Here is a 144,179-nt window from a genome sequence, read left to right as displayed (position 1 = left end):
TACTGACCGCAAACCCTAAACTGACACCGCAACTAGAAGTAGCCGTGGGGTGTACCTAACACATCCTAGACACCTTGACACAGCCGGAGGACTAAATACCCCTATAGATGGAAATGGGAATTCTATCTTGCCTCAGAGCAGAACCCCAAAGGATAGGCAGCACCCCACAAATATTGACTGTGAGTATTAGAGGAAAAGACACACGCAGGCAGAAATCAGGATTTAGCAAAAGAGGCCACTCTAGCTAAATAGGAAAGGATAGGACAGAATACTAAGCGGTCAGTATTAAAACCCTAAAAATATCCACAGCAGATAATACAAAAATTTCACATCTAACTAAAGACATGGAATGTATATCTGCTTCTCCTGAGAATCCAACTTGACTGAAAATATCCAAACACAATCTAAGCTGGACAAAAAAAAAAAACCATGAATAGCAACTAATTGTAAAGCACACAGCATGTGTGCTGTAGAAACAAAAACCAGACACTTATCTTTGCTGGATTGGCAGCAGGGCAGGAGGAACCAGAAAGAGATGCAAAACCTCCAAGAACAATGGACAACTGGCAAGGGCTAATGAATCCTGCACACCTAAATATCCCAGTCAGAGCTGCAATCAGCAGGGACACCTGCCCAGGATTGCAACCCAGGGACAACTGCATTACTATCAACAACCACCGGAGGGAACCCAAGAGCAGAATTCACAACAGTGACCTATAATACCACATACAAGGGACAAATGTCATCACACTATGACCAGACCACATATTACCACCACATAGTGACCAAATAATAACACATACAAGGAACAAATACCACCACACCATGACCAGACCACATATTACCACCACATAGTGACTGAATACTACAATGCTGATCATTAAAAAAAAAAACAATACTAAGTGACATTATACACAGGAACTCTGTATTTACTGTCAGAGTACAGGTAATATAGTGATCACCAGTAACATTATACACAGGACCTCTGTACACAGAGTCAGTGCACAGATAATGTAGTGATCACTGATGACATTATACACAGGAGCTCTGTACAGAGTATACAGTGTATAGTGTCAGTGTACAGTAACACACTGACTCACCAGTGATGTCTCTAGCTGAAGTCCTTCATCTTTGCTTTTCTTTTTCATGCAGCGCAGACCGCCATCACTTCTTCCAGCCAGGACTCATTTCTGCATAAAAAACACAGTTACCTAGGGCATGGTTTCCAGAGCACTTTCCCCTCTTTTTCCCTTTCTTCTACACTACACATCTGAATACAGATATGCAACCCACCATTCCAAATATAAATTATAATACGCCACTGAGCCCCTTCTAGCGATACATAGCCACTTTCCTCACCTAATAAATATATAAATTAATTAGCCCCTGTACTCTTTCCCCCAATTCATTACCAGTCACTGAATACTCAACCCCCCATGTACCTCCCACACCTCCGACTCATATTTACATTTCCCAAAAAATTTGCTCTCTCCCAATCATTTGCTCTCCCCACCCCCCACCTTCAATTCAATCGCTGTCCCTCTTCCCTCACTCTCAATTCATCATTTGCAGTCTCCTGTCCCTTTTAACCCCAACTTCATGTGCAGTCCCCCTTTAACCCCCTCCCCACATCATGTGAAGTCCCCCTTACTCCTTCTCCTAGGTGATCATTTGTAGTTTCTTTTAACCCCCCACTTCATGTGCAGTCCCCCATTAACCCCCCTCCCCACATCATGTGCAGTCCCCATTTAACCCCTCATATCATCATGTGTAGTCCCCATTTAACCTCCCACATCATCATGTTAAGTCCTCTTTTAACCCCCCCACATCATCATGTGCAGTCTCCCTCCTCCTCCGCTCACCCATTTAATTCATTTTATAAAGAAAACAAAAAAATGTTGTATACTTACCTCACAGTCGCTCCCCAGCAGCACGGCTCTGCCTCCAGCATACGGTACATGTCGGGCGGCGCTTATGATTGAGATGGAGGAAGCAGGAACTGCGCAGCCGTCAAGGTAAGATGTGCCCCAGCGTTGATGTGTGCGCCGCAGCACTCACCACTTTACTGCACGATGGGGTCCAATAAACAGTAGCACATAAGCGGGGCCTCGAATCTGGGGGCCCCAGTGTGTACTGCTGTTCAGTGGGAACCATACAGCAGTAAGAGCAGTAATGCCTTGATAGCAACAGAAGGCACAGAAGCCAGGACAAAGGTGTCACAGACTGCAATAATGTGAGATCAGTGCAGCACACTAAAACCTACACCATTGCCTAGTCTGCCCAGTCTGTGACTCAGATGCAAAAGTCATTGGGGATCCATGACTTGATCATCTTGATGAAAGTTAGGCAGTCTACACTTTCAGGGTACAGCCGGATGCGCTTATCTGTCAGGACACCACCAGCAGTGCTGAAGACACGTTCTGAGTTAATGCTGGCTGCCTGGCATGACAAAACCTCCAAGGCGTGCCAGGTGACCTCAGGCCACTCTTCCATTTTTGAAGACCAAAATGCAAAAGGGTCCAAACACCCTTGATCAAATTGATATTGAACTCGAGATACTCCTACACCATCCTCTCCAGTCGTTCAGTATGTGTCAGACTTGTAGTCTGTTCTGCTAATGCACAAGCTTGTCTAAAAATGTGTGAAATGACTGCAAGAGATTGCTTATGCCACTTACACTGCTGCTAATGTTTTTGCATTGATGACTCAACATTCCCAGGGTTGTAAGTCTATAACTGCAATGCACACTGTTTGCCTCACTGCTGTCTTGGGGAAAACCACTCTTAAGGTACCGTTACACTAAACGACTTACCAACGATCACGACCAGCGATACGACCTGGCCGTGATTGTTGGTAAGTCGTTGTGTGGTCGCTGGGGAGCTGTCACACAGACAGCTCTCTCCAGCGACCAACGATCAGGGGAACGACTTTGGCATTGTTGAAACTGTCTATAACGATGCCGAAGTCCCCCTGCAGCACCCGGGTAACCAGGGTAAACATCGGGTTACTAAGTGCAGGGCCGCGCTTAGTAACCCGATATTTACCCTGGTTACCATTGTAAAAGTAAAAAAAAAAAACAGTACATACTCACATTCTGATGTCTGTCACGTCCCCCGGCGTCCACAGGGTTACGCGCTGTGGACGCCGGGGGACGTGACAGACATCAGAATGTGAGTATGTACTGTTTTTTTTTTTACTTTTACAATGGTAACCAGGGTAAATATCAGGTTACTAAGCACGGCCCTGCGCTTAGTAACCCGATATTTACCCTGGTTACAAGTGAACACATCGCTGGATCGGTGTCACACACGCCGATCCAGCGATGGACAGCGGGTGATCAGCGAGGAAATAAAGTTCTGGACTTCTAGCTCTGACCAGCGATATCACAGCGGGATCCAGATCGCTGTTGCGTGTCAAACACAACGAGATCGCTATCCAGGACGCAGCAACGTCACGGATCATCATCGTTCTTGCTGCAAAGTCGCTTAGTGTGAAGGTACCTTTAAGATTGTCTACAAGCATGTTTTGATACTCCAGAATGTGCACGTCATTTTCTAGGTGGGGAAGTATCTGGCAAAATTTACTATTGAAACATGGATCTAGCAAAGTGGTAACCCAGTTGTCAGAGCTATTTCTAATCCTAACAATACGAGCATCATGTTGCAGCCAGAAGGCGCTCATGTGTCGAGTGCTTAAGTGAGGTCCAAGTCCATGGTGTGTTGGTGGCGGTTTAACACTGAAGCTGGCTTCCTCCATCCCCTCCGCCAACTACGGACAACAGAGAGGGGATCATTATCCTTTTCATCTTCTAATTGTTGTGCACCCATCACTTCTTCCTGCTCGTCCTCCTCCATTTGTTCCTCGGCTTCTGCACCTTTACTAACAGTTTGTCTTGTACCATGAGCCCCCCTAGATGTAATCAAACCTACCATGGCACCCGCCTATACGACTACAGTTCGGAACTTAGAGATATTGTTATCCCTTTTGCATCCTCCTCTGCTTTCTTCTCTTCCTCTGGGACGAACACCTTCTCCCGCAAACTATTCATAGTGTACTCCGGAATAGTGATGCTGTTGATGACATCTTAGCAGCTATTTTGAAACTGTGCAGAAGGGTGCAGAAGTCCTTCATCTGTGCCTACTCCACAAGCGTGATTTGCACCACATCCATGCTGCATTGGCCCAGGCTATGCAGAAGGACATACAGCACCAGGGTTTGTCAATGCTGCCATAGTCATTGCAATATGTGCAGAGTGGAATCCCAGTGTGTCGGCACATTGCGTATCAACCGGTAGCCGCAGGGACCTCTGTAGCGATGCAGGTCAATTACTAGCAGGTTGCGAATGGTGGAAGTGAGCACACAGTCACCGTGCTTTCTGCAGCATTGTGTCCAGGCTGGGATAGTGGTGGAGAATTTGCTGTACCATCAGGTTGAGGATGTGAGCCATGCAAGGAACATGTGTGATGTTGCCCCGGCATAGGACTACCACCTTGGTGTTTAGTGGTTTAGTTCACCATTCCTTGGTGTTTAGTGGTTTAGTTTTCCAACCCCTGATGTGTAGTGGTTTAGTTCTCCAACCCCTATTGTCTGGTAGTTTAGTTATACATCTTCTGGTGTGTAGTGGTTTAGTTCTGTATCCCTTGGTGTCCAGTGATTTAGTTCACCATCCACTTTTGGAAAGCGCCTCTATACACTAGGCAGAGAGGCAGCATTTCCATGGCCAATAGACTGGAGATGGTAAAATTCAAGCTCTTAGCTGTGGCATGTGTAGCAGGAAACATTCTTTTATGTGACCACAACTGCAGGATCGAGGACAGGCTGCTGTGCTGAGAAAGGGTGGAGTAGGGTGAACACGACAAACTGCTGGACTGTGAATGATGTGCAGGCAGAGATGTTATGGTGGATTGAGAAATATGTGATGTGCATGGTGTCAAAGATCAGTCAAAAACAGCAGGCATGTGCACTTCCGTAACAGCTGACGGGCTCTCACTCACCCGGACTGTACCTGGTAAACAAGTGGAGTGTCTGTATGACAACACTTGCCACAATGACAGAGGAGGAAGAAACAGGAGACTCATGCAGTTGATGGGACAGCCGGTGGCTGGCGAGACCTGCTAGGCCACATTTTAGCACAGTAAGATTCTCAAACAAATGCATGTTGATCGTGCGTGTGCCCATTTATGTATGAAGTAGTCAAATTATTGGAATCTTTGCCCCTACTGAGTCTTTTTTTACAAAGTGGGCAGATAATGAGTTGTTTCATCCTTTTCTGTAACAAAAAGGGCCCAGGCTAGGCAACCCTTGCCACCCATGTGAAATGCAGACCCACAACCTCTGCTGGCCACAGCCTCAGTTGTGGCTGAGAATGCAGTGCTTGCCATGGTGGCATCAGTCCATGTCTGTGCTTTAAGCCACAACATAACCTCTGTGTCTTCCTTCTCCTCCACCTCCTCTGCTGAGCTACTCCTCTGCATGCCTCTAGGTTCACACCAAGTGGTATCTACAACCACATTGTCATCCTCTCTGTTCTCCCATTCCTTGTCCTGAGAGTCACCATCCTCCTCTTCCTGATCCTGACAGCACAGTACAGTATGCGTGCACCTTAGGTATTTGAATCTCATCAAGATCACCTCCATCCCTGGGGTTAACATCTATTGATGAGGGTCTGGATTCTGCTCAGACCCTACTTCATCCGGCCCTGGATCCAACTAAAAAAAATTTGCATCGGTGCAGATGTTTTCCTCCTCTTGAGTCGGTGAATCTTTGGAGCAGACCTCTGGAATAGAATATGTGAAAAACTCTGCAGACTTTCCCACCTGTGGTTCCCCACAGTCAGTCGGGCAGTTGGAGAGTTGTGACGCAGGGGGAAACAATTGTAATTGCAATTGCCACTTCTGAGGACTAGGATTAGCTAGGAGGGATAGCTGATACTAGAGAAGAGAGAGAGGATTAAAAAAGATATTAATAAACTGGAGCAGTGGGCAGCAACTAACAGAATTTTTTTTAACAAGGAAAAATGCAAATAGATCATTCACAGAACAACAGTGTGATGCAGCAGAAAAAAGGCAAATGTTATTCTGGGATGTATTAACAGAAGCATACAGTCTAGATCATGCAAAGTCATTATTGCCCTCTACTCCTCCTTTTCAGACCTCATCTGGAATAATGTATCCTGTTTTGGGCACTGCATTTAAAAAAAATAAAACATCAACAAGCTGGAGCAAGTTCAGAGAAGAGCGACCAGAGTGGTGACCGGTCTCCAAACCATGTCCTATAAGGAATGGTTACAGGATTTGGGAATGTTTATCTTGCCAAAAAGAAGACTGAGAAGAGACTTAATAGCTGTCTACAAATATCTCAAGGGCTGTCACATTGTAGATCATCTTTATTCTCATTTGCACAAGGAAAGACTAGAAGCAATGGGATGAAACTGAATTGGAGGATACACAGATTAGATATTAGAAAAAATGTTTTGACAGGGTGATCAATGAGTGGAACAGGCTGCCACGAGAGGTGGTGAGTTCTCCTTCCATGGAAGTCTTCAAACAGAGGCTGGACAGAAATCTGTCTGGGATGATTTAGTGAATCCTGCTTTGAGCAGGGGGTTGGATCAGATGACCCAGGAGGTCCCTTCCAACTCTATCATTCTATGATTGTGTGTGATGTTAAGGTGGAGTAAGAGGAGGAGAGGCCACTTGACGCTGTGCTTACCATCCACTGGAGAACATGTTCTTTCTGGCCTTCATTTACAAGGTGTAGATGAGGGTGTCATGAAAGCGCAGTGCCTCGGGATAACACTGGACTCTGATGTCTCCTTCAAAACACATATCCTTGCCTTTTCCAGCTCCTGCCTACTACAAGTCAAAAATATTTCCCGGATCCATACAATCCTTAATCAAGAGTCTGCAAAAACCCTAGTCCATGCACTCATCATCTCCCGCCTCGACTACTGCAACCTCCTGCTTTGTGGCCTACCATCTAACAGTCTTGCACTACTCCAAGCTATCCTAAACTCTGCTGCCCAACTTATCCACCTATCACAACACTATTTCCCGGCCTCTCCTCTCTGTCAATCCCTTCACTGGCTCCCCATTACCTAGAGACTCCAGTTTAAAACCTTAACCATGGCATACAAAGCCATCCACAATCTGTCGGTACATACAGTAGGAGCTCTACAATGTATGGGGGCACAATGTATGGGCACTAAACTGGCATATTTGTAATTCTCCAGAAAAAAAGCTGAGTGTGAATGTTGCAAAAGTCACTGCAGCTGTAGATGAATTCATGGAGAGGTGCAATTTTTATAATGGGGTCACTTTGGGGGTTTCTCTTGTTCTGACACCTTAGGGGCTCCTCAAATGTCACCCACAAAAACTATTCTAGGACTCCAAAAGCCAAACAACACTCCTGCCTTCTCAGCACTGATGTGTGGCCAAACAGTAGTTTCTGATGACATACAATATAAAGCATCACCCCATTCAGGAGAAATTGGGTACTAAATTGTGAGGTCCAGTTTCGCTTACCCCCTTATTGACCGGGCCAAATTTTTTAAATATGACCAGTGTCACGTTATGCATTAATAACTCTGGAATGGTTCAACAAATCCAAGTGATTTTAAGACTGTTTTTTTTCATGGCACATTATAATTTATGATAATGGTAAATTTAGGTTCTATTTTTTGTGTTTTTTTACACAAAATACCAGAAATTTGACAAAAATGGAAAGAAATTTGCAATTTTAAACTTTGAATGATTATCCCTTTAATCTATGCAAATTGCCTCTTCTGAGAAAAAGAGGACTTAACTCTATAGCGCCACCTGTTGGAAGTAGCGATCCTACAAGTCACAATCAACCCTTTAACGTTTTTCTTTTTCTCAGAAGAGGCAATTTGCATATTTAATTTCCCAGAGGAGCATTGCACGGCGAATAAGCCTCCTTACCTTGACAAGCCAGCTGGTATGTCACTCTCCATAAGGAGAAACGTTACCACTTAGACCTTTTAATCTAGACAGTCTTACCACAGAAAAACATTAATAAATAACATTTCCCACATGTCTGCTTTACATCAGCACCATTTGTAAAATGTTATTTTATTTTGTTAGCCTTTTAGGAGGTTTAAAAATGTAGCAGAATTTTTTTAATTTTTCAAGGACATTTGCAAAATTTATTTTTTTGAGGGACCGGTCCATGTTTGAAGTGACTTTGTGGATCTTATATATTGGAAGACCTCCACAAGTGATACCATTTTAAAAACAGCGCCTATTGACATATTGAACACTTCTGTCAGGTAGTTTATTTTCTGGAATGACTCACACCGATGACCCCCGTCCTGTGATCGGGGGTCATCGGTGCATTGCCATCACAACCAGAGGTCTCCTTGAAACCTCTATGGTTGTTGATGGCAGACTGCTATGAGCGCCACCCTGTGGTCTGCGCTCATAGCAAGCCTGCAATTCTGCTACATAGAGGTGATCTGTGCATCACCTCTATGTAGCTGAGGCGATCGAGTAGTGCATGCTTCTAGCCTCCCATGGAGGCTATTGAAGCATGCCAAAATAAAAAAAAAAAGTGTTTCAAAATATAAAAAAAAAAAAATATAGAACAGTTCAAATCATCCCCCTTTCGCCCCAATCAAAATAAAACAATAAAAAAATCAAACCTACACATATTTGGCATCGCCGCGTTCAGAATCGCCCAATCTATCAATAAAATAAGGATTAACCAGATCAATATACGGTGTAGCGAGAAAAAAATCAAAACGCAAAAGTTATGTTTTTTTGGTCGCCGCGACATTGCATTAAAATGCAATGACGGGCGATCAAAAGAATGTTTCTGCAGCAAAATGGTATCATTAAAAATATCAACTCGGCACGCAAAAAATAAGCCCTCACCTGACCCCAGATCACGAAAAATGGAGACGCTACCATTATCGGAAAATTGCGTACATTTTTTTTTTGCTTAGCAAACTTTGGAATTTTTTTTTACCACTTAGATAAAAGAGAACCTAGAAATGTTTGGTGTCTATGAAGTCGTTTTGACCTGGAGAATCATAATGGCAGGTCAGTTTTAGCATTTAGTGAACCTAGCAAAAAAGTTAAACAAAAACCAAGTGTGGGACTGCACTTTTTTTGCAATTTTATTGCACTTGGAATTTTTTTCCCATTTTCTGTTACACGACATGGTAAAACCAATGGTATTATTCAAAAGTACAACTTGTCCCGCAAAAAATATGCCCCCACATGGCCATATTGACTGAAAAATAAAAAGTTATGGCTTTGGAAAGAAGGGGAGTGAAAAACAAAAACAAAAAAAGCTCCGGGGGTGAAGGGGTTAAGCAGTGAGTGTAACAACTCTGCTGGCATCACGGCATGGCCTCGCATCTCTCACACTATCTTACCCACTGCTCCAGGCCATGATGTGGTTTCTGTTTCATGCCAGCTCCATGTTCTGTGTATCTGCTCTCTGCATGCTTCATGGCTGTGTGTATAGAGGGGCGGCGCCTGAACTCTCTGGTTCCTATAGGAATCAGGTGCATCTGTCTAATCTGTTCCTGACCAATTGCCAGGAGACCTCCAGTATTTAGTGCAGCTCCACCCAGTGGTCTGGGCCTGTGCAATGTGTTAGCTCAGTTAGTGTTTAGCTGCTGAGTTTGCCAGGCCTTGCTCTGTGTTACTCCCTCTCTGGTGGCTTTTCTGTGTTATTGCCTTGATCTTGTTGTCTACCCTCCAGGAGGCAGAATATCCTGGTCCCTGTGTCTTTGTCCTTGTTTCTTGTCTTGTTCCATTTCCTTGTCTGAACTTAGTCTTATCTTGGTCTCCTTGTCTGTGGCTTCCTTCCCTGCTGTGTCTTTCCTCGTGTTCTCAGTCTGCTTACACTCCGCACTCTTGCGGCTCTGCCTGCTCTGTACCCTTGCGGCTTTACCTCTGCTCTGCACTCCTGTGGTTCTGCTCCTTTCTACTCTGCTTATCTTCTGCTGCTGCGGTTATCCCTTGCTGCAGCTCCTCTCCACATTCCTTGTGGCTCTGCTCTGCTTTGCTGCAGTAACCTCTCGCTGCAGCTCCTCTCCGTATTCCTTGTGGTTCTGCTCTGCTTAGCTTTTGTTGCTACACTATCTCTTGCTGCTCTACCATTCCTATCTGCAGCCTTGCGGTTCTCTTCCTGTGTGAACAGGTCCCAACCTGTTCCTTCATTCTCCTTTCCTTCTGGCTTGTTTCTGTACCTACATCTACTGTGTGAACAAGCCCCAACCTGTTCCTTCATACCTCATTCCTTTCTGCTTGTTTCCTTTCCTGCACCTCTTGTGTGAACAGGTCCCTACTAGTGTTGAGCATTCCGATACCGCAAGTATCGGGTATCGGCCGATACTTGCGGTATCGGAATTCCGATACCGAGATCCGATACTTTTGTGGTATCGGGAATCGGAATCGGAAGTTTCCAGTGTATGGTTCCCAGGGTCTGAAGGAGAGGAAACTCTCCTTCAGGCCCTGGGATCCATATGAATGTGTAAAATAAAGAATTAAAATAAAAAATATTGATATACTCACCTGTCCGGAGGCCCCTGGACATCACCGCTGGTAACCGGCAGCCTTCTTTGTTTAAAATGAGCGCGTTCAGCACCTTCCATGATGTCACGGCTTCTGATTGGTCGCGTCTCGCTCATGTGACGGCCACGCGACCAATCACAAGCCGCGACGTCATCCCTCAGGTCCTAAATTCCCTTCTAGGAATTTAGGACCTGAGGGATGACGTCACGGCTTCTGATTGGTCGCGTGGCGGTCACATGAGCGGCACGCGACCAATCAGAAGCCGTGACGTCATGGAAGGTGCTGAACGCGCTCATTTTAAGCAAAGAAGGCTGCCGGTTCACAGCGGTAAGGTCCAGGCTGTGTCGGAGAGGTGAGTATATCAATATTTTTTATTTTAATTCTTTATTTTACACATTAATATGGATCCGAGGGCCTGAAGGAGAGTTTCCTCTCCTTCAGACCCTGGGAACCATCAGGGATACCTTCCGATACTTGAGTCCCATTGACTTGTATTGGTATCGGGTATCGGTATCGGATCAGATCCGATACTTTGCCGGTATCGGCCGATACTTTCCGATACCGATACTTTCAAGTATCGGACGGTATCGCTCAACACTAGTCCCTACCTTTTCCTTCATATCCGTTCCTGCACCTCCTGTGTGAACATGTCCCTACCTGTTTCTCCACACTACATATCCATACCTGCACCTCCAGTCTGAACAGGTCCCTACCTGTTCCTTCATAAACCACATCAACCAGTCCTGTGTTCTCTGCCGTGCCTTCCAATCCAGTGTTCCTGCCAGTCCTGCCATTCCTGCCGTGCCTTCCAGTCCTGTGTTCCTGCCGTCCTAGCCAGTCCTGTTTCCTGCCAGCCCTGTGTTCTCTGCCGTGTCTCTGCCAGCCCTGTGTTCTCTGCCGTGTCTCTGCCAGCCCTGTGTTCTCTGCCGTGTCTCTACCAGCCCTGTGTCTCAGCCGTGCCAGCCTTCTCGTCTGAGTTTCAGCTGTGCTCTTCTGCCAGTCCTGCCTGATGCCCGCACCAATCCTGGTGTTCCTGTCTCCCAAGTGGGATCAGCAGCCACAGCCAGACACCACCCTGGAGTAGCACCTGGCAGCTGCCTGCTACACAAGCCGGACCTCACCATCAGAGGCTCCAGTGAAAACCCAGGCATCTGTCATAGTCACGCCCCTTCCAGGGTAGTCTGGTTTGTGGCACAGTGGGGCCACAAACCCCCCGAGCTCATGCCCACCAGTCAGGGCGTGAGCGTGACAGTGAGCTTTCCAATATGAGGTCACTTATGGGGTTTTCTGCTGATCTGGCACCTCAGGGTTAACAATGCTCAGTACACCTCTAGTTGAATTCATTGAGGGGTCTACTTTCCAAAATGGGGTCACTTGTGGGGGGGTACGGTTATTTTGGCATGTCCATGTGAGAGGCTCTGAAAATGCAAAATGGCATTCACAATCTATTTCAGATAAATTGATGCTCCAAAAATCAAATAGCGCTCTTGCCTTTCTGAGCCCTGCCATATGCCTAAACAGCAGTTTTTGACAATTTATGGGGTATCTTCTTATTCGGAAGAAATTGAGGTCCGTTTTTTCCTGTTTTCTATTGTGAAAATTATAAATTTGAGGCTAAAACAACATTCTAGAAGAAAAAAAGGAATTTTCATTTTTACATCCACCTTCAGGCCCAACATGTTCAACACAACACACATCACTTACATGATGGGTATAGTTTCCAAAATGGGGTCAGTTGTGGAGGTTTTTGCTATTTAGGTACGTTAGGGACCCTACAAATGAGAAATGGTGTCTGCAATCTATTCCAGCAAAATTCACGTTTCAAACACCAAATGTCGCTATTTCCCTTCTGAGCCTTCCTTGTGTCCAAACAGAACTTTTTGACTACATGTGAAGTGTCACCTTGTTCAGAAAAAAGTGGAGTCCATTTTTTCATGTTGCATCTTGCAAAAGTGAAAAATTTGGGGCTAAAGCAAAATATTCGTGAAAAGATAAATACATTTTCAATATGACAAGTTAAAGGGCCACTGTCACCCACTCCAGCCATTATAAACTAAAAGAGTCACCTTGTGCAGCAGTAATGCTGCATTCTAACAAGGTGGCTCTTTTAGTTTTAGGTGCATGTATTACCAAAATAAAGCGTTTTATATTTTCGCCAAAATACCTTTCGTTAGCCAGGGAGGTAGGTGCTCACCCCCCTGCTTGTAACGCCACATTGCCGTCACTCAAATGTTCAGGGGTGCCGGGTACCACCCCCTCAGCGCTGTTTACCCATGAAATCCGGCGCCTGCGCTGTGTATCGCTGTTTGGTGCAGGTGCAGAGAGCTCTGGCCATCTGACGTCACAGCCAGGCTTGCAGACTGCGCCTGTGCGGCCGCCCTGCTTGTGAATCCCAGCCCCGCACTCTGCATAATGCATAACACACTGCGGGGCTGGGATTACCAAGGTGGGTGGCCGCACTCGCCGCACAGGCGCAGTCTGCAAGCCTGGCTGTGACGTCAGACGGCCTGAGCTCTCTGCGCCTGCATCAAACAGCGATACACAGCGCAGGCGCCGGATTTCATGGGTAAACAGCGCTGAGGGGGCGGTGCCCGGCACCCCTGAACATTTGAGTGACGGCAATGTGGCGTTACAAGCAGGGGGGTGAGGACCTGCCTCCCTGGCTAAAGAAAGGTATTTTGGAGAAAATATAAAACCCTTTATTTTGGTAATACATGCACCTAAAACTAAAAGAGCCACCTTGTTAGAATGCAGCATTACTACTGCACAAGGTGGCTCTTTTAGTTTATAACGGCTGGAGGGGGTGACAGTGGCCCTTTAATGTTATCAAATTCTGTGTAGTACCTGTGGGTTCGAAATGCTCACTATACCCCTAGATAAAAATCCATGAGCTGTAGTTTCCAAAATGGGGTCACTTGCGGATGTTTTCTGCTGTTTTGATGACTTAGGGGCTTTGCAAATACGACATGGCACTTGCAATCTATTTCAATCAAATTTGTGTTCCAAAATTTAAATGGTTATCATTCCTGTTGTGAACTCTATTTCTGGGCTCCCTCTTGTGGTCACAAGTGGTACTGTGTGAGTGCTGTCTTTCTGCAGGTTTGTGACTGGCATCAGCTGTCTCGTTATCTGTGGGCTGGTTTTCTATTTAAGCTCACTTGGACTCTCAGTCTATGCCTGCTGTCGTTGTATTCAGTGCTATTCTGATTGCTCCTGTCTACATCCGTAATCAGTCTCTCCATGAGAAGCTAAGTTCTGTTTGCTTATTCTTGCTCATCTATGTTCAATATGTTTCCTAGAATATTATGAGTTTTGTCTAGCTTGCTAATATGTGATTTCTCTGCTTGCTGGTAGCTCTGGGGTGCTGAGTTGCTCCCCCCCACATCGTTAGTTGGTGTGAGGGTTCTCGCATTCTCTGCGTGGATATTTTTGTATAGGGTTTTTTACTGACCGCACAGATCCCTTGCTATTTTCTGCTATCTAGTGTTAGCGGGCCTCATTTGCTTAACCTGTTTCATCTCTGCGTTTGTCGTTTCCTCTTAACTCACCGTTATTATTTGTGGGGAGCTGTTCTATATCTTTGGGGTTATTTCTCTGAGGCAAGTGAGGTCTTACTTTATCTCTAGGGGTAGTCAGTTTCTCAGGCCGTGAAGAGACATCTAGGATTTCAGGAAACGTTCCACGGCTACCTTTAGTGTGTTTGGTTAGGATCAGGTTTTGCGGTCAGTCCAGTTACCACATCCCCAAAGCTTGTCCTATTTTCTCTGACTTAGCTGGTTAGATTTGTGATCCTAAGCCACTGGGATCATAACACCTTCCCTTCCAAACCCCGCCATTTGTCCAACAGAGATTGATGACCACATGAGGTTTATGATTACAAGGTGACAAATTGTGAGGTTTATTTTCTTGTGCTAGTCCTTGTAAAAGTGAAAAAATTGGGACTAAAATAACATTTTAGAATAAAAATTACAATTTGTTTTTTTTCTAATTCGATGTTGCGTTAATTCCTGTGTAGCATCTGAAAGGTTAAAACATTTACTGACAGCAGTTTTGACGTATTTGAGGGTGCGTTTTTTTAAAATAGTATCACTATTGGGGAGTTTCCAATATACAGATCCCTCAAAGTCCACTTAAATCTGAATTGGTCCCTAAAGAACAAGTTTTGAAAAAAACGAGAAATTGCTACTAAACTGTGACGTCACCGAAGGTCCTGGAAGGGCTGATTCTTAGGAAGGAAGGCTGCCGGAAAGAAGCAGGGCGTGTCCGAGGGTGAGTATATACCTAATAGGAATATACTCACCCTCGGCTTCGTTCCGGCAGCCTTCCTTCCTAAGAATCAGCCCTTCCAGGACCTACGGTGACGTCGCGGCTTGTGATTGGTCGCGCAGCGGTCACATGGGCGGCCGCGCGACCAATCACAAGCCGCGACGTCACCGCAAGGTCCTGGAAGGCTGATTCTAAGGAAGGAAGGTTCCCGGTTAGTACCAGGGCCCGTCAGAGGGTAAGTATAGCGATATTTTTTATTTTAATTCTTTATTTTACACTTAAATCTGAATTCCGATACCAATTCCCGATATCTTAAACATATCGGGAATCGGTATCGGAATTCCGATTCCAGATTCAGAAGATCGCCGACTTCATGGCCGACCCCACACAGGGGTCGGGTCGGGTTTCATGAAACCCGACTTTGCCAAAAGTCGGCGACTTCTGAAAATTGCCGACCCGTTTCGCTCAACCCTAGTGAACAGTGCTTGATCTGCAATATCACACGTTCTAGATGAACCACTTTAAAAGGTCCCCCCATCCTCACCTGAGATAAACCCTACTGAGAACTTGTGGGCCCTTCTTAAACGGGAGAGTTACAGTGAAGGAAACCAGTACAGCCTCTCTGAACAGTATCTGAGAAGCTGTGGTTGGTGCTGCCGAAAAGATTGATCCTCAACAGATTAAGAAACTGACAAACTCCATGGATGGAATGTTTATGACAGTTATTGAAAGGAAGGAGGGCTATATTGGTCACTGATATTTTTTAATGTATTTTGTACATTGAGTTATTATCCTCACTCTAACAGATGAAAATGAATAATTTAATGTGAAAATTTACATTTTTAATTTAGTTAGAAATAAATTATGCAAACTAATAGTCGCCCAATAATTATGCACACATGAATATTCAGGCTTCAGGTTTATTACCCTTTTTACTTGTCTGACAGTACTGTATTGTAGTTGTTCAATAATAAAATTAATCATAAAAAAATACAAAGTGCCTTTAATTGTGCAGAAACTGTACTTCCACTTTATATACTAAAACAAATGGTCATGTGGATCAGTCCGGAAAGTCACTCATTTACACTACCACACAGAACAATATTCGTTAGTGTATGGCCCGTTTGCTGTACATTGTGCACAATGACTTAAAATATAGGCATCTGAGGCTAGCGAAATCTTTAGCCCCCAATACACGTAAGACTAAAGTCAGCAGAACCCATCAATATGGATTGGTTCAGACAACAATGTGTATGGATGCCCAAGACAATATATTGTTGGGGGAAATATCGTCCCGGAATGGCCAATTTCAGACATATAAGCTGCTGCCAGACACGTCTGGAGATCGCTTTCTCATAAAGAACACAGGAGCGCTCGGCTGAACAAGCGATCCTATGCATGGAAAAGCCAACTAAGATGGTTCTAAGTGAAACGATCAGCTGAGCCTTCATGGATCAACAGCCAGCCAATATGTATTGCGGGCTAAAGTCTTTTGTATATCTGTGTGACCAAAATTGTCACTTAGCAATATGCACCTGTCTGAGTTTAAAAAAGAGACATTTTGGTCCATGTGATTTCCATTTTAACAATGTACTGCAGTCGGACAGTACACTGACCAATGTAAACTAAAATGCATACTGAAACTGTACTACAGTAGTTTCCATAGCACGTAGCTCGTTCACCAATTTGTAGATTAGTGTACAGAGTTGTACCCAGACGTAAGTGCAGTTGGACCTATATTGATGATGTTCTACCAAAACTAGTGCCATTTTAGTGATGAGAACACATCATTGGACAACAAGAAACTGTGAAAAGCGCAATTTAATGTTTTACATTCTGTTTTTGGTCTGATTAGGATTTTTTTTTTTTGCAGCTTTATTTTTTACAGTATTTAAAATAAAGCTACAAATGCTGCATAGCCAATGTAAACTCTTATCATATGTTTAACTAATAATAGACTGTGGTCACATTTGGACAATTTGCTGATGTAAATACCAAACGTTGAACTCAAAGTTGGCGCCACCCTGCACTTCTATATACTGTATATTTTTCACAATTAATTCAATTTACAAATAAATGTGATATACAAAGAAAGAATTACTGAAGAACTAGTGGAAAAAATAATTTAAAAAAAGGAGGAAACCTAAATAGAATAATTCCTTTGTATATTGGAACATACACATTGTATTACATTTTACTTCGCTAATCAGCAAAACAAACATTTGCTGGACACTTGTTGCTGCTGTGGGATCATCTCTTCATTTGCAGAAGTAACTGCTTGTACGCTGGTTCTCATTAAGAAAACAAAGGGTCTGCGGAAGGCAGATGGAACCAAAGGTTAGACAGCTGAAAAAACAAGCCTTTATTTATGCTGAAACACAGGTGATCCAGAGGAGGAAGTACTAAATCCAAGAATCCAAATGCCTGTACTGAAGGTGGAGGAGGATATGGGTGAGGAATGTGCTGGGGGAGAAGGACAGCTGGCTTTGGAATCATCAACTTATCCTTGAGGGATTTTTCTCAAAGAATCTCAGAGGCTTTTTAATGATCATTGCACTTCCTACTACAAATCTTTCCAAGCTTGTTGGTATTCCAGACATGCCTTACCCTTTCACCCCATGGTGATCTTTTAATCCCTTATGTGTATGTAGAGTTTTTCCTGCACTTAAAGTGTTAATTAAGCTTCCATATGTACTCAGTTGTTAAAAGCAACAAGAGCACTGGGTGCCTCACTTTACTGCTCTTGGTAGCATAAAAGAATATTATTTAAGGCTTTAAGAACGTGTCAGAGATATCTGAATACATTTCCAGCAAGAAATGTATTCAGGTTCAAAACATTTCAAACATCTAACTACAAATGAGACAAAAAAAAATATCATACATAAAAACAATATCCGAAGAGTGAGTTGGGTAAAAGCTGCAGCAATTTACAGAACCTGCAAAATGAATGGGTTTTAGCTAAATCTGATACTGGAGAACTTTCTGATCGCTGGGGGTCCAACCACTGGGACCCCCACTGATTCCCAGTAAAGAGGCTCTGCAGAAACTCAGGAGAATGAAGTGGTGTTCAGTCATGGGCACTGCTGCTCCAGTCAGTCTTAAAGGATACAGTTAAAACATAACAATACCCCTTTAATAGAGGATCCTCCAGTCGATCCAAACTAATAAATAAAGATAAACCTCTTTTTTCGCCTAGTCCCAAAGGCCAGTTGGAAGACAAGTCCATTTATAGATAATTTATGCTAATCACTTCTCACTAAGGTCTATATATAAAAGGAGGAATCACAAATAACCTATTAGACCATACTGCTAGTGTCCTGTAATGACAATAGTATTTATGATGTGCATGCTTTGTAGAGTTAATAAGTGGTCACTAGGGTTGAGCGACTTTCATTTTTTTCAGATCGAGTAGGGTTTTGGGAAACCCGATTTTGTCCAGAGTCGAGTCGAGTGCATTCGGCCGATTATCGCTAAAAGTCGGGGATCGACCGAAACACGAAACCCAATGCAAGTCAATGGGGAAGCATAGTCGGCAGTGAGTGGAGGCCAGGAAAACACCTACAGTGCCCATTTTAATGCCAAAAACATCCATTCTTGTTTCTGAAGCTTGCCAATCGTAATTAACTTTATAATAATAGTTGGGCATAGGGAATTGGGGGTCATTTGGCAAAAGTTGTGGGGGGAGTAGGGCTGGCTCAATTTTTTCGTGGGCCCAGGAAATGCGGACTACGTCACGGCGGTGTTGCAGGGAAAGGTAAGTATTTAAACGTTGCAAGTGCTGTGATCCTGAGCAAGCAGGGGGGGGCCCACTCGTTCGCATTGGCACTGGCACAGGGCCCCTCAAAGTACGGCGGTGTGTTTGCATGGCGGGGGCGCCTCCCACCAGCAGCGACACTTTTGCGTACTCTGAGGGGCCCTGTGCCAGTGACGTCGCCAACGAGTATGCCCCCCCCACCTGATGAAGGAACCTGCACTTTCATCTGCACCTTCCTCTTTGTCCCTGTGTAAGGTGGTATAACATGCGAGAAGGGGAACCTTACTTTCAGCAGGGTCAGATTCTGGCTGTGTAGAGTACAAGGGGAATGTAGTGGTCTAGGTCAATGTACCAGCAGACTCATTTAGCAGTGGCTGGGCAATGGGCAGGATGAGGAGGAAACAGATATAGGGCCAAAGAATAAAGTAGGCTAAATGCAGTTCAAAATTGGTAACAGGACTAAACAGGCGGCATTGCTTTGTTCAGTGGAGTAGCAAACCCAAGAGCAGCAGACACTGTTTCAAGGGCCTAACCACACTAGTAGGCCAAATGCAGTTTAATATCTGATAGTATAGGGCGAAAGGCAGAATGTGGAAGCTCAGCTTTGTTCAGTTGAGGACAACACCAGGGAGGGGCAGAAGCCGTTAGTAGGCCCTAACCACCATTTTGTTTTTTCAAAACCACTTAATGAGAGCCGGAAGGTTGAAGCTCAGCTTTATTTAGTTGTGGGCAACACCAGGGAGGGGCAGAAGCCGTTAGTAGGCCCTATCCACCATTTTGTTTTTTCAAAACCACTTAATGAGAGCCGGAAGGTTGAAGCTCAGCTTTATTTAGTTGTGGGCAACACCAGGGAGGGGCAGAAGCCGTTAGTAGGCCCTATCCACCATTTTGTTTTTTCAAAACCACTTAATGAGAGCCGGAAGGTTGAAGCTCAGCTTTATTTAGTTGAGGGCAACACCAGGGAGGGGCAGAAGTCGTTAGTAGGCCCTATCCACCATTTTGTTTTTTCAAAACCACTTAATGAGAGCCGGAAGGTTGAAGCTCAGCTTTATTTAGTTGAGGGCAACACCAGGGAGGGGCAGAAGCCGTTAGTAGGCCCTATCCACCATTTTGTTTTTTCAAAACCACTTAATGAGAGCCGGAAGGTTGAAGCTCAGCTTTATTTAGTTGAGGGCAACACCAGGGAGGGGCAGAAGCCGTTAGTAGGCCCTATCCACCATTTTGTTTTTTCAAAACCACTTAATGAGAGCCGGAAGGTTGAAGCTCAGCTTTATTTAGTTGTGGGCAACACCAGGGAGGGGCAGAAGCCGTTAGTAGGCCCTATCCACCATTTTGTTTTTTCAAAACCACTTAATGAGAGCCGGAAGGTTGAAGCTCAGCTTTATTTAGTTGTGGGCAACACCAGGGAGGGGCAGAAGCCGTTAGTAGGCCCTATCCACCATTTTGTTTTTTCAAAACCACTTAATGAGAGCCGGAAGGTTGAAGCTCAGCTTTATTTAGTTGAGGGCAACACCAGGGAGGGGCAGAAGTCGTTAGTAGGCCCTATCCACCATTTTGTTTTTTCAAAACCACTTAATGAGAGCCGGAAGGTTGAAGCTCAGCTTTATTTAGTTGAGGGCAACACCAGGGAGGGGCAGAAGCCGTTAGTAGGCCCTATCCACCATTTTGTTTTTTCAAAACCACTTAATGAGAGCCGGAAGGTTGAAGCTCAGCTTTATTTAGTTGAGGGCAACACCAGGGAGGGGCAGAAGCCGTTAGTAGGCCCTATCCACCATTTTGTTTTTTCAAAACCACTTAATGAGAGCCGGAAGGTTGAAGCTCAGCTTTATTTAGTTGAGGGCAACACCAGGGAGGGGCAGAAGCCGTTAGTAGGCCCTATCCACCATTTTGTTTTTTCAAAACCACTTAATGAGAGCCGGAAGGTTGAAGCTCAGCTTTATTTAGTTGTGGGCAACACCAGGGAGGGGCAGAAGCCGTTAGTAGGCCCTATCCACCATTTTGTTTTTTCAAAACCACTTAATGAGAGCCGGAAGGTTGAAGCTCAGCTTTATTTAGTTGTGGGCAACACCAGGGAGGGGCAGAAGCCGTTAGTAGGCCCTATCCACCATTTTGTTTTTTCAAAACCACTTAATGAGAGCCGGAAGGTTGAAGCTCAGCTTTATTTAGTTGAGGGCAACACCAGGGAGGGGCAGAAGTCGTTAGTAGGCCCTATCCACCATTTTGTTTTTTCAAAACCACTTAATGAGAGCCGGAAGGTTGAAGCTCAGCTTTATTTAGTTGAGGGCAACACCAGGGAGGGGCAGAAGCCGTTAGTAGGCCCTATCCACCATTTTGTTTTTTCAAAACCACTTAATGAGAGCCGGAAGGTTGAAGCTCAGCTTTATTTAGTTGAGGGCAACACCAGGGAGGGGCAGAAGCCGTTAGTAGGCCCTATCCACCATTTTGTTTTTTCAAAACCACTTAATGAGAGCCGGAAGGTTGAAGCTCAGCTTTATTTAGTTGAGGGCAACACCAGGGAGGGGCAGAAGTCGTTAGTAGGCCCTATCCACCATTTTGTTTTTTCAAAACCACTTAATGAGAGCCGGAAGGTTGAAGCTCAGCTTTATTTAGTTGAGGGCAACACCAGGGAGGGGCAGAAGCCGTTAGTAGGCCCTATCCACCATTTTGTTTTTTCAAAACCACTTAATGAGAGCCGGAAGGTTGAAGCTCAGCTTTATTTAGTTGTGGGCAACACCAGGGAGGGGCAGAAGCCGTTAGTAGGCCGTAACCAAAGTTGAAGGCCAAATGCAGTTTAATTTCTGATACTATAGGCCGAAAGCCAGAAGGTGGAAGCTCCGATTTAGACAGTGGAGGACAATTTGAATTATGGACTGCAGACATACTTAGTAGGCTGTCCTCTGTGGACCATGCATCCAACACATTAACCCATTGTGCCGTAATGGACACGTAATCTTCCGTGGCCATGCCTACAGGTCCATGCGTCTGTTGTCAGGTGCACCTTTGTACTCACAGATTGCCAGAGTGCATGGACAATGCGGTCTTCTACAAGCTGGTGGAGGGTTGGGATGGCTTTTCTCGCAAAAGAAGTGTCGACTGGTTAGCTTGTAGCGTGGTACAGCGTAGTCCATCATGGCCTTATTAATAGTAAATAAAATATATAACTAGGCTCTATGAACTTTTAAATAGGTTCCAGGGGTACACGGGCAGCATTGGTGTGGTCAGTGGAGGAGTATTGCAAGTAGGGGCCGCAGACAGGCTCACAAAGGCCTAAAATAACAAACAGTAGGCAGTCATGGCAGTTTGAAATCGGTTACATGGATACACAGGCAGGCACTCCAGGCAGCATTGTGGTCAGTGGAGGAGTATTGCAAGTAGGGGCCGCAGACAGGCTCACAAAGGCCTAAAATAACAAACAGTAGGCAGTCATGGCAGTTTGAAATCGGTTACATGGATACACAGGCAGGCACTCCAGGCAGCATTGTGGTCAGTGGAGGAGTATTGCAAGTAGGGGCCGCAGACAGGCTCACAAAGGCCTAAAATAACAAACAGTAGGCAGTCATGGCAGTTTGAAATCGGTTACATGGATACACGGGCAGGCAGCTTGGTGGTGAGTGGAGGAGTATTTAAAGTAGGGACCGCAGACAGGCTTCAAAGGCCTAACATAATAAAATGGGCTGGCTGTAGGCACTTTATAATTGGTTCCAGGGGTACACGGGCAGCAGTGGTCTGGTCAGTGGAGGACTAGTGGAAGGAGGGAGCGCAGAAAGGCTTCAAAGGCCTAAAATAACAAACAATAGGCTCATGGCAGTTTTACAGCGGTTACATGGATACACGGGCAGGCAGCTTGGTGGTGAGTGGAGGAGTATTTAAAGTATGGACCGCAGACAGGCTTCGAAGGCCTAACACAATAAAATGGGCTGGCTGTAGGCACTTTAAAATTGGTTCCAGGGGTACACGGGCAGCAGTGGTCTGGTCAGTGGAGGCCTAGTGGAAGGAGGGACCGCAGACAGGCTTCGAAGGCCTAACACAATAAAATGGGCTGGCTGTAGGCACTTTAAAATTGGTTCCAGGGGTACACGGGCAGCAGTGGTCTGGTCAGTGGAGGCCTAGTGGAAGTATGGACCGCAGACAGGCTTCGAAGGCCTAACACAATAAAATGGGCTGGCTGTAGGCACTTTAAAATTGGTTCCAGGGGTACACGGGCAGCAGTGGTCTGGTCAGTGGAGGACTAGTGGAAGGAGGGAGCGCAGAAAGGCTTCAAAGGCCTAAAATAACAAACAATAGGCTCATGGCAGTTTTACAGCGGTTACATGGATACACGGGCAGGCAGCTTGGTGGTCAGTGGAGGAGTAGGGACCGCAGACAGGCTATCAAAGGCCTAAAATAACAAACAATAGGCTCATGGCAGTTTTACAGCGGTTACATGGATACACGGGCAGGCAGCTTGGTGGTGAGTGGAGGAGTATTTAAAGTATGGACCGCAGACAGGCTTCGAAGGCCTAACACAATAAAATGGGCTGGCTGTAGGCACTTTAAAATTGGTTCCAGGGGTACACGGGCAGCAGTGGTCTGGTCAGTGGAGGCCTAGTGGAAGGAGGGACCGCAGACAGGCTTCGAAGGCCTAACACAATAAAATGGGCTGGCTGTAGGCACTTTAAAATTGGTTCCAGGGGTACACGGGCAGCAGTGGTCTGGTCAGTGGAGGACTAGTGGAAGGAGGGAGCGCAGAAAGGCTTCAAAGGCCTAAAATAACAAACAATAGACTCATGGCAGTTTTACAGCGGTTACATGGATACACGGGCAGGCAGCTTGGTGCTGAGTGGAGGAGTAGTGCAAGGAGTGTCTGTCCCAGTACTCCCAAAATATAAATAGATGTTAATGTCTCGCAAAACAACCAAAACAAAAAAAAAGGTGGCATACTTAGGTACAGGGGTGGGCTCATCTGCTGTGTTTCTGACATAGTAATTTGGCAGTAACTATTTAATGGTGCCAATATAGGACACAGACACAGACTACTTTAAGTTGCATCATAGATGTCTACAAATTTGTATTGTCAGTGCCAGACATTGAATGATGTCAGCGAATAGACTAAAGATTGGTGGAGCTGTGCGACATAATTTTGCACGTGGTAGAGCCCAGTTTGAGCTGGGGTAGGAGGGAACTCTCTTGAGGCCGGCGGGACCGCCCCAGGGCCACTCATGTTACAACGGTGTGTCTGACGTTGGGTGCGCACCACCACCGCCAGAGACACTACATTGTACTATGAGGGACCCAGTAGCAATGCCGTCAACCAAAAGCGAGCACACCCACCTCTTCAGACAAACAGCAGTCTCACGGGTGCTTGCGCCAAGTCGCGATACCACGGCCCCGTGTGGGGAGTTTGGCCATTTAGGGAGGTGTAAACATGTCGTATGCTGTACAATCTGCAGCAGCAAATTAGACATTAGAAAAGTAATTCACAGGCAAGAGCTTTTCATAGGAAAGCTAGGTGTCGGCCGGGCAAGGTGGGGCAAAAGATTTTGAAATCCAGTTGTGGTTCATTTTAATGAATGTTAGATCGTCAACATTTTGGGTAGCCAGACGAGTCCTTTTTTCGGTTAATATTGACCCTGCAGCACTGAATACTCTTTCTGATAGGACACTTGCTGCCGGGCAAGCAAGCTCCTGCAATGCATATTCTGCCAATTCTGGCCAGGTGTCTAATTTGGAGGCCCAGTAATCAAATGGGAATGACGGTTGAGGGAGAACATCGATAAGGGATGAAAAATAGTTAGTAACCATACTGGACAAATGTTGTCTCCTGTCACTTTCAATTGATGCAGCAGTACCTGTCCTGTCTGCGGTCATAGCAAAATCACTCCACAACCTGGTCAGAAAACCCCTCTGTCCAACGCCACTTCTGATGTGTGCACCCCTAACACTCCTAGTCTGCTGCCCCCTGGAGCTCGTGTGAGAACGATCACGTGCGCTGTGTGCTGGGAATGCCTGAAGCAAACGGTCAACAAGAGTTGATTGTTTGGTTGCTAATATTAGTTCCAAGTTCTCATGTGGCATAATATTTTGCAATTTGCCTTTATAGCGTGGATCAAGGAGGCAGGCCAACCAGTAATCGTCATCGTTCATCATTTTCGTAATGCGTGTGTCCCTTTTTAGGATACGTAAGGCATAATCCGCCATGTGGGCCAAAGTTCCAGTTGTCAAATCTCTGGTTGTGATTGGTTGAGGGGCAGTTGCAGGCAAATCTACGTCACTTGTGTCCCTCAAAAAACCAGAACCCGGCCGTGACACGCAACCAATTTCCTGTGCCCCCGTGAAAGTTTCCGCATTAAAAATATACTCATCCCCATCATCCTCCTCGTCCTCCACCTCCTCTTCGCCCGCTACCTCGTCCTGTACACTGCCCTGACCAGACAATGGCTGACTGTCATCAAGGCTTCCCTCTTCCTCTGGTGCAGACGCCTGCTCCTTTATGTGCGTCAAACTTTGCATCAGCAGACGCATTAGGGGGATGCTCATGCTTATTACGGCGTTGTCTGCACTAACCAGCCGTGTGCATTCCTCAAAACACTGAAGGACTTGACACATGTCTTGTATCTTCGACCACTGCACACCTGACAACTCCATGTCTGCCATCCTACTGCCTGCCCGTGTATCCTCCCACAAATAAATAACAGCACGCCTCTGTTCGCACAGTCTCTGAAGCATGTGCAGTGTTGAGTTCCACCTTGTTGCAACGTCTATGATTAGGCGATGCTGGGGAAGGTTCAAAGACCGCTGATAGGTCTGCATACGGCTGGCGTGTACAGGCGAACGTCGGATATGTGAGCAAAGTGCACGCACTTTGAGGAGCAGGTCGGAGAACCCAGGATAAGTTTTCAATAAGCACTGCACCACCAGGTTTAAGGTGTGAGCCAGGCAAGGAATGTGTTTCAGTTGGGAAAGGGAGATGGCAGCCATGAAATTCCTTCCGTTATCACTCACTACCTTGCCTGCCTCAAGATCTACTGTGCCCAGCCACGACTGCGTTTCTTGTTGCAAGAACTCGGACAGAACTTCCGCGGTGTGTCTGTTGTCGCCCAAACACTTCATAGCCAATACAGCCTGCTGACGCTTGGCAGTAGCTGGCCCATAATGGGACAACTGGTGTGCAACAGTGTCATCTGCCGATGGAGTGGTTGGCCGACTGCGTTCTGTGGAAGAGCTGTAGCTTCTGCAGGAGGACGAGGAGGAGGAGGAGGGGGTGCGAACGCCTACAGCCAACTGTTTCCTAGACCGTGGGCTAGGCACAACTGTCCCTAAATTGATGTCGCCTGTGGACCCTGCATCCACCACATTCACCCAGTGTGCCGTGATGGACACATAACGTCCCTGGCCATGCCTACTGGTCCATGCATCTGTAGTCAGGTGCACCTTTGTACTCACAGATTGCCTAAGTGCATGGACGATGCGCTGTTTAACATGCTGGTGCAGGGCTGGGATGGCTTTTCTGGAAAAAAAGTGTCGACTAGGTAGCTCGTATCGTGGTTCAGCGTACTCCATCAGGGCTTTAAAAGCTTCGCTTTCAACTAAACGGTAGGGCATCATCTCTAACGAGATTAGTCTAGCTATGTGGGCGTTAAAACCCTGTGTACGCGGATGCGAGGATAAGTACTTCCTTTTTCTAACCAGAGTCTCATGTAGGGTGAGCTGGACTGGAGAGCAGGAGATCGTGGAACTTTCGGGTGTGCCGGTGTACATGGCAGACTGAGAGACGGTTGGAGACGGTATTGTTTCCGCCGGTGCCCTAGATGCAATATTTCCTCCTACTAAACTGGTGATTCCCTGACCCTGACTGCTTTTGGCTGGCAAAGAAACCTGCACAGATACTGCCGGTGGTGCGGAAAATGGTGGCCTTACAGTGACGGAAGGGATGTTGCGTTGCTGACTAGCTTCATTGGCCGAGGGTGCTACAACCTTAAGGGACGTTTGGTAGTTAGTCCAGGCTTGAAAATGCATGGTGGTTAAGTGTCTATGCATGCAACTAGTATTTAGACTTTTCAGATTCTGACCTCTGCTTAAGCTAGTTGAACATTTTTGACAGATGACTTTGCGCTGATCAGTTGGATGTTGTTTAAAAAAATGCCAGACTGCACTCTTCCTAGACTCGGATCCCTTTTCAGGGATTGCAGACTGAGCTTTAACCGGATGGCCACGCTGTCCTCCAACAGGTTTTGGCTTTGACACGCGTTTTGGGCCAGATACGGGCCCGGCAGATGGAACCTGTTGCGATGTTGATGCCTGCTGCGGCCCCTCCTCCACCTCCGCTTCTGAACTACTGCCGCCTGCACCCTGTTCCCCCAATGGCTGCCAATCGGGGTCAATAACTGGGTCATCTATTACCTCCTCTTCGAGCTCGTGTGCAACTTCGTCTGTGTCACTGTGTCGGTCGGTGGTATAGCGTTCGTGGCGGGGCAACATAGTCTCATCAGGGTCTGATTGTGGATCTGTACCCTGAGAGGGCAATGTGGTGGTCTGAGTCAAAGGAGCAGCATAGTACTCTGGCTGTGGCTGTGCATCAGTGCACTCCATGTCAGAATCTACTTGTAATGGGCATGGCCTGTTAAATGTTTCACTTTCTAAGCCAGGGACGGTATGTGTAAAGAGCTCCATGGAGTGACCCGTTGTGTCGCCTGCTGCATCCTTCTCTCTTGTTGTAGTTTTTGCTGAGGAGGACAAGGAAGCGACTTGTCCCTGACCGTGAACATCCACAAGCGACGCGCTGCTTTTACATTTACCAGTTTCGGAAGAGGAGGCAAAAGAGCTAGAGGCTGAGTCTGCAATGTAAGCCAAAACTTGCTGTTGCTGCTCCGCCTTTAAAAGCGGTTTTCCTACTCCCAGAAAAGAGAGCGTTCGAGGCCTTGTGTAGCCTGACGACGAAACTGGCTCCACAGCTCCAGACTTAGGTGGAATATTTTTATCCCCACGACCACCTGATGCTCCACTACCACTACCATCATTACCAGCTGACAATGAACGCCCACGACGACCTCTTGCACCAGACTTCCTCATTGTTTAAAAATCGTAACCAAACTAACTTTATTTGTTGCTGTCAAACAACTTACACGGTGAGCTATAACTTCAGTATGATTTCAATATCCCTTAACAGGTTGGTGAGACCACAAGGAAAATCAGGCACAATGTTACACACTCTGTTTTCTGTGACACCAAATCACAGAGATGACACACACGCAGGACTGTCACTCAAGCACTAATGTCAATATTAATCTCCCACCTAATTTTTTTTTTTTTTTTTCTCTGTGAGACTTTAGAAACCAAATAATATTAAAAAAAAAACAAAAAAACAAGGCTTTCTATGGCCCACTGAATGAGAGGGACAGAGGTGGCACACCCAGGAGTCAAGACTGGCACACAAGCTGAAATGGCAATATTACTCTCCCACTGTTTTTTTATGTATTTTTTTTTTATTTTCAGGGAGACTTTAGAAACCAAATAATATTAAAAAAAAAACAAAAAAACAAGGCTTTCTATGGCCCACTGAATGAGAGGGACAGAGGTGGCACACCCAGGAGTCAAGACTGGCACACAAGCTGAAAGGGCAATATTACTCTCCCACTGTTTTTTTATGTTTTTTTTTTTTTTATTTTCAGGGAGACTTTAGAAACCAAATAATATTAAAAAAAAAAAAAAAACAAGGCTTTCTATGGCCCACTGAATGAGAGGGACAGAGGTGGCACACCCAGGAGTCAAGATTGGCACACAAGCTGAAATGGCAATATTACTCTCCCACTGTTTTTTTATGTATTTTTTTTTTTATTTTCAGGGAGACTTTAGAAACCAAATAATATTAAAAAAAAAAAAAACAAGGCTTTCTATGGCCCACTGAATGAGAGGGACAGAGGTGGCACACCCAGGAGTGAAGACTGGCACACAAGCTGAAAGGGCAATATTACTCTCCCACTGTTTTTTTAGGTATTTTTTTTTTTATTTTCAGGGAGACTTTAGAAACCAAATAATATTAAAAAAAAAAAAAAAAAAACAAGGCTTTCTATGGCCCACTGAATGAGAGATGGCACGCACAGGAGTGGCACACAAGCCCTGACTGAGGCCAATATTTTTCTCCCACTGATTGATGTAGTGTTTTTGTGTTGAGGTTGATTTTAAAACACAAATGAAGGAAAAAAATAAAAAGGCTTTCTATGGCCCACAATTAGAGAGAGAGGTGGCACACCCAGGAGTCAAGACTGGCACACAAGCTGAAATGGCAATATTACTCTCCCACTGTTTTTTTATGTATTTTTTTTTATTTTCAGGGAGACTTTAGAAACCAAATAATATTAAAAAAAAAACAAAAAAACAAGGCTTTCTATGGCCCACTGAATGAGAGGGACAGAGGTGGCACACCCAGGAGTCAAGACTGGCACACAAGCTGAAATGGCAATATTACTCTCCCACTGTTTTTTTATGTATTTTTTTTTTTATTTTCAGGGAGACTTTAGAAACCAAATAATATTAAAAAAAAAAAAAAACAAGGCTTTCTATGGCCCACTGAATGAGAGGGACAGAGGTGGCACACCCAGGAGTCAAGACTGGCACACAAGCTGAAAGGGCAATATTACTCTCCCACTGTTTTTTTATGTTTTTTTTTTTTTTATTTTCAGGGAGACTTTAGAAACCAAATAATATTAAAAAAAAAAAAAACAAGGCTTTCTATGGCCCACTGAATGAGAGGGACAGAGGTGGCACACCCAGGAGTGAAGACTGGCACACAAGCTGAAAGGGCAATATTACTCTCCCACTGTTTTTTTAGGTATTTTTTTTTTTATTTTCAGGGAGACTTTAGAAACCAAATAATATTAAAAAAAAAACAAAAAAACAAGGCTTTCTATGGCCCACTGAATGAGAGATGGCACGCACAGGAGTGGCACACAAGCCCTGACTGAGGCCAATATTTTTCTCCCACTGATTGATGTAGTGTTTTTGTGTTGAGGTTGATTTTAAAACACAAATGAAGGAAAAAAATAAAAAGGCTTTCTATGGCCCACAATTAGAGAGAGAGGTGGCACACCCAGGAGTCAAGACTGGCACACAAGCTGAAATGGCAATATTACTCTCCCACTGTTTTTTTATGTATTTTTTTTTTATTTTCAGGGAGACTTTAGAAACCAAATAATATTAAAAAAAAAACAAAAAAACAAGGCTTTCTATGGCCCACTGAATGAGAGGGACAGAGGTGGCACACCCAGGAGTCAAGACTGGCACACAAGCTGAAATGGCAATATTACTCTCCCACTGTTTTTTTATGTATTTTTTTTTTATTTTCAGGGAGACTTTAGAAACCAAATAATATTAAAAAAAAAACAAAAAAACAAGGCTTTCTATGGCCCACTGAATGAGAGGGACAGAGGTGGCACACCCAGGAGTCAAGACTGGCACACAAGCTGAAAGGGCAATATTACTCTCCCACTGTTTTTTTATGTTTTTTTTTTTTTTATTTTCAGGGAGACTTTAGAAACCAAATAATATTAAAAAAAAAAAAAACAAGGCTTTCTATGGCCCACTGAATGAGAGGGACAGAGGTGGCACACCCAGGAGTGAAGACTGGCACACAAGCTGAAAGGGCAATATTACTCTCCCACTGTTTTTTTAGGTATTTTTTTTTTTATTTTCAGGGAGACTTTAGAAACCAAATAATATTAAAAAAAAAAAAAAAAACAAGGCTTTCTATGGCCCACTGAATGAGAGATGGCACGCACAGGAGTGGCACACAAGCCCTGACTGAGGCCAATATTTTTCTCCCACTGATTGATGTACTGTTTTTGTGTTGAGGTTGATTTTAAAACACAAATGAAGGAAAAAAATAAAAAGGCTTTCTATGGCCCACAATTAGAGAGAGAGGTGGCACACCCAGGAGTCAAGACTGGCACACAAGCTGAAATGGCAATATTACTCTCCCACTGTTTTTTTATGTATTTTTTTTTTATTTTCAGGGAGACTTTAGAAACCAAATAATATTAAAAAAAAAACAAAAAAACAAGGCTTTCTATGGCCCACTGAATGAGAGGGACAGAGGTGGCACACCCAGGAGTCAAGACTGGCACACAAGCTGAAATGGCAATATTACTCTCCCACTGTTTTTTTATGTATTTTTTTTTTTATTTTCAGGGAGACTTTAGAAACCAAATAATATTAAAAAAAAAAAAAAACAAGGCTTTCTATGGCCCACTGAATGAGAGGGACAGAGGTGGCACACCCAGGAGTGAAGACTGGCACACAAGCTGAAAGGGCAATATTACTCTCCCACTGTTTTTTTATGTATTTTTTTTTTTATTTTCAGGGAGACTTTAGAAACCAAATAATATTAAAAAAAAAAAAAAAAAAAGGCTTTCTATGGCCCACTGAATGAGAGGGACAGAGGTGGCACACCCAGGAGTCAAGACTGGCACACAAGCTGAAAGGGCAATATTACTCTCCCACTGTTTTTTTAGGTATTTTTTTTGTTTCAGGGAGACTTTAGAAACCAAATAATATTTAAAAAAAATAAATAAATAAATAGGCTTTCTATAGCCCACTGAATGAGAGATAGCACACACAGCAGTGGCACACAAGCCCTGACTGAGGCCAATATTTTTCTCCCACTGATTGATGTAGTGTTTTTGTGTTGAGGTAGATTTTAGAACACAAATGAAGGAAAAAATAAATAGGCTTTCTATGGCCCACTCAGTGAGAGATGGCACACACAGGGATGGCACTGTAGCAGAAATGCCAATCTTAATCTCCCACAAAAAAAAAAAAAAAAAAAAAAAAAAAAAAAACAGGGACTGTCCTACAATTACTATCTCCCCTGCAGTAATCTCAGCCAGGTATGGCAGGCAGCAATAGGAGTGGACTGATGCACAAATTAAATAAAAAGTGTGGACAAACAAAAAAGATAGCTGTGCAGAAAGGAAGGAACAAGAGGATATGTGCTTTGATAAAAGCAGTTGGTTTCCACAGTGGCGTACACACAGGAATACAGCTATCAGGGAGCCTTCTAGGGCAGCCCAATGAGCTACAGCGCTGAGGGGAAAAAAAAAAAAAAATAGCTTCCACTGTCCCTGCACACCGAAGGTGGTGTTGGACAGTGGAAATCGCTGCAGCACAAGCGGTTTGGTGGTTAGTGGACCCTGCCTAACGCTCTCCCTGATTCTGACGAAGCGGCAGCAACCTGTCCCTAAGCTCAGATCAGCAGCAGTAAGATGGCGGTCGGCGGGAACGCCCCTTTATAGCCCCTGTGACGCCGCAGACAGCAAGCCAATCACTGCAATGCCCTTCTCTAAGATGGTGGGGACCAGGACCTATGTCATCACGCTGCCCACACTCTGCGTTCACCTTCATTGGCTGAGAAATGGCGCTTTTCGCGTCATTGAAACGCGACTTTGGCGCGAAAGTCGCGTACCGCATGGCCGACAAGCACAGGGGTCGGATCGGGTTTCATGAGACGCCGACTTAGCCAAAAGTCGGCGACTTTTGAAAATGATCGACCCGTTTCGCTCAACCCTAGTGGTCACTCATTGATGTCTTGTCATAGACCAAGGAACACCAGCCAAAGGTCTGTCACGTTTACAGTGAGCTGTTCAATAGCATCTGAAATATAAGGTATAAAAACAATTCTAATACACATACAGACACTATCCAGAGCAATGCACTCACTTAATGAACAGCAAAATCAGGGTCAGGCAAAAGGGGAAAGGTCACACAGGAGAGATCAAGGCCAATAACTATGACAAGATGGTCAACAGGAAACAAATGCAAATAGCTGCCAAAAAACTGTTAAATGGTAGCAGATAGATACTAAGCCTGGAGGTTTGTACTATACAGTGGGGAAAAAAGTATTTAGTCAGCCACTAATTGTGCAAGTTCTCCCACATAAAAAGATGAGAGAGGCCTGTAATTGACATCATAGGTAGACCACAACTATGAGAGTCAAAATAAAAAAACAAATCCAGAAAATCACCTTGTCTGATTTGGCAAGATTTTATTTGCAAATTATGGTGGAAAATAAGTATTTGGTCACCTAAAAACATGCAAGATTTCTGCCTCTCACAGACCTGTAACTTCTTCTTTAAGAGGCTCCTCTGTCCTCCACTCATTACCTGTAGTAATGGCACCTGTTTGAACTTGTTATCAGTATAAAAGACACCTGTGCACACCCTCCAAACTCCACTATGGTGAAGACCAAAGAGCTGTCGAAGGACACCAGAAACAAAATTATAGCCCTGCAACAGGCTGGGAAGACTGAATCTGCAATTGACAATGATCCAAATCATACATCTAAGGCCACTGTTGCATTTCTGAAGAAGAAGAAGAAGGTGAAAGTGACCAAGTATGCCTCCTAATCTGAACCCAATCGAACACCTGAAGAGACAAGTTGAGCATCACTCTCCATCCAGCATCCAGGCTCTAAAAGAAGAGTTGTTTTTTAAGAATGAAAAAAAGATAATGATGATGATGCAATACATCATCAACTTGTTTATTCCATGCCTAGAAGACTTGGTGCTGTCCTTAGAAATCATGGAGGTTATACAAGATACTAAATGTAGTTGTTTTTGATGTGGCACGTATTCATTTTTGCATCAACTAATTTAATTAAAATGAAGATCTTGTAATGAAAGTTATACCTTACTTTCATGTTGTGGGTTAAAATATGTTCTATGACCCTCAGCCTTGTCAAATTTTGAAAATTGTTCTTGTGTTCAGTGAGATATTGATTAAAATCTTACTTTTCAAAGAGCACTATAGTACTGTGCAGTGCAGTGCAGTGCTCTGTACATAGTACTGTGCAGAAGTTTTAAACAGTAATATCAGTACTATAGTATAGACATATTCTATATCAGTGTTTCCCAAACTCCAGTCCACATGGTGCCCAACAGGTCATGTTGTCAGGATTTCCTTAGTATTGCCCAGACAGTGGAAGTATCATCAAGGCATCATGAATTCTCTCACCTGCGCAATACTAAGGAAATCCTGAAAATATGACCTGTGGGGGCCGTGAGGACTGAAGTTTGAGTAACACTACTCTAAACTATACAGAAAATGAGGAAAAAATTACAAAACATTTTCAAAACATCACAATTTATTCAGTATTGAGTATGAGTGCCACACGTAAAAATACACACACTTACACACTTTGGCATGTTATCATTGAGGTTATTAGTGATTGTCTGAGAAATCTTCTACCAAGTTGAATATGCTTGAGCACAAAAATCATCAAGATCCACAGCTGGCAGGCTCCCTTTGCAATTTCTGACCAATGTTTTCCCAAATGTTCCTAATGGGAGAAACTGCAGACCACTGTAGCACACTTTTAGCCATACAGGCTCCTTACAGTAGCACAAGGAACATGCTACTAAATAAAGTTCACAAAGCAAACATTTCACGCTGGGCGATATATATTCACACACAAACATAATAGAATTGGGAAAAAAAGATTGTCTCTGTCCTGGTCTGGCATCCAGACCAGTCCTCTGTAGCAATCACAGCTGGCAAGTCTTCACTTCTGCTTTGCATTCCATTAAATTGATATATTTGCGTATAACAGACCTATTTCACTAACCTTGTATCTTCACTATCCTACAACCCAAAACAACTGTTCAGCACATTTAACTCTCTCCTCCGCCCACCACTGCCACTTCCAACTCCCTTCATCTCTTCCGAGGACTTTGCCACCTACTTCAAAAACAAGATCGACCAAACAAGGCAAACCTTTACTTGTCCACCACCCCAACCACTCCATATACCAGACCTCTGCCCTTCCCTAATAACCTCCCTCTCCAACATCACTGAAGGAGAGCTTACTCGCCTCTTTTCCAAATCACACCTCACCACCTGTGCACTTGACCCCATGCCTTCCCACCTGCTCCCCAACCTCACTAACACACTTATTCCAGCCCTAACCCATCTCTTCAACCTATCGCTCTCTTCTGGTACCTTCCCCTCTGCCTTCAAACATGCCACCATCACACCCATCCTCAAAAAAACTAACCTTGACCCAACTGCTATGCCCAGCTATCGCCCCATTCACTGCTCCTGTTTGCTTCAAAACTCCTTGAGCAGCATGTCCATGGTCAACTTTCCTCCCACCTCTCATCTAACTCTCTCCTTGACAACCTCCAATCTGGCTTCTGCCCCCACTACTCCACCAAAACTGCCCTGACAAAAATTACTAATGACCTAGTCACAGCCAAAGCTAACAGACAGTTCTCCATCCTCCTCCTTCTTGACCTGTCCTCTGCTTTCGACACAGTCGATCACTGCCTACTGCTACAGATTCTTTCTTCCCTTGGCATCAAAGACCTCGCCCTGTCCTGGATTGCCTGATACCTATCCAACCGCACATTTAGCGTTTCCCACTCCCACACTACCTCCTCATCCCGCCCTCTCTCTGTTGGAGTCCCTCAAGGCTCTGTCCTAGGACCCCTACTTTTTTCCATCTATACCCTTGGCCTAGGACAACTCATAAAGTCCCATGGCTTCCAGTACCACCTGTATTCAGACGACACTCAGATCTACCTCTCTGGCCCAGATGTCACCTCCCTGCTGTCCAGAATCCCGAAGTGTCTGTCAGCCATATCCTCCTTCTTCACCTCTCGTTTCCTAAAACTCAATGTAGACAAAACCGAATTCATCATCTTTCCCCCACCTCACGTATCCCCCCTACCCAATCTATCTATTATGGTGAACAGCATCATGCTCTCTCCCGCTCCTGAAATCCGCTGCCTCGGAGTAACTCTTGACTCTGCCCTGTCCTTCAAACATCACGTCCAAGCTCTTGCCACCTCCTGTCGCCTCCAACTCAAAAATATTGCCAGAATCCGTTCCTTCCTCAGTCCACAATCTACCAAAACTCTTGTGCATGCTCTCATCATCTCCCGCCTCGATTACTGCAACACCCTCCTCTGTGGCCTCCCCGCTAACTCTCTTGCACCACTCCAGTCTGTCCTCAACTCTGCTGCCCGCCTAATCCACCTCTCTCCTCGCTACTCCCCTGCTTCTCCCCTCTGAAAATCCCTCCACTGGCTCCCAATCCCCCAACGATTCCAGTTCAAACTACTAACACTGATCTACAAAGCCATCCACAACCTGTCCCCTCCCTATATCTCTGAACTAATCTCCCACTATCTTCCCTCACGTAATCTTCGTTCATCCCAAGACCTCCTACTCTCCTCCACACTTATTCGTTCCTCACACAACCGCCTCCAAGATTTCTCCCGAATATCCCCCATCCTCTGGAATTCCATGCCTCAACACGTCCGATTATCCACCACCCTCGGATCCTTCAGACGGAACCTCAAAACCCATCTCTTCAGGAAAGCCTACAGCCTACAATAACCGAGCCGCCGCCTCACCACCGCCAGAGCCACCACCGCCTCACCCCTACCTTCTGTCTCTTCCCCACTATCCCATAGAATGTAAGTCCGCAAGGACAGGGTCCTCTCCCCTCTGTACCAGTGTGTCACTGTAAACCTGTTTACTGTAAATGATATCTATAACTCTGTATGTAACCCCTTTCTCATGTACAGCACCATGGAATTAATGGTGCTATATAAATAAATAATAATAATAATAATAATAATAATAATGACACATCTAGAATTGCAATATTTGCCCAATCTTCCTTGTAGTAGTGTCCAAATCAGTCAGGTTGCAGGAAGATCTCCTGTGTACCACCTTCTTCAGGTCCCCCACAGATTTTTTATTAGATTCAGGTCTGAGTTCTGGCTGGGCCATTCCAAAGCTTTTGTATCCTTCTGTCAAGCCATTCTTTTGTTCATTTGGAGGTATGCTTAGGGCAGGGCCGTCATCAGGGCATTACATTACTGGCGTATGGAGCGGGCCCCCTCTCTTCTGCTCACCAGATCCCAGTGGCAGGATTGTGCCGCTTCAGTAACTGCTCAGACACACTTTCAGTTAAAATCCGTTGCCATGCAGGAGATTCCTCCCGCACAGCCAATCACAGGCCCGCAGCTGACATCAGTGCGCACGTCACTGTCATAAGCTGGAACGAAGGTCCGAGCCTCAGATGTATCTAGCAGAGGACACCGCTGGACCTTGGCCAGGTAAGGAGAAACGTTTTCTTTTTGCACAGCTGTACTATGGAGGTGCATTATACTCCTATGGGGGTGCATTATCCTACTATGTAGGTGAATTATACTACTATGGAGGTACATTATACTGCTATGGGGGTGCATTATCCTACTATGGGGGTGCATTATACTACTATGGGGTGCATTATACTCCTATGGGGTGCATTATCCTACTATGGGAGTGCATTATACTACTATGAGGGTGCATTATCCTACTATGGGGGTGCATTATACTACTATGTAGGTGAATTATCCTACTATGGGAGTGCATTATACTGCTATGGGGTGCATTATCCTACTATGGGGGTGCATTATACTACTATGGAAGTTCATTATACTACTATGGGGGTACATTATACTGCTATGGGGTGAATTATCCTACTATGGGGGTGCATTATCCTACTAAGGCTACGTTCACATTTGCGTTGCGTCGGGCGCAGGTTCGGCGACGCATAGCGACGCATGCATCATGCGCCCCTATATTTAACATGGGGGCGCATGGACATGCGTTGTCTTGCGTTTTGTGACCCATGCGTCATTTTTGGCGCAAGCGTCAGGGCGCAGATGACACTGCATGATGCAATTTTTTTGCGCCAAAAATCATGCCAAAAATGGACGCATGCGTCACAAAGCAATGCGTTTTGCATGCGTCTTGCATGCGTTGTGCGTTGCGTCAGCAACGCAACACCCAACAACGCAAATGTGAACGTAGCCTATGGGGTGCATTATACTCCTATGGGGTGCATTATCCTACTATGGGAGTGCATTATACTACTATGGGGGTGCATTATCCTACTATGGGAGTGCATTATACTACTATGTAGGTGAATTATTCTACTATGGGAGTGCATTATACTGCTATGGGGGTGCATTATCCTACTATGGGAGTGCATTATACTACTATGTAGGTGAATGATCCTACTATGGGAGTGCATTATACTGCTATGGGGGTGCATTATCTTACTATGGGAGTGCATTATACTACTATGTAGGTAAATTATACTACTATGGGGGTGCATTATACTGCTATGGGGGTGCATTATCCTACTATGGGGTGCATTATACTCCTATGGGGAGCATTATATGACTATTGGGGTGGATTATACTACTATGGGGGTGCATTATACTACTATCAGGGTGCATTATACTCCTATTGGGTGCATTATACTGCTACAAGGGTGCATTATACTACTATGGGGCTGCATTATACTCCTGTAGCAGTGCTTTATATTGCTATGAGGGTGCATTATACTACTATGGAGGTGCATTATACTACTATGTAGGTGAATTATACTACTATGGGGTGCATTATACTGCTATATGGGTGCATTATCCTACTATGGGGGTGCATTATACTACTATGTGAGTTCATTATACTACTATGGGGGTGCATTATACTGCTATGGGGGTGCATTATCCTACTATGGAGTGCATTATACTCCAATGGGGTGTATTATATGACTATGGGGGTGGATTATACTACTATCAGGCTGCATTATACTCCTATGGGGTGCATTATACTGCTACGGGGGTGCATTATACTCCTATATGGGTACATTATACTGCTACAGGGGTGCATTATACTACTATGGGGCTGCATTATACTCCTGTAGAAGTGTATTATATTGCTATGGGGGTGCATTATACTACTATGAGGGTGCATAATACTGCTATAGGGGTGCTTTACCCTACTATGGGGGTACATCATACTACTATGGGACTGCATTATACTCCTATAGAGGTTCATTATACTGCTACAGGGGTGCATCATACTGCTATGGGGGTACATTACACTGCAATGGGGTGCATTTTACTACTATGGGGGTGTGGTATACTGCTATGGGGTGCATTATACTACTATGGGGGTGCATTATATACTACTATGGGGGTGCATTATACTACAAAGGGGGTGCATTATACTGCTATGGGGGTGCATGATCACTGCATATTACCTGTACACCAACACAATGTACAGAGCTCATATGTATAATGTCACTGGTGATCACTGTATTACCTGTACACTGCACACTGTATACAGAGCTCCTATGTATAATGTCATTGGTGAACATTGCATTACGTGTACACTATATGCTATATACAGAGCTTCTGTGTATAATGTCACTGGTGATCACTGTATTACTTCTACACTGTCACTATATACAGAGCTCCTGTGTATAATGTCACTGGTGATCACTGTATTATCTGTACACTGACACTATATACAGAGCTTCTGTGTATGTCACCGGTGGTCACTGTATTACGTGTATACTGACACTATACACTGTGTACTATATACAAAGATCCTGTGTATAGTGGCACTTATAGCAAAATTAGTATTGTGTTTTTTCATTAATGATCAGTATTGTATCCGGTCACTATGTGGTGGTAATATGTCGTTCGGCCATGGTGCAATGGTATTTGTTCCTTGTATGTGGCATTATTCAGTAACTATGTGGTGGTAATATGTGGTCTAGTAATGGTGTGGTGGTATTTGTTTCCTGTATGTGGTATTATTCGGGCACTATGTGGTGATAATGTGGTCTGGTATTGGTGCGGTGGTATTTGTCCCTTGCATGTAGTATTATAGGTCACTACATGGTGCTAAAATGTGGTCCAACCATGGTGTGGCAGTATTTGTGCCTTGTATTTGGTATTATTTGGTCACTATATGATGGTAACATGTGGTCTGGTCACGGTGTGATAGTATTTGTCTCTTGTATGTGGAATTATTGTTCATTTTAAAAAATGTATGTGACACATTCCCTTAAAGAAACATAAATAAAAAGATTTATTCCCATAGTCCTAATTATGAGAGGCAGAAAACACTTCAATAATACAAAATTAACATAATCTATCATGGTAAGGTGCAATATAGATAAGAAGTAAAGAGAGACAAAAAGTGTGAATAAAAGGATATCTATATTGAATAACAATATGGTTAAAAAACAAGTTAAAAAACAGGGCAAGGAGGGGCCTCCAAATAAGTGAGGAAAGTAACCAGCAGCAACTAGTAATAAAGTGCACAGTAAAATATAATACAAGCACCAGAGGTAAACGGACCTTGGCTATATAGAGACTCCTATTATCCTAAAAAACCCTAGCCATATTTAGACTCGGCAAGCGCAATACTGTTGTTTACTCTTGCTGAGTTTTGCAAATGCAATATTAAATGCAGCCTAAAGAAAGGGAAAGGAAAGTCAAAGCCCAAAAGATGAAACTTGGAGAAAGAAAGGTACTTGTAGATTATATGTTGTTTCCCTTGACGTCACTTGTACCAGTAAGCCTCAAATAAATGGCAGGTATAATAAGTGTCCATAACAGTTCTGAAGAATCAAGTTAATTGGTTGCCTGCTGGTACTTTGAGGCTAGTGCTATAAGGCTGTGCAGTAAGGGCAGCTGCAGCTGATAATCCCCTCACCCTGACGAGCGCCGTTTCGCAAGGTTGCTTCTTCCGGGGTCATGACAGGTATGTAGGTGTTAGGGTGGTATAAAAAGAAGGTACAAGGTGCTCATTGGGTGTTGATTTATTACGGGAAGGTTCACCGGGGAGTTCTATGGAGCGCACATGCTGGGACCCACCCCCTGTTGCAAAGGGAGCTTCCAGAATTGAGCTCCATTACATGCCATTTTCAGGTCTCTCCAGAGATGCTCAATTGGGTTTAGGTCAGGGCTCTGGCTGGGCCAGTCAAGAATGGTCACAGAGTTGTTTTGAAGCCACTCTTTTGTTATTTTAGCTGTATGTTTAGGGTCATTGTCTTGTTGGCCACTCTGCCATAAAGGCCCGAGTGGTGGAAGGCTGCAGTGATAGTTGACTTTGTGGAACTTTCTTCCATCTCCCTACTGCATCTCTAGAGCTCAGCCACAGTGATCTTGGGGTTCTTCTTTACCTCTCTCACCAAGGCTCTTCTCCCACGATTGCTCAGCTTGGCTGGATGGCCAGGTCTAGGAAGACTTCTGGTGGTCCCAAACTTCTTCAATTTAAGGAGTATGGAGGTCATTGTTCTCTTAGGAACCTTGATTACTGCAGAAATTCTGTTGTAACATTGGCCAGATCTGTGCCTTGCCACAATTCTGTCTCTGAGCTCTTTGGCCTCATGATTCTCATTTGGTCTGATACTGGCAGTAAAAGATACTAAAGCTCATCACACCAGCCATTCTCTCCAGGTCTTCGTGGAAAAAGTTCTGCAAGATTATGAACTCAAAAAAGGACGGGTTCTTGCTATTGTAACTGGCAATGCTTCAAACATGATAATTACAATCAAACTAATGAATGAGAATAATGAATGTGAACAGCAACTGGAAGAAAATGTCGTATTCATTATGTTTGAGATGGAGGGCCACAGTCCTGTAACTGAGAAACAAACAGATTATACTACAGAAGAAGAGCAAAATTATACTTTACAATTAGATGACCTTGTTGAAGCTGCTTCAAAGCTTTCTTATATTCATCACTGATTGGCAAAGTGAGGAAATTGGTTATTGCTGCCAGAACCCTTAAAATTGATTCCATCTTCAAGAAATGTGATTAAAAAGGGGCAATTGTGGATCAAGCCACTAGGTATTAGGTTGGGCAGCACCTATTTCATAATTGAGTAATTGTTTGATTTAAAACCCTTTTTTGTAGACATGGCCAACCCTCAGGTAACACTAAATACAGGTCAATGGACACAGGTGGCTGAATTGAAGGAATTGCTTCATCACCCATTTACAGTGACTAAAAAAATAGAAGCTGAGAATTTAACTCCTGGCATTTTCATAAAAGAGTGGAAGAACTTGCTTGTCACAAAAAGGAGGTTTAATCACAGATGGCATTGCTACTTCAATGAAGTGGAGAGAGACACTGCTATTAGGAAATAAAATTCTTCTGGCAGCTGTTGATGTGGACCCAAGTAATCAAATATTGCTGGATTATCAACAGTTTACTAAAGGAAAAGAAGCGGTGAATGAAGTAGCAGTTAGGATGAGTGGGCTACATGACCGCCAACAGCAAGAGGACTTAGGTCTTGCCAATGCTGCTGCTACCATATCTTCAGCCTCATCAGATGAGGAGTTTCATTTTGAAAAGTATTTGGACAACATGGAGCAGGCAAAGCGTTGCTGTAGGGGAAAAGATTCCACTCCCATAGCAAACAGATTAACCATATTTCAGTAAAATTTTTCACTTGCTCTCAAAGGGGTAGAAGAGTTCAACCATTCACCAAAACTGAATGTGCATGAGGCAATTTCTTTATACCCTAAAATTATAAGAGATGTTGCCCATGCTATTTCCGATTTGCCACCAACCCAAGTTAGTGTAGAGAGGTTGTTCTCTAGCCTTAAAATAATTAGATCAGATTTGAGGTAAGGAGGATCTGATGGAGGCGATGCTATTTATCAGAACAAATTCATAGACAAATGTTATTCAGTACGTTTTTGTTGAAAACTGTTTTTTCCCACTTACTGCATACAGTAGTGTATTACATATTTACAATTTATTAAAGTTTTTTGTGTTCTAAAGTTGTATTCCAATAAATATATTTTATGTTCTATCTAAATATCTTTATTATTTTATCATATTGGTGACTAAAAGCCTGATGTTACCATTTTAATACAGTAATTGTATTACTTAAACATGAGCCATGTATAAGTGAGTCGGAGTCGGAGTTAGAGAAATTGAGGAGTCGGAGTCAGAGGTTTAGCTTAACAACTCCACAATCCTGGTCACCATATGTTGGTAATATTAATGTTGGTCCTTGTGTACAGATTATTTCAGTAACAACTCAGAATTCTGCTGATGTTCTCCTACATCCACTATTAGGATGTACCACCATAGTTGTAATCAGTGTTACCTGGTTAGGGCCCACTCAGAAGTTTAGCCCCCTTGAACTAAATCCCTAGCTATACCTCTGGGGTAAGAATTTCTTCTTTAATTTTTTTATTCTAGTCTGAATCTTTTTATTTATATTTTTATCTGCTACATACACCCTTTAATAAAGGTTTAACAAATAGTACCTTTATCTAAGCTTTAATTCAATAGTACTATACTCATTTAATAAGAGGCTAATTCTATTAATTGATACAATGCTTGATGACATATAAAATTAACATTAACTTCAGGATATATTTTGTATGTGTAATGAGAGGTTTATAACTAAAGACCCACATCTGTATCTCACTTATTTAGTATTCAAGCAATGTAAAGGTCAGAAACAATGAATCCATATCTTGGGCTTTCACCATTAAATTACTTTGGCACTGTTACTTTACTTCTTTTATAGTAAGGGCCATTTCATGGCTGGAGCTACACAGTGGTCTAATTATTTTGATCAACAGAAGATGGAAAGCATTCAGTAATGGTCTTTCTCCTCTGTACATGACTTGGAAGCATATTAAGCTCTAAAGCAGAAGATGATGCAGGGACAGGAAATGATGATTAGCAATAGGATTCTTTTGAGAGTTTAAAGTTTGTATTGGATAATTAGTCAGGAAAAGTCAGGAAATAATCAGCTAATAGAACCTCAATTAAGACTGTAACGGAATCCAGCCTCTAGCTACTAACTGGGGAATTTCTTACAATCTTTTTTTATTTCATGGCAGGGGCTTCAGAATAAGCAAGGAGATAGTTGAATATTAGGAGGAGGTATACTCGTATAGTTAAAGATTTAAAAAAATCTAACAAAACTCTCAATCAGTATTTCTTTGTTCTAAAATGACATTGTGGAAACGCAGGCATTCTGCTAGACTAAATAAAGTCCTGGTGAAGCTGGAAATCAGAGTTGTTTGCACAGAAACAAGGCGATATATCATACAGTAGTGGAATTCTCTATGTGAGGGTCAAGAGCAAAGTTTCACTTAAAGGGAATCTGTCACCAGCAAAAACAGTAGTATCTTGCAGATATGGGCTTAATCTGCAGCTTAATAGTGTTACTAACCTGCTTGGTGCCTGCACGTAGTTGAACACTGCAGGGAGAAAATGAACTTTATTCTCCCCGGGAGCATTTGGTTTCAGTGACACCAATGCAGAGTGAGTGTCAGTCAGGGCTGGGGACGCAGTTACAGCTGACACTCTGCATTCTCAGAACAATGGCTGAACCAGCGCTGGCACCTCCCCAGTGAATGAATCCGAATGCTGCTGGGGAGAATACAGTTCATTTACTTCCCGCAACATTCGGTTACGTGCAGGCGCCGGGCAGGTTAGTAACACTATTGACCTGCAGATTAAATCCATATCTGCAGGTAAATAGTATTTTGCTGGTGACAAGTTCCCTTTAAGGATCTTCATTAATCATGAAGAAGCATGTTTCAGACTTTCATTTATTTTATTTGCTACATGGTACTTTTATTTAAAGGGAACCTGTCACCCCCAAAATCGACGTTGAGCTAAGCCCACCAGCATCAGGGGCTTATCTACAGCATTCTGGAATGCTGTAGATAAGCCCCCAATGTATCCTGAAAGATGAGAAAAAGAGGTTAGATTATACTCACCCAGGGCCAGTCCCGCTGAGGTCCGGTCTGATGGGCGTCGCTGTCCTGTCCGGGGCCTCCCATCTTCTTACGATGACGTCCTCTTCTTGTCTTCGCGCTTCAGCTCCGGCGCAGGCATAATTTGTCTGCCCTGTTGAGGCCAGAGCAAAGTACTCCAGTGCGCAGGCGCCGGGAAAGGTCAGAGAGGCCTGGCGCCTGCACACTGCAGTACTTTGCTCTGCCCTCAACAGGGCAGACAAAGTACGTCTGCGCCGGAGCCGCAACATGAATACAAGAAGAGGACGTCATCGTAAGAAGATGGGAGGCCCTGGACTGGACCGCGATGCCCCCACCGCAGCGGGACCGCCCCTGGGTGAGTGTAATCTAACCTCTTTTTCTTATCTTTCAGGATACATTGGGGGCTTATCTGCAGCATTACAGAATGCTCTAGATAAGCCCCTGATGCAGGTGGGCTTAGCTCATCATTGATTTTGGGGGTGACAGGTTCCCTTTAAGGTAAATTACTGATAATTTTTGGCAAGTGTCATTCTATAAATAAAAGTGGAGGCTATTCGGCACCAGCTCTAAATATACTAGCACATATCTTTTCCCATTGACTGAACAAGTCAGTTGGCTGCAGTGCTTCTTGGTGGTGCTCAACTAAGCAGTCAGACTAGGCAATATTGTAATGAAAGAAGACGGCACTCACCAAGTGCTGTGGAATAAGTATTCTTTAATCCATTAGAAAAACAGATAGGACGACGGTCGTTTCACAATGTCAGGGCACTTCTACAGGTCCAAATCATGTTTTTCTAATGGATTAAAGAATACTTATTCAGCAGCATTAGCCAAGTGCCATTTTCTCTTTATTACTATATTGCAAAGTATCATTCTATAGCTGCATATGGGATTAAGGGCATATTACAACTCCAAACATGTTGGGAGTCTTATGGAGTCATAATATGGCACATAGAGCAATCTGTGGAGACTGCCTACAGAAAACAATTGTAGCATGCTCCATATTGTAGAGTTATTCTTCACTAGCAGTATTGTTCTTCTAAAGCAGAAACTGTGCCAAGGCACAATATTACTGCACAAAAAGCTGCATCCACACAACCTAAGAAACACGGTAGAACTTTTTACAGGAGTTTCAGCACACCTATAATAACAAGATCAGATTAAAATTGTACCTTTATGCAAAAATATGAACTAAAATAAATTGCCATGTGCATAATAATTTTATACTACATTCATACCCTGTCTTGGCTCAGTTTTTGGGTCTTGATCCAATGACCTCTTGCTAAATTGTTTGGTTTCCCCTCTCTGCTGAGCCACAGCCTGTTCAGGCTCTGTCCAACTACTGATCCTTAGTTTGCTTCTATTCATGTGTCACTTACTTTCTTTTTTGGTTCTGTCCTATCACATATTAGGAGGGGCTATTTATACTCACCTTGCATCTGTCTTCTTTGCTGGCTATACTTCAAGATTGATGGATGTTTGAAGTTCTAGCTCCTCAGCTAGGGATTATCTTGCCTGATTAATCTCTGTTGCTTTTACGGCCGTTTGTTTGTTTGTGAGTCTTCCTCCCCAGCACCCTTCCCTTTCTTTTATGTTTGAGATCTGGGAGTTTTCCACATGTTCTCTTTTTATTTTGATTCTTCTTATTTTTCTCCATCTTTCCTGTGTGACTGTGTGGACATGTTCATATGCCTGTGCCTCATCCTCAGATTTATGTGTGTTTCAATTTCTTGTTATAATTGTTTTAGTGTTGCACAGTAACTATAGAGAGGGTGCAGTTAAGGACATTCAGTCGACGTTGAGTGGGGGCGCCATTATGTTTACTTAGGGTGCCAACCTCTGCGGTCAGGCAGGGACAAGACATGGTCAGATTATATATTTTCCTTGTCTGAACAGGAACCTGTCGTTTGAAGTTATTGTGTCTTTGCGCGTTTTTTGCGTTACCATGTGAGGGTATTTACATAGTCATAACATACTCCAATTATAAATATGGTGTTTTAGTGATTTTTACCATAAAACATTGCAAGTTGTTGCTAAAAAATGCATTAATACATTAATTTTATTTCAGTAAAGTTTGAAAAACTGATTTAGGCTAGATTCACAAACTGAGTTTTATTGCATTGTTTGTGGCCTTTTTATTCTATTTATTTCATTCAAAATCATTGCAATGTGATATTAATAGTCTATAGCAAAACATTGTAAAGTTTACATACAGTTATGACCAAAAGTTTTGAGACTGACACAAATCTAGTTTTTTACAAAGTTTCAGTGTTCATAGAGGTAATTTGCCTTAAAGGGAATCTGTCAGCAGGTTTTTGTTACCTAATCTGAAAACAGCATAATGTAGAGATAGAGACCCTGATTCCAGTGATGTATCACTTGCTGGTCTGCTTAGTGTAGTTTTGATAAAATCACTGTTTTATCAGAAGGAGATTATCTTTATAGAGCTAGTAAACCTTCTGCCAGGTAGTCAAAGATATTCATTAACTGTGTATAACCCCACCCCATCACTGATTGACAGCTTTCTGTGTACACTGTACATGGGTAGAAAGTTGCCAATCCATGATGGGCTTACAGCTCAACATTTAGATAACTGGTAGATCTGCAGCAGAGGAAATAGTGATTTTATCAAAATGAGAGCTAGCAACTAAGTAAGTGACACATCACTGGAAGAATGGTCTTTGTTCCTACATTATGCTAATCACAGATGGGGTAACAAAAACCTGGTGACAGATTCACTGTTACTCTAGATTGTTATGAAGAGAGAACAGATGATTTGCAAAAAATTGCAGTCATTCTTTGCCATTAAAATTAACTTAATCATGAATAAAAGCATTTCCACTGAATTTCAGCCTTGCCATAAAATGGGCTGCTTACATCATTTTAGTAATATTCTTGTTAGCTCAGGAGACAGTTATAAGGAGGAAAAGTAGCTAATAACACTTTCTTGTGCTGATTGAATTATGAGAGTAAATTGGTTGCTTTAAAAGGGGGCTGACACTTGAAATCCTTGTCTTCTTTTGATAACTACAAATACATCCAAAAAAACATGTGCAGCCATCATCATTTGCATCAAAAGGTCTTTACAGGCAAGGACATTGCTGCTTGTCAAATTGGCCAAAATCAGCCATTAATCAGATCGTAATGAACTTCAAAAAGAGGTTTGATTTCTGTGAAAGTCCAGCAAGTGCCAGGACCATCTAATAAAGAAGATTCAGCAATGGGATCAGTTCAACACGAGTGTTGAGTTTGATGTAGAATGGCAGCGGACAGATATCAGTGAAGCTGGACGTGGAAGGTTCACAGGGTGGTGGTAATGGGCGAGGGGCTGCTGTTCTCCCTCACCCTGGCACCCCACAATTAAATAATGTCCCATCTCCCTCGTGCATTGTGTGACTTGGATTACACTCATGGTTTGGCTGGAAGCCATCGCTGGCTCCGGATTCCCAGATCCTAGATCAGCCGCACATTGAACAGGAGACACTTGATCATTTTCAAATAAATGTACTTTACTGAACAGTTGAATTTCCATCTTAGTTACAGCACAACACGATGTTACAGTCACATGTTTTTCAGCCTGAGTTAATCCTTTCTGGCCTAGCACCCCTGGTCCTGACATACTCTGTTCGGCTCCGCAGCTTCCATGGGTTTAGATCCACCTTTATGACACAGTTCCCTGTCCAGCACCCCCTTCTGGAAGGTAAATAAGGCATTCTCTTCTGTACCTAATTCGGGCAAGGTCCACTAAAGTTAGTGGTGGCCATCCTCTTACTGCCCAATAGATTGCACTTTCCTGTGCTTCTTCCCTTTGGCCCTGGACTCCACTGAGTCAGTCATTCTATCTAATCGCTCATCTCGTCTCTATCTGACTAAAACCAGGAAGTGCTTTCCCATATAACTACCCTTGCCCATCCCAAACTGGGGCTGTTCCTGAAGTACTTTAACTGTTCCTATGCTATAGATAACTATTTCCTGTACCTATTATGCCCTTCACTTTCCCACTCCTATTTGTGTGTATATATATTGCTTTGTCCTATTCCAATACTTATGTTCTAACTTTTTATCCTACTGTCCCTATACTCAATACAATAATACATTGTATGTTTAGCAAAGTACACATGAGTCATTCACACATTAAATCCTATAAAACTGTGCATATTATGTCAGACTCATTACTGCACATATGGGGCCGACATGCTGCACATGGTGCTGCATATGGGGGCGATATGCGGCACATGGGGAGGCTATAGAGGCGTCATGCTGCACAAGGAGAACCTGTGGGGCTCATGCAGAGCATATAGTGAGGCTGTGTGGGGCTCATGCAGAGCATATAGGGAGGCTGTGTGGGGCTCATGCAGTTTATAGTGAGGCTGTGTGCTTATCAAGCAGTGTATAGAGGGAGGCTTGCTGAGGCTCATGCAGTGCATATAGAGAGACTGTGTGAGGCTCATGCAGTGCATATAGAGAGGCTGTGTGGGGCTCATGCAGTGTATATAGGGAGGCTGTGTGAGGCTCATGCAGTGCATATAGAGAGGCTGTGTGGGGCTCATGCAGTGTATATAGGGAGGCTGTGTGGGGCTCATGCAGTGTGTATAGGGAGGTTGTGTGGGGCTCATGCAGTGTATATAGGGAGGCTGTGTGGGGCTCATGCAGTGTATATAGGGAGGCTGTGTGGGGCTCATGCAGTGTGTATAGGGAGGTTGTGTGGGGCTCATGCTGTATATGGGGAGGCTGTGTGGTGCTCATGCTGCATGTGGGGGAGGCTGTATGGGGCTCATGCAGTGTATATAGGGAGGCTGTGTGGGGCTCATGCAGTGTATATAGGGAGGCTGTGTGGGGCTCATGCAGTGTATATAGGGAGGCTGTGTGGGGCTCATGCAGTGTATATAGGGAGGCTGTGTGGGGCTCATGCAGTGTATATAGGGAGGCTGTGTGGGGCTCATGCGGTGTATATAGGGAGGCTGTGTGGGGCTCATGCAGTGTGTATAGGGAGGTTGTGTGGGGCTCATGCTGTATATGGGGAGGCTGTGTGGGGCTCATGCTGCATATGGGGGAGGCTGTATGGGGCTTATGCAGTGTATATAGGGAGGCTGTGTGGGGCTCATGCAGAGCATATAGGGAGGCTGTGTGGGGCTCATGCAGTGCATATAGGGAGGCTGTGTGGGGCTCATGCAGTGCATATAGGGAGGCTGTGTGGGGCTCATGCAGAGCATATAGGGAGGCTGTGTGGGGCTCATGCAGTATATAGTGAGGCTGTGGGCTTATCAAGCAGTGTATAGAGGGAGGCTTGCTGAGGCTCATGCAGTGCATATAGAGAGGCTGTGTTTGGCTCATGCAGTGTATATAGGGAGGCTGTGTGGGGCTCATGCAGTGTGTATAGGGAGGTTGTGTGGGTGTAATAATTATAGGGGATAACTCAGGAGACTCTTTGCGTGGAACAAGACAACTACAGGACACAGTTTTATAAGTGGTAAAGTCTATATTATCACACGGTGATTCAAACAGGTGCAGAGAGAAACTCAAGTCCACAACACTTGGTGCAAATAATAAATGCAGCTTAGCAGTCTATAGGAAACTTCAGAGGAAAATGCAATCAAGCAGAAAGTCAATGAAGCACAGTTATTCTTGAGGATACTTGACACGAATAAATCCTTGTCTTAGTCCAGGCACAGATAGATATGCTTATAGGCAGTTCAAATAATATCTTAGCACCACCAGGGAGGCCTGGTTAATAGTCTCAGGTTAATGCAAAGCAGCAGCAGCAGCTTACATGTCCAGCAAATGTAGGTGGAAGTAAACACGAGCAGCAGATGAAGGAGGATTACTGGAAACTTGTGTATGCAGCAGGAACTCAGAGCAGAGTACCAGGATCACCACACGGTTCACAGGAGTAGGTATATAGCCAGGGAGTAATCAGAGGTCAGGAGCTGGATGCAAGGCAGAATACTCTAGCACAGACTGAAGGCTGGGGTGGAGTTTTATAGCAGGAAGACACAGTGCACATGAGACCAAAGACGCCATCTTGGAAAAGGGCAGTAATGCACAAAAGGTAAAAAATGTTCAGAGTCCTGACAGTGGGGCTCATTGTTATGGACCTGGTGGTTAGGAGCACCCGAAATGACCTGATGGTTAAAATGGAAAACCTGGGACAAGCTCTGAGGAAGTGGTAGCTCTACTGACCGCAATCCCTAATCCTATCACACACTAGAAATAGCCGTGGAGCGTACCTAACTCTCCCTAGACGCCTCTTCACAGCCTAAGAGCTAACTACCCCTAAAGATAGAAATACCAGCCTACCTTGCCTCAGAGAAATTCCCCAAAGTAAAGGTAGCCCCCCCACAAATGTTGACTGTGAATTAAGAGGGAAGTAACAAACACAGGAATGAAACAGATTTTAGCAAAGGAGGCCGAATCTTCTCTAAATAGACAGAGGATAGGAAGGGAACTATGCGGTCAGTATTAAAAACTACAAAAACCACGCAGAGTGTGCACCCCCAGAGCTTCCAGCTAGCAAGGAAATATCATAATAGCAGGCTGGACTGAAGCATAGCATGTACTGAAAAATATATTCAAAAACCGATGAACAGCAAATGACTAGCAAGGACTTAGCTTCTGCTGGAGTAGACAGGTCATCTGAGAAATCCAAGAGAGATCTGAACCAGTACTGAGACATTGACAGCTGGCATGAACTAACGACCTGGGCAGAGTTAAATAGGGAAGCGAGCAGAATCAATAAACGAGGGCAGCTGAGAAAGCCAACCTCAAAGATCAGCAGTTCCACTCAAAGCCACCAGAGGGTGTCCAAGGACAGAACTCACCAAAGTATAATTCACGACCACAGAAGGGAGCCCGAGAACGGAATTCACAACAGTTCCCCCCCTTGAGGAGGGGTCACCGAACCCTCACCAGAACCCCCAGGCCGATCAGGACGAGCCAAATGAAAGGCACGAACCAAATCGGCAGCATGGACATCGGAGGCAACAACCCAGGAATTATCCTCCTGACCATAGCCCTTCCATTTAACCAGGTACTGAAGCTTCCGTCTCGAAATACGAGAATCTAAAATCTTCTCCACCACATACTCCAACTCCCCCTCAACCAACACCGGAACAGGAGGATCAACGGAAGGAACCATAGGCGCCACATATCTCCGCAACAACGACCTATGGAACACATTATGGATGGCAAAAGAAGTTGGAAGGGCCAAACGAAATGACACAGGATTGATAATTTCAGAAATCTTATAAGGACCAATGAAACGAGGCTTGAACTTAGGAGAAGAAACCTTCATAGGAACATAACGAAAAGACAACCAAACCAAATCCCCAACACGAAGTCGGGGACCAACACAGTGACGGCGGTTAGCAAAACGTTGCGCCTTCTCCTGAGACAACGTCAAATTGTCCACCACGTGAGTCCAAATTTGTTGCAACCTGTCCACCACAGAATCCACACCAGGACAGTCAGAAGGCTCAACCTGCCCTGAAGAAAAACGAGGATGAAAACCAGAATTACCAAAAAAAGGCGAAACCAAAGTAGCAGAACTAGCCCGATTATTAAGGGCGAACTCGGCCAATGGCAAGAAGGTCACCCAATCATAATGATCAGCAGAAACAAAGCATCTCAGATAGGTTTCCAAGGTCTGATTGGTTCGTTCGGTTTGGCCATTTGTCTGAGGATGGAACGCTGAAGAAAAAGACAAATCAATGCCCATCTTAGCACAAAAGGACCGCCAAAACCTAGAAACAAATTGGGAACCTCTGTCCGACACAATGTTCTCCGGAATGCCATGCAAACGAACCACATGCTGAAAAAATAATGGAACAAAATCAGAGGAGGAAGGCAATTTAGGCAAGGGCACCAAATGGACCATCTTAGAAAACCGATCACAAACCACCCAGATGACAGACATCCTTTGAGAGACAGGAAGATCAGAAATAAAATCCATGGAAATATGTGTCCAGGGCCTCTTCGGGACAGGCAAAGGCAAAAGCAACCCACTGGCACGAGAACAGCAAGGTTTGGCCCGAGCACAAGTCCCACAGGACTGCACAAAAGAATGCACATCCCGTGACAAGGAAGGCCACCAAAAGGACCTGGCAACCAAATCTCTGGTACCAAAAATGACCAGCCAACACTGAACAATGAACCTCAGAAATAACCCTACTAGTCCATCTATCAGGGACAAACAGTTTCTCCACTGGGCAGCGGTCAGGTCTATCAGCCTGAAACTCCTGCAGCACCCGCCGCAAATCAGGGGAGATGGCAGACAGAATCACCCCCTCTTTAAGAATACCAGCTGGCTCAGGGACTCCCGGAGAATCAGGCAAAAAACTCCTGGAAAGGGCATCAGCCTTCACATTCTTAGATCCCGGAAGGTATGAGACCACAAAATCGAAACGGGAGAAAAACAGTGACCATCGAGCCTGTCTAGGGTTCAACCGCTTGGCGGACTCGAGGTAAGTCAGATTCTTGTGATCAGTCAAGACCACCACGCGATGTTTGGCTCCCTCAAGCCAATGTTGCCACTCCTCAAATGTCCACTTCATAGCCAACAACTCCCGATTGCCGACATCATAATTACGCTCGGCAGGCGAAAACTTTCTAGAAAAGAAAGCACACGGCTTCATCAAGGAGCCATCAGAACCTCTCTGAGACAAAACAGCCCCTGCCCCAATCTCAGAAGCATCAACCTCGACCTGAAAAGGGAGCAAAACATCTGGCTGACGCAACACAGGGGCCGAAGTAAAACGACGTTTAAGCTCCTGAAAGGCCTCAACGGCCGCAGGGGACCAATTCACCACATCAGCACCTTTCTTCGTCAAATCAGTCAAAGGCTTAACCACACTAGAAAAATTAGCGATGAAGCGACGGTAAAAATTAGCAAAGCCCAGGAACTTCTGAAGACTCTTCACAGATGTAGGTTGAGTCCAATCATAAATGGCCTGAACTTTAACAGGATCCATCTCGATAGTAGAAGGGGAAAAAAATGAAGCCCAAAAAGGAAACCTTCTGAACTCCAAAGAGGCATTTAGAGCCCTTCACAAACAACGCATTAGCACGAAGGACCTGGAACACCATCCTGACCTGCCTTACATGAGACTCCCAATCATCCGAAAAGACCAAAATATCATCCAAATATACGATCATGAACCTATCCAGATACTTCCGGAAGATGTCGTGCATAAAGGACTGAAACACAGATGGAGCATTAGAAAGCCCGAATGGCATCACCAGGTACTCAAAATGGCCCTCGGGCGTATTAAATGCTGTTTTCCATTCATCGCCCTGTTTAATACGCACAAGATTATACGCCCCTCGAAGGTCAATCTTGGTAAACCAACTAGCCCCCTTAATCCGAGCAAACAAATCAGACAACAGAGGCAAAGGGTACTGAAATTTGACCGTGATTTTATTGAGAAGGCGATAATCTATACAGGGTCTCAGAGAGCCATCCTTCTTGGCCACAAAAAAGAACCCTGCTCCCAACGGCGACGAAGACGGGCGAATATGCCCTTTCTCCAAGGACTCCTTTACATAACTCCGCATAGCGGCATGTTCTGGCACAGATAAATTGAACAGTCGGCCCTTAGGGAACTTACTACCAGGAATCAAATTAATAGCGCAATCACAGTCCCTATGAGGAGGTAGGGCACTGGACTTGGGCTCATCAAATACATCCTGGTAATCCGACAAAAACTCAGGGACTTCAGAAGGAGTGGAAGAAGAAATTGACATCAAAGGAACATCACCATGTATCCCTTGACAACCCCAACTAGACACAGACATTGATTTCCAATCCAGTACTGGATTATGAACCTGTAACCATGGCAAACCCAACACGACAACATCATGCAAATTATGCAACACCAAAAAGCGAATATTTTCCTGATGTGCGGGAGCCATGTCCATGGTCAGCTGAGTCCAGTACTGAGGTTTATTCTTGGCCAATGGTGTAGCATCAATTCCCCTTAAGGGAATAGGACTCTGCAGAGGCTCCAAGGAAAAACCACAGCGCCTGGCAAACTCCAAGTCCATCAAGTTCAGGGCAGCGCCCGAATCCACAAATGCCATAACAAAGTAGGATGACAGTGAGCAAATCAGAGTAACAGATAAGAGAAATTTAGGCTGCAAAGTACTAATGGTGACAGACCTAGCGAACCTCTTAGTGCGCTTAGGACAATCAGAGATAGCATGAGAGGAGTCACCACAGTAAAAACACAGCCCATTCTGACGTCTGTGTTCTTGCCGTACAGCTCTGGTCAAAGTCCTATCACATTGCATAGGCTCAGGCCTCCTCTCAGAGGACACCGCCAAATGGTGCACAACTTTGCGCTTGCGCAAACGCCGATCAATCTGAATGGCCAAAGACATTGACTCATTCAGACCAGCAGGCGTGGGGAACCCCACCATAACATCCTTAAGGGCTTCAGAAAGACCCTTTCTGAAAATTGCTGCCAGGGCACACTCATTCCATTGAGTAAGCACAGACCACTTTCTAAACTTCTGGCAATATACTTCTGCCTCATCCTGACCCTGACATAGAGTCAGCAAGATCTTTTCTGCCTGATCCACAGAATTAGGTTCGTCATAAAGCAATCCAAGCGCTAGAAAAAATGCATCCACATTAAGCAATGCAGGATTTCCTGGCTCAAGGGAGAATGCCCAGTCTTGCGGGTCACCACGCAACAAAGAAATAATAATCTTTACTTGCTGAATGGGATCACCAGAGGAGCGGGGTTTCAGAGCAAGAAACAGTCTGCAATTATTTTTGAAATTCAAAAATTTAGATCTATCCCCAGAAAACAAATCAGGAATTGGAATTCTAGGCTCTAACATCGGATTCTGAGCTACATAATCTTGAATACTCTGTACCCTAGCAGTGAGTTGATCCACACAAGAGGACAAACCTTGAATATCCATATCTACACCTGAGTCCTGAACCACCCAGAGGTTAAGGGGAAAAGAAAGACAAAACAAGCTGCAAAGAAAAAAAAATTGACTCAGAACTTCTCTTTTCCCTCTTTTGAGATGCATTAACACTTTGTGGGCCAGCTGTACTGTTATGGACCTGGTGGTTAGGAGCACCCGAAATGATCTGATGGTTAAAATGGAAAACCTGGGACAAGCTCTGAGGAAGTGGTAGCTCTACTGACCGCAATCCCTAATCCTATCACACACACTAGAAATAGCCGTGGAGCGTACCTAACTCTCCCTAGACGCCTCTTCACAGCCTAAGAGCTAACTACCCCTAAAGATAGAAATAGCAGCCTACCTTGCCTCAGAGAAATTCCCCAAAGTAAAGGTAGCCCCCCACAAATATTGACTGTGAATTAAGAGGGAAGTAACAAGCACAGGAATGAAACAGATTTTAGCAAAAGAGGCCGAATCTTCTCTAAATAGACAGAGGATAGGAAGGGAACTATGCGGTCAGTATTAAAAACTACAAAAACCACGCAGAGTGTGCAAAAAGACCTCCACACCGACTCATGGTGTGGAGGTGCAGCTCTGCACCCCCAGAGCTTCCAGCTAGCAAGGAAATATCATAATAGCAGGCTGGACTGAAGCATAGCATGTACTGAAAAATATATTAAAAAACCGATGAACAGCAAATGACTAGCAAGGACTTAGCTTCTGCTGAAGTAGGCAGGTCATCTGAGAAATCCAAGAGAGATCTGAACCAGTACTGAGACATTGACAGCTGGCATGAACTAACGACCTGGGCAGAGTTAAATAGGGAAGCGAGCAGAAGCAATAAACGAGGGCAGCTGAGAAAGCCAACCTCAAAGATCAGCAGTTCCACTCAAAGCCACCAGAGGGTGTCCAAGGACAGAACTCACCAAAGTATCATTCACGACCACAGAAGGGAGCCCGAGAACGGAATTCACAACAGCTCATGCTGTATATGGGGAGGCTGTGTGGGGCTCATGCTGCATATGGGGGAGGCTGTATGGGGCTCATGCAGTGTATATAGGGAGTGTTATGATTTTCCCAATGGCAGGGAAATAAAAAATAACAAACGGACTAGCTCTCGGGTGATGGAAACTAAAGTGACCGTGACCTGAACCTGACACGACACTGGAAGTAGCCGGGGAGTGTTTCCTACGATGCCCTAGACACCACGCGCCAGCCGGAGATCTAACTACCCCTATCAGAGGAATATACAGGCCTGCCTTACCTCCAGAGATGAACCCCAAAAGGAGATAGCAGGCCCCCACAAATATTGACGGTGAGTCAAGAGGAAAAGACATACGTAGGATGAACAGCAGATTTAGCACAGTGAGGTCCGCTTACTAGATAGCAGAAGTACAGGAAAGAGTTACTTCACGGTCAACTTCAAAACACTACTCAAAAACACCATCCTGAAATTACTTTAAAACTCCAGTGACAACTCATGCCACTGGAGTGGCAATTTCAGTCCATGAGAGCTTCCAGCTACAAAGAGTCACATTGCAGATAGCTGGACAAAAAATAGCATTAACTAGGAACAAAATTCAACTTAGCTGAACTGGAACTTGAGGCAGGAGAATGCAACAGAATGCTACTGATACATTGTTGGCCGGCATCAGACCAGCAGCCAAGCAGGCTTAAATAGGAAACTCCCCTAATGGGTGTCAACAGGTGATCAAGGATAGAAGAAGGCAAATAAGTGGCAATACCATAAAACACCACCGGGGGAGCCCACAAACAGAATTCACAACAGTACCCCCCCCTTAAGGAGGGGGCACCGAACCCTCACCAGAACCACCAGGGCGATCTGGATGAGCACTATGGAATGCACGAACCAAATCAGGAGCATGAACATCAGATGCTGTCACCCAAGAATTATCCTCCTGGCCATAGCCTTTCCACTTAACCAGATACTGAAGTTTCCGTCTGGAAACACGGGAGTCCAAGATCTTTTCCACCACATACTCCAACTCACCCTCAACCAGCACAGGAGCAGGAGGATCAGCAGACGGAACAACTGGCACCTCATACCTCCGCAATAATGACCGATGAAAAACATTATGAATAGTAAAAGATGCTGGGAGGTCCAAACGAAAGGACACAGGATTGAGAACCTCCAGAATCCTATAAGGGCCGATAAACCGAGGCTTAAACTTAGGAGACGAGACCTTCATAGGAACAAATCGAGAAGACAACCAAACCAGGTCCCCAACACAAAGACGAGGACCGACACGCCGATGACGATTAGTGAACTGTTGAGTCTTCTCCTGGGACAACTTTAGATTGTCCACAACCTGTCCCCAAATCTGATGCATTCTATCAACCACAGCATCTACTCCAGGACAATCCGAAGACTCCAATTGACCGGACGAAAAGCGAGGGTGAAACCCTGAATTACAAAAAAATGGAGAAACCAAAGTGGCAGAACTGGCCCGATTGTTAAGGGCAAACTCTGCCAATGGCAAAAAATCAAGCCAATCGTCCTGATCAGCGGACACAAAACACCTCAAGTAAGTCTCCAAGGTCTGATTAGTACGCTCAGTCTGGCCATTAGTCTGAGGATGGAACGCAGACGAAAACGACAAGTCGATGCCCATCCTGGCACAGAACGCCCGCCAAAATCTAGACACAAACTGAGTGCCCCTGTCAGACACTATATTCTCAGGAATACCATGCAAACGCACCACATTCTGAAAAAATAGAGGGACCAGCTCAGAGGAGGAGGGCAATTTGGGCAAAGGTACCAAGTGAACCATCTTGGAAAAACGGTCACACACCACCCAGATGACGGACATCCTACGAGAAACAGGAAGGTCAGAAATAAAGTCCATAGAGATGTGCGTCCAAGGCCTCTTAGGAATAGGCAAGGGCAACAACAACCCGCTGGCCCGGGAACAGCAGGGCTCAGCCCGAGCACAAACATCACAAGACTGCACAAAAATACGCACATCTCGAGACAAGGAAGGCCACCAGAAGGACCTAGACACCAGATCCCTGGTGCCAAAAATTCCAGGATGACCTGCCAACGCGGAAGAGTGAACCTCCGAAATAACTCTACTGGTCCAGTCATCAGGGACAAACAGTCTACCAGGCGGACAGCGATCAGGCCTATCCACCTGAAACTCCTGCAAAGAGCGCCGCAGGTCTGGGGAGACAGCTGACAATATCACCCCATCCTTCAGGATGCCAGTAGGTTCGGAATCACCAGGCGAGTCAGGCTCAAAACTCCTAGAGAGGGCATCCGCCCTCACATTCTTAGACCCAGGCAGATATGAGACCACAAAGTTAAATCGAGAGAAAAACAACGACCAGCGCGCCTGTCTAGGACTCAGACGCCTGGCTGACTCAAGATAAATTAGATTTTTGTGGTCAGTCAAGACCACCACCTGGTGTCTAGCACCCTCAAGCCAATGACGCCACTCCTCAAATGCCCACTTCATGGCCAAGAGCTCCCGATTTCCAACATCATAATTTCGCTCAGCGGGCGAAAACTTTCGAGAGAAAAACGCACATGGTCTCATCACTGAGCAGTCAGGACCTTTCTGCGACAAAACTGCACCTGCTCCGATCTCGGAAGCATCTACTTCAACCTGGAACGGGAGCGAAACATCAGGCTGGCGCAACACAGGAGCAGAAGAAAAGCGGCGCTTAAGCTCCCGAAAGGCCTCCACAGCCGCAGAGGACCAATTAGCAACATCAGCACCCTTCTTGGTCAAATCAGTCAAAGGTCTAGCAATGGCAGAAAAACCCGCTATGAATCGGCGATAGAAATTAGCAAATCCCAAGAACTTCTGAAGACTCTTTAGAGAAGTAGGTTGTATCCAATCACAAATAGCCTGAACCTTAACAGGGTCCATCTCCATAGATGAAGGGGAAAAAATATATCCCAGAAAGGAAATTCTCTGAACCCCAAAAATACACTTTGAGCCCTTCACAAATAGAGAATTAGCTCGTAAAACCTGAAAAACTCTCCTGACCTGTTGAACATGAGATTCCCAGTCCTCCGAAAAGATCAAAATATCATCCAAATACACAATCATAAATTTATCCAGATATTCACGGAAAATATCGTGCATAAAGGACTGAAAGACGGAAGGGGCATTCGCGAGACCGAAAGGCATTACCAAATACTCAAAATGGCCTTCAGGCGTATTAAATGCGGTCTTCCACTCATCCCCCTGCTTAATCCGCACCAAATTATACGCACCACGTAGATCGATCTTAGTGAACCACTTCGCCCCCTTTATGCGAGCAAAAAGATCAGTCAGTAAAGGTAACGGGTACTGGTATTTAACAGTAATCTTATTCAGAAGTCGATAGTCGATACAAGGTCTCAATGAACCATCCTTTTTACCCACAAAAAAAAACCCTGCCCCCAATGGAGACAAAGAGGGGCGAATATGACCCTTTTCCAAAGATTCTCTGATATACTCCCGCATAGCAGTATGTTCAGGTACAGACAAATTAAACAAGCGACCCTTAGGAAATTTACTACCGGGAATCAACTCAATAGCGCAGTCACACTCTCTGTGAGGGGGGAGAGAATCAGTTTTAGGCTCCTGAAAGACATCATAAAAATCTGACAGAAATGCTGGGATCTCAGAGGGAGTAGATGAAGAAATGGGAACCAAGGGTGCATCCCCATGAATCCCCCGACATCCCCAGCTCAGCACAGACATTGATCTCCAGTCCAAGACTGGATTATGAATTTGTAACCATGGTAATCCAAGTACTAATACGTCATGTAGATTATATAACACAAGGAAACGAATAATCTCCTGATGGTCTGGGGAAAGATGCATAGTCACTTGTGTCCAATATTGTGGTTTATTGCTAGCCAAAGGTGTAGAATCAATACCCTTTAAGGGAATAGAAACCTCCAGAGGCTCTAAATCAAACCCACAACGCTTGGCAAAGGACCAATCCATGAGACTCAGAGCGGCGCCAGAATCCACATAAGCATCCACAGTAACAGATGATAAAGTACAAATCAATGTCACGGACAAAAGAAGTTTAGACTGCAAGGTACCCATAGAAAAAGATTTATCAACCTTTTTATCAACCTTCTTTATGCGTTTAGAGCATGCTGATATAACATGAGCTGGATCTCCACAATAGAAGCACAACCCATTTTTGCGCCTGTAATTCTGTCGTTCGCCTCTAGACAATACACTATCGCATTGCATATGCTCTGGTGCCTTTTCAGAGGTCACCGCCAAATGATGCACAGGTCTTTGCTCAGAAGATACCGCCATATGGTGCACAGGTTTTTGCTCAAAAGATACCGCCATATGGTGCACAGATTTTTGCTCAGAAGATACCGCCATATGGTGCACAGATTTGCGCTCCCGTAAACGCCGATCAATCTGGATAGCCAATTTCATGGCATCATTCAGACCTGTAGGCACAGGGAACCCCACCATGACATCCTTCACGGCATCAGAGAGACCTTCTCTGAAATTAGCTGCTAGAGCGCACTCATTCCATTTAGTAAGCACCGACCATTTACGAAATTTCTGGCAGTATATCTCAGCTTCATCTTGCCCTTGGGAAAGAGCTATCAAGGCTTTCTCAGCCAAAATCTCTAAATTAGGTTCTTCATAAAGCAACCCCAAAGCCAGAAAAAACGCATCTACATTTAATAACGCAGGATCCCCTGGCGACAATGCAAATGCCCAACTTTGTGGGTCACCCCGCAATAGAGAAATAACAATTTTAACCTGTTGCGCAGGATCACCAGCAGAGTGAGATTTCAGAGACAAAAACAATTTACAATTCTCTCTGAAATTCAAAAAACGGGATCTGTCTCCGGTAAAAAATTCAGGCATAGGAATCTTAGGTTCAGACATTGGAGCACGTATAACAAAATCTTGTAAGTTCTGGACCTTTGTAGCCAGGTTATTCAGACCTGCAACCAAACTCTGTGGATCCATGATTCAAACAGGTGTAACCAAAGCCATTCAGAGATTAAGAGGAGAGGAAGGAAAAAAAAAAGGCTGAAGACTGCAGTTTAAGCAAGGAGTACAAATAAGCACTAAGGTGCACTTTCCAAACACAGAAGGAAAAAAAAAAACCTTTTCATATCCTTTCCTGCTTTAGTGCATAGTTTTAACACATCAGGCCGGCCAAACTGTTATGATTTTCCCAATGGCAGGGAAATCAAAAATAACAAACGGACTAGCTCTCGGGTGATGGAAACTAAAGTGACCGTGACCTGAACCTGACACGACACTGGAAGTAGCCGGGGAGTGTTTCCTACGATGCCCTAGACACCACGCGCCAGCCGGAGATCTAACTACCCCTATCAGAGGAATATACAGGCCTGCCTTACCTCCAGAGATGAACCCCAAAAGGAGATAGCAGGCCCCCACAAATATTGACGGTGAGTCAAGAGGAAAAGACATACGTAGGATGAACAGCAGATTTAGCACAGTGAGGTCCGCTTACTAGATAGCAGAAGTACAGGAAAGAGTTACTTCACGGTCAACTTCAAAACACTACTCAAAAACACCATCCTGAAATTACTTTAAAACTCCAGTGACAGCTCATGCCACTGGAGTGGCAATTTCAGTCCATGAGAGCTTCCAGCTACAAAGAGTCACATTGCAGATAGCTGGACAAAAAATAGCATTAACTAGGAACAAAATTCAACTTAGCTGAACTGGAACTTGAGGCAGGAGAATGCAACAGAATGCTACTGATACATTGTTGGCCGGCATCAGACCAGCAGCCAAGCAGGCTTAAATAGGAAACTCCCCTAATGGGTGTCAACAGGTGATCAAGGATAGAAGAAGGCAAATAAGTGGCAATACCATAAAACACCACCGGGGGAGCCCACAAACAGAATTCACAACAAGGGAGGCTGTGTGGGTCTCATGCAGTGTATATAGGGAGGCTGTGTAGGACTCATGCAGTGTGTCTAGGGAGGCTGTGTGGGGCTCATGCCGTATATAGGGAGGCTGTGTGGGGCTCATGCCGCATATGGGGAGACTGTGTGGGGCTCATGCCGCATATGGGGAGGCTGTGTGGTGCTCCAACCGCATATGGGGAGGCTGTGTGGGGCTCATGCCGTATATGGGGGAGGCTGTGTGGGGCTCATGCCATATATGGGGAGGCTGTGTGGGGCTCATGCCACATATGGGGGAGGCTGTGTGGGGCTCATTCCGCATTTAAGGGGTTGTTGGGGGGCTTATATGACATACAGAAGGGGCTGTGCTTGGGTTCAAACGATATATAGGGGGATGTCTGCATACTTAATTCTGCTCAACATTAAGTGATACAATTAATAAAATTATCAATAATAAAATAATTATAAAATATCGATATTAATATTGAGCAGAATTAATTTCAGTCTATTGGTTCGCCCCTCCACAACAATCATGGTCTCTCGTGTGGCCCTCGGGAAATTTAATTGCCCACCCCTGCTCTAGAATATAGTAATGCAGGTGCAAGTGCCCTAAAAAACAATGCCCACATTTTGTCCTCTACAAAGAAATAATGCCCTTTGTGTGCCCATTTGACAGTCACAGTAACCTGAGTTACCCTATAACAGCAAGTGCCCACTTTACTTTTAATAATGTCCCAAGTCTCCCACCTGTTCAGCTCCCCTATGCACAGCATGACACTCTCTTATATAAAGTATAATGCCCCCTCCCTGTATATATACTGACCTCTTAGTATCCCCCAAATTGTTTGATGGCTCCAACACTGTATGATGGCCCTATCACTGTAATCTCCACACTGTATGATGGCCCCCTAGATAGCCCCCATATAGTATAATGCACCAGATAGTCCTCAAAATAGTCTATATAATATAATGCACTCTCCATACGCAAACTCTATATAGTATAATGTACTCCCCAGAGGCACACTCTATATAGTATAATGCAGCCTCATAGGCAGACTCTATAGTATAATGCAGCCTTCATAGGCAGACTCTATAAAGTATAATGCAGGCCCCCATAGGCAGACTCTATAGTAAAATGCAGCCCCCATAGGCAGACTCTATATAGTATAATGCACTCCCCATAGGCAGACTATATAGTATAATGCAGTCCCATAGGCAGACTCTATATAGTATAATGCACTCCCCATAGGCAGACTCTTTAGTATAATGCAGCCCGTCATAGGCAGACTCTATAGTATAATGCATTCCCCATAGGCAGACTCTATAGTATAATGCAACCCCTCATATGCAGACTCTATATAGTATAATACAGCCCCCCATAGGCAGATTTTATATATAGTATAATGCACCCCTCATAGGCAAGCTCTGCATAGTATAATGCAGCCCCTCATTTGCAAACTCTATAGTATAATGCACCCCATAGGCAGACTCTATATAGTATAATACAGCCCCCCATAGGCAGATTCTATAATATAATACAGGCACCCGTAAGCAGACTCTATCTATATATATAATTGTCTAAGGGTTTTTCCTTCTGTCTGTCTGTCTGTCTGTCTGTCTTTCTGTCTGTCTGTCCTGGAAATCCCGCGTCTCTGATTGGTCGAGGCCGCCAGGCCTCGACCAATCAGGTACAGGCACAGCATGGCGACGATGATGTCATAATGGAAATCCCGCGTCTCTGATTGGTCGAGGCAGCCAGGCCTCGACCAATCAGCGACGGGCACAGTATCGACGTAGATGTCATAATGGTTGCCATGGCGACGATGATGTCCTAAAGGTTGCCTCGACCAATCAGCGACGGGCACAGTCTGCCGCGAATTCTGGAATCATCATTGTCCATATACTACGGGGACATGCATATTCTAGAATACCCGATGCGTTAGAATCGGGCCACAATCTAGTATAGTATAATTCAGCCACTATAGGTAGAATCTATAGTATAATGCAGCCCCACATAGGCAGACTCTGTATAGTATAATGCAGCCCCTCATAGGCAGACACTATAGTATAATGCATTCCCCATAGGCAGACTATAGTATAATGCATTCACCATAGGCAGACTCTACACAGTATAATACATCCCCCATAGGCAGATTCTATAATGCAGGCAGAAAGTATAATGCAGGCCCCCATAGGCATGCTCTATAGTATAATGCCGACACTCATATGCAGACTCTATATTGTATAATACAGCCCCCATAAGCAAACTCTGTAAAGTATAATACAGCCGCCCATTTGCAAACGCTATAGGATAATGCACCCCATAGGCAGATTTTATATAGTATAATTCAGCCACCTATAGGTAGAATCTATAGTATAATGCAGCCTCCCATAGGCAGGCTCTGTGTAGTATAATGCAGCCCCCCACAGGCAGACTCTAATATAATGCAGCCCCCCATATGCAGACTGTAATATAATGCAGCCCCCCATAGGCAGACTCTAATATAATGCAGCCCCCTTAGGCAGACTCTAATATAATGCACCCACTTAGGCCTCTATAGTATAATGCACCTCTGTAAAAAAAAAATCCAATACTGACCTCTCTTCCTCCTGGTTCCTTCGCTGCTCTTAGCATCCGCGCATCTCAGGGCAGTGGGCGCCGAGTAGTGACTTCACCATGCCCATTGTCAGTGTCTGTGTCAGGGACATCAGGCACTGAAAGGGGGATGATGGGAGAGGGACTGTAATGCTTCTGGCACCGGGCCCCCCCACATGCTCAGGGTCCCCATAGTGGCCAGGTGACAATGCAGAGAGATCGATTCTCCCTGCTCTGCCGCAGAATGTAACTGCATCAGCCGATACAGTTAGAGTAGCATAGCTCCGGGAGGGCCCCCTCAGAAAGCAGGGCCATGAGCGACCGCCCCCTCTGCTCCCCGGTAGCCACTTTATTGAGATATAGAGAAAAACATACATGCTGTAGGTGTATTTTATATAGTTTATGTAAACTTCTGGTTTCAACTGTATTTGACGATAGTATGCAGACCTAAAATATATACAATGTCACCAATACAGAAAATAGACTCATTGAATAGTTACATAAATCCAAAAGAAGAACAATTACAGCATGTGCACACGTTGCGGATTTGCCTGTGGAATTTTCTGCATTTTTGATGCAGACTTTCATGAGTTTTTTTCATGCGGATTTGTATGTGTCTTTGTTAGCTAAATAAAGATATATTATTTAACAAAAAAAGGAATTGTGATGTCATTTCCTTGCCCATCCTCTTCTATTACATACTCCATTGAAGAATAATGTTTACACACACAGATAGATAGATAGATATATCTATAGATATATAGATAAAAAAGAACACAGCAGCACATGTGCATGAATCTAGGCCATGTGAAAACACAGACAAATATTTAATATAGATTATACTTCTCAAAAATCTTTTTTCACAAATTTTTTCAAAAAAATCTTTTTTCATGAAACTTACAGTAATAGATGAAATGAAGGTTCTTAGCGCATAAATTGGCCAATTCATGTGTGCCCATCAACCACGGCAAGGTGACCTCCCTCTGATGGGTCCTACTCTACCGTACATGCCACTTTTGGGCCACCAGCCTACAACTATGGACAAAACATGTCACTCTAGGGTTAAGCCTACAATTTATGGGCAGATAGAGCTGATTGCCGTGGTTGATGGGCACACATGAATTGGCCAATTTATGCACTAAGAACCTTCATTTCATCTATTACTGTTTTATGGAAAAAAAAAAAAAATTGTGAAAAAAATATTTTTGAGAAGTATAATCTATATTGAATATTTGTCTGTGTTTTCACATGGCCTAGATTCATGAACATGTGCTGCTGTGTTCTTTTTTATCTATATGATGCAGTTTGCAGCGTGCATGTGTTCACATTAGGAGTGCTAGTTGTTTTTTTTTCTCTCTATTTAGTCATTGGATGCTGGCTGCCTCCAGGCTGATCTTGCACTCCTCCCATTGACCTTGCAGGTGGCCGTAATCAGCTCTACCTGCCCATAAATTGTAGGCATAGCCTTAAGGTACCGTCACATTAAGCGACGCTGCAGCGATATAGACAACGATGCCGATCGCTGCAGCGTCGCTGTTTCGTCGTTGTGTGGTTGCTGGAGAGCTGTCAAACAGACAGCTCTCCAGCGACCAACGATGCCGAAGTCCCCGGGTAACCAGGGTAAACATCGGGTTATTAAGCGCGGCCCTGCGCCGCCGACTCAGCGACATCAGCGGGTGATCCAGCGACGAAATAAGGTGCTGGCCTTCTAGCTCCGACCAGCGATGTCACAGCAGGATCCTGATCGCTGCTGCGTGTCAAACACAACGATATCGCTATCCAGGACGCTGCAACGTCACGGATCGCTATCGTTATCGTTGTTAAGTTGTTCAGTGTGAAGGTACCTTTAGGCCGGCGTCACACTCAGCGTAGGCAAATACGGTCCGTATTTTACATGCGTAATACGCAGAAATGTTTCCAAAATAGTGATCCGTATGTCATCCGTAGGCAGGGTGTGGCAGCGTATTTTGCGCATGTACTTCTTTGTATGTAATCTGTATGACATCCGTAATGCGTTATTTTCTCGCAACCTTACAAAATTGACATTTAACGGTTTTCAGGCCTGAATTTTATTTAAATCATCATCACCAACCCTATTTAAAGACTCTGCAACAGGTGGCACACTCCCATCTGGCATTTTGTGGGTGTGCATCTGTTGGTGTATTGTTGTTCTGTTGGCACCATGTCTGAGTTGCTGCATTTCACCACAACTCAGCGGGTGTTATTTAACTGGGTGCTGGCTCATCGCTTTGGCCAGCCATACCCCGTGATAGTGGATCCGCGAAGGAGAAGAATGTGAGTGCATCCACTTTTGAGACAACGCGTCAGTAAAGGACATTTTCAGAGGCTGTATAGAGCTCTGCGGGCACATCCTGACAAATTTTATCTTTACTGTCAACTGACAATACCAATCTTTGACACCTTGTTGGAGACAGTACGTCCAGGACTAACATTTCAGGACACCAGGATGCGAAAATGCATATCCGCAGAGGAGCGTCTTCTCCTTACCTTATGGTATGTATTCACCATCCTCACATACTGTATGTTGATGATGTTTTCTTTTTCATGTTGTTTCTTAGGCTACTTTCACACTAGCGTCATTTGCAATACGTTGCAATGCGTCGTTCAGGAGAAAAAACGCACCCTGCAAAGTTGTCTGCAGGATGCGTTTTTTCCCCATAGACTAACATTACCGACGCATTGCGACGTATTGCCACATGTCGCAACCATCGTGCGACGGATGCGTCGTGTTTTGGCCAACCGCCGCCACAAAAAAAGTTACATGTAACTTTTTTGTGCGTCCAGTCCGCCATTTTCGACAGCGCATGCGCGGCTGAATCTCCACCCCCTCCTCCCCGGACCTTGCAATGGGGCAGCGGAAGCATCGTACGACTGCTTCCGCTGCCCACGTCGGGCATTTATTTCACAGCATGCGTCGGTACGTCGGCCCGACGCACTGCAACGGGCCCGTACCGACGCTAGTGTAAAAGCAGCCTTAGCAGCTCCATAAAATTATATGTGTAAATTAGAGCCAAAGCTGATACAAAATATGTATTTACAATGTTCAATTACATACCCAGTGAAGATTTTGCAAGTTACACTGTTAATCCTGCCTTTGTACATTTATAATTTTCTGTTTTTAACTCAGGTTTTTTGTTTTTTTTTACTTCTTCTTATTTGGTCTGTACTTTCAGATTCCTGTCAACTGGATTGTCCTATGCCGGACTACATCTGGAGTTTCTCATCGGACGATCCACTATTTCTGGCATTGTGCGCGCAACATGTATGGAAATATGGTCAAAACTCCACAAACTTGTCATACCAGAGCCAAAAATGGCTGATTGGCTCAAAATAGCCCGTGGATTTAATGTCACTTGCCAATTCCCTCACTGCATCGGAGCCCTGGATGGGAAACATTTCAGGGTGCGTAAGCCGCCGAACTCAGGCACCCAATTCTTCAATTATAAGCAATTTTTATCTTTAGTTCTGTTAGCTGTAGTTGACAGTAATTACAGGTTTATAATTGTAGATATTGGGGCCTATGGGCGAACAGGAGACTCTAGGGTCTTCAATTCATCCATTATGGGTCGGTTGCTACGTGAAAATCAGTTTGACCTCCCCCCATCACGACAACTCCCAGGCTCCAATGCTGAAGCCGTGCCATATGTTCTTGTGGGAGATGAGGCCTTCCAATTGATGAGGCATGTGATGAGGCCTTATCCCCAGCGCAACCTGGACCACCGGCGGCGGGTGTTTAATTTGAGGCTTTCCAGGGCGCGTCGACTGGTGGAGTGTGCCTTCGGGATTCTGTGTGTCAAATGGTGTGTACTCCAGTCTGCCATTCAGCTGAGTGAGGCAAATGTTAATGAAGTAATAAAAGTGTGTGTTGTTTTACACAATTTTACGCGACATCATGATTGCTCCTCAGCTGATAGTGTTCAAGACATGTTGACTAATGTGAGTAGGCCTACACCACATGGCCCTCCTCCGCGGCGTCCCCTTTCTGGCCTAAAAGTGAGGGACATTTACACAAATTATTTTGTTTCTCCTCAGGGTGCTACTCCCTGGCAGGATTATGCTGTATCTAAGTTGTAATTGTTTTGTTTATTCCTATACTATATATATATATATATATATATATATATATATATATATATATATATATATATAATTCAACATTGAATTACTGAACTATATGTGTTGATTTGACTTAATTATTAGATTTATATGAACATAATAATGATTGACTATGTTGTCATAATGATTGGACAAACACAAAGAATTTGGCTTGCAAAATAGTTTTTATAAATGTTTTGTTTAGCCAATTTGAAACTTTCATTAAACATATTGCAAGCATATGTCTTTTGTGGCCAATAAAGCTTTGCCACATGAAAATAATAAAAAAAACACATTGCTATCACAGCAGATTATCAAATGGCACACAATTTGCAACAACAAAAAAACCTTTTTTACAGATTATGATATGTTGGTGGAGGTAATGGCGGCAGTTCAGGTTGCTGCTCTTGTGGCCTTTGTTGTCCCAATTGCCCTTCACCCTGTTGTTGTGCTCTATGTTGGGCCTGCCCCAAAATCTGGCCCTGCTCAGATTGACCACTTGAGTACTGGCCATAAGGGTTCATACTATGGGCATAATGACGATAATATAAGTCGTGTGGTTACAGGGTATATACACTAGATTCCTTGATAAGGCGTTGATCCAGGGAACTAGTCTGATTGCCGTATGTGGAGTCGGGAAGGAATTTTTTTCCCCATGGTGGAGTTACTCTTTGCCACATGGGGTTTTTTTGCCTTCCCCTGGATCAACATGTTAGGGCATGTTAGGTTAGGCTATGGGTTGAACTAGATGGACTTACAGTCTTCCTTCAACCTTAATAACTATGTAACTATGTGTGTGTCATAACCCCCACCAATATGACCATGTCGTCCAAACCCAGGTTGGGACCAGCCTCCAACACTGGGTCTAGACAAGTGGCCATATTGGTAAGGTTGGTGGAAGGATGCCATTGGGTAATTAGTTGACATTGGTGGGTTCTGTTGGGGATAGGGTTGAGGTGTAGGCCCACGTGGAGGAGGTGCTGCAGATCCCTCTTGAGCATGCACTGGTTGATTTCTTGGCATACGTAAGAGGTTAAATGGTGACATCTGCCAACTCTCAATGTACTCAAACAAATTGTTAGGGTCATTTGGGGGTGTGCATGCATCAAGAAGGATCTGCATGCACCCTCTCACACGTAGCCTCACCTCACGGGGAATGGGACAGAGATACCGGGCCAGGCTACGTGCAAATGACTCCTCACCCTCATCCTGAGTAGCCCTGGCCAAATAATTTAAGACACCTGTGTCCACATTTCTTCTGCTTGCACTAAGCTTTCTCCTTCAGCGGCCACGGTGTGAGGTCACAGCAGGCTGCGGTGAGGCCTCAAGAGGAACAGTTGGGCTGCTGCTGTGGCCAGTATCCTCGGGCATCAGTGAAGCTGGGGCATCTGTGGGTGGTACTGCAACATCAGGACCAGGTGGATGAGAAACCTGAGGGGCATCCGAAGATGGATCCGGAGGGACAATCCTAGAAGGAGCTGTAGATGGGCCAGCCACCTCTTCTCCTTCACCAACAGGATCTATGAGTGCCTCTGAATCTGAACCTGTTGTCTCCCTCTCAGTGAGGTTGGATTGAGTTCTGTAATTTGAAAAAGTGTTAAAAGCAAAAAAATTACAATCATCTATGCCCATTCCTAACATATGTGTATTGTAATGTGTGCTTTGTACTTACGATCTGAGATCCATACTGGGATCCAGAAAGGACCGGTCAAAATAAATGTATTTTCGTTTGCCATGAGCAGATGAGCCACTCCTGGCCCGCTGCTGCCTTTCTCTTCGGTACTGGTCCCGAATGCTTCTCCAACGTCTCATAACATCTTCCACTGTAATGACAGAGAAGAAAATAATGTCTAAGGACATTGTACACATTGGTAACACAAGGTGTCATTGATTTCACAGATTTTACTAGGCCCTATTCTAAGCTGCATTTCTAACTTAATATCTGCAATTAGCAAAATAAACACACACAAATACCACAATCCCATAAAAGGGGGATACCGTAGAATGTAAGTACGCAAGAACAGGGTTCTGTCCCCTCTAGACCAGTCTGTCATTGTCAATTTGCTCACTGTAAGCAACATCTATAAATGTTGTACGTAACCCCTTTATCATGTCCTGCACCATTACAGAAATGCTGCAATATACATTCAAAATCAGGCTAACATAAATATAACTGTGAGCAAATATTGTTCTTACTGCAGTTTGTAATATGAAATATTTGATAATCAGGAGTGTACTTACTTAGTTGCCTCTGTCCCTCACGTGGCCGCTGGTCATAATTTGGGAAAAGGATCCCACAAATGCTCCTCCAAGCAGCCTCTTTCCTGGCCCGGTTGGCATAATTGGCATCCCGTTGGTCCCAAATCTCGGGCCTTTCCTGGACCAGGACCAGGAGCATATCCACATTTATGAGGTTTGCCATGCTGCTTGCAACTCCGTGGAGACGAGCGCCAGACTTCCGGGATGTCTGTCTGGCTTTTTCAGCTAATTAGCATGTCTGAGCTTCCTGATTGAGGGCTTGGCACATTTCCTGGCACCTGGAGATGTCTGGTGTATTTCTCGCAAGTCACACTGCTGGTCCGTGTGTAATCCGTATTTTTCTTGCCCCCATAGACTTTCATTGGCAGATTTTTTGCGCAATACGCTGACAAACGCAGCATGCTGTGATTTTCTACAGCCGTAAAATACGGCTGCGAAATATACAGCAGATAGGAGCTGCCCCATAATGTTTGGTCAGTAAGCAATGCGTTGTTTTTGCGCCTCTCATACGTCCGTAAAACTCTCTAGTGTGACGCCGGCCTTAGAGTGACATGTTTTGTACATAGATGTAGGCTGGTGGCCCAAAAGTGGCATGTACGGTAGAGTAGGACCCATCAGAGGGAGGTCAACTTCCCATGGATGATGGGCACAATTGGCCAATTTATGCGATAAGAACCTTCGTTTCATCCATTACTGTAAGTTTTATGAAAAAAAAATGTTTTTGAAAAAATTTGTGAAAAAATATTTTTGAGAAGTATAATCTATATTGAATATTTGTCTGTGTTTTCACATAGCCTAGATTCATGCACATGTGCTGCTGTGTTCTTTTTTATCTATAAAATGCAGTTTGCAGAGTGCACGTGTTCACATTAGGAGTGCTGATTGTTTTTTTTCTCTCTCTATTTAGTCATTGGATGCTGGCTGCCTCAAGGTTTACCTTGCACTCCTCTCATTGACCTTGCAGGTGGAACCATGCATCACAATCAGCATTCTGTCTCCTCCAAACACACCGAGTTTTGTTTCTACCAAGCAGTTCTACTTTGGTTTCATCAGGCCATATGACATTCCCCCAGTACTCTTCTGGATAATCCAAATGCTCTCTAGCAAACTTCAGACGGGCCCGGACATGTACTGGCTTAAGCAGGGGGACACATCTGGCACTGCAGGATCTGAGTCCCTGGTGAAGTAGGGTGTTACTGAAGGTACCCTTTGTTACAGTGGTCCCAGCTTTATGCAGGTCATTCACAAGGTCTCCCTGTGTGGTTCTTGGATTTTTGCTCATCGTTCTTGTGATCATTTTGACCCCACGGGGTGAGATCTTGCGTGGAGCCCAAGATTGAGGGAGATTATCAGTGGTCTTGTATGTCTTCCATTTTCTTATTATTGCTCCCACAGTTGATTTCATCACACCAAGCTGCTTGCCTATTCCAGATCCAGTCTTCCCAACCTGGTGCAGGGCTATAATTTTGTTTGCAGTGTCCTTTGGCAGCTCTTTGGTCTTCACCATAGTGGAATTTGGAGTGTGACTGTTTGAGGCTGTGGCAGGTGTCTTTTATACTGATAACAAGTTCAAACAGGTGCCATTACTACAGGTAAGGAGTGGAGGACAGAGGAGCCTCTTAAAGAAGAAGTTACAGGTCTGTGAGAGCCAGAAATCTTGCATGTGTTTAGGTGACCAAATACTTATTTTCCACCATAATTTGCTAAATAAATCTTGCCAAATCAGACAAGGTGATTTTCTGGATTTGTTTTCTCATTTTGACTCTCATAGTTGTGGTCTACCTATGATGCCAATTACAGGCCTCTCATCTTTTTAAGTGGGAGAATTTGCACAATTGGTGGCTGACTAAATACTTTTTTCCCCATTGTAACACTGATATTGATTGTTTATAGAGAAAGTTATTTTGTCTCTGGGTGTGAACTCTTGAGGAACACTAAACTGGATATACAATCACTTTTGGCAAGGCACAAAATTGCAGCAATTATCGTGCATGCATTATTCTTTTCAGAAGCTGAAGGTTTTCCATGCCTGTGGCATTTAGTATTTGCAATCACAAAGTAATATAACTAAGGTTAATATGTTACTTCTAGAGGAAGTTAGTTCACATAATGGCAGCAATTTCTCTGCCGTAAATGCCAGTCTTAAGCCCTGAATATGATGAAAAGTAGATGGTAACGTTTCACAAGTATGTCTAGGTTGCTTGGTAGCTAAGCCATAGAACATGGGTGGGTGGGGGGGTGTTCTTCACCGAGGGTCAACTATCTAAGACTGTAGAAATGTTGCTTCTTTCTTCTGCTAGCAGTAAGCCACTGAATTGCATCATGGTATAAGAAATTATAGTCAACTGCTATTAAAACAAATGATGATTTCACTAAGTCGGCCTGAAATAGAGTCTATGATTTCAATAGAAAAGAATGCAATTAAGGAATTTGCTAACATTTATTGTAATGATGAATAATGTCCAAGGCCCGGGTACCCACAGAGCTCTTATAGAGCTCAGGAAGAAATATGAAATATGATATTCCAGAGGGCCCCCATAGACCGAGGCCATGGAAGACTCTGATGATAATCAGAACCACTGTGACACTTACAGAGGCACAGCGAGAGGTGTAGGGGGAGAATGTAACTCTGCATAACAATGCAAATTTATAGACTATTCATGATCTTTTGAGAGCTGGATGACAGCCTTTATGGCCATGGTAATCACTGACTTTAATAGTTGCCACCTTTGGAATTCAGAATCTGTATAAAAGGCATGTGACAGCCATCGCATTGGATGAAACGAAGACACTGACATTTTGAAGTAAATTCTTTTTGTATATTTTTGGAAGTGTTCTTAATAATATATTTCAGGCTCATTATATATTTTATAAACATTTATGTATAGGAAAATAATAGATTGCCTGTGACAACAGAAATGTTCTCATGCACATTTTTTCCAGGCATTCTAAAGTGTCCCATTAGATTATTTTTCATGTGTAGCCACTAGCCAGCCAATAGAATAACAGAAGCCAAACTCCTCTTCTCTAGGCTTGTTTAGCAGAGCAACAGAAGTTGGCCAGAAGGCTAGAAGACAAGGGACTACAATGTCTGCATGCAAAACATACACTGATTAACCCTTTACTGACCAGGCATATTTTATTTTGGGTTTTTTTCTCCCATTCTTCCAAGATGCATAACTATTATTTTTGAGCCTCTATAATCATATGATGGCTTGTTTTTTGAAGACCAAGTTGTAGTAATGCATTGTGTCATTCCTTTAACATTTTAATGCAGTAGAAATCTTTACAAAAACTCTCCAAATGGGGTGAAAACAACACATTTTGTCATTGTTTTCTGAGTTATTTTTTACTATGCTCATTTTGTGGTAAAAGTCATCTGACAGCATTATTTCCAAGGTTAGAATGATTCCCGCCATACCTTAGTGGTAAAAAGAATTCTGACCTTTGTAAATAAATAATTGTTCTGTGTTGCCATTTTCTCAGACCCATAACTCTTTTATTTTTCTGTCTATGGAGCTGTGTGAGGACTAGTTTTTTTTTAGTAAGCTTTACTTTTTAATGCTATCGTTTTGGTGCATAAATGATATTTTGATCAATTACTGTACCATAACCAGCCTATAGAGAAGAGCGGTGCTGTTTCTGGAAAAGAGGTGTTTCCTATATTTTAATCCATTACATCCCAATAAGTCTAACACAAAATAGAAATATATTCTACATCAAAAAATGGCATTGCACATTATATTTATATGTATTTACTGTAACAATATTTTTTCTACTAGGTTCCCTGCTTTACGACAGATGCAGAAGAACAATAGATTGGTGATGCAATAGATTGATATATGCTATATTCTTAAACATATTGTCTGGTTTAAAAAGCCTATGTATAATTTTCATATTCGCAGTTTCTGGGTAACTAAGGCTACTTTCACACTAGTCCGTCGGTACGGGCCGTCGCAAACCGTCGGCCCGACGTACCGACGGACAGTGTGTTAAGTGGCACAATGGGGGCAGCGGATGCAGTTTTTCAATACATCCGCTGCCCCATTGTAATGTCCGGGGAGGAGGGGGCGGAGTTCCGGCCGTGCATGTGTGGGGTCGGAAATGGCAGACACAATGCACAAAAAGATACATGTAACTTTTTTTGTGCCGACGGTCCCCCAAAACACGACGCATCCGTCGCACGAAGGATGCGATGTGTGGCCATACATCACAATTCGTCGCTAATGTAAGTCTATGGGGAAAAAACGCATCCTGCAGACAACTTTGCAGGATGTGTTTTTTCTCCTAAAAGACGCATTGCAACGTATTGCAAACGACGCTAGTGTGAAAGTAGCCTAAGGAAGGCTCTGTTCAGGTCAATATCTATGATCCAGAATTACCTTACCCTGGTGCACCTGTCATTTTTAAGTCCATTGTTCTCAATAAGCCATTGTCAGAGGTATCAGTTCCATCACTGAGTCTTGGGAGTAGGCTCACTACACTTAGAGGTAACTTAAGAATTTGGCTATCTTAAGTGTATTGCCAGGTTCTGCCATAGATTGATACCGTAGTCCCAGCAGAAATACACCCTAAGGTCAGCTTATCATCAGAAGACCTTTTCTTAACAGTGATTGTCCAAAAAACAGAACCCTTTTATGCTCCCTCAAAAAATCATGCTTCATAAGCAAAGGTTGATTACATCCAGTTTATATGTGCCTGTAGTTATATAAGGAGGACACACACCGAATGCAAGAGTCTATAGTATAACTTTATTAGTTACATGAAAATAAAAAAAAATACATTTGGAAGGGGTGAGAATTAGTGATGAGCGAGTATGCTCGTTACTCGAGATTTCCGAGCATGCTCGGGTGTTCTCCAAGTATTTTGGGCGTGCTCAGAGATTTAGCTCGTGTTGCCGCAGCTGCATGATGTGCGGCTGCTAGACAGCCTTAATATATTTGGGGATTTCCTAATAAGCAGGCAACCCCCACATGTATTCAGGCTCTCTAGCAGCCTGTAACAAGTACAAGCAACAAGAACACTCGCTCATCACTATGGAATGAATGACCAGGTGGAAAGCTAACGTGATAACCAGGGACAATTACATAGTATAATATAAATAAATATGCAAAGAGTTGCTAAAAATGCAACTATCATAAGAATATAGTCATAACAATATAATGCTAAATATAAGCATAAAGTGCATAGGTGTATAACACTGGTAAGTTGGTTTAAATGCCTGGATTGATGATTTAAGCCAAGTGATTTTGCAAGGTTTGCAGATTAAAACACAGGTAAGTAGATGTAAAAGTAAGGTAAAGTGCTTGTGCATATAACAGGTAATAGGTAATAAGATCTTAAAGTGTATATACAGCTCTGGCAAAAATTAAGAGACCACCACATCAAAACCCTGTCATGGGCAGCCCAATCTCCAGACCTGAACCCCACTGAAAACCTCTGGGATGTAATCAAGAGGATAATGGATAGTCACAAGAAATCAAACAAAGAAGAACTGCTTACATTCTTGTGCCAGAAGCAGTGTGAAAGACTGGTGGAAAGCATGCCAAGACGCATGAAAGCTGTGATTAAAAATCATGGTTATTCCACAAAATATTGATTTCTGAACTCCTCCTGAGTTAAAACATTATTATTGTTGTTTCTAAATGATTATGAACTTGTTTTCTTTGCATTATTTAAGGTCTGAAAGCACTGGGTTTTTTAAAAAAAATTTGACCATTTTTCTTTCTCAGAAAAAAAATAAAAAATGTATTGCTTGGAAATTCAGAGACATGTTGTCAGACGTTTATAGAATAAAAGAACAATTTACATTTTACTCAAAAATATACCTATAATTTTTGCCAGAGCTGTATATGCGGTGTTTAAGTCTAATTCTCATCAAATGGTGTGGGGAAACCGCATAAAAACACTATATCAATCAATATGTTGGGAATAGCGTTTACATTACCTAGGTGTTAGCGTGAGTACAGTGTCCCTGGATATGTGCACCCCTACGCACGTTTCAGCGTCTTTCTTCGTCAGGGGGGCTTATAGTGTATATTGATCCAGTGAGTAGTTCTCCTGTGCCATGGATGGCACCGTGCTAACTTGGTGTGATGTCTTACTGGGTCCATAAAACTATAGAAGATCCAAAGAATCAGAGGCACTAGAGATTATTCATATAGAAAAAAGTAACTTTTATTCCATTGTTAAAATCACATACGGATAGTACTAATATGAGGTAGACGATGTAATGTTTCAGCCACAATAGGACTTTATCAATCCAGAAATACAATGATAAAAAATACAGATTTACAGTGTATATTGAGCAGATCTGTAAGATTACAGGGTATTATATTAAGATCACATGCCAAATTCAGCTAATAATAAAGTTGTATGTGAGTCATGGCGTCAATGCTTTTATTGTACCATTTTTCATTGCTTTCATTTTCTATTGAATTAATTTACTCACCAGTTCAAAACTTTACCAGCAGTCAAGGTTCAGTGGTCTCTGACAAGCCCCTGGCACTACAAGGAGAATGTCCTTGGCACCACCAACTTGTCCGGAAACCCTAATCACAATTATGAATATTAATGTTTTGGATAATTAGCGCTTGCCTGACATGCAAAGCCAAAGTGACCTGTATCCATGCTCATGCAAACAATGGCTTGATTCAGGGTCTGTACTGTTATCTATACAAATTGTTTCAGTTCCACATTTACTTTGAATATGCTCAGTGTCGCTAAGCCTCTACTCTAATATATTCATATATAAAACACAGGTGACATTTTTATATTGGCCTCATAAAAAGAAAGGTTCCTCCACTTTCCCCATTTTGCACTACAGTTCAGCTTCCATTGAAGTGAATGGGAACCCAGCTGCAGTTAAAAAGAACAGTGTACATATTAATGATATTCTGGCTCCATATACTGGTTATTTCCTGCAGCCATGGGACCTGGTAACCGCTGATCGGTGGGTATGCCAGATGTCAGGTGCCCAATGAAATTACATTAAGTTAAAGGATATGCCATCAATATCAAAGTTTATGTAAAAAATATATTTCAAGATTTTTACATTACATGCCAATGAGAATTTTTCTGCTTCTCCTGTAATAGCATGACTGCAAAATTCATGTAGCTAGAGCCCATACTTTGCCTATTGTTCTTGGTGAGAATCAATTTAAAGGAAACCTGTCACCAGTTTTTAATGCCATGTGATCTGGGAGCAGCATAAGACAGAGAGAGAGACATGATTCCAGTGATGTGTCACTTACTCCGCTGCTTGCTGTAGTTTTGATAAAATCACTGTTTTATCAGAAGGAGATTATCTAGAGGACTAGTGAGCCATGTAGTCATCCATATTCATGAGCTTGTATGTACAACGAGTGCAGCGGAACACTCACATTAATTGCCGGAGTCCCCTCTGATTCTGTCATTCCAGCTCCAGATCCATGGGTCTCACAAACAACTCCAGACTCTATCTCCATTCTTAAGACTTCAACTTTACTTATCAACAGGCTTTTCATTACAGATGTGGCACAGTGCGTACACAGTGACATTCCTGGGGTTTTCCCTGTCTTCCCGGCAATCTCTGCTCTTCCTGGCAATCTCCACCTTGCTGGACAAACCCTGTCTCGTCCTGTCAATCGCTGCCTCGCTGGACAATCCCTGTCCTGTCCTGACAATCTCTGCCTCACTGGACATTCCCTGTCCCGTCCTGGCAATATCTGCCTCGCTGGACAATCTCTGTCCCTTCTGTGACGTCTGTGCCTTAAGTCCACCAGCTTCCTCCCATTCCCATTGTCGGGTTTCAAAAGGAAAAGGTAAAAGGCTAGCCATCTCAGCTCTGTCTAATTCCAGCCGTAGTCCCCTGATCATTCTTGGAATGGTTACCGTTAAAGACAGTGACTGCCTGCTCGCCATTCAGCCTGGGGTCCCTTCTTGCCCCAGCAACTTCACCCCATGGCTATCTGTCTGCCTTCTTTCACTGCTGCATCACTTCTCCTCTCTAACAAGGAAGTGCCTTCACTATATCCCACTGTTCTGTACTACACCCAACTGTAACTCTTCCCAGCCTGGAAAACCCCTTATACTAACTAAGCCTATTCTCACACTCTCATTCCCTATCTCTAATGTACCCCACTATTCTATTCCTAAGATTGTCTACTGTTATGATCCTAGTGGTAGAGGATCTCAGAAGTTCCAGCTAAGTCCGCAAACACAAAAACCAGCTCATAGGGAGGTGGTAACTTGGCTGACCGTATACCTGATCCTAGCACAACAACTAGAAATAGCCGGGGAACGTACCTACGTTGATTCTAGACGTCTTGCACCAGCCAGAGAACTAACTAACCCTTTCACAGAAAATAAGACCTCACTTGCCTCAAGAGAAAGGACCCCAAAGTTAAAATACAAGCCCCCAACAAATAATAACGGTGAGGTAAGAAGAAAAGACAAACGTAAGAATGAACTAGATTTAGCAAAGAGAGGCCCACTAATTAATAGCAGAAAATAGGAAGAGGACTTATGCGGTCAGCAAAAACCCTACAAAAATATCCATGCTGAATATCCAAGAACCCCCGCACCGACTAACGGTGTGGGGGGAGAATATTAGCCCCCTAGAGCTTCCAGCAAAAATCAGGAATCACATTATTAACAAGCTGGAACAAAATAGAAACTATGCGAATAAACAAAAATAAGAAAGCAGGACTTAGCTTATCTTGCAAAAAAACGGAGACCAGGAGTCAGGAGAAAACAGACATAGACTGACTACATCGATTCCAGGCACTAGACTGAGTTTACAGGAAGTCTAAATAGGAACACCCAAAGCCTAACGAACCAGGTGGGTACCAACCTGGAGAAAGACAATCCAAGTGTCATACCGCTAGTGATCACAAGAGGGAGCCAAGAAATACAGTTCACAACAGTACCCCCCCTTTAAGGAGGGGTCACCGAACCCTCACCAAGACCACCAGGGCGATCAGGATGAGCAGCGTGAAAGGCACGAACCAAATCGGCCGCATGAACATCAGAGGCGATCACCCAGGAATTATCCTCCTGACCATAGCCCTTCCATTTGACCAGATACTGAAGCCTCCGTCTAGAGAGACGAGAATCCAAGATCTTCTCCACCACGTACTCCAACTCGCCCTCAACCAAGACCGGAGCAGGAGGGTCAACAGCAGGAACCACAGGCACAATGTACCGCCGCAACAAAGACCTATGGAACACATTGTGAATGGCAAACGACACCGCAAGATCCAAACGAAAAGACACCAGATTAAGGACTTCCAAAATTTTATAAGGACCAATAAAGCGAGGCTTAAACTTAGGAGAGGAAACCTTCAGAGGGACATACCGAGAAGACAACCAAACCAAATCCCCAACACGAAGTCGGGGACCCACACCGCGGCGGCGGTTGGCAAAACGCTGAGCCTTCTCCTGTGACAATTTCAAGTTGTCCACCACATGATTCCAAATCCGCTGCAACCTATCCACCATGGAATCCACCCCAGGACAGTCAGAAGATTCAACATGACCCGAGGAGAAACGAGGATGAAAACCAGAGTTGCAGAAAAATGGTGAAACCAAAGTAGCGGAACTAGCCCGATTATTGAGGGCAAACTCAGCCAATGGCAAGAAGGTCACCCAATCATCCTGATCCGCAGAAACAAAACATCTCAAATAAGCCTCCAGCATCTGATTAGTTTGCTCCGTTTGGCCATTAGTCTGAGGATGAAAGGCAGATGAAAACGACAAATCAATGCCCATCTTAGCACAAAAAGATCGCCAGAACCTGGACACAAACTGGGATCCTCTGTCAGACACGATATTCTCAGGAATGCCATGCAAATGAACCACATTCTGAAAGAACAGAGGAACCAGATCGGAAGAGGAAGGCAACTTAGGCAAGGGCACCAAATTGACCATCTTGGAAAAGCGATCACACACTACCCAGATGACAGACATTCCCTGAGACACCGGAAGATCTGAAATGAAATCCATGGAAATGTGTGTCCATGGCCTCTTCGGGACGGGCAAGGGCAAAAGCAACCCACTGGCACGAGAACAGCAAGGCTTAGCCCGAGCACAAATCCCACAGGACTGCACAAAAGAACGCACATCCCGCGACAATGAAGGCCACCAAAAGGACCTAGCTACCAAATCTCTGGTACCAAAAATCCCAGGATGCCCTGCCAGCACTGAGGAATGAACCTCGGAGATAACTCTGCTGGTCCATTTATCAGGAACAAACAGTCTATCAGGTGGGCAAGGGTCAGGTCTACCAGCCTGAAATCTCTGCAACACACGTCGCAAATCAGGAGAAATGGCCGACAAGATTACTCCCTCTTTAGGAATACCAGCTGGCTCTGAGACTCCCGGAGAGTCAGGCACAAAACTCCTAGAAAGAGCATCAGCCTTCACATTCTTCGAACCAGGCAGGTACGAGACCACAAAGCCAAAACGGGAGAAAAACAACGACCAACGAGCCTGTCTAGGATTCAGGCGCTTAGCAGACTCGAGATACATCAAATTTTTGTGATCAGTCAAGACCACCACACGATGCTTAGCTCCCTCGAGCCAATGACGCCACTCCTCAAATGCCCACTTCATGGCCGACAACTCCCGATTACCAACATCATAGTTCCGCTCCGCAGGCGAAAATTTCCTAGAAAAAAAAGCACAAGGTCTCATCACAGAGCAACCAGAGCCTTTCTGCGACAAAACAGCCCCTGCACCGATCTCAGAAGCGTCCACTTCAACCTGAAAGGGAAGTGAGACATCAGGCTGGCACAAAACAGGCGCCGAAGTAAACCGGCGCTTCAGCTCCCGAAAAGCCTCCACGGCTGCCGGAGCCCAATTAGCCACATCAGAACCTTTCTTGGTCATATCCGTCAAAGGTTTAACAATGCTAGAGAAATTAGCAATAAAACGACGGTAGAAATTAGCAAAACCCAAGAACTTCTGTAGACTCTTAACAGACGTGGGTTGAGTCCAATCATGAATAGCTCGGACCTTGACTGGGTCCATCTCCACTGTAGAAGGGGAGAAAATGAAACCCAAAAAGGAAACCTTCTGCACTCCAAAGAGACACTTTGAGCCCTTCACAAACAAAGCATTATCACGCAAAACCTGAAACACCATCCTGACCTGCTTTACATGAGAATCCCAATCATCAGAAAAAACCAGAATATCATCCAGATAAACAATCATAAATTTATCTAGATACTTCCGGAAGATGTCATGCATAAAGGACTGAAACACTGAAGGAGCATTAGAGAGCCCAAAAGGCATCACCAAGTACTCAAAATGACCTTCGGGCGTATTGAACGCAGTTTTCCATTCATCTCCCTGCTTAATGCGCACAAGGTTGTACGCACCACGAAGATCTATCTTGGTGAACCACTTGGCACCCTTAATCCGAGCAAACAAGTCCGACAATAGTGGCAAAGGATACTGAAATTTGACCGTGATTTTATTCAGAAGCCGATAGTCTATACAAGGTCTCAAAGACCCGTCTTTCTTGGCTACAAAAAATAATCCCGCACCAAGAGGGGAAGAGGATGGACGAATATGTCCTTTCTCCAAAGACTCCTTTATATAAGAACGCATTGCGGCATTCTCAGGTACAGATAGATTAAATAATCGTCCCTTAGGAAATTTACTACCAGGAATCAAATCTATAGCGCAGTCACAGTCCCTATGAGGAGGAAGGGCACTGGACCTGGACTCACTGAATACATCCTGATAGTCCAACAAATACTCCGGAACTTCAGAAGGAGTAGAAGAAGCGATAGACACCAACGGGGAATCGCAATGAATTCCCTGACAACCCCAACTTGACACAGACATTGCCTTCCAATCCAAAACTGGATTATGGGTCTGTAACCATGGCAGACCTAAAATGACCAAATCATGCATTTTATGCAGAACAAGAAAACGAATCACCTCCCGATGTTCAGGAGTCATGCACATGGTCACTTGTGTCCAATACTGCGGTTTATTCTCCGCCAATGGCGTAGCATCAATTCCTCTAAGAGGAATAGGATTTTTTAAAGGCTCCAGGACAAAACCACAGCGCCTGGCAAACGACAAGTCCATAAGACTCAGGGCAGCACCTGAATCCACAAATGCCATAACAGGGTAGGAAGACAATGAGCAAATTAGAGTTACAGACAAAATAAACTTAGGATGCAAATTACCAATGGCGACAGGACTAACCATCTTTGTTAGGCGTTTAGAGCATGCTGAGATAACATGTGTAGAATCACCACAGTAAAAACACAACCCATTCTGACGTCTATGATTTTGTTGTTCAGTTCTAGTCTGAATTCTATCACATAGCATTGAGTCAGGCGTCCGTTCAGACAACACCGCCAGAGGGTTAGCAGATTTGCGCTCCCGCAAACGCCGATCTATCTGAATGGCAAGAGCCATAGAATCACTCAGACTTGTAGGAATGGGAAAACCCACCATCACATTCTTAATGGCTTCAGAAAGGCCATTTCTGAAATTTGCGGCCAGAGCACACTCATTCCATTGAGTAAGCACGGACCATTTCCGAAATTTTTGGCAATACACTTCAGCCTCATCCTGGCCCTGAGAGATAGCCAGCAATGCTTTTTCTGCCTGAATCTCAAGATTGGGCTCCTCATAAAGCAATCCGAGCACCAGAAAAAACGCATCAATATTTGCCAATGCCGTATCTCCTGGCGCCAATGAAAAAGCCCAATCCTGAGGGTCGCCACGCAAGAAAGAGATAACAATTTTAACTTGCTGAGCTGAGTCTCCAGACAAACGTGGTCTCAAAGATAGAAACAATTTACAATTATTCCTAAAATTCCCAAATTTAAATCGATCACCAGAGAAAAGCTCAGGAATAGGTATCTTAGGCTCTGACATAGGACTACTAATAACAAAATCCTGAATGCCCTGCACTCGTGCAGCAAGCTGATCCACACTAGTAATCAGAGTCTGAACATTCATGTCTGCAGCAGAGCTTCAAGCCACTCAGAGGAAAAAGGGGAAGAAAAAAAAAAAAACAACTCAGAACTTCTTTTCTTTTAATCCCGCTTCTGCAATGCATTAAATATTCACTTTATGGCCTGGAATACTGTTATGATCCTAGTGGTAGAGGATCTCAGAAAAGTTCCAGCTAAGTCCGCAAACACAAAAACCAGCTCATAGGGAGGTGGTAACTTGGCTGACCGTATACCTGATCCTAGCACAACAACTAGAAATAGCCGGGGAACGTACCTACGTTGATTCTAGACATCTCGCACCAGCCGGAGAACTAACTAACCCTTTCAGGGAAAATAAGACCTCACTTGCCTCAAGAGAAAGGACCCCAAAGTTATAATACAAGCCCCCAACAAATAATAACGGTGAGGTAAGAAGAAAAGACAAACGTAAGAATGAACTAGATTTAGCAAAGAGAGGCCCACTAATTAATAGCAGAAAATAGGAAGAGGACTTATGCGGTCAGCAAAAACCCTACAAAAATATCCATGCTGAATATCCAAGAACCCCCGCACCGACTAACGGTGTGGGGGGAGAATATCAGCCCCCTAGAGCTTCCAGCAAAAATCAGGAATCACATTATTAACAAGCTGGAACAAAATAGAAACTATGCGAATAAACAAAAATAAGAAAGCAGGACTTAGCTTATCTTGCAAAAAAACGGAGACCAGGAGTCAGGAGAAAACAGACATAGACTGACTACATCGATTCCAGGCACTAGACTGAGTTTCCAGGAAGTCTAAATAGGAACACCCAAAGCCTAACGAACCAGGTGGGTACCAACCTGGAGAAAGACAATCCAAGTGTCATACCGCTAATGATCACAAGAGGGAGCCAAGAAATACAGTTCACAACAGTCTACCCTGTTATTCTATCCTCTATACCTTCCCCTAACACTAAGTATAACACATGCACAGTACATACACATTAAAGCAACGTTACATGAATACATAAACAATCATGAACACTATGGAACTGCACACATTCAAGGTGAATACTGTTCAAAGAGTGGGAGGTATATGACGGCCTCTGTCACCCCCTTACACTCCTCCCTTCTAAAATATGGTCGTCCCCAACCATGACGGCACCTGTAAAACACCAATTTGTCAGATTCAAAACATTTAGCACATTTATGCAGTCAATACACTCTGTGTTCAACTTCCTGTTGGTCAACCATGACCTCGGTTCCACTCAGTTGTATGACGGCCTCTGTCACCCCCTTACAAGCTCACCACCATCCCAGCACCATCACTGATTGGCAAGTTTCTTTGTACACTCTGCATTATTCTTATATATTACTAAGTGCCACAAAATAATGGCACCAACAAATTTGTTAAAAAAAAGTGACAACCCCTTTAATTTTAGTCATTTAAATCAGAAATTAGCCAAATAAGCATTTACATGAAAATGTTAGTAATACTTCTGCAAGACCTTTCTGAGAGTCGGCAGGAAAAGGGTTGAGTGTGTACATTTATACATAGATTACTAAAGTCTGCTGTAGTTAATCTAAGAACAGTAATTTATGGAAACTATACTTAACTGCATGTCATGAAAGGGTCTTGTGATGCTAGGATTACATTATTTACAGAAAATAAGCTGCAGGATAATTGTGTAGCACAATAATTGCTTTAGTCTCAAAGCATTTATATACATTCGGAATATCTGCATGTGCACGTACATGCAGATTGCTTTAAGCACATGTTCTCTTCTGATTCAGTTTTCTTTTTAAGAAATCCCCCCAAAAAAGTCAAACACGTACATTTATTAACCTCACATGGGATGAATATAAAGCAGAAATGTATATTTTTGCAAAAAGGTGGCGGACAGACAAGGCAACTCAGAACTGTTTACATACTGTTTATATACTATGGTATTTGCTTTTCCACTTGTGTTAAGGAACCTATACACATTAGACAAGTGCAGGCTGAACCCAATGATATTGGTGAGCTTGGCTGACAGGCAAATGTTATAGGAGCCTCCTGACTGTCCTTCAACAGATGATGTTGGGGGAGATAAGGATCTGGCATATTCGTTTTCTGACAGCCGATCCTTATTTTTTCTGACAGCCGATCCTTATGTTCTAAGTGAGATATCTGCTTCTTTTAAAGAGAACACAGTAGTGGTCAGCAGAAGAGTGAGGAGATATAGCTGCCAGTTGAACAGTCAGTCGAACCGCCATTCAGTATACAGCTCTCTATTCTGCATTTTGCTCTTTAGTTAAACATAAATTGCTTTATGGGTCTTCGTAAATCTCTCACAGCTCTGATTATCCACTAAAACATGTGAGCCATGAATGAAAGTCAGTAGCATAGCCCCATCCATGCAATCTAGTAGACAAGAGGCAGCCCTATCAGTAGTAGTACTAGCAGTAGCAGTAGTATTTTCCATAGATTTTTGATACTGTAGTTAACTTGCATATTTTGCTCAAGCATCTAAAACCTCATGGGTTTTTTTGCAGCCATGCCTTGTAATGGTGGGGTAAAATAGGGTGTTTGTACTTGTGATTGTCACCTTATATAAACCGTATCTGTGAGCTTTTAAAATGCTAAACTTCCACCCCCTCATGGAGGAAAGGTGTGTATGGCATTGCAGTATACAACAACTGCAGGCTTATGCTGGTGGGACTGTGTTGAGCAGACAGTTGTTTGCACTGTTTAATTAATAGAGTTTGTTAATCTTCTCCTCTGGTTTGTGAGGTCTCAGTTCTTGCAGATTTTTCTCAAAACAGTATATAACATCCCAAGTTTTTTAAAATTTAACAGAATGCGTCCAGGTCTTCTAATGTTGGTGTTGGTAAATCGAGTGTCGGTACTTATAGTGAACTGAACAGCTCGTCTGACCTAATAGCATGGGCATCACTAATAAGCTGTAAACCGGCATCGTACACTACCCATGTCTACGTGACTTGTACGTTATAGGGCTGAATCAATATTTTTGCAGGAAAAATGTATTTATTAATTTTCATGGCTCATAGTTATCTAATTCTGTAAAGCCTCTGTGGGTTTAGGGTGCTCATCACACTTTTAGATAAGTTTCTTGAAGGGTGTAGTTTCCAAAATGGCGTCACTTGTGGGTGATTTCCACTGTATGACATGGTGTTTCTCTATCTATTTTGGGCTCCTTAAAATTACAAGCTCTGCCGTGAGCCCAAACAGTAGTTCTCTACTGCTTACCGGGCATCAGTGTACTCAGGAGAAATTGTACAATAAATTTCATGGTCCATTCTATTACCTTTTTGAAAATTAAAAATGTGGGTCTAAAGTAAATTTTTTTTGTGAAAAATATATTTTTTTACTTTCACGGCTCAAGGTTATAAAATTCTGTGAAGCACCTGTGGGTCTACTTTCCAAAATGGGGGTCACTTATGGGGGGTTTCCACTGTTTAGTCACATCAGGTGCTCTGCAAACACAGAAAAAATGAGGAATCCAGCTCAACGAGGTAGTGAAAAAAAACCTTTCTTTATTCACTTCAAATCATGTTCAGTGGAGGATAAAACATCAGCAGCAACAAAGAATAAAAAGCGATATCAACGCATTTCTGGTGAACAAGCACCCTTAATCATGATATCTGTTATGTGACTTGTCTTACACTGATCTGATCTAATCTGCTACTAATCATATTAAATTAAATTATAGTATATACACTCACCGGCCACTTTATTAGGTACACCATGCTAGTAACGGGTTGGACCCCCTTTTGCCTTCAGAACTGCCTCAATTCTTCGTGGCATAGATTCAACAAGGTGCTGGAAGCATTCCTCAGAGATTTTGGTCCATATTGACATGATGGCATCACACAGTTGCCGCAGATTTGTCGGCTGCACATCCCAAAGATGCTCCATACAAGGCAGGATGGATCCATGCTTTCATGTTGTTTACGCCAAATTCTGACCCTACCATCCGAATGTCGCAGCAGAAATCGAGACTCATCAGACCAAGCAACATTTTTCCAATCTTCTACTGTCCAATTTCGATGAGCTTGTACAAATTGTAGCCTCAGTTTCCTGTTCTTAGCTGAAAGGAGTGGTACCCGGTGTGGTCTTCTGCTGCTGTAGCCCATCTGCCTCAAAGTTCGACGCACTGTGCGTTCAGAGATGCTCTTAGGCCTACCTTGGTTGTAACGGGTGGCGATTTGAGTCACTGTTGCCTTTCTATCAGCTCGAACCAGTCTGCCCATTCTCCTCTGACCTCTGGCATCAACAAGGCATTTCCGGCCACAGAACTGCCGCTCACTGAATTTTTTTTCTTTTTCGGACCATTCTCTGTAAACCCTAGAGATGGTTGTGCGTGAAAATCCCAGTAGATCAGCAGTTTCTGAAATACTCAGGCCAGCCCTTCTGGCACCAACAACCATGCCACGTTCAAAGGCACTCAAATCACCTTTCTTCCCCATACTGATGCTCGGTTTGAACTGCAGGAGATTGTCTTGACCATGTCTACATGCCTAAATGCACTGAGTTGCCGCCATGTGATTGGCTGATTAGAAATTAAGTGTTAACAAGAAGTTGGACAGGTGTACCTAATAAAGTGGCCAGTGAGTGTATATTGGTAACAACCATGTAGAATGAAATCATTTGTTGATAAAATTATTTTATCAGATTCTGATTCAAATATTGTTTAGTACCAGATCTGCTTTTATATTGGATGTGTAAACAATTATAGTGAAATCTTTCAGATTTATAAAATAATTATGTCAAATGAAGTTTCACATATTTCAAATATTTTTGTTATTTTTATACAAATCTATGACCTTAAAATTATTTACTCTGTGAATTATATTTCGTATCTCCATCTAGCCAAAGTATTTGCTTTTAACTCTCAGTTTGTATTCACTTTCATGTGTCTTCACTTTGCTTAGTAATCATGCTAATCAATTGCAGTACCGGTGTGTTCACCGGATCTTAGTATAAAAGTGTAAGACAAGTCACATAACAGATATCATGATTAAGGGTGCTTGTTCACCAGAAACGCGTTGATATCGCTTTTTATTCTTTGTTGCTGCTGATGTTTTATCCTCCACTGAACATGATTTGAAGTGAATAAAGAAAGGTTTTTTTTCACTACCTCGTTGAGCTGGATTCCTCATTTTTTCTTCGATTCCTCCACGCCCTGACACAGCGGTTCCGTGCTCCGAGTTCCTAAGGATGCCGATTATGGTGAGCTGGACTTTGTTTTGCTCTGCAAACACAACATGGCCTAAGCTTTCACTTCTAGCCAATTTTGCAATGTAAGGGTAAGTTCACACAGTGCGTTTTTGCTGCTTTTTTTCTGCAGCAAAGCCTGATCTTGGCAGGAAAGAAGTTGCGTCAAAAACACAGGTGTATTAGGTGCATTTTTGGTGCATTATTTGTTGCGCTTTTTGGTGCGTTTTTGGTGCATTTTTTTTCTCTTTGTCCATGCTAATGTCCTTGAATTTTCAGCATCAAAACAGCACTAAATAATGGTACCTACGTTTTTGCTGCATTTTTTCAACACCCTTTCAAGTCAATGGGTAAAAAACGCTGAAAAAATGCAGCAAAAACACTGAAAGAAGTGACATTCCCTATGTCCAAAAAAACGCAGCAAAGCACAAAATACTGATCACACAAAAAACCAATGTGTGTGCATGAGATTTCTGAAATCTCATAGGCTTTGCTGGTACTGTAAAAAGCAGCTGAAAATTAGCATAAAAAAGCAGCAAAAAAACGCAACAAAAATGCCCTGTGTGAACTTACCTTAAAAGTCAAATGATGCATCCCTTCCGAGCCCTGCTGTGTGCCCAAACAGTAGATTTCCACCACATATGGGATATCGGCGTAGTCTGGATAAATTACACAACAAACTGCTCCATTTTCTCCTGTTACACTTGTGAAAATGACAAATTTGAGGCTAAAGCAACATTTTTGTGGGAAAGTTTAACATTTTAATTTTTTTCTTCCACATTGCTTTAATTCCTGAAGGACCTGAAGGGTTAATACACTTTTTGATTGTGGTTTTGAACACTTTAGGGATGCAGTATTTAAAATGGTATCACTTTTGGGTATTTTCTGTCATAAGGGCACCTCAAAGTCTCTTCAAATGGGATGTGGTCATTTAAAAAATTGGTTTTATAAAATTTGTTGGAAACATCACTCTCAGATGTTTGACCTACTAAGTCTGGTACAGAAATGATTGCAGCCAGAGACCTCGACTCCAGCCCAGATGGTAGAGCGGGTTGTCATGGACAGATTTATTCATTCCCTCCCTAGGCCGGTGCAGACCTAGGTTGCCAGGTAGAACACCAGAATACAGATGACCTGGTAGGCCTCGTAGAAATGGACTGCAGCCTAGGGAGGCGCTGCTGATACTATACTTAACCTGCCTGCAGTGTGGACTATCAGCCCAGAGAGGGACAGCAGGCATGTCACATGACCATAAATGGGGTGCTGGTGTTAGGACTCTTGGAGTTAGGTGAAACTGATAAGAGCCACACTCCCCCAACAGTTGATCCCAGGGAAACACGTGGGCATCCGCTGTATACACGGGGAAGATAAGGACTGCCCCATCGCCAGAGTGTCAATAAAAATGAGCCATGGTACTGAGTCCCATGAGGTCAGGGTAGTCAAAGACTTACTATACCCCATGATAATCGGGCAGGATTTCAACCTGTTCTGGGACTTGTGGCAAAGGCGAGGACACCAACTGACTCATACAGGAGCCAGCTCAACCCAGGATGAAACCCCATCATAGTAACAGGTGGATGAATTCCCCTTGTGTGTCCTGGCTGGTGAGGAGGCTGAGACGGTGACCAGTGAGGCCGAGATTCCTGAACTGGGATTTTCTGTGGGGGAAATTTTGGGACTGCTCAAATACGAGATCTTACCCTAAAAGGGGCATTTGAAAATGTGACAGTGATAAATGGGGTTGCCCAAGAGCTGGGGGCTTATTCTGCATTTAATGAGGAGTTGGTTTATCATGTCACTAAACAGCGAGGGGAAGTATTAGAGCAGCTGTTAGTTCCTAGTCCTGGGACCCTATAGACCATAAGGAACTAGACCTGGCCCATTCTCATGTCTTGGGGGGCATCTAGGCATAGATAAAACCCAAGAGCAAGTCCTTCAGAGGTTATACTGGCCTGGGTGTCACAGAGACATTGCTAATTTCTACCGATCCTGCTCAACCTATCAGCTAACTGCTCCCGTATGCAACTTCCGCAGTCTCCTAGTTCCGTTACCCATTATAGAGGTCCCATTTGACTGTATTGCCATGGACATTGTAGGACCTCTAGTTAAGTCCGCCAGAGGCCACCAATATATCTTGGTGGTCATGGACTTTGCCACAGGTTACCTAGAGGCGGTGCCACTGAGGAACTCTGAGTCCTAAGCCAGGAGTATAACCCAAGAACTAGTCCATATTTTCTCCCAGACAGGCCTGCCCAGGGAGATTCTGACAGACCAAGGAACACCGTTCATGTACAAGGTAATGAGAGAGTTATGTAAGGTCCTCCAGATTACATATTCACAGACAGACAGCTTAATGGAAAGTTTCAACAAGAACTTGAAGTCTATGCTGAAGAAGGTTGTGGCGAAGGATGGCCGGGACTGGAAAGAAAGTTCCTGGCCAAGTGGCAAGGGCCATACAAGGTGGTCGAAAAGTTGAGTGACATCAACAAGCTGAGTGACGAGCTGTCTTGTCCCAGGAGATAGATGGGGACAAATATCCAGTCCTATACCTGAGTAGGAAACTCTCCTCATGTGAAGAGAACTATGCCATTTAAGAAAATAGGTGCTTGGCCATCAAGTGGGTAATTGACACCCTAAGATATTACCTGTTAGACTGGAAGTTCAGGCTAGTTTCAGATCATACACCCCAGAGATGGATGAGGGAAGGGGAATAATACCCAGATGACTAGATGGTGTTTAGTGCTCCAGCACTTCAATTTTCAGGTCGAGCACAGGCCAGGGAAGCTGCATGGTAACACAGATGCTCTGTCCAGACTCCCCTGTTTAGCGAGTGAAGGTGCCAAAACCCCCAGCTTTGGGCAGAGTGGGAGAATATGTTACAAAGACACTTGTAAGGTGCTGGAAGGGAGATATGTTTCCCTGCGGTTAAAAGCTTCAGTGATGTAAAACCCAAAAGTTTTCCTCCAGCACATTAAGTGCTGTAAGGGGTTAACAGCCAATTTTTTAACCCCTTCACCCCCAAGGGTGGTTTGCACGTTAATGACCAGGCCAATTTTTACAATTCTGACCACTGTCCCTTTATGAGGTTATAACTCTGGAACGCTTCAACGGATCCTGGTGATTCTGACACTGTTTTCTCGTAACATATTGTACTTCATGATAGTGGTAAAATTTCTTTGATATTACCTGCGTTTATTTGTGCAAAAAACGGAAATTTGGCAAAAATTTTGAAAATTTTGCAATTTTCCAACTTTGAATTTTTATGCAATTAAATCACAGTGATATGTCACACAAAATACTTAATAAGTAACATTTCCCACATGTCTACTTTACATCAGCACAATTTTGGAACCAACCTTTTTTTTGTTAGGGAGTTATAAGGGTTAAAAGTTGACCAGCAATTTCTCATTTTTACAACACCATTTTTTTTAGGGACCACATCTCATTTGAAGTCATTTTGAGGGGTCTATATGATAGAAAATACCCAAGTGTGACACCATTCTAAAAACTGCACCCCTCAAGGTGCTCAAAACCACATTCAAGAAGTTTATTAACCCTTCAGGTGTTTCACAGGAATTTTTGGAATGTTTAAATAATAATGAACATTTAACTTTTTTTCACACAAAATTTACTTCACCCCCAATTTTTTATTTTCCCAAGGGTAAGAGAAGAAATTGGACCCCAAAAGTTGTTGTACAATTTGTCCTGAGTACGCTGATACCCCATATGTGGGGGTAAACCACTGTTTGGGCGCATGGGAGAGCTCGGAAGGGAAGGAGCGCCATTTGACTTTTCAATGCAAAATTGACAGGAATTGAGATGGGACGCCATGTTGCGTTTGGAGAGCCACTGATGTGCCTAAACATTAAAACCCCCCACAAGTGACACCATTTTGGAAAGTAGACCCCCTAAGGAACTTATCTAGAGGTGTGGTGAGCACTTTGACCCACCAAGTGCTTCACAGAAGTTTATAATGCAGAGCCGTAAAAATAAAACAAAATTTTTTTCCCACAAAAATTATTTTTTAGCCCCCAGTTTTGTATTTTCCTGAGGGTAACAGGAGAAAGTGGACCCCAAAAGTTGTTGTCCAATTTGTCCTGAGTACGCTGATACCCCATATGTGGGGGGAACCACTGTTTGGGCGCATGGGAGGGCTCGGAAGGGATGGAGAGCCATTTGGAATGCAGACTTAGATGGAATGGTCTGCAGGCGTCACATTGCGTTTGCAGAGCCCCTAATGTACCTAAACAGTAAAAAAAACACAAGTGACACCATTTTGGAAAGTAGACCCCTTAAGGAACTCATCTAGATGTGTTGTGAGAGCTTTGAACCCCCAAGTGTTTCACTACAGTTTATAACGCAGAGCCGTGCAAATAAAAAATATTTTTTTTTCCACAAAAATTATTTTTTAGCCCCCAGTTTTGTATTTTCCCAAGGGTAACAGGAGAAATTGGACCCCAAAAGTTGTTCTCCAATGTGTTCCGAGTACGATGATACCCCATATGTTGGGATAAACCCCTGTTTGGGCGCACGGGAGAGCTCGGAAGGGAAGGAGCACTGTTTTACTTTTTCAAAGCAGAATTGGCTGGAATTGAGATTGGATGCCATGTCGCGTTTGGAGAGCCCCTGATGTGCTTAAACAGTGGAAAACCCCCAAATATAACTGATACCCTAATCCAAACACACCATAACCACACCTCTAACCCAGACACACCCCTAACCCTAATCCCAACCCTATTCCCAACCGTAAATGTAATCCAAACCCTAACCCTAACTTTAGCCCCAACCCTAACCCTAACTTTAGCCCCAACCCTAACTGTAGCCTTAACCCTAGCCCCAACCCTAGCTCCAACCCTAACCCTAGCCCTAACCCTAGCCCTATCCCTAACCCTAGCCCTAACCCTAACCCTAGCCCTAGCCCTAACCCTAGCCCTAACCCTAACCCTAGCCCTAACCCTAGCCCTAGCGCTAACCCTAGCCCTAACCCTAGCCCCAACCCTAGCCCCAACCCTAACCCTAGCCCTAACCCTAGCCCTAACCCTAACCCTAGCCCTAACCCTAGCCCTAACCCTAGCCCTAACCCTAGCCCTAGCCCTAGCCCTAACCCTAGCCCTAACTCTAGCCCTAACTCTAGCCCTAACCCTAACCCTAATGGGAAATTGGAAATAAATAAATGTTTTAAATTTCTTAATTTTTCCCTAACTAACCGGGTGATGAAGGGGGGTTTGATTTACTTTTATAGTGGGTTTTGTAGCGGATTTTTATGATTGGCAGCCGTCACACACTGAAAGACGCTTTTTATTGCAAAAAATATTTTTTGCGTTACCACATTTTGAGAGCTATAATTTTTCCATATTTGAGTCCACAGAGTCATGTGAGATATTGTTTTTTGCGGGATTAGTTGACGTTTTTATTGGTAACATGTTCGGGCACGGGAGATTTTTTGATCGCTTTTTATTCCGATTTTTGTGAGGCAGAATGACCAAAAACCAGCAATTCATGAATTTCTTTTGGGGGAGGCGTTTATACCGTTCCATGTTTGGTAAAATTGATAAAGCAGTTTTATTCTTTGGATCAGTACGATTACAGCGATACCTCATTTATATCATTTTTTTTTATGTTTTGGCGCTTTTACACGATAAAAACTATTTTATAGAAAAAATAATTATTTTGGCATCGCTTTATTCTGAGGACTATAACTTATTTATTTTTTCGCTGATGATGCTGTATGGTGGCTCGATTTTTGCAGGACAAGATGACGTTTTCAGCGGTACAATGGTTATTTATATCCGTCTTTTTGATCGCGTGTTATTCCACTTTTTGTTTGGCGGTATGATGATAAAGCGTTGTTTTTTGCCTCGGTTTTTTTTGTTTTTTTTTACGGTGTTCACTGAAGGGGTTAACTAGTGATATAGTTTTATAGGTGGGGTCGTTACTGATGCGGAGATACTAAATATGTGTACTTTTATTGTTTGATTTTTTTTATTTAGATAAAGAAATGTATTTATGGGAATAATATTTTTTTTTCCTTTTTCTTTATTTAGGAATTATTTTTTATTTATTTTTTTTTTACACATGTGGAAATTTTTTTTTTTTTTACTTTTTTACTTTGTCCCAGGGGGGGACATCACAGATCGCTGATCTGACAGTTTGCACATCACTCTGTCAGATCACCGAACTGAGTTCCAGTGCTGCAGGCTTACCAGAGCCTGGTCTGCACCTGGAAATAATCCCTGCAGGTCCCGGATGCAGCCCCGCGGCCATTTTGGATCCGGGGCCTGCAGGGATAGGAGGTAAGAGACCCTCGCAGCAACGCGATCACATCGCGTTGCTCCGGTGGTCTCAGGGAAGCCCGGAGGGAGCCCCCTCCCTGTGCGATACTTCCCTGTACCGCCGGCACACCGCGATCATGTTTGATCGCGGTGTGCCAGGGGTTAATGTGCTGGGGACGGTCCGTGACTGCTCCTGGCACATAGTGCTGGATGTCAGCTGCGATAGTCAGCTGACACCCGGCCGCGATCAGCCGCGCTCCCCCCGTGAGCGCGGCTGATCGCGCTGGACGTACTATTCCATCCTTGGGAATTAGGGCCCACCCCACATGGACGGAATAGTACGTCCAATGGCAGAAAGGGGCTAAACAGCTGGGTTTTTTGTGGACAACCAAAGAGCGGGAGGGAGGTTGTCTACCTTATCTCCACCCGAGGGTGTGATCTGGGGCTTAAATAGCTGGCCTCCAGAAGCAGTCCTTGTTCAGCATGTGTGGAAAGAGGAACTTCAAGAAAGTTCTTGTGTTGGTGCTAACCTGAACCAGGAGGTTCTGCTAACCCTGAGTGGAGTGGGTCCCCGCAGCTACAGAGACTGTGAGATACTATTTTATTTTATTTTCCTGTTTTGCCCGAAGGGCTGTGTTTATTTTCACATCATGTTATGATACATACCTAATAAACCAATGGAAGTTTTAAAACGACAGGGTACCTGTGTCTACTTCAGTGTGCAGTCGAGTGAGCCGACCTACCACACTATCTGATTTAATGGCATAAAATTTAAAAGTTTGAAAATTGCAACATTTTCTAAATTTGCACCAAAATTCCAATATTTTCACAAATAAAATATCAACCAAACTTTAATACTACAATAAATTACAATTTTTCACAAAAAAAAATCTCAGAATCACTTGGATACATTGAAGTGTGCCAAATTTATTACCTGATAAACTGAGACTGGTCAGAATTGTAAAATTTGGCATGGTCAGGAAGGTGAAAACATGCTGGGGTTAAATGGCAAATATATTTTTTCAATATAAAAGCTTTGAATAATATATTGACATTTATGAAGCATACTATATATTTACTACAATCGTAAATTAAGGTACATCGTTTTTAAACATTGTGCATTTGGTGCAAAGGTTGCCATTGTGATCATCTCTTATTATAATGAAGTATCAAAATTTCACAGGAAGGCGAGTTACTCTGTCTCTCTAAACCCCATTCGGAAATATTTGTGAGTGAAAGCTATCAAGATTTATTTCACAATATTAAAAAAGTCTAAATGCTGTTGCCCAGACAATACCCTGTAGAAGGATTCTTTCCTTCCTAAAGCATGTTCTGCCTGGCTAACCAAATTAAAAGGCCCTAAGACTCCTGTTGTGGCAAGTAGGCTTGAGCAGTGTTAAAACCAACAAATGCAGTTTCTGTTGGCTGCTCTGGAAACATTGGACATATAATCAACAAGTAAAGTCATTGAAATGCAAATTATACCATGTACTCAGCAACACCTTACTAGCCCTGCTTTATCCTCAGCCACTGGAAACCCTAGCCGATCGGCTGACAGATAATTGTGAAGAATAGAAAGAAAAGGCCTATAGCAGATCTTCTTACATGCAGATTATTTACTTGATACAGAAATTCCAAAAAGGTTAATAAAGTCTGTATTGTCCTTATGCTTAACATTCGATTTTCAGTCACTCAAAATAAAGTAGTTGTGTTTAAAAACTGTGATTTTACAACTACATCTCATGTAGTATGGAATTAGAAATGTCATGTGCTTGTAATATACTTCATGTCAAAAGTTTAAAAAGGAATAAGCAACTTTCAATATGTAGATGTCAATTGTCCTCAAATATAGAGGTAAGAAGAATCCCCCCCCAGGTTCCAAACAAACTGAATGGTATGAGATGTAGTGCAGTTAGCGGCACACCACTTATACTGATGAGCAACTATGCCCATGTAATATGACTAGAGATGGACAGACACCAGGATGTTTGGGTCCGGCAGTTTCGACCTACTAGTTAAAAAAGTTTGAGTTCAGTTAACAGAACACTATCCTTACACGTACCCGAGCCCGGACCCCATTCACTTCAATGGGGTGCCAAACATCCAGTGTTTGCCACACTGTCATGTGCATGACAGCACAGCAAACACTGATTCTGATCAGCAGTAAAATTATTAATGCTGGTCAGACAGCAGCGGTTCCCACGTTGTCAAATGACACCGTGAGCCCACAGCTGTGATTGGAGTTATATAGTTTACCTCCAGTCACGGGTGTGGGGTGATGGAACTACTGCTCTCATCAGCATACACCTGCTTCAGCTAATAACAGCAAGAGCAGGAGCGGCTGATGGGAGCATTCATCAGTTGGCGCCTGCGCTTGAAATAAATATTTAAAAAAAACAGAGTGCGTTCCCCTGTATTTTTGATAACCAGCCAGGCAAAACTGACAGCTGGAGGCTGAAACCCTCAGCTGTCAGCTTTAGCAAGGTTGGTTATCAAGAATAGAGTTGTCACCACGCTTTTTTTTTAATTAATTATTTATATACATAATTTAAAAAAAACATTTTGTCTGGCTCTTCCCACTTATTCGTTAGCAGTTGCAAGTGGGGTAATATTTGTGGGGTTGATGTGACCTTTGTATTTGCCGATGACATCAAGCCCACGGCTTAATAATAATAATAATAATCATTTTATTTCTATAGTGCCAACATATTCCGCAGCACTTTATATTTTAGAGACAATAGCCATTACAGCATAACAATAAACACATAGATCAACAGATTCCGAAAGGAATGAGGGCCCTGCTCGCAAGCTTACAATCTATAAGACACCTATTCATGACAAATCCTATAGTTATATTATAAATAAACACACAGCCAGACTAAAGTCCTTTATTTGAAATAAAAATAAAACACACTTCCTTTTTTTAGCTAAAAATAGCAAACACCGTTATACTCACCTAGCGCCCATTCCATTGAAGCCAACGTCTCCTATAATAGAACAAAAGTAAAAAACAACTATATCCCTCACCAGTCCGTCGTTCTGTCCCACGTTGTAATCCATGCTGAGGATTACTAGTTTATAACCTGGACGGTGCTAAGATGCAACCGTCCAGGCTGACAATCACTGATAAATGAGTGGCTGCAAGCGCAGCATCAGTGAGGCTACCACTGGTCTCAGAGGCTGCATTCCCAGCCGGGCCAATGAACTGAGGTGACCTCCCTCCGGTGAGATCACCACTAGCATATTGAGAACAAGTCTCATGGTGCAGAGGCGAGTTCACCGCAGATCAAATTTACCGCAGTGAAGTTCTCCCGGTCATCCAATGTTTTTACCAAATGTGATCCGAATCAGATAAAACTCAGGCATGCAGCAATTTTTTCCATTCAAATAAAAAATCTGAAATATGCATGGCGCCATAGAATAACATTTTGTTGTTTTGTCAGATCGCACTTGGACATGCACAATGCAGTTCTAATCTGTTTCAATCTAGTAGTGCACACCTATGTGATCAATTTCCTGTGACCCCACTTCCCAGTAGAATCTTGTGTGTGGAAGCTGTCTGCCACAACCCACTCCCTTTGAATTGAAGTTGTTATATGTGGTTCATAATTACATAACATCAGAAGTATTGGAGGGCTATTACAGCTTCAAATATCATTAGGCTATGTTCACACGTTGTGTGTTTGCAGCATTTTTTTTCTGCATTTCTTTGGTGCAGATTATACGTGTCACTTGTCTACTGTACATATTTAATAAAGTTAGTTTTATTCACCAAAATACTGTATGGTTGCGGTTTTTGCACTTTCTCATTGCTTTCTACGGGTGAAAAAACGCTGAAAGAATTGACGTGCTGCAGGTTTAAAAAATGCTGCAGTTTTACGATTCAGTCAGAAAAAATGTGTGCATGAGATTTCTGAAATCCCATAGCTTCTGCTGGTACCGTAAAAAATCGCTTTTAATTTGCATTAAAAAAACTCAAGAAAAAAATGCAGCAAATATGCAATGTGTGAGATAGCCTTAAGCAAACTGTTGTGGTTTGCATGCCTAAAAAACATCAAATAGAACCTTTCAGTAGCATGACCTCCACATATGTAGAGGCAGTGTGGGATAGGGCATTGTAAAACATTTGGAAAGATGCCGATCACAGTACCGTACACTGGCTGTTGTGACAAAATTCGGCTATAATTCCAATGGCTATATTCCTCAAATTAAAATGAAAGTCTGACTCATAGGCCATGAATAGGATGCAGACAACTCCATCTTCTAACAGCAGGTTCAGCAGACATTAGTCTTATAGGTATGGGGTCTTTAGCGTATACAGCCCCCTCATATCAGAAACAGCCCAGCCACTTTCCAAACATGGAGATCACAAACTCAAATGAAGACGGAATGATGTAGGAGGTAAAGACCAAGAGTGTAATAGTCAGGCTCAACATTAAAAAAATATATCTTAACTACGTTTGCCATTTAATTCCATGTTGGAGCATTTATTATATTTTTATTTATTATGCTTTGCTTATATAGCGCCATCATATGCCACAGCACTTTACAGACATTATCATCACTGTGAACCTGGACTCGTTGAAGCGCAGTTGGCGTGAAACGGCCGTCGTCCACCCTTTTTCATCCCGCACCCTCGCTTCTACCTGCCAACTCTTGTTAATGTCCTCAACCCACAGATGGTAAAATAAAGAACTTCTAAATATACCACTATTGGGTGAGTGCCACATCTTACTTTCTACTACGTTTGGATTATCATCACTGTCCCAGATGGGACTCACAATCTAAATTCCCTACCAGTATGTCTTTCACTTGGATAAAAAGACCTTTTTATGTTATTTCTTATATGACTTAGATTAAACCTCATATATGACCATATTCCTTTACATTTAAGGACCACAGCGGCACCTAGGGCCATACATTTACCATGTAATTTTACATCTTGTTCCAATATATAATCTATTATTCTCATATTAATAATGAAAGGCTACTAAATATCAACCTTTTTTCTAAATCACAGTAATAGTCAGGCATCCCAATATCCTACTAGTGTATGGTTATCTTCCCACATATAAGTATTACTTCCCATAAAAGTACAGCTACTAAAAGTAAGTGTACCAAAGACAGAGAAAGAAGATGAGAGGTTTGCTAATGACTAGTCTTGTGAGAGGGAGGAGGTAGGTTGCTGGAATGGATAATCACTACAATTCCGATGTAAATAATCATTATCATCCTACAAAGATAAAGTGAAGAAAATACCAGGGTTCGGGAGAAGAGAGAACAGGGAAGATTACCAATTGTATATGATGGTTCTAAAATAATGCATATATATATATATAATATAGTGAGTGACTGATCTCTACTGGGCCTTTTCAAAAACATAGCCATTTCATAGAAATTCCGATTAATGTGAGCCAGTGTTGGACTGAGGTTCCTTAGACCTACAAGGGAAAATTATTCTGGTGGCCCATTCTTCATCTAGTATAAAATACGGAGTGCACACACTTGTTGAATATGGGGTGCAAGTGGAACGAAAGTGGAATCCCAAGAGATAATAAGAAAAATATCCACTACACACTTAAATGATGCAAGTAAACAGTTTATTGAAGACAGTGAACAGGTACGATAAGTTTAATAGTGCTCCTTGGGTGCGAACATCATGATGTTTCAGTTTGAGAAACCTTTATCAAACAGTCGCTATAAAAATTGAAAGAAAACAAAATACAACAACGACTCAAAACAGGTCAAAAGACAGACTAATATAAAGGGCTAATATAAAGTTACATATGTACAAACTCAACATGGGGTTCATATTATGGGTATCGGCAAGCATAATAATTAACGTGCTTACATGTCTATACAATATTTACATATTTACATAAAAAGGGATTTAAAATCGCAAGTCAACCAGTACAATAAATAATTATGATATACATTGACACATACTAGGGTGACAGATGAGGAGAATAACCGAAGTGCAATACACTGCTGTCAAAAGGCAATATAACATTTAGTCAGTATGGGTAAGTGTATATGGTGGGTATTCTGGCATGAGAAATGTGGTGTGGGAGGGGGCATGGGTAGGAAGTTAGACAAAGTACTCAATTAATAAGAGTTGGAGTTTAGGTAGGTAAAAACTTAGTATAGAATGTCAGTATAAAATTACCAGATCGTATTCCCGATTAAGGCATGGTGGTGCCATAGTTTTTAGCATATGAATCCAGAAGGATTCCCTTTGTCTGTGTAGGTTGACGTGGTCGCCGTCCCTCCTAAGTCTATGAACCTCTTCAATTACCTGAACACTAAGTTGGGCTACTGAATGTGAATGGGAACCATATCTTGCCACATCAGTATAGTGGGTTTATAATTAAAAATTCTGTCTCTGATGTGTTGGATAGTTTCTCCAACATGTTCGTGGGTGTGAGAAATGGTCTGATTTGATGATGTTAGTACAACTAAGACAATGTAGACAAAGAAATGCACCATTAGTCTTAATGGCTAGAATCTGTTGCTGTGGCTTATTCCTAAAGGTGCCAATGCCCACCCTCACTAGAAGGTCTTCGATGTTCATGGCCTACTCAGGCATATCAGGGAAGGATTTTGAAAGGGTATGCTCTACAGAGGAGTGGCCAATATTTCCTGATGATGTGTTAAATAGTTGGGCTAACAGGGTGATGTGTGTTGTCTCAGCATCCTTAAGCACTCTTATGGGGTAGCCCCTTTGTAGAAATTTTGTCCTTATATCAGACTGACGTTCCTCATGACAGGTAGGGTCTGAGACTTACCTCTGGACTCTATTAAACTGGAAATGGGGTAGAGAGTTCTTAGTGGCTCTGGGGTGGCAACTGGTGTAAGGTGACAAATTTTTCTTGTCACTTCAAGTGCACAGAACGCTTTACAGGCATACTTGCTGCCATAGTCGCACAGCTTTCAGACTTATTTTGGATGAAACAATAAAGAATCTCGGCTCGCTCACATTGTTCTCAATGTTAATTTTTTCCATCAGCCCATGAACATCACTGCTATACACCAGAGCACTGTCTTGAGAAAAGTAATGAAGGAATTCATTTTCTCTGCTTCTGTACCAGGAAAAAAGCATTTCTTACCAATCTAATGACACCAAAATCATCCACCGAAGGTCGCGCAAAGGGGTCAGAGTATGGTGCAACTAAAAGCCCATGGAGTCAGTGTTTGTGAAAAAAACTGTACGTGATGGAATTTTTTTTGGCATTTTTACTGAGTTCAGCAATCGAAAGTGTGTGAAAAGTAAGAGATGATTTTCATATAAATTTTACCACTGCAGACCTGTGTTACCGAGAACGAGCGTTCCTATAATCTTAATCTCATATTTCCGATAATCGTGACGTGTAAATGCACCCTTACATCATGAAACATATTCACAATTGTTAGCTTATCTTTGGCAAGTGCAGCGCCCCAGAGTCCTGGTCGTTGCAGTACTGTGGCTCCGCCACTATGGGGAGCCATGGTGCGTCCGATGGCACTGAAGGAGTTCATCTGATCAGGTATCACAGACACCAATACATTTCACAGCCGGGCCTCCGGGGGGAGCTAAGGGTTCTATTCATTAGGCCACTCCCCACCATAGTGGGTAAACTGGGGGTCAGGCAGGAAGTTAGATCAGAAAGCTGACTGGATTGGACGAAGCAACACCTAGTGGCAGAGGGTGTTGTGGAGGAAGAGACAGTAGGGTCTCTGTCAGGGGTGGGATCCTGACAGAGGCTTGGCATTGAAAAGAACGTAACGGGTCCGCGCCAGCTCCGGGAAGCGGCGGGACCCAAGAAAGGACTAGAAGCGAGATAGATTGTGCTGAGTGAGAAACGAGATCAAGCAATAGGAGAATTCCAGTAGGGGTCGTGCTGTAAGACCGGAGCAACACCCTACTGAGGCGCACTACCGGTGGCCGGAACGCCAAGGGAGTATTATAACATTCAGCTTCAAGCAATACTCTAAACAGTGGCAGGACAGTCAGTTTAAGGCGGGCTGTCTAACACATATCACCTATGAAGTCTTGGGAGGCAATTGCGGGAGAGGGGCGTCTCTAGGGTCCCGGAAGAACTCCAGGCCTATCCGACAAACGGGTGCCGTTCTAACTGTAACATCAGGAAGGGACGGAAGATTAGAAGAACATCATTTAATCGAGTTGTGAGGGAACTTAAGAAACAGACACAACGGTTGTGGGGTACTTTCCGTAAGCACAGCAGGGAAGGACTACAACACATAGCGCTAAGAAGGAAGGCACCGATTTCCACCTGTGAAGTGAACTCTGGAGGTGCCATTGGACCGGCCGGACTTGCGCAGCCTGGTGAACCGGATTCTGGACTGAGGACTCAGAGATCTCCAGTAAAGAGGTAAAGAGACTGCAACCTGGTGTCCTCATTATTTACCGCGACCTGCACCCCACAACTGCACCGTTACAACACCACTTATTGCACTGGACGTCCCCCACTGACAGACAGGGCCACGGACCGGGTCTAGCCACCGTGACAACCCCAGGACTGAGACCCAGAGGCCCGGCTCTGGGTACCCCTCGGCCCTGCGGCGGTGTGGGGGCGCTCCAAACTTGGCGTCACGAACAGGATTTACTTAAGCCTGAAGAATCAGGTCATGTGTGCCTTGGAACTGTAATTTGTTGTGCTTGGACTGTACTTTATTGCAAGGACTGTGCTGCGCCATTTGCCGCCAAAATCTGCCGCCATTACAGCGCTGAGGAGAGCGCCGGAAGAGAAGAGGGGCGTGGAGTAGGCGTAGACGAGCTAGAGAGCGCGAAGGGCAATGGCCGCCCAGTCTAAACATTTCCTGGTCCTGAGGACGTGTCCGTCAACGGCTGAGGTCCGCCTCCTGATCTTGGTTGGAGGGTGGAGACCATGGGGACGGGGCCGCCCACGAAAGAGACCGCGGGAAGAAGACATTGGAAGAAAGGCAAAGATGGCGACACCAGGAGCACCACGTGGGGCCGACCCAGCCCGGCCGGAGGCTGTGCAACCTGACATAGCCCAAGAAGCGCCAACGCTGCAGGGTCTGACCCTCACAGGGCCACCAATGGGCCGACCCCCTTTGCCGCTGTCGGAGGAATGTGTGGCTGCAGCCGAGGCCCGACGGCTAGCCCGCCGGCTGGAGGCCGATGCCCGCGCGCTCACTCGGCTAGGCCAGCCCACGGAGATCCGTCTGGCCCCAGTGTCCCCTGTTCCCTCCCACCTGGCCGCGGCTGGAAGTACACTACCGACGCCGGGCCTCAAGATCATGCCGGACGCCGAGCATCTACGGCGTCTGATGGCAGCGTGGCGGAGCCGAACCCAGCCTGCAACGCAGATTGATCTGGTCAGAGCCCCGGAGATCCCGCCATCACACTGGGGTGTGGTAATCTCATTCAACCCCTGATATGGACGCGGGGTTATCCAGGAAATTGGGGAGTCACTGCAAATCCACGTGGAACGGGAAGAAGTGGAGCCCTGCAGCGGAAGATTTCCCCGCGACCTGGAGCCAGGTGATGCGGTGACGTACACCCGATGGAGGAGGGCTACGGGAGAAGCTGGCTGGATGGCGCGAGGCGTACAGCGGTGTACTGCCGTCCAGGCTGCTGCCGGAACACCGGAAGAGGGTGACCCCGTGGGGAAAGCAGCGGAGCCCGGCCCCGCGGAACCACGAGAAGCCCGGCCTCGCCGTGCCCCGGAGGGACGTGTGCGCCTGCCAGTGAGAAGGGCTTCCCGGCGAGGGATCTTATCGCTGCTGGGACCGGAACCGCGTCCTGGCTCACCAGTGCGATCCGTTGGCCTGGTGAGGCCAGATCGGAGACCATCCGGTTCCACAAAGAACGAGTAAGCATAATTGCTTTATTAATATGTATATAGTTTTTAACTGGATGTTTCCTGTGTTCTGCTAAACCCGTCCAGGGTAAACTTTTAAAGGGATCCTTCTATGGACCTGGGATCCCTATTGTTTTGTTTTCCTGTTTGTCTTTCAAGTTTTTGCACAAAGTTTACAGAACTGCTGAAATCATGAACAGTGCATGATCCGAACTCTTTTGTATATAGTTTGCACCTTGTTAAAGGCGCTCCCTACTGGTTTTACTTAAACAAGGACTCTTTACGAAGATACCGCACTGGAACCTTTGATGAGTATGGACTGGTAGCTTGAGAAGATGTGCTACCTCACAGAGATTTGGTCCCCTCTTAAAGGGGATGTTCATTTGTTGCACGTAAATGGTGATATTGCTTTAAGACCGGTAGCAATAATGTCAATGGAAGAAAATGCTGAAAATATTTACATGTAAAAGTTATATGTATGCCATTAGTTAATTGTAAAGGAATGCTGATAATGTTCTCTGAAAGAAAAAGTAAAAGGAAGTAATGAGAAAGTTTAATGTTGTGAAAAGAAGATAGTTGATAATGTTGATAAGAAAAGGGGGGGATAGAAGGTAAACCCTGCGTTCCCCATCGGAAGTTAGTAATGTGTTACTAAGGACAGAAAGTGAACCCGTAAGGGTTAGTGGGTGAGTCCTTATAGGAGCCAAGTAGAGCCGGCTCAGTGTTCTCAAACTGAAAGAAAAGTTATGTTCTATACTGTGTATAGTAGTTGAAAAGGCAGTAGGCCCTGGCTGAACGGGGCGGTCCTGTAACAGAAAGGAGAGGCAGTAGGTCTGGTGCCGATAGGACAGGTGGTCCTGCAGATCCAAAGTAGGAGAATGAAAAAGTTAAAGTGCCTTATAATGTGATTATAGGAAGGTCTTTAGTGGATTTAGAGTGTGAGTCCTTAAAGGCAATGTTAAATTATTGTTCAACAATTTTGCACTTAAGTAGAATGCCCGGTTGGGTAACAGAAGTAAATTATAGCATGTAGCTATGATATTTTTGCCATGTTTGTAACGTTCAAGTGTCCTTACCTCCCATAAAGGGAAGCCTGTTCAAGTATACTTATTGTCATTGCACTCAACAAAATTGTATGTCTTTTGGCTAACTTGTATTGTTGTTTTCTTCCCAGTCCCGGAGTACTGTGTTTAACCAGGGGGGAGTGCAGCGCCCCAGAGTCCTGGTCGTTGCAGTACTGTGGCTCCGCCACTATGGGGAGCCATGGTGCGTCCGATGGCACTGAAGGAGTTCATCTGATCAGGTATCACAGACACCAATACATTTCACAGCCGGGCCTCCGGGGGGAGCTAAGGGTTCTATTCATTAGGCCACTCCCCACCATAGTGGGTAAACTGGGGGTCAGGCAGGAAGTTAGATCAGAAAGCTGACTGGATTGGACGAAGCAACACCTAGTGGCAGAGGGTGTTGTGGAGGAAGAGACAGTAGGGTCTCTGTCAGGGGTGGGATCCTGACAGAGGCTTGGCATTGAAAAGAACGTAACGGGTCCGCGCCAGCTCCGGGAAGCGGCGGGACCCAAGAAAGGACTAGAAGCAAGATAGATTGTGCTGAGTGAGAAACGAGATCAAGCAATAGGAGAATTCCAGTAGGGGTCGTGCTGTAAGACCGGAGCAACACCCTACTGAGGCGCACTACCGGTGGCCGGAACGCCGAGGGAGTATTATAACATTCAGCTTCAAGCAATACTCTAAACAGCGGCAGGACAGTCAGTTTAAGGCGGGCTGTCTAACACATATCACCTATGAAGTCTTGGGAGGCAATTGCGGGAGAGGGGCGTCTCTAGGGTCCCGGAAGAACTCCAGGCCTATCCGACAAACGGGTGCCGTTCTAACTGTAACATCAGGAAGGGACGGAAGATTAGAAGAACATCATTTAATCGAGTTGTGAGGGAACTTAAGAAACAGACACAACGGTTGTGGGGTACTTTCCGTAAGCACAGCAGGGAAGGACTACAACACATAGCGCTAAGAAGGAAGGCACCGATTTCCACCTGTGAAGTGAACTCTGGAGGTGCCATTGGACCGGCCGGACTTGCGCAGCCTGGTGAACCGGATTCTGGACTGAGGACTCAGAGATCTCCAGTAAAGAGGTAAAGAGACTGCAACCTGGTGTCCTCATTATTTACCGCGACCTGCACCCCACAACTGCACCGTTACAACACCACTTATTGCACTGGACGTCCCCCACTGACAGACAGGGCCACGGACCGGGTCTAGCCACCGTGACAACCCCAGGACTGAGACCCAGAGGCCCGGCTCTGGGTACCCCTCGGCCCTGCGGCGGTGTGGGGGCGCTCCAAACTTGGCGTCACGAACAGGATTTACTTAAGCCTGAAGAATCAGGTCATGTGTGCCTTGGAACTGTAATTTGTTGTGCTTGGACTGTACTTTATTGCAAGGACTGTGCTGCGCCATTTGCCGCCAAAATCTGCCGCCATTACAGCGCTGAGGAGAGCGCCGGAAGAGAAGAGGGGCGTGGAGTAGGCGTAGACGAGCTAGAGAGCGCGAAGGGCAATGGCCGCCCAGTCTAAACATTTCCTGGTCCTGAGGACGTGTCCGTCAACGGCCGAGGTCTGCCTCCTGATCTTGGTTGGAGGGTGGAGACCATGGGGACGGGGCCGCCCACGAAAGAGACCGCAGGAAGAAGACATTGGAAGAAAGGCAAAGATGGCGACACCAGGAGCACCACGTGGGGCCGACCCAGCCCGGCCGGAGGCTGTGCAACCTGACATAGCCCAAGAAGCACCAACGCTGCGGGGTCTGACCCTCACAGGGCCACCAATGGGCCGACCCCCTTTGCCGCTGTCGGAGGAATGTGTGGCTGCAGCCGAGGCCCGACGGCTAGCCCGCCGGCTGGAGGCCGATGCCCGCGCGCTCACTCGGCTAGGCCAGCCCACGGAGATCCGTCTGGCCCCAGTGTCCCCTGTTCCCTCCCACCTGGCCGCGGCTGGAAGTACACTACCGACGCCGGGCCTCAAGATCATGCCGGACGCCGAGCATCTACGGCGTCTGATGGCAGCGTGGCGGAGCCGAACCCAGCCTGCAACGCAGATTGATCTGGTCAGAGCCCCGGAGATCCCGCCATCACACTGGGGTGTGGTAATCTCATTCAACCCCCGATATGGATGCGGGGTTATCCAGGAAATTGGGGAGTCACTGCAAATCCACGTGGAACGGGAAGAAGTGGAGCCCTGCAGCGGAAGATTTCCCCGCGACCTGGAGCCAGGTGATGCGGTGACGTACACCCGATGGAGGAGGGCTACGGGAGAAGCTGGCTGGATGGCGCGAGGCGTACAGCGGTGTACTGCCGTCCAGGCTGCTACCGGAACACCGGAAGAGGGTGACCCCGTGGGGAAAGCAGCGGAGCCCGGCCCCGCGGAACCACGAGAAGCCCGGCCTCGCCGTGCCCCGGAGGGACGTGTGCGCCTGCCAGTGAGAAGGGCTTCCCGGCGAGGGATCTTATCGCTGCTGGGACCGGAACCGCGTCCTGGCTCACCAGTGCGATCCGTTGGCCTGGTGAGGCCAGATCGGAGACCATCCGGTTCCACAAAGAACGAGTAAGCATAATTGCTTTATTAATATGTATATAGTTTTTAACTGGATGTTTCCTGTGTTCTGCTAAACCCGTCCAGGGTAAACTTTTAAAGGGATCCTTCTATGGACCTGGGATCCCTATTGTTTTGTTTTCCTGTTTGTCTTTCAAGTTTTTGCACAAAGTTTACAGAACTGCTGAAATCATGAACAGTGCATGATCCGAACTCTTTTGTATATAGTTTGCACCTTGTTAAAGGCGCTCCCTACTGGTTTTACTTAAACAAGGACTCTTTGCGAAGATACCGCACTGGAACCTTTGATGAGTATGGACTGGTAGCTTGAGAAGATGTGCTACCTCACAGAGATTTGGTCCCCTCTTAAAGGGGATGTTCATTTGTTGCACGTAAATGGTGATATTGCTTTAAGACCGGTAGCAATAATGTCAATGGAAGAAAATGCTGAAAATATTTACATGTAAAAGTTATATGTATGCCATTAGTTAATTGTAAAGGAATGCTGATAATGTTCTCTGAAAGAAAAAGTAAAAGGAAGTAATGAGAAAGTTTAATGTTGTGAAAAGAAGATAGTTGATAATGTTGATAAGAAAAGGGGGGGATAGAAGGTAAACCCTGCGTTCCCCATCGGAAGTTAGTAATGTGTTACTAAGGACAGAAAGTGAACCCGTAAGGGTTAGTGGGTGAGTCCTTATAGGAGCCAAGTAGAGCCGGCTCAGTGTTCTCAAACTGAAAGAAAAGTTATGTTCTATACTGTGTATAGTAGTTGAAAAGGCAGTAGGCCCTGGCTGAACGGGGCGGTCCTGTAACAGAAAGGAGAGGCAGTAGGTCTGGTGCCGATAGGACAGGTGGTCCTGCAGATCCAAAGTAGGAGAATGAAAAAGTTAAAGTGCCTTATAATGTGATTATAGGAAGGTCTTTAGTGGATTTAGAGTGTGAGTCCTTAAAGGCAATGTTAAATTATTGTTCAACAATTTTGCACTTAAGTAGAATGCCCGGTTGGGTAACAGAAGTAAATTATAGCATGTAGCTATGATATTTTTGCCATGTTTGTAACGTTCAAGTGTCCTTACCTCCCATAAAGGGAAGCCTGTTCAAGTATACTTATTGTCATTGCACTCAACAAAATTGTATGTCTTTTGGCTAACTTGTATTGTTGTTTTCTTCCCAGTCCCGGAGTACTGTGTTTAACCAGGGGGGAGTGCAGCGCCCCAGAGTCCTGGTCGTTGCAGTACTGTGGCTCCGCCACTATGGGGAGCCATGGTGCGTCCGATGGCACTGAAGGAGTTCATCTGATCAGGTATCACAGACACCAATACATTTCACAGCCGGGCCTCCGGGGGGAGCTAAGGGTTCTATTCATTAGGCCACTCCCCACCATAGTGGGTAAACTGGGGGTCAGGCAGGAAGTTAGATCAGAAAGCTGACTGGATTGGACGAAGCAACACCTAGTGGCAGAGGGTGTTGTGGAGGAAGAGACAGTAGGGTCTCTGTCAGGGGTGGGATCCTGACAGAGGCTTGGCATTGAAAAGAACGTAACGGGTCCGCGCCAGCTCCGGGAAGCGGCGGGACCCAAGAAAGGACTAGAAGCAAGATAGATTGTGCTGAGTGAGAAACGAGATCAAGCAATAGGAGAATTCCAGTAGGGGTCGTGCTGTAAGACCGGAGCAACACCCTACTGAGGCGCACTACCGGTGGCCGGAACGCCGAGGGAGTATTATAACATTCAGCTTCAAGCAATACTCTAAACAGCGGCAGGACAGTCAGTTTAAGGCGGGCTGTCTAACACATATCACCTATGAAGTCTTGGGAGGCAATTGCGGGAGAGGGGCGTCTCTAGGGTCCCGGAAGAACTCCAGGCCTATCCGACAAACGGGTGCCGTTCTAACTGTAACATCAGGAAGGGACGGAAGATTAGAAGAACATCATTTAATCGAGTTGTGAGGGAACTTAAGAAACAGACACAACGGTTGTGGGGTACTTTCCGTAAGCACAGCAGGGAAGGACTACAACACATAGCGCTAAGAAGGAAGGCACCGATTTCCACCTGTGAAGTGAACTCTGGAGGTGCCATTGGACCGGCCGGACTTGCGCAGCCTGGTGAACCGGATTCTGGACTGAGGACTCAGAGATCTCCAGTAAAGAGGTAAAGAGACTGCAACCTGGTGTCCTCATTATTTACCGCGACCTGCACCCCACAACTGCACCGTTACAACACCACTTATTGCACTGGACGTCCCCCACTGACAGACAGGGCCACGGACCGGGTCTAGCCACCGTGACAACCCCAGGACTGAGACCCAGAGGCCCGGCTCTGGGTACCCCTCGGCCCTGCGGCGGTGTGGGGGCGCTCCAAACTTGGCGTCACGAACAGGATTTACTTAAGCCTGAAGAATCAGGTCATGTGTGCCTTGGAACTGTAATTTGTTGTGCTTGGACTGTACTTTATTGCAAGGACTGTGCTGCGCCATTTGCCGCCAAAATCTGCCGCCATTACAGCGCTGAGGAGAGCGCCGGAAGAGAAGAGGGGCGTGGAGTAGGCGTAGACGAGCTAGAGAGCGCGAAGGGCAATGGCCGCCCAGTCTAAACATTTCCTGGTCCTGAGGACGTGTCCGTCAACGGCCGAGGTCTGCCTCCTGATCTTGGTTGGAGGGTGGAGACCATGGGGACGGGGCCGCCCACGAAAGAGACCGCGGGAAGAAGACATTGGAAGAAAGGCAAAGATGGCGACACCAGGAGCACCACGTGGGGCCGACCCAGCCCGGCCGGAGGCTGTGCAACCTGACATAGCCCAAGAAGCGCCAACGCTGCGGGGTCTGACCCTCACAGGGCCACCAATGGGCCGACCCCCTTTGCCGCTGTCGGAGGAATGTGTGGCTGCAGCTGAGGCCCGACGGCTAGCCCGCCGGCTGGAGGCCGATGCCCGCGCGCTCACTCGGCTAGGCCAGCCCACGGAGATCCGTCTGGCCCCAGTGTCCCCTGTTCCCTCCCACCTGGCCGCGGCTGGAAGTACACTACCGACGCCGGGCCTCAAGATCATGCCGGACGCCGAGCATCTACGGCGTCTGATGGCAGCGTGGCGGAGCCGAACCCAGCCTGCAACGCAGATTGATCTGGTCAGAGCCCCGGAGATCCCGCCATCACACTGGGGTGTGGTAATCTCATTCAACCCCCGATATGGACGCGGGGTTATCCAGGAAATTGGGGAGTCACTGCAAATCCACGTGGAACGGGAAGAAGTGGAGCCCTGCAGCGGAAGATTTCCCCGCGACCTGGAGCCAGGTGATGCGGTGACGTACACCCGATGGAGGAGGGCTACGGGAGAAGCTGGCTGGATGGCGCGAGGCGTACAGCGGTGTACTGCCGTCCAGGCTGCTACCGGAACACCGGAAGAGGGTGACCCCGTGGGGAAAGCAGCAGAGCCCGGCCCCGCGGAACCACGAGTAGCCCGGCCTCGCCGTGCCCCGGAGGGACGTGTGCGCCTGCCAGTGAGAAGGGCTTCCCGGCGAGGGATCTTATCGCTGCTGGGACCGGAACCACGTCCTGGCTCACCAGTGCGATCCGTTGGCCTGGTGAGGCCAGATCGGAGACCATCCGGTTCCACAAAGAACGAGTAAGCATAATTGCTTTATTAATATGTATATAGTTTTTAACTGGATGTTTCCTGTGTTCTGCTAAACCCGTCCAGGGTAAACTTTTAAAGGGATCCTTCTATGGACCTGGGATCCCTATTGTTTTGTTTTCCTGTTTGTCTTTCAAGTTTTTGCACAAAGTTTACAGAACTGCTGAAATCATGAACAGTGCATGATCCGAACTCTTTTGTATATAGTTTGCACCTTGTTAAAGGCGCTCCCTACTGGTTTTACTTAAACAAGGACTCTTTGCGAAGATACCGCACTGGAACCTTTGATGAGTATGGACTGGTAGCTTGAGAAGATGTGCTACCTCACAGAGATTTGGTCCCCTCTTAAAGGGGATGTTCATTTGTTGCACGTAAATGGTGATATTGCTTTAAGACCGGTAGCAATAATGTCAATGGAAGAAAATGCTGAAAATATTTACATGTAAAAGTTATATGTATGCCATTAGTTAATTGTAAAGGAATGCTGATAATGTTCTCTGAAAGAAAAAGTAAAAGGAAGTAATGAGAAAGTTTAATGTTGTGAAAAGAAGATAGTTGATAATGTTGATAAGAAAAGGGGGGCGATAGAAGGTAAACCCTGCGTTCCCCATCGGAAGTTAGTAATGTGTTACTAAGGACAGAAAGTGAACCCGTAAGGGTTAGTGGGTGAGTCCTTATAGGAGCCAAGTAGAGCCGGCTCAGTGTTCTCAAACTGAAAGAAAAGTTATGTTCTATACTGTGTATAGTAGTTGAAAAGGCAGTAGGCCCTGGCTGAACGGGGCGGTCCTGTAACAGAAAGGAGAGGCAGTAGGTCTGGTGCCGATAGGACAGGTGGTCCTGCAGATCCAAAGTAGGAGAATGAAAAAGTTAAAGTGCCTTATAATGTGATTATAAGAAGGTCTTTAGTGGATTTAGAGTGTGAGTCCTTAAAGGCAATGTTAAATTATTGTTCAACAATTTTGCACTTAAGTAGAATGCCCGGTTGGGTAACAGAAGTAAATTATAGCATGTAGCTATGATATTTTTGCCATGTTTGTAACGTTCAAGTGTCCTTACCTCCCATAAAGGGAAGCCTGTTCAAGTATACTTATTGTCATTGCACTCAACAAAATTATATGTCTTTTGGCTAACTTGTATTGTTGTTTTCTTCCCAGTCCCGGAGTACTGTGTTTAACCAGGGGGGAGTGCAGCGCCCCAGAGTCCTGGTCGTTGCAGTACTGTGGCTCCGCCACTATGGGGAGCCATGGTGCGTCCGATGGCACTGAAGGAGTTCATCTGATCAGGTATCACAGACACCAATACATTTCACAGCCGGGCCTCCGGGGGGAGCTAAGGGTTCTATTCATTAGGCCACTCCCCACCATAGTGGGTAAACTGGGGGTCAGGCAGGAAGTTAGATCAGAAAGCTGACTGGATTGGACGAAGCAACACCTAGTGGCAGAGGGTGTTGTGGAGGAAGAGACAGTAGGGTCTCTGTCAGGGGTGGGATCCTGACAGAGGCTTGGCATTGAAAAGAACGTAACGGGTCCGCGCCAGCTCCGGGAAGCGGCGGGACCCAAGAAAGGACTAGAAGCAAGATAGATTGTGCTGAGTGAGAAACGAGATCAAGCAATAGGAGAATTCCAGTAGGGGTCGTGCTGTAAGACCGGAGCAACACCCTACTGAGGCGCACTACCGGTGGCCGGAACGCCGAGGGAGTATTATAACATTCAGCTTCAAGCAATACTCTAAACAGCGGCAGGACAGTCAGTTTAAGGCGGGCTGTCTAACACATATCACCTATGAAGTCTTGGGAGGCAATTGCGGGAGAGGGGCGTCTCTAGGGTCCCGGAAGAACTCCAGGCCTATCCGACAAACGGGTGCCGTTCTAACTGTAACATCAGGAAGGGACGGAAGATTAGAAGAACATCATTTAATCGAGTTGTGAGGGAACTTAAGAAACAGACACAACGGTTGTGGGGTACTTTCCGTAAGCACAGCAGGGAAGGACTACAACACATAGCGCTAAGAAGGAAGGCACCGATTTCCACCTGTGAAGTGAACTCTGGAGGTGCCATTGGACCGGCCGGACTTGCGCAGCCTGGTGAACCGGATTCTGGACTGAGGACTCAGAGATCTCCAGTAAAGAGGTAAAGAGACTGCAACCTGGTGTCCTCGTTATTTACCGCGACCTGCACCCCACAACTGCACCGTTACAACACCACTTATTGCACTGGACGTCCCCCACTGACAGACAGGGCCACGGACCGGGTCTAGCCACCGTGACAACCCCAGGACTGAGACCCAGAGGCACGGCTCCGGGTACCCCTCGGCCCTGCGGCGGTGTGGGGGCGCTCCACATACCTATACAATTGCACATATTTTAAGCTACAGTTATTGCTATTCTTTTCCTAATGCTCAACCTTTTTATTTTCATCATAAATAATTGCAAAAAAGTCAAGGTCCATTAACATAAATATGTACCCAGTCATTTCAAAGGTACCTCCCTTATTTGAGCTGTAAGAACACATGGAAAAAAATTAGATAGCCTAGGAAATGGAAATCACTTATCTGTAAAGCATATCAACAAATATAGGCATATAATAAAAAACAGCAAAATACAGATTTTTTTTTTGTTCTGGCCTTTTTAAAAAAAAACAAAAAACCAATTTAGCTAAAAGTGTAAATATATATACAGATAAAACATAATATGGCACATTTTTTTTAAAGCTGCCTAATTCTTATCATAGTGGTTCATGCCGTCTGATAATTTTGGCTTATTTCAAGAATGTCTAGTCTAAGTTGACATTACCTGTTAGTTGGCTTACTTTGTGTCAGAAATCTACGACAAAATTTGGTGCATTTCGGCAGCACTATGTAGCAGGTTAGATTTTTCTGGCAAACCACTCCCCTATCAGCAAAGACATGCCTTATTTGTCAGTCAAGGCACAGAAAGTGGCTAAAGCACAAATAATAAGTAAGCATGATGCAAATCATGAATCAGTTTTTAAGTTTAAATTACATCAGAATTCTGACACTTTGCACAAATGTTCACCTTCATCAGAGCATATAACAACTTTCAATAATTATAGAATTTGCATGTGGTGTTCTACTTGACAAGCAATTTATATATATATTGTATTTTGCGGATTATAAGACACACCGGATTAAAAGACACACCCCAAATTTTGAGGAGAAAAATAGGAAAAAAAAAACTTTTTTTTAATAAAATGGTGGTGCCTCTTATAATCTATGCATCTTATTGCTTAGGGTGGTGGTGGCTGTGGTGGAGCGGGGTCCCATGGTCGCTGCTGGAGGAGGCAAAAGTGGAGCGTTGCTGCAGGCCGCAGGCTGGGATGAGGGGGTGTTGAGATGTGTGGAGCGCCGCTGTAGGTGTTCAGTGCTGCGGGTCTCTGCCGACATTTTCTGAAAGCCCAGAGCCCCCGCAGTTACATGGTTTCTTATGCAGTGGACCCCGGGAAAATGGATGCTGGGGGCGCCGCATGCACAGATGGAGATCTCAGCACCAAGATCTCGGGAGATGATTGATAAATGGCGTAGCGAGAAAAAAAATCAGAAAGCCAGAATTATGTTTTTATGTTTGCTGCAACATTGCAATAAAATGCAATAATGGGTGATCAAAAGATCATATACACCCAAAAATGGTATTGATAAAAACATCAGATCGGCGAGCAAAAAATAAGCTTTCCATATTTTTTTTTTTTTTTACAAACTTTGTAATTTTTTTCACCACTTAAATAAAAAAAAGAAACTAGACATGTTTGATGTCTGTGAACTCATAATGACCTGGAGAATCATAATGGCAGGTCAGTTTTAGCATTTAGTGAACATGGTAAAAAAAAAATCCAAAAAACGAATTTCACCGAATTTGGAATTTTTTTCCCTTTTTCTAATACACGACATGGTAAAATCAATGGTGCCATTCAAAAGTACAACTCGTCTTGCAAAAAACAAGCCCTCACATGGCCATATTGAAAAGTTGTGGCGATGGGAAGAAGGGGAGCAAAAACGGAAATACCCCTGGTCCTTAAGGTGTTTACAGTGTGCTAACGCATCATGTATGTACAGTCATAGCCAACAGTGTTGGCACCCTTGAAATTGTTCCAGAAAATGAAGCATTTCTCCCAGAAAAAATATTACACATGTGTTGTTATACACATGTTTATTTCTTTTTTGTGTATTGGAACATCACGTAAGATCAGAGAATAAAAGGCAAATTGGACATAATTTCACACAAAAACTCAAAAATTAGGGCAGCAGGATGGCTCACTGGTTAGCACTGCAGCCTTGCAGCACTGGGGTCCTGGGTTCAATTCCCACCAAGGACAACATGTGCAAGGAGTTTGTATGTTCTCCCTGTGTTTGCGTGGGTTTAATCTGGGTTCTCTGGTTTCCTCCCACACTCCAATGACATACTGATAGGGAATTTAGATTGTGAGCCCCATCGGGGACAGTGATGATAATATATGTAAAGTGCTGCAGAATAAGATGGCGCTACATTAGCAAAACATAATAAATAAATAAAAATTGGCTGGACAAAATTGTTGGCACCCTCAACTTAATATTTGGTTGCACACCCTTTGTAATAAATAAATGCAACCAATCGCTTCCTACAACCATCAATAGCTCTCATCTGGATTTTTGAACCACTCTTCTTTTGAAATCTGCTCTAGGTCTCTCATATTTAAAGGGTGCCTTCTCCCAACAGCAATTTGAAGATCTCTCCACAGATGTTCAATGGAATTTATATCCAGACCCATTGCTGGCCACTTTAAAACTCTCCAGCACTTTGTTTCTACCCATTTCTAGGTGATTCTTAAAGTATGTTTGTGGTTATTTTCCTGCTTGAAGACGCATGACCTAGGACACAAACCCAGCTTTCTGACACTGGGCACTACATTGAGACCCAAACTCCTTTGGCAATCTTCAGATTGCATGGTACACTGCACACAGTCAAGAGACCCAGTGCCAAAGGCAACTCAAAAAACATCTTTGAACCTCCACCATATTTGACTGTAGGTACTGTGTTCTTTTCTTTGTAGGTCTCATTCCATTTTCGTTAAACAGTAGAATGATATGTTTACCAAAAGGCTCTATATTGATCTCATCTGCTAACAAGATTCTTTTCCAGAAGGTTTTGGCTTCCTTACTTACATTTTGGCTAACTGCAGTATAGCTAGTTTATGTCTGTGTCAACAACAAGGTCCTCCTGTGTTTCCAGCCACAGCATTTCATTTCATTCAGATGTCAACTGATAGTTTGTGCTGACACTGATGCCCCCTGACCCTGCAGGACAACTTGGGTTTCTTTGGAATTTGATGTGGGCTGCTTATCCACCATCCATACTCTTCTGCATTACAACCTTTCAATAATTTTTCTTTGTATCCATTCACATCCAGGAAAATTAGTTACAGCCATGGGTTCTTAATTATGTTGCTCACCATGGACATCAAGATCTCTGGAGAAGGAGATTGTTAATATTTTTCATTAATTTTGATCCTCAGTTTTCCTCTTGCCTTTTTGTTCTCCATGCTTAGTGTGGCACACACACACACACAATGCAAAGATTGAGTCAACATCTCCAATTTTTATCTTGTTTCTAGTGTGATTTTTCATATTGCTCATATTTGCGTTATTTTTCACATGTGAGTTTGAACGAGCATTACATGCTTGAAACAAAGTTTGTTACCACAATTTTGGAAAGGTGCCAACAATTTTATCTGGCCCATTTTAGGGGTTTTGTGTAAAATGATGTCCAATTTGCCTTTTTTCTGTTTTTTTTTTTCGTGTTGTTCCAAAACACACAAACAAAATAAACATGTGTATAACAAATCATGTGTAATTGCAATACTTTTGAGGGAGAAATACTTAATTTTCTGGAACAATTTCAATGGTTCCAACACTTTCAACCATGACTGCATATACAGTACAGTGCCTTTCAAAAGTATTCGGCTCCCTGGAACTTTTCAACCTTTTCCCACATTTCATGCTTCAAACATAAAGATACCAAATGTAAATTTTTGATGATTAGGCATTTAGGACAACATTCAGAGATCCACAATGAACTTCTGGAGTGAGTTTGCTGCACTGAAAGTAAAGGGGCCGAATAATATTGCACGCCCCACTTTTTAGTTTTTGAATTTCCACAAAAATTTAAAATAACCAATAAATTTCGTTCAACTTCACAATTGTGTTCCACTTGTTGTTGATTCTTCACCAAAAATTTACATTTGGTATCTTTATGTTTGAAGCATGATTTGTGGGAAAAGGTTGAAAAGTTCCAGGGAGCCAAATACTTTCGCAAGGCACTGTATTTGTATATTGGCCACATAGCATTTTTGTGCACATGTACATTAATTAAATACTAAAGGTGTATTTTTTCTTTTTCGTCTTGCATATCGACGGGTGTGGCGCCCTCCAGAACACAGCACCCTTATTCACCCATCTTTCCCAGACAAGGTTTTAATTGGAAGCTATGCCTTGTTTCCTTTCACTTCCCATTCAGATGAGGCTGGTTTGATACATGGATAATTAGGACAGTAGGGTAGGGACCATCAATATTTAGGTACACCTTGACATGGTTTGAGGGCTTTAAGATGCTTAATTATGGCGGTGGAGAATTTGGTCCTCCATGGAGACCTACATGGCTGCAAAAATAGTGTATTGACTCCCACTGGCTTAGAAACAGCATACATTTTTTCAAAAACATATTCTTTTGGATTTTTTGGGGGGCAGGAGACGGCATACCTCTCTAATATGGGGCCATATGGTTTGGGTTCTTGACATGGTACTAAATTTCCCTGCCTCATATAGGAAGACACCACTATTATAATTAGTACAAAGTACTTGGGAGGACCCATCATAAATTATACACTGGAACCCAGGAGCTTCAAGTTACACCTCTGTGTGTAGCCAAATAGTTAAAAGTCCACTGCATCTGCATCATAATTAATACTGGAGCCTAGAAGTCTTGATAAGTAACACAGGACAGCTAGAGGATCTGACTTACTCTATGCCTTATTAAGAAGCTTTATATCAAAAAGCTGATTTTATGTTTAGCATTGTGATTCAAAAGGTAATTTGAATGCATGTAGTGTAGCCCAACCAAATTATCTCAGCCTGTACTAATTTAAGAAGAAGTCTCACTTAGAGGTCAGAGATCGGCCTGATGAAAGTTGGAAAGCTCTAAGCTTCAAATGGAAACAAAAGAGAAAAAAAACAATAAAAAGTTCAGGACACATGATAAAATGACTCCACTTCTCTGGCTCCCATTTAAAAAGTGTCTCCGGTGTTGCGGGGTCCCTTCTGGCATAAAAGTAATTGCAATTAAGTAATTAAATGGATTAAACAAAAAGCTTTTTATTGAGCAGCACGTTGCAAGCTATTAAAATGAAGAAGTAACAGAGCCATTCACAAACAGATGGTTTTAGTTTCCTGTGATATCCTGTACACATTTGTTTTCAATTTGTCTAAAAATAATGGAAGAAAACAGAGCGCAGGGGCCCAGTGTGATTTTTAAGGAAGGTTTGTTTTTTTTTTTCAGATCTGATAAGTTTATAACCACATATGTTTGAAATCATTCCCTCTCTAGAACACAAAAAAAGAAGAGTTTGGAGAAACTGTCAAGCATTGCATGTTTATTTAATGTAATACCTCGCACTGGTTTTTTTTATACACTATGTACCCTATTCATCCAGGTCCACTAAATATTTGGCTACAATTGTTCTCTGGCATCCACAATCTATCATCAAATCAGTGAGGTTGGCCATAGCTCAAATGCTTTAACTCTATACTTTCCACAAAAACATGCTGAAGAACATGATAGATTGCTGGATGTACCTATTTTTGTGACTAATATTGGAAATACCTGGCAATTCTGCATTTAATTTTTTTATTTATTTTATTCATTTACAGTTGTGTTCAAAAGTTTACATACCCCGGCAGAATTTTTGCATTCTTGGCCAATTTTCAGAGAATATGTATGATAACACTAAAACTTTTTCTCCACTCATGGTTAGGGTGAAGCCAGAGGCATAGCTAGGGTTTCGGTTCGGGGGGGGCAAAACTTCCCAGTGGGCTCCTAACCAGGTAACCTTGATTACAACTTGGTGACGCACCCTAATAGTGGAGGAGAACCTCAGCAGATAACCGCGCTGTTACTGAAAATATTCTCTATATAAAGACCGACATTGATATTACCGCCATATGGTCAGTGGTAGATACCAGTCCTACAGAACATATAAGAGATCACAGCACAGTTACAGATAATGACTTACCGCTGACGTTCTTTCTGATGGAATCATTCACTTTTCCGGTCTTTTCCATCTGGCCAACACCGACATGACAACTTCTTCCAGGCACGACTTGACTGCAGAGAATACAACAAAGACACATTTCACTTCTCATATTCCAGCTCCATCTATTCTCAACCGGCACAAACTCCTCATCCTGCTGATATATCCCAATACTGAGCCGCTGCTGCTGTATATATGCCCCTATTTCTGTACTTACTGTGTGGTTCACTGTGCCTTCTAAGTTCTAAAACAATCCTCTATAACAGTGTTCCCCAACTCCGGTCCTCAAGATACGATACGATACGATACGATACGATACACTTTATTGATCCCGTGGGAAATTATGGTATCACAGCAGCACAACTTACATCATAAGAATCATAAAATGAATTACTTAATTGACATGACAGTTTGTTGACAGAAGGACATTATACATTAGAATAGGACATACACAGCGGGTGAACTGAAAAGTAGAAGAAATAAAGTAGACAATCCCCTTTATGATTTAACCCTAATGTTATTGTTGTACATCCCCATAGCAGTTGGCACAAACGATTTCCTAAATTTTTCCTTCTTACACCTCAGAAGTATTAGCCGGTTACTGAAGGTGCTCTTCTGTCTCATGAATAGCTCATATAATGGATGTGCATTATTGTTCATAATTGCCCTACACTTTCTCAGAGTTCTTCTCTCCACTACCTCCTCAAAAGAGTCCAGATTGCAGCCGACAGCAGAGCTTGCCTTTTTGATAAGCTTATTCAGCTTATTAGCATCAGAGGCCCGCACACTATTACCCCAGCATATGATTGCAAAAAAGATGGCACTTGCCACTACAGATTGGTAGAACATTTCTAACATTTTGCTACACACATTAAAAGACCTCAGTTTCCTTAGGAAATACAATCTGCTCATCCCCTTCTTGTAGACAGTCTCTGAGTGGCATCTCCAGTCCAGTTTGCTATCCAAATGGACCCCCAAATATTTATAACTCTCCACCTGCTCTACCTCCTGACCAGCAATAGTGATCGGTAAGCATTCCAACTTAATCCTGCTATAGTTGGCCACCAACTCCTTGGTTTTCTTAACATTTAGTTGTAGATAGTTACCATTGCACCAATCCACGAAATTCGACACCACCCTTCTATATTCCTCATCCCCCTGATCTCCCCTAATACATCCCACAACCACGGAGTCATCCGAAAATTTTTGAAGGTGGCAAAGATCAGATTTATACTGAAAGTCCGATGTATACAGTGTGAATAGAAAGGGTGCAAGCACCGTTCCCTGGGGGGCACCTACACTGCTCAATAATCTGCTTGACACAACTGCACCCATCTGTACAAACTGTGGCCGATCTGATAGGTAGTCAGTTATCCAATTTCTCATCCCCACCTCCACCTTCATATCAGTCATCTTTTTGTGTAGTAAAGGTGGCTGCAGGGAATTAAATGCACTCGAGAAATCAAAGAACATCGCTCGCACCATGGTTCCGTCAGTCTCCAGAAATGAATGTACACTATGTAACAGAGAAAGAATAGCATCATCCACCCCCAATCTATGTCGGTAAGCAAACTGAAGGGCCACCCACAAGTCACGTGTTCAGTATTTCCTTTGTATTGCACAGGTGATAATTGCATCACCTGGACAGGCAATAATTCCATCACCTGTGCAATACTAAGGAAATACTGAAAACATAACCTGTTGGTGACACTTGAGGACTGGAATTGGGGAACACTGCTCTATAATATAATAATACCAGATGCAAGTGTCCTAGAAAACAGTGCCCATATTTTGCCCCCTAGAAAGTATTAATGCCCTCAGTGTGCCCCTTTGTTAGTCACAGTAACCTGAGTTCCCCTATAACAATAAGTGCCAACTTTACTTTTAATAATGTCCTGAGTCTCCCCTGTACAGCTCCCTTATACACAGTATGATGCTCTCTTATACACAATATAATGCACCCTCACTGTATAGTACCACCCACACAGTATACTGACCCCTTAGTAGCCCCCAAACTGTTTGATGGCTCCAACAGTGTATGATGGCCCCCTCACTGTAATGTCCACACTGTATGATGGCCCCCCTAGATAGCCTCCATACAGTATAATGCACCAGATAGTCCTCAAAATAGTATAAAGCACTCCCCATAGGCCTCCATCTAGTATAATGCACTCCCCAAAGGCTTACCCTATATTGTATAATGCTCCCCCATAGGTAGACTCTATAGCATAAGGCAGCGCCATAGGCAGACTATGTAGTATAAGGCAGTCCCAATAGGGAGACTCTTTACTATAAGGCAGACCCCATAGGCAGACTTTGCAGTATAAGGCAGCCCCCCATAGGCAGATGCTATAGCACAAGGCAACCCCCCTTAGGCAGACAATAGCACAAGGCAGCACCCATAGGCAGACTCTGTATAGTATAAGGCAGCTGCCATAGGCTCACTCTGTAGTATAAGGCAGCCCCAGATAGGCAGACTCTATAGCACAAGGCAGCCCCCCATAGGCAGACTTTGTAGTATAAGGCAGCCCCCATAGGCAGACACTGTAGTATAAGGAAGCCCCCCATAGGCAGACTCTGTAGTATAAGGAAGCCCCCCCATAGGCAGACTCTGTAGTATAAGGAAGCCCCATAGGCAGACTCTGCAGTATAAGGCAGCTGCCACAAAAAAATACTCACTTCTCTTATTCCTGGCTCCTCCACTGCCCTGAGCGCCCGCACAACTCTGGACCGGGGCGCTGGGTAGTGACATCATCGCGACCCCTGTCAGTGTCGGCGTTGGTGACATCAGATGCTGAAAGGGGGATGATGGGAGAGGGAGCGTAACACTCCTCTCATCAATGTGGTCAGCAGTATCGGCATCCAGCCAATACAGTTGAACCTGTGATGATGGGCAGGGGACCCACTGCAGGCACCAGGCCCCCTGCCTGCTCAGGGGCCCCATAGCAGCCAGGCAGCAGTGCAGGAAGATCAAATCTCCCTGCTCTGCTGCAGAATGTAACTGTATCTGCACACTGCACATGCTAATACAGTTACAGTAGCGTAGCTCCTGGTGGGCTCCCTCAGAGCACAGGGCCTGGGGTAATGGCCTCCTCTGCCCCCCGGTAGCTACGCTACTGGGTGAAGACATTTATTGTCAAACTATTGTGGTTTCTTTTTTTAAATCATACTGACAACCCAAAACATCCAAATGACCCTTATCAAAAGTTCACATGCTCTGGTGGTTTTGGCCTGATAACATGCACAGAAGGTGACACAAATGGGTTTGAATGGCTACTAAAGGTAACATCCTCATCTGTGACCTGTTTGGTCGTAATCAGTGTGTGTGGCATAAAAGCTGAGTTTCTGGGATCCAGACAGATTCTTGCATCTTTCATCCAGCCACTGACGTTTCTGGATTATGAGTCATGGGGAAAGCAAAAAAATTGTCAACGGATCTACGGGAAAAGGTAGTTGAACTGTGTAAATCAGGAAGGGATACAGAAATAAATCCAAGGAATTGATAATGCCAGCCAGCAGCGTTCAAATTGTGATTAACAATTGAAAAATCAGGGTCTCTGTAAAAAAAAAAATCACAGTCAGGTAGACCAACAAAAATGTCTTCCACAACTGCCAGGAAGTTTGTTCGGGATGCAAAGAAAATCCCACAAATAACATCAGCTGAAATACAGGACTCTCTGAAAACTAGCGGTGTGGCTGTTTCAAGATGCACTATAAGGAGGTACTTGAAGAAAAATGAGCTGCATGGTTAAGTCCCCAGAAGAAAACCATTACTGGGCAAATGCCACAAAGTATCTCACCAATATTAAGCAAAACAGCACAGAGACAAGCCTCAAAACTTCTGGAACAAGGTAATTTGGAGTGATGAGACCAAAATTGAACTTTTTGGCCACAACCATAAACGTTACATTTGGAGAGAGGTCAACAAGGCATATAATGAAAGGAACACCATTCCTACTGTAAAGCACAGGAGGTGGATCACTGATGTTTTGGGGATGTGTGAGCTACAAAGGCACAGGAAACTTGGTCAAAGGTGAAGGAAAGATGAATGCTGCACATTACCAGCAAATGCTGGAGACAAATTTGCACTCATCAGCCCGTAAGCTGCATATGGGACGTACTTGGACGTTCCAACATGCCAACAATTTAAAACACAAGGCCAAGTCGACCTGTCATTGACTACAGCAGAACAAAGTGAAGGTTCTGGAGTGGCCATCTCAGTCTCCTGACCTCAATATCATTGAGTAACTCTGGGGAGATCTCAAGCACATAGATCATGCTAGACAGACCAGGAATTTAAAGGAAGTGGAAGCTTTTTGCCAAAAAGAGGGGGCAGCTTTACCATCTGAGAAAATAAAGAACCTCATGCACAACTACCACAAAAGACTTCAAGCCATTATTGATGTTAGAGGGGGCAATACACGGTATTAAGGAATGGGGTATGTGAACTTTTGATCAGGGTCATTTGGATGTTTTGGGTTGCCATGATTTAAAAAGAGAAAACACAGTAGTGTGACAATAAAAGGCTTCACCCTACCACTAACCGTGAATGGAGAAAAAGTTTTGGTGTTATTCATATTCTCTGAAAAAAGGCCAAGAAAGCAAAAATTCTCCACTGGTATGTAAACTTTTGAGCACAACTGTATATAGCACCATAAATTCCACATACTTGATGATAATGTATGTAATGCTTTACATATATCATCACTGTCCCCACTGGGGCTCACAATCTACATTGCCTATCACTAGGTCTTTGAAAGGTGGGAAGAAACCAGAGAAACCCACAAAAACACAGGTAGAACATGCATTAGGCATCAAGGTGGCCCAATGGTTGGCACTGTTAAATTACATTGCTAAGTTCTTTGGTTCTGTGTATAAATCCTACAAAGGAAGACGTCTGCATATATGTTGTCCACATGTTTGGGTGGGTTTCCTCCACATATTTTAGTTTCCTCCCACACTCCAGAAAACATACTGATAGTGAATTTAGATAGTGAGCTCCAATTGGGGTAGTAAGTGATTACAATGTATGTAATGTGCTGTAGGATATGTTAATGCTACATAAGCAAGCATAATACATAATGAAGAAGCTGCCAAGAGTATACTATAAAGTAGAGTAGGCAATAAAAAGCTGATATGTGCCCATGCACATACAATGTTTATTTTCCTGCAGCCAAATGGACCTTTAAAGATCTCACCTTCTCCACAGATAATATTACAAGTAAGGAAGGGGAGAAGTAGCATGTAGGTCGGGAAAGTGAGACGATCTATATCATTTTGTCCCACTGTTGGGAAGGATGGGAACAAAAAGTAGTCTTATATCCATGCACAAAATACAACCCCAATATCTAAAAAGTTGGGATGAACTGCAAAATATTAAGAAATCAAGAATGCCATTATTTAGAAATTTTTCATAGCTATATTTTACTGACAACAGAACATAGGACATAGAAGTTGAAAGATAGACCTGTTTACTTTTCATTTAAAAAGATTAACTTGTTTAAAATTTGATGGCAGCAACACATATAAAATATAGTTGGGACAAGTTTAACAAAAGGCTGGAAAAGTGGTACTAATGAAAAACAATTGGAGGATCAATTTTCAACTAAGTCATATGACTGAGCATAATAAGAGCATGTTAGAGAGGCAGAGTCTCTCAGAAGCAAAATGTTCAGAGGTTCACCAATCTGTAAACAAATGTGTCTAAAAATCAAGGAACAATTTCAGAAAAATGTTCCTCAACATAAAATTGTAAAGACTTTTAATATCCCACCATCTACAGTACATAATATTGTAAGGTGCCCCAGGCGGTAGCCGTGAGAGAGCTGCTGCTTCTCCACACCCTGGCACCCCAGAAATAAACAGTGTCTCAGTCCATCAATGTTGTGCTGTGTACAATGTAGCGTATTCACTTTCAGCCCAGGGACCTCCACTACATCCACGTCGTTTGGTCCATGATTAGCCGCACACACATCAGGGGACACCCAGTTCGTTATAAAAATTCCACTTTACTAGACAGTTTAGCTACAACAGTCTTTAACACGCAGTTTTGCGCACAGCACCCTCCAGTTTCATCGATACAGTGGATTTCAAGCCTCAACTTGAATTATTCCTACCTTTGATCCTCCTGTCAACCCAAGGGATTTCCCATCTGGCCCCACAGCACTCCCGAGATCTGCTACGTTTCCCTCACGTGGTTTCAAGTCTGGCTTCCTCTGTACGGAAGGGAGTAAGACATACTTTTCATTGCCTAGTTCGGGCCGTAGGACCCCGGAGATTACAGGTAGGTCCTCAGGAAATTTGGTATGACCTCATGCGGTTAGAACGATATGTTCTCCACGTGCCTCTAGCCCACTGCACACTGAACCTGAACTTCACACCTGTCACTAACTCAGACTGACTAAACTTTGAAGAAAGGGGCTGCATTAGTGCCTATCAATGTTCAGCATTATATGGAAGATTTAGAACAACATATGCTCCTGTCCGGACAACTTCTTCAGGGAAGGCCTTGCATATTTCAGTAAGACCACAAACTGCATCCATCTCAACATCATGAACAAGAGTTCGGGTAATTAACTGGCTTCACCAATAGAAGTTACTAACTTCTCAAAACTGTTCTCAGACCTGATCACACCTAGCCTCTGTAATCAAGGTAATGTAGCTCTTCAAGTGAATCTCTGATTTAGCTGTACTACACTGCTATCCTCCGGTGAACCATTTCCTTGCTACAAGTCCTAGTTTGTATACATTGCTTCTATTGAATATTTTACCTTATAGAAGATACAAGACTGCATTTACTTGCTTATACCTGTGATTAACCATTGCACTGCTGGAAGATACTAGCTTGCATAGGCTGATTATAATGAGAGCAATTTGGGCTACTGCCCGGGGCCCAAGGCTCCAGGTGGGTCCATGGCCAGATTGGGCAGCACGGTGGCGCAGTGGTTAGCACAGCAGCCTTGCAGCGCTGGAGTCCTGGGTTCCAATACCACCCTGGACAACATCTGCAAAGAGTTTGTATGTTCTCTCCGTGTTTGCGTGGGTTTCCTCCGGGCACTCCGGTTTCCTCCCACACTCCAAAGACATACTGATAGGGAATTTAGATTGTGAGCCCCATCGGGGACAGCGATGATAATGTGTGCAACCTGTAAAGCGCTGCGGAATATGTTAGCGCTATATAAAAATAAAGATTATTAAAGATTATTATTGTCCTCATTATAATATTTTTTGTGCCACCATGTGCAGCACTTAGCACCATCTGGGAACGCTCCTATTGCTACACTGCTGGTAATAGAGAAATGGAGCATAGCTGCAGCCGTCGGCTTATCAATGACTCATCTGGAGCAATGATGTCATCGTGCAGTTGTGTCATTTACCCTGTATGTCCGTCAGGAAGAGGAAGTAAGCAGAGCTGCAGGAGATCACCAGGAGAGGTGAGGTTTTTTTTATTCTTTAACGTGAATGAATTGGGATAGATGAGAGCACAATATGTTATAATGAATTGGGTGGAGATATAATAGATTACAATATAATACAACTACTAACACTGACCTACAAAGCCATCCAAAATCTGTCTCTCCTGTATATTTCCAAAATAACAAACTAATTTCCTGATCTCTTACCTCACGTAATCTCCAGTCCTCCCAATATCTCCTTCTCTCCTCCACACGTATTCATTCGTCACACAATCGTCTCCAAGACTTGCCCCAAATATCCCCCATCCCCTAGAATTCTGTGCCCCAACACATCCGATTATCCACCACATTCGGATCCTTCAGATGGAATTTACTATCATGACTGTGATATCATGTAACTATACTGAATTGGAGGTGTGTAATTATACTGAATTGGGGGGGTAGGTAACTATAATGAATTAGGGGGGTATGTGACTAATGAATTGGGGGTATGTAATTTTAATTTGGGGGTTTACAATTTTCATTTTTATTTGGCGGAGAAAGTGAATAATTATAATTAGTAGCGGTCAAGTGGTGGTGTATTCATTTATATTTTGAACGGTGGGTTGCACAATGGTTAATTATATATTAAGCGTGGGTGCATGTCTGTATTCAGCGGCGAAGTGTGGGGGATTTTTTTTCAGGAAACAAAATTGTGTGTGTATATATATATATATATATATATATATATATATATATATATATGTATATATATATATATATATATGTATATATATATAGTGCCTTGCGAAAGTATTTGGCCCCCTGGAACTTTTCAACCTTTTCCCTCATATCATGCTTCAAACATAAAGATACCAAATGTAAATTTAAATTTTTGGTGAAGAGTCAGCAACAAGTGGAAAACAATTGTGAAGTGGAACAAAATGTATTGCTTATTTTACATTTTTGTGGACATTCAAAAAGTGAAAAGTGGGGCGTGCAATATTATTCGGCCCCATTAACTTAAATCTTTGTTGCACCACCTTTTGCTGCGATTACAGCTGCAGGTCGCTTGGGGTATGCCTCTATCAGTTTTGTACATCGAAAGACTGAAATTCTTACCCATTCTTCCTTGGCAAACAGCTCAAGCTCAGTGAGGTTTGATGGAGATCGTTTGTGAACAGCAGTTTTCAGCTCTTTCCACAGATTCTCGATTGGATTGAGGTCTGGACTTTGACTTGGCCATTCTAACACCTAGATATGTTTATTTGTGAACCATTCCATTGTAGATGTTGCTTTATGTTTGGGATCATTGTCTTGTTGGAAGACAAATCTCCATCCTAGTCTCAGGTCTTTTGCAGACTTCAACAGGTTTTCTTCAAGAATGGTCCTGTATTTGGCTCCATCCATCTTCCCATCAATTTTAGCCATCTTCCCTGAAAATTTTCCCTGAAGAAAAGCAGGCCCAAACCATGATGCTGCCACCACCATGTTTGACAGTGGGGATGGTGTGTTCAGGGTGATGAGCTGTGTTGCCTTTACGCCAAATATATTGTTTGGCATTGTTGCCAAAAAGTTCGATTTTGGTTTCATCTGACCAGAGCACCTTCTTCCACATGTTTGGTGTGTCTCCCAGGTGGCTTGTTGCACACTTTAAACAACATATTTTATGGATAGCTTTGAGAAATGGCTTTCTTCTTGCCACTCTTCCATAAAGGCCAGATTTGTGCAGTGTACGACTGATTGTTGTCCTATGGACAGACTGTCCCACCTCAGCTGTAGATCTCTGCATTCATCCAGAGTGATCATGGACGGCTGGGTAGATTTGCAGTGGTATGATACTCCTTCCATTTCAATATTATCACTTGCACAGTGCTCCTTGGGATGTTTAAAGTTTTGGAAATAATTTTGTATCCAAATCCGGCTTTAAACTTCTCCACAACAGTATCACGGACCTGCCTGTTGTGTTCCTTGGTCTTCATGATGCTCTCTGTACTTCAAACAGAACCCTGAGACAATCACAGAGCAGGTGCATTTATACGGAGACTTGATTACACACAGGTGGATTATGTTTATCATCATTAGGCATTTAGGACACCATTGGATCATTCAGAGATCCACAATGAACTTCTGGAGTGAGTTTGCTGCACTGAAAGTAAAGGGGGAGAATAATATTGCACGCCCCACTTTTCAGTTTTTGAATTTCCACAAAAATTTTAAATAACCAATAAATGTCGTTCAACTTTATAATTGTGTTCCACTTGTGTTAGGGCTAGTGTAACGCACCAAATAATTAGAAAGATAGGGTAAGGTGCGTTTGCAGCCCGGGGTCCATCGTGCAGAGATGGAACCTGCTGCTAAGTAATGATGGACTATATGGCGGTACAATGTGGATACACACATGGGTTAACTTTACCCTGCATGAAGGAAGCGAACCCTGTTGTGTCACAGGGCTGTGGTACCACACTAATTAGGTACTGTCACACAGTGGCACTTTGATCGCTCCGACGGCATGATCCGTGACGTTGCAGCGTCGCTTGATTATCGCTCCAGCGTCGTAGACTGCGGTCACACTTTGCAATGCACGGCGCTGGAGCGATAATTTCATGACGTAGTTGCAATGTAGAAGTCATACGGGACATTGGGAATATCGTGCACACCTTTGTTACACGCTGCGATCATGCCGCCACAGCGGGACACTTGACGACGAAATAAAGTTTCAAACGATCTGCTACGACGTACGATTCTCAGTGGGGTCCCTGATCGCAGTAGCATGTCAGACACAGCGATATCATAACTATATCGCTGGAACGTCACGGATCGTGCCGTTGTAGCGACCAAAGTGCCACTGTGTGACAGTACCCTAAGAGCGCAAGCAAGGAGTCTCAGAACTCAATCCCAAGACACAGGATTAGAGTTCGTCTAGACCTCTTACGCTCGACACTGCTACTGGGGAGTCAGAGTAACTTCAAAAATAACTTAAATGCACAAGGGTGCATGCAGTGCCGCACTGGCGGACGCCACTAACCACCCAGACTTTGGATAGGAAAGCGCTCTAATAGTGCACGGCGCTGCACTGGCGGTCACAGCAATTAGACCGGTTTCGTGTGTTTATTGCTGATGGCTCAGCCGGGCGCTAGATAGCAGAAATCCACCTTACGCGAGCAGTCATACACAAGGGAAGGGATGATTAATGAACGACTTTCACTCATCAACACACACACACGATTTCAAGAGTACACTAGCGCATGGCCAAGCGGCCAGACAAACCTTTTATAGCGGCAGTGCTACAAGACCTTCCCGATGGACCAATAGGAGCCGCAACAGGACCGGAGCATGTGACCCTCGACCTCCAAAGAGAGGTCGTCCCGTGGGCATGCTCAGTAAGGGAAAAGCAGAACTTAGACCCAGAAAGACCTGCTCGCTGCTGAACATTGCTGGCTACAAGGACAGAGCCTGGAAGGGCAGTAGTAACCAGTCATCCAGTATCAGCCTGAACTAGAAGTTGGGACCGACATCTCCACTGAGCAGACTCCACTGTGGCTGGAGAAGAATGGGAGACAGCAGCGGAGATGGTTCGAGATTCCCCCTGTGCAGAGGTGGGAACTCAACACCTAACAACTTGTTGATTCTTCACCAAAAATTTACATTTGGTATCTTTACGTTTGAAGCATGATATGTGGGAAAAGGTTGAAAAGTTCCAGGGGGCCGAATAATTTCGCAAGGCACTGTATATAATGAAGGACATATATATGTGACATTTTTATTTTCAGGGGCTCAGTGAATAGTGCGGCAAACTCTATAGTGGCCACATCACGGCTTTGGGACATCAGCAAGAAGGTTTGACAAGATGGAGAAGAAACAAAGAAAATGGCTGTAATCAGACAATATATCAGCTGTAAGATACTGGCTGCAAATATTTATTCTGTATCTGTACCATTCAAAGGTTTACACAGGTGATTTGTGGCACTAAACAATCACTTACTGGTAAACCATAATCATTGTTCACGGCAGTGCAAGTCCTGTTTACAGAGGATGTGTCAAGATCCTGTCAGCACTGAAGCACTGTAACGGCTGAACAGGGTGACTCACCCACTCTACAGGAGGACCCGGGATCAAATACCACAAAGAAAACTCAGACAGGCGGGACCTGCACAGCTTGCTGAATATGGTAGAGGGCAGAAGGACCTATGGTCATGTGACCACAGGGGGCGGGGCTTAGCGTCCTGCTGCTGGGGAAGAGTATAAGATTTTACAGGGAAACTGAAGTAAGGAGAGGGGAACTCAGTTCGGACAGGCAGGGGTCATACACGGAGAGGGCGGCGCAGTACACAGGGGCAATCAGAAGAATAGTCAGGACGTAGCAAGAGATCAGAAAAAACAGAACGGGCAATAGACGGTACAAAAACAGCAGGCAAGAATCACAACAGGGACAGAATCAGATCAGAAACCAAACAGACAGACTAGTACTTGCACAAAGCAGAGGCACACCAGGGTCAGACACACTCAGCCAAGGTCAGAGTATAAACGACAAGGACTGACCTCAGAGTGAGGCTATAAAAAGCCTCCCAGGATGCAGAAAGAGGCCATCCGAGTTAACCCTGCAACTACCTGACCCGAGAGCACAGTATACCATGACAGTACCCCCTACTTAATGGGGGGCCTCTGGACCCCCAGGTTTCTCAGGATTCCGAGCATGGAATGCCCGAACCAGACGATCAGCGTGTACCGACCTGGCTGGCACCCAAGACCGGTCCTCCGGCCCGTACCCCCTCCAATGCACCAGGTATTGTAAAGACCCCCGAACCCGCCGGGAATCTACAATATGTTGAACCTCGAATTCCACATGCCCCTCGACCAAGACTGGGGAGGGAACAGCACCTGAATCTTCCACCACTGATCCCAGGGGTTTAAGCAAGGATCTATGGAATACATTATGAAGTTTCAACGAGGGAGGGAGGCGAAAACGATACGCCGCCGGGTTAACTACCTCAACGATCTCGTAGGGACCGATGAACTTAGGTCCCAGTTTGGCGGAGGGCAAACGGAGACTTATATTTCGCGCAGAGAGCCACACCTTGTCCCCACACTGCAAAACCTGAGCAGAGTTCCTTTTTTATCCGCAAAACGCTTATAATTCTCCTGAGCCCTGGAAATATTTAGCCGGACTTTTGACCACAACTCCCTGATTCGGTTGGAACAGTCCTCAGCTCCTGGACAGCCCGAATCTAATCGTGAGAATTCACCAAAATGGGGGTTAAGACCATAATTAACAAAAAATGGTGACCTACCGGTTGATTGATTGGTACGGTTGTTGAAAGCAAACTCTGCTAATGGTAGGGCAACACACCAGTCGCTTTACAGAGCAGAAGTCAAACATCGAAGAATTTGTTCAAGCGACTGGTTGGTACGCTCCGTCTGCCCATTACTCTCTGGGTGGTAAGCTGAGGAAAAAGACAAAGATATCCCCAACCTTTTGCAAAAAGCCCGCCAGAACTTAGCCACAAATTGTGCCCCTCTATCCGATACAATGTTCATAGGAACCCCATGTAACCGTACAATTTGTGCAAGGAAATGCTTAGCGAGAGTCTCTGCTGAAGGTAGACTTGCCATAGGTACAAAATGCGCTAACTTAGAAAACCTGTCTATGACTATCCAGATTACCGTGTTACCTCGGGACACAGGAAGGTTGGTAATGAAGTCCATGGACAAGTGAGTCCATGGTCTTCCTGGAATTGATAAAGGCATCAATTCCCCGGCCGGCAATGAGAGCTCTTAGAACGGGCGCATACCCCACACGCAGCGACATACTTCTTAATATCCGAAGCCATTAAATGCCACCAAAAGACTCTAGCTACTGACTCTCGTGTGGCAGAAATGCCTGGATGAGCACTCAGTTTCGAATCATGGAACTCTCGCAGGAGCTTGGAACGTAATTGCTGAGGAACAAACAATTTGTTTTCAGGTTTGGACCTTGGAGCTAAAGATTGAGCCCCCACAATCTCCCTCTCCAATTCTGATGACACTTAGGCTATAATGATATTGGGTTGAAGAATGGGGGACAGCGGATCAGGGGTGGATAGCGGCTCAAAACTACGTGATAAAGCATCAGCTTTCACATTTTTAGACCCTGGACGGAACGTTATTGAGAATTGAAATCGGGAAAAAAAAAAGTGACCAACGGGCCTGCCTGGGAGTAAGTCTTTTAGCAGATTTGATATGCTCTAGGTTTTTGTGGTCGGTGATGACCGTGATGGGGTGAGCCGCCCCCTCCAAAAAATGCCTCCATTCCTCGAACGCCAACTTAATTGCTAAGAGTTCTCTATTACCAACGTCATAATTCCTCTCAGCCTGAGAAATTTTTTTCGAGAAATAGGCACAAGGTTTGAGATTAGTCAGAGAAGCACGTCCCTGTGACAACACTGCCCCCACCCCTACCTCCGAAGCTTTAACTTCTACTCCAAAGGCTTGGATGAGTCAGGTTGCACAAGAACAGGAGCAGATGTGAAAGTTTTTTAAAGTTAGAAAAGATTGTTTGGCTGACAAGGACCAATTCCTGACATCTGCCCCTTTACATGTGAGATCAGTAAGGGGTTTTACAATCTGAGAAAAACCTTTGATAAACCTGCGATAGTAATTCGCGAATCCCAAAAAGCGCTGGAGTCCCCTAAGGTCCCGAGGCTGGACCCACTCCATAACGGCTTGCACCTTCTTGGGATCCATACGAAACCCCTGTGGAGAGATTATGAGACCCAAAAATGATAGCTCCTGAACGAAAAAAGAACATTTCTCTAGTTTAACAAATAATTGATTTTCCCTGAGTCTTTGAAACACTGTTTTAACATGTGATAAATGAGAATGTCTGTCAGAGGAATATATCAGGATATCATCCAAGTAGATAACAACAAAGCGACCAATGAGGTCCGAAAAAACTACATTAATGAAATTTTGAAACACAGCTGGGGCATTGGTGAGACCAAACGGCATCACCAGATTTTCGAATAACCCCTCTGATGTAAGAAATGCAGTTTTCCATTCATCACTGCCCGCATTCTTATCAGATTATAAGCTCATCTGAGGTCCAATTTCGAAAACCACTTGGCCCCAGAGAGCTGATTACAGAGATCAGGGATCAGAGGCAGGGGGTATGTGTTCCTGACTGTGATTTTATTAAGTTCTCAAAAGTCGAGGCAGGGACGTAGGCCTCCATCCTTTTTTTAACAAAGAAAAACCCCGCAGCTACTGGGGACACAGAAGGTCTTATATGCCCTTTACGAAGACTTTCAGAAATGTATTGCTTCATAGCCAGGCGCTCCGGGCCTGACAAATTAAATTAGACGGGCTTTGGGCAATTTGGCTCCAGGAATAAGATCAATAGCACAGTCAAATGGCCTATGCAGGGGCAGCGCCTCAGCCTCACTTTCAGAGAACACATCCTCAAAGTCTTTTAGGTACTCCGGAATACCCTCCAGACTAACAGAAGACACCGAGACAGATTTTGCAGGTTTCAAACAACAAACAGGTTTATGGCAACAATAGACACTTTTGGATCCCCATTTAATAATCTCCCCTGTTTCCCAGTCAATCACCGGGTTGTGGCGTTGAAGCCATGGCATGCCCAGCACTAGCCCTGCAGGCAATTTGTCCATAACAAAACATTCCATCTCTTCCTTGTGGGAAGAACCTATCTGTAAAGAAAACCTTTTGGAAACATAAAGAATCCCTGTACGTGTAAGAGGAGAAGAGTCGATGGCCACAATTTTAAGTGGCATTTCCAGCCTGACTGTCCCTATCTTGTGTTGGGAGACGACACAGGAACTGACCAGGTTGAGAGATGAACCACTGTCCACCAATGCTGTAGAGAAAAAACGATAATTGTCTACCCATAGTTCCACCTTTAACAAGACTTTAGTACACGAGGAAGACAGTACCTGAAGGTCTGGGCAGTTTCCTCGACCGCTACCCAGACCTAGTCGTTTTCCGTCGTCTTAGAGGATGATGGACAGGAGGGGCAATCTTTTCTCCAGTGTCCGGGTTCTCCACAATAGAAACAGAGTTGTTTCTCCCGGCGACGTCTTCTCTCCTCTTTTAGTGAGGTGACACCGATTTCCATGGGCTCAGGAGTAGTCCCAATCTCTTTGCTGCCAGCAAACAGGGAAGTTTCACACTGCATAACACCCCTGGCGCGTAACCTGCGGTCCATTCGTACGGCCTGGGTTATGGCGTCTTCCAGAGTGTCAGGTGGAGGATGAAGGGCCAAAGCGTCCTGGAGGCGTTCAGAAAGGCCTCTGTGGAATAGCCCTCGAAGGGCGGCATCATTCCAGGACACCTCTGCAGCCCACCGTCGGAACTCTGAACAGAACCACTCAGCTGAATGTTTGCCCTGCCGAACACTCATTACCATGTCCTCAGCCATACGGACCCTGTCAGGCTCATCATAGATGCGGCCCAGGGCACCAAAAAAGGCATCAACAGTCATCCTCTCAGGAGCAGAAGGAGATAGAGAAAAGGCCCAGGCTTGTGGAGCCCCTCGAAGTAAAGAAATAATGACCACCACCCTCTGGAACTCATCCCAAGAAGAACGAGGCCTCAGGGAAAAAAAAGTTTACATCCCTCCCTGAAGGCTCTGAACTCCTTTTTATCCCCTGAGAAGGGGTCGGGCAGTTTTACTGGAGATTCAGGAGATACCAATGACACATCTCTACTACCAGTACCAAAAGACCCCGCAGCGACAGCCCCCTGTACGGTATCTACCAGCTGCTGCTGGGTCTGAGCCATTGTGCGCTGCTCCACATTCAATTTCTGGAACATTTGCGTTAGGTGTTTCACCTGATCCGCTAATGCCTGCATAGGATGCATGCAGATAACACACCCAAAAAAAAACAAAAAACAAAAAAACTGTTACGGTCGTTTATAATGTCAAGATCCTGTCAGCCCCGAAGCACTGTAACGGCTGAACAGGGTGACTCACCCACTCTACAGGAGGACCTGGGATCAAATACCACAAGGAAAACTCAGACAGGTGGGACCTGCACAGCTTGCTGAATATGGTAGAGAGCAGAAGGACCTATGGTCATGTGACCACAGGGGGTGGGGCTTAGCATCCTGCTGCTGGGGAAGAGTGTAAGATTTTACAGGGAAACTGAAGTAAGGAGAGGGGAACTCAGGTCGGACAGGCAGGGGTCATACACAGAGAGGGCGGCGCAGTACACAGGGGCAATCAGAAGAATAGTCAGGACGTAGCAAGAGATCAGAAAAACCAGAACGGGCAATAGACGGTACAGAAACAGCAGGCAAGAATCACAACAGGGACAGAATCAGATCAGAAACCAAACAGACAGACTAGTACTTGCACAAAGCAGAGGCACACCAGGGTCAGACACACTCAGCCAAGGTCAGAGTATAAACGACAAGGACTGACCTCAGAGTGAGGCTATAAAAAGCCTCCCAGGACCCAGAAAGAGGCCATCCGAGTTAACCCTGCAACTACCTGACCCGAGAGCACAGTAAACCATGACAGGATGATTATCTTTTGTGCTGCACGAAAAGTCATTTTACCTGATGAACGATCATTTTGCGTGATCGGCGGCCAGTTCACGCTGAAAGGATATATCATGAGACTGCTTCTTCAACAATATCTTTCAGTGTAAATGCAGCTTTATTTGCAGAGAGATGAATGGAGCCATACTTTTGTTTACAAAAGAAATTCCCTTATTATGTAAAGCACCATTCCTTAGTATATAGGGTCTTCCCTTGTTATGTTCAGCACTATATGTAAGGGAAAAAAAAATATTTTCTTCCAAAGCATCCCCTCTTGTTATGTATAGCCCCATCCCTTAGTACATGGTATCCTCTATTGTTATGTTTAGCGCTGTATGTAAGGAAAAAAAAATTGGCATCTACCGATGAGCACCTGTGAATGTTCATCATGTGACCAGTCACATGACCGCCCCAAAATATTATGGAACATGTCATTTGATACATTGAGTGCTGGTGGCCCATGCATGCTAAACTGTCTGGGTCCTTGGCTACCCTTAATCTGCCCCTGCCAGACTGCATGTTTGTGATTGAGTGCAACCCTACTGGAAGATACCAGTTTCCTATAGAGTCACTGTTCCCATGTGTATCCAGATACCTGGCTCTTTTTCATCTGTTCCACAGTATTTGCTCTGTTTTTTTTGCCTGCCATCAAGTCTTTTTCCGCTACAATATTGCCTTCAATGCGTGTTGCTTACCCAGAACTATAGCTTATAGAATCCACCTCACCAGGTGAGCCCTTAACAAAAGTATTCACACATGTTTTCTATTGGAAAAGTGAACAATAAATGTGTCAGGTAATATTTAACCATAAACTAAATAATATAATTATTTTTAAACATCCCCAAAAATGTAACTTTCCATTTATTACCCAAGTGCTTCCTCTAATAAAGAACTGTCAACATTCCCAGTGATTGGCAAGGCAGATTTATTTTAGCATTGTCTTTCAGTGGCAATAAGCATGTGGATTTCCTGCCATTTGCACCTATTTAAATTGTCTATATTCATTTGCTACAGTGAATAACTCGCAGACCACTCTGAACAGGAAGGTGTACACAAGTAATTACTTTGTTTCTGGATCCCCTTTCTTGTAAGCCAGTCAGCAACATAAAACTTAATAGTAACACAAAGCAAAGACATCATTAGTGAGTGTGGGGTGATTGCTAGAGATTATTTTATTTGGCTGAAGGCGGGGGAAGACATTGGGTCATAAAACATCTCCTTTCCTATATGCATTGTTTCATCATTTGCTTATTTGTTGAGGTTTTTCCCCTATTTGTCTATAGGGCTTTTTGAAGCAGAGTTCAGGCAGCGGTCATTCACAGATTGCCAGTGAGGGTTAGCAAAATTAGAACACTAAAAACATAAAAAAGCAGTACGAAATGTGTATTGTCTAAAGTGGGCTAGACAGATAATAGCTGTTTGGTTATTTAGCATTTGGGATTTTTGTGGGGTTTTGTATGTTTTTATCCACCAAGGACAAACATTTGGTTTCATTTTGTATGCTGTTTTTTGTATATTTTATATATTTCTATTGTTTCCAAGAAAACAACAGAACAGTTATAATAAACTTGAAAAGGTTTTGCCTCCTTGAGACAACTCATTTATTAATTGGTATCCTCAATCCTGTGACCCCAAAATGCACTAATAGGACATAAGAAAATTAGTTTTTGAGTATCATTATTTTTGTGGATTATTATTTCCTACATACAGTTGGGTCCAGAAATATTTGGACAGTGACCGAATCTTCATGATTTGGACTCTCCATGTCAAGATTTTGGATTTAAAATTAAATACCGTATATACTCGAGTATAAGCCGACCCGAGTATAAGCCGACCCCCCTAATTTTGCCACAAAAAACTGGGAAAACTTATTGACTCGAGTATAAGCCTAGGGTGGAAAATGCAGCAGCTACCGGTGAATTTCAAAAATAAAAATAGATGCTCCATACCGTTCATTATTGCCCCATAGCTGTGCCATATAGTGCTCTGCACCATTATTGCCCCATAGCTGTACCATATAGTGCTCTGCACCGTTCATAATTGCCCCATAGCTGTGCCATATAGTGCTCTGCACCATTATTGCCCCATAGCTGTGCCATATAGTGCTCTGCACCGTCCATTATTGCCCCATAGCTGTGCCATATAGTGCTCTGCACCATTATTGCCCCATAGCTGTGCCATATAGTGCTCTGCACCGTCCATTATTGCCCCATAGCTGTGCCATATAGTGCTCTGCACCGTTGCCCCATAGCTGTGCCATATAGTGCTCTGCACCGTACATTATTGCCCCATAGCTGTGCCATATAGTGCTCTGCACCGTACATTATTGCCCCATAGCTGTGCCATATAGTGCTCTGCACCGTTGCCCCATAGCTGTGCCATATAGTGCTCTGCACCGTACATTATTGCCCCATAGCTGTTGCTGCTGCTGCAATAAAAATAATAAAACACATACTCACCTGTCTTGCTTGCAGCTCCTCGGCGCCATCTTCCCGGCGTCTCTCCGCACTGACTGATCAGGCAGAGGGCGCCGCGCACACTATATGCGTCATCGCGCCCTCTGACCTGCACAGTCAGTGAGGAGAGAGAGAGAGACGCCGGGAAGATGGAGACAGCGCCCGGCGTGTGGAACGAGGACAGGTGAATATGTCATACTTACCTGCTCCCGGCATCCCGCTCCTTCCCCTGCCTGTCTTCGGTGCCGCAGCCTCTTTCTCTATCAGCGGTCACCGGCACCGCTTCATTAGAGAAATGAATAGGCGGCTCCGCCCCTATGGGAGGTGGAGCAGCCTATTCATTTCTCTAATGAGCGGTCCCACGTGACCGCTCAGGGGAAGAGCTGCGGCACCCGGAGACCGTGGGACAGGCAGGGGGAGCGACAGGATCGCCGGGACTAGGTAAGTATGCCTCAGCGCCCTCTCCCCCTCACCCGCCGACCGTGACTCGAGTATAAGCCGAGGGGGCACTTTCAGCCCAAAAATTTGGGCTGAAAATCTCGGCTTATACTCGAGTATATACGGTAACTGAGATGCAACTGAAGTTCAGACTTTCAAGTTTAACTAAAGGGGTTGGACAAAAATATCCTGTGAACGTTTAGGAATTGCAACTATTTTTCTATAAACTTCTTCATTTGAGGGGTTCAAAAGTAATTGGACAAATTAATTTTACCATAAATAAAATGTGCATTTTTAATACTTTGTAGAAAATCCTTTGCGGGCAATGACTGCCTGAAGTCTGGAAGCCATGAACGTCACCAAATGCAGGGTTTCCTCTTTTGTGATGCTTTGCCAAGCCTTTACTGCAGCTGACTTCAGTTGTTGCTTGTTTGTGGGTCTTTCTGGCTTAAGATTTGTCTTCAGTATGTGAAATGCTGCTCAATGGGGTTGAGATCTGGTGACTAACTTGACCACTGTAGAAAATTCCATAACTTTGCCTTAAAAAACTCCGGATTTGCTTTTGAGGTATATCTTGCGTCATTGTTCATCTGTACTGTGAAGCTCCATCCAGTCAACCTTGCTGCCTTTGGTTGAATCTGAGCAGAAACATCGCCCTGTATACTTAAAAATTCATCCAGATGCTTCTGTATTCAGTCACATAGTCAATAAACACTACTGACCCAGTACCTTTGGATGCCATGCATGCCCCTGAAGAAGCCAATAGCGCAAAATGTGCATTGGGGCCAGGGACTTGGCGTGCACTGTATCTATGTCCCACATGGGTAAGCACTGGTGTAGCACCTTTATAAGCACTTGAAGCACTTGGCACTTTACTATACCCTTTACATATTTTTTGCCTGTCAATCACATATTTTGCCCTAATTGGGAATCGCTATGGTGGAGACTTTTTTGTGAGATTGTCTATACATTTAACATTAGTAACCTGGGTATGTAGTCATACCACTTGCGGCTCCAGAGACAGAAAACCTCTGGTGTACTTAACACATTGTACAGGCATATACCTTATACTTTGTACTCTGATTGTTTTCCTGCACATTGCAAATGTAACACCCCAGGTAACCGGTTGTTACAGTGATGTTACCTTCCTTTCGGGGAGGGTGATATCATGCTTGGAGGTAAGGAGGATTCTCTTTACCAGGTAAGCACACACATGCAACACATTCTGAATCCAGGCCAGGAAGGGGAGCTCTGAACCCGGATTCAGGGGAGCTTCCCCAGCTTTAAGTGTCTAGGTCTGGAGGATGAGTTAGTTAGTTGGTCCAGAGAGACCAAGGAGAGCAGTCTGGGAAAGACACTGAGACAGAAGGAAGTCTGTGAGGCAGACAGCGGAGCCGTGCAGCCAGGACTCGGCTGCGGCTCCTGGGAAGGAAGAAAACCTGAAAGGTTGTTGTATGCAGTGGAGCAATGAGGAAAGTCATATCAAAGAAATTTTAGCATTATCATGAAGTGCAATACAAGGACACTAAACTTCAGGAGGGCAAATTTCCAACAGATGAGAGATGATCTTGGTGCAATTAACTGGAACGATATCCTGAGACATAAAAATACACAAAGAAAATGGGAGACGTTTATTAGAATCCTGGATAGGACCTGTGCACAATATATACCTTATGGGAATAAACATACTAGAAATAGAAGGAAACTAATATGGCTAAATAGAGCTGTAAGTGACAAAAAGAAAGCATTTAGAGAATTAAAGGAAGTAGGTAGTGAGGAGGCACTAAATAAATACAGAAAATTAAATAAATTCTGTAAAAAGCAAATCAAGGCAGCAAAAATTGAGACAGAGAGACTCATTGCCAGAGAGAGTAAAAATAATCCCAAAATATTCTTTAATTACGTAAATAGTAAGAAACTAAAAAATGATAGTGTTGGCCCCCTTAAAAATAGTCTGGGGGAAATGGTGGATGAGGATGAGAAAAAAGCCAACATGCTAAATGACTTTTTTTCATCAGTATTTACACAAGAAAATCCCATGGCAGACAATATGATCAGTGATAACAAAAATTCCCAATTAAGTGTCACCTGCTTAACCCAGCAGGAAGTACGGCGGCGTCTAAAAATCACTAAAATTGATAAACCTCTGGGCCCGGATGGGATACACCCCCGAGTACTGCAGGAATAAAGTACAGTCATTGATAGACCATTGTTTTTAATCTTTAAAGACCCATAATAACAGGGTCTGTACCACAGGACTGGCGTATAGCAAATGTGGTGCCAACATTCAAAAAGGGGACAAAAACTGAACTCGGAAATTATAGGCCAGTAAGCTTAATAATCTCAGAATCAGTGGGATCTATTGCAGCATTCCAGAGTTATGACCTCATAAGTTGACAATTTTTCCAAAAAAGGAAGTTCAGAATGGTGCCATTTAGATGGAAGGACAAAGCCAGGGAGTTGTTGTTCAATTTACTCACAAAATTGAAAAAACTGGTTGGATCTACCATCTACTATCATATGACCATGACATCGTCAATATAGCGCGCCCACAGAATAACTCTGTGGGTGTCATCAATACAATTCTCACCAAAAACAAGTCTCCTCCCACCAGCCCAGGATCAAATTGGCATATTAAGGTGCACAAAGGCTACCCATAGCTATGCCCTGAGCTGATGGTAAAAGGAATTGTTAAAGAAAAATAAATTTTGGTGACGCAGTATTGTAGTAGGCTCTTGAGAAACTCATTGTGTCCTGTGTACTGACGGCTTCTGCTCTGTAGGAAACACTACACTGCTTCAAGACCTGTTGAATGTATAATGGATAAATACAATGCCTCTACATCAATGCTCCCTAGTATCATATCTGGTTTAAGGGTGATGCCCTCCAGTTTTCTCAATACATTGGTGGTATTTCGGGTATAGGAATTAAAGGGAATCTGTCACCTACTTTTTCGTATATAAGCTGCGGCCACCGCCATTAGGAGCTTATCTACAGCATTCTGTAATGCTGTAGATAAGACCCCGATGTAACATGAAAATTAAGAAAAAAAAGTTATATTATACTCACCTGGGGGGGCGGTCCGGTTCGATGGGCATCACTGTCTGGGTCCAGCACCTCCAATCTTCATGCAATAACATCCTCTTCCTTGCTTCCTGTCGAGGCACCTGCGCAGGCCTACTTTATCTGCCCTGTTGAGGGCAGAGCAAAGTGCTGCAGTGTGCAGGCGCCGGGAAAGGTCCGAGAAGCCCAGCGCCTGCCCACTGCAGTACTTTGCGCTGCCCTCAACAGGGCAGATAAAGTAGGCCTGCGCAGGTGCCTCGACAGGAAGCAAGGAAGAGGACGTCATTGTATGAAGATGGGAGGTGCGGGACCCTGACCGCAACACCCATCGGACCGGACCACACCGGGCCGCCCCCCAGGTGAGTATAATATAACTTATTTTTCTTATCTTTCAGGTTACATGGGGGGCTTATCTACTTATCTTGTAGATAAGCCCCTAAAGGCGGTGGCCACAGCTAAAATACGAAAAATTAGGTGACAGATTCCCTTTAGGGGAGAGTACGAATTAATTCCTTGAGAGGTGTAGTTTTCTAAAGGAGGTCACCTGTGGGGTACGGGGTTTCTGTTTTGGCACTTTGGGGGACTGCTAATGTGACATTGTGTCTAAAATCAAT

This window comes from Ranitomeya variabilis, chromosome 1 (assembly GCF_051348905.1).
Source record: "Ranitomeya variabilis isolate aRanVar5 chromosome 1, aRanVar5.hap1, whole genome shotgun sequence".
Lineage (NCBI taxonomy): Eukaryota > Metazoa > Chordata > Amphibia > Anura > Dendrobatidae > Ranitomeya > Ranitomeya variabilis.
Note: the sequence above shows the minus strand (reverse complement) of the source record.